This window comes from Entelurus aequoreus, linkage group LG11 (assembly GCF_033978785.1).
Source record: "Entelurus aequoreus isolate RoL-2023_Sb linkage group LG11, RoL_Eaeq_v1.1, whole genome shotgun sequence".
Taxonomy (NCBI): domain Eukaryota; kingdom Metazoa; phylum Chordata; class Actinopteri; order Syngnathiformes; family Syngnathidae; genus Entelurus; species Entelurus aequoreus.
In genome coordinates, this window is record NC_084741.1 from 16,486,009 (window position 1) to 16,606,008 (window position 120,000).

The 120,000-nt window shown below is 40.1% G+C and overlaps 3 protein-coding genes across 4 annotated transcripts in view; all 3 read right to left on the reverse strand.

Annotated features, from left to right (window-relative positions):
• tlr18 (toll-like receptor 18) overlaps positions 1-3,500 on the reverse strand; it is a 28,379-nt gene extending 24,879 nt beyond the window's left edge. The window contains exon 1 of the mRNA XM_062062613.1: positions 3,369-3,500. The gene's annotated coding sequence lies outside the window, so the exon portion shown is untranslated. The remainder of the gene's footprint in view (positions 1-3,368) is intronic.
• A 14,180-nt stretch (positions 3,501-17,680) lies between these two features.
• Positions 17,681-78,307, reverse strand: si:ch211-113g11.6 (uncharacterized protein LOC559008 homolog). Of its 2 annotated transcripts, XM_062062618.1 has the most exons (15): positions 78,155-78,307; positions 77,970-78,070; positions 71,923-72,062; positions 71,201-71,263; positions 64,973-65,068; positions 64,787-64,892; positions 61,454-61,561; positions 60,545-60,684; positions 60,266-60,444; positions 60,066-60,174; positions 59,782-59,989; positions 28,875-28,990; positions 28,530-28,702; positions 28,145-28,200; positions 17,681-21,927 (listed from the first exon to the last, which is right to left on the reverse strand). In XM_062062618.1, the coding sequence occupies exons 2-15, from the start codon at positions 78,061-78,063 to the stop codon at positions 21,581-21,583; spliced, it is 1,935 nt and encodes a 644-aa protein (XP_061918602.1). In that variant the 5' UTR covers positions 78,064-78,070; positions 78,155-78,307; the 3' UTR covers positions 17,681-21,580. The 2 variants fall into 2 exon arrangements, with proteins under 2 accessions (XP_061918602.1, XP_061918601.1); XM_062062617.1 differs by lacking the exons at positions 71,923-72,062; positions 77,970-78,070; positions 78,155-78,307 and having other exon boundaries at positions 17,682-21,927; positions 71,113-71,239.
• Positions 78,308-109,353: 31,046 nt separating this feature from the next.
• Positions 109,354-120,000, reverse strand: part of lingo4b (leucine rich repeat and Ig domain containing 4b) — a 41,226-nt gene continuing 30,579 nt past the window's right edge. The window contains exons 2-3 of the mRNA XM_062062616.1: positions 111,817-111,922; positions 109,354-111,718 (exon numbers count right to left, since the gene is read on the reverse strand). Of these exons, the coding sequence (XP_061918600.1) occupies positions 109,895-111,706 (1,812 nt within the window). The 5' untranslated portion in view covers positions 111,707-111,718; positions 111,817-111,922 and the 3' untranslated portion in view covers positions 109,354-109,894. The remainder of the gene's footprint in view (positions 111,719-111,816; positions 111,923-120,000) is intronic.

Here is a 120,000-nt window from a genome sequence, read left to right on the forward strand (position 1 = left end):
CAGTGTGAAAGCCGACGTGTTTACTTTGCAATGAAGTAAACGCAGTCTCAAAGGAATATAACCTGTGGAGGCACTTTTCTGTCGAAACATCCACATTTCAATGTCCGGCCCCTGAGCCCTTAGGTTAATTTGAAACTGCGGCTCTTTTCATTTTCAGCTGAAAAGACCTGTTCTGAAGTATTTATAAGTAGCCAGCGAGAAGATATATTTTTGACGTGATGGAGTATGTTACCCGAGGGGGCGTGGCTACAGGATTGAGTTGCCAAATGAGTTCTTTGCACGCATGTTATAGAATTTGACATGACATTTTTCCTTTTGTCCTGTCCAGCCACCCAAATCATATTGTTGACGTAGATGCTGGACAGATTTACATGACATGACATGGTCAATTTGTCAAGTTGTCACGGGGGCATTTTCACCACTGTGTTACATGGCCTTTCCTTTTAACAACACTCAGTAAAGGTTTGGGAACTAAAGAGACACATTTTTGAAGCTTCTCAGGTGGAATTATTTCCCATTCTTGCTTGATGTACAGCTTAAGTTGTTCAACAGTCCGGGGGTCTCCGTTGTGGTATTTTAGGCTTCATAATGCGCCACACATTTTCAATGGGAGACAGGTCTGGACTACAGGCAGGCCAGTCTAGTACCAGCACTCTTTTACTATGAAGCCACGTTGATGTAACACGTGGCTTGGCATTGTCTTGCTGAAATAAGCAGGGGCGTCCATGGTAACGTTGCTTGGATGGCAACATATGTTGCTCCAAAACCTGTATGTACCTTTCAGCATTAATGGTGCCTTCACAGATGTGTAAGTTACCCAAGCCTTGGGCACTAATACACCCCCATACCATCACACATGCTGGTTTTTACACTTTGCACCTATAACATGGTTATTTTCCTGTTTGTTCCAGAGGACACGACGTCCACAGTTTCTAAAAACAATTTGAAATGTGGACTCATCAGACCACAGAACACTTTGCATCAGTCCATCTTAGATGAGCTGTGGCCCATTGAAGACGGTGGCGTTTCTGGGTGTTGTTCATAAATGGCTTTGGCTTTGCATAGTAGAGTTTTAACTTGCACTTACAGATGTAGCCACAAACTGTAGTTACTGACAGTGGTTTTCTGAAGTGTTCCTGAGCCCGTGTGGTGATATCCTTTACACACTGATGTCGCGTTTCGACACAGTATCGCCTGAGGGATCGAAGGTCTGTAATATCATCGCTTACGTGCAGTGATTTCTCCAGATTCTCTGCACCTTTTCATGATATTACGGAGCGTAGATGGTGAAATCCCTAAATTCTTTGCAATAGCTTGTTGAGAAATGTTCTTAACCTGTTGGACAATTCGCTCACGCATTTGTTGACAAAGTGGTGACCCTCGCCCGTCCTTGTTTGTGAATGACTGAGCATTTAAATGGAAGCTGCTATTATACCCAATCATGGCACCCACCTGTTCCCAATTAGCCTGTTCACCCGTGGGATGTTCCGAATAAGTGTTTGACGAGCATTCCTCAACTTTCTCTGTCTTTTTTGTAACTTGTGCCAGCTTTTTTTTTAAACATGTTGCAGGCATCAAATTCCATATGAGCTAATATTTGCAAAAAATAACAACGTTTTCCAGTTCGGATGTTAATATCTTGTCTTTGCAGTCTATTCAATTGAATATAAGTTGAAAAGGATTTGCAAGTCATTGTATTCGGTTTTTATTTACCATTTACACAACGTGACAACTTCACTGCTTTTGGGGTATGTACACTACACGGGACATCAGTGTTTCCCATAAACTGCCAAGATACCTGTGGCGGTGGGGGCTTGGCTATAGGCGTGGCTATGGGCCTGGTCACCATGACATCATTGAGTAATTTGCATAATTTACTACAATGATATGATTTTCTCTAAAAAGGCTCAAAAAATGTATACTTACTAATTAATAATAACAGTTTTGTTTTCAACGTCCATCCATCCATCCATCCATCCATCCATCCATCCATCCATCCATCCATTTTACAATATAATTACAACAATTTATGTACATATTTATATACAGATTTGAAAAATAAGTTATTCACTGAAATATATTTATTAATTGTGGTTATTACAAAAAATATATCTTATAACATATAAAAGCTAAAATGTCTCTTAAAGCTCTGCCCCTTTAATTAGTGCATACTAAATAATTTAACTTTAGCCTACTACTACAACCATATTATTTACCAGCAACATAAAGTGAAACAGAGGCACAGTCAGTAACAAATAAACAGAAAACAGTAGTAGTCAAATACAAATAAGGCAACAAGAGAAGTATCCTACACTTCTCTTTTGTAAAGTAAATCTGAACAGCCTATATGGGCATCTACATCAACTATATGATTTGCCTGAGAAGCTGGACAGCACAAAAAAATTAAAATAAAATAAAAAATATATATATTTTTTATTTATTTATTTGTGGCGGATGTAATTCTTTCGTGGCGGGCCACCACAAATAAATGAATGTGTGGGAAACACTGGACATGTAAGTGTCAGAAAGACAGCCCAAAGAGGTTAATAGATACATTTAATATTAAAATATAATGCAGAAATGCACCCAAGTGCAGGAAATGTAGTCTTGAATTTTCAGAATATTATTTCAGGACTTTGTACTGATATATAAGTTCCTCTTATTTTTTTTTGTCAGTTTTTCTTTTTTTTGACTTGCACATTTTTAAAAATAAATGAATACATCAATTCTAAAAATCGATTTTTTTTAATCAATTAAGAGAATTGTTACAAATAAGAATTGAGATTAATTTGAAAATCTATTTTTTTGGACACCCCTAATAAATGCATCTTTGCTATTTGCTCTGGTTTCAAACGGTCTAACGCCCAACATTTTACTGCTCCTTTTCATTTTGCCCCGAGCCAAAATTCCACATTAATTATGTGCTAAATCACGCTCGTCGCTGATGCTAATATCGGCGCTTTCCTTTAAACCCGCCCAAGGACCCCGGTTGACCCTTTGGGAGCCCGATACCAGAGCTTCTTATTAATGTCTTTAAAAACAAGCCTGCGTGTTATTAAAACTGTGCTGTTGCTACCGCGGTGAGTCACAGGCCGCCTGGGCCGAGGAGCTCTTGCAATATGTGCTGTATCTTTTGACCATCTCATGCGAGGTGTTGGGGAGGATTTCATCAGTTCAGCGGCGGGGCACAGCGAGACACTCCTGGCTCTAAAACCCCGCAGTCAGCAGTTGCTTTGGCTTTTTATCTCACGAGTTCTAAACTTCGCTTATCGGTGTGACAGGAGCGGAGATAAAGACGGTGGTCGACGTCACACGACCAGCGCGGCGGCACAGTTAACAGACGTTCAGAGAGAATAATCATAACTCACCTCCTCAGAACGATGGTCGAGTGGTCCTCTTCCTGTTCTTGCCTTGCCGGAAAAGTTGGAATGCAGTCAGAATGCAACACCAGTTCGTCTCGCTTGACCAATCCTGCTCGCTTTTGTGCTGACTTCTTCACACCGTTAGTGTGTGTGTGTGCGTGTGTGTGTGTGTGTGTGTGTGTGTGTGTGTCAGGAATGTGGAACGGCCTCCAAACACTTTCTTTAAACGTGTTTACTTTCCTGAGTCGACCTGAGTAAGGAGAGAAGAATGTGTTCAATCGACCACCACAATAAGCGTTCTTCCTTTAAAAAAAAGGTCATATTAGGATCTTTTTTTTTCTTTCTACATTTCATAACAATCGGTATAAACATCATCCATGCAACATTTTGACCAAAATAATTAGCATGACATGTTCTGTAGACCACAAGGAAGTGTTTTAAATGTAGTCAATAAGTCATAATATCAACTGTTGGAACAATGCCGAGGTGTCAAATCGTAATGTTTATTCATTTGTCATTTATCCAGTCCATAGTGGATCTAACATAATAGTGAGAGTCCAGTCCATAGTGGATCTAGCATAATATTGTGAAAGTCCAGTCCATAGTGGATCTAACATAATAGTGTGAGAGTCCAGTCCATAGTGGATCTAACATAATAGTGAGAGTCCAGTCCATAGTGGATCTAACATAATAGTGTGAGAGTCCAGTCCATAGTGGATCTAGCATAATAGTGTGAGAGTCCAGTCCATAGTGGGTCTAACATAATAGTGAGAGTCCAGTCCATAGTGGATCTAACATAATAGATCCACTATGGACTGGATCTATTATGTTAGATAGATCCAGTCTATCTAACATAATAGATAGACTATAGTCCATAGTGGATCTAACATAATAGTGTGAGAGTCCAGTCCATAGTGGATCTAACATAATATTGTGAGAGTCCAGTCCATAGTGGATCTAACATAATAGTGAGAGAGTCCAGTCCATAGTGGATCTAACATAATAGTGAGAGTCCAGTCCATACTGGATCTAACATAATAGTGTGAGAGTCCAGTCCATAGTGGATATAACATAATATTGTGAGAGTCCAGTCCATAGTGGATGTAGCATAATAGTGAGAGTCCAGTCCATAGTGGATCTAACATAATAGTGTGAGAGTCCAGTCCATAGTGGATCTAACATAATAGTGAGAGTCCAGTCCATAGTGGATCTAACATAATATTGTGAAAGTCCAGTCCATAGTGGATCTAACATAATAGTGTGAGAGTCCAGTCCATAGTGGATCTAACATAATAGTGAGAGTCCAGTCCATAGTGGATCTAACATAATAGTGTGAGAGTCCAGTCCATAGTGGATCTAGCATAATAGTGTGAGAGTCCAGTCCATAGTGGGTCTAACATAATAGTGAGAGTCCAGTCCATAGTGGATCTAACATAATAGATCCACTATGGACTGGATCTATTATGTTAGATAGATCCAGTCTATCTAACATAATAGATAGACTATAGTCCATAGTGGATCTAACATAATAGTGTGAGAGTCCAGTCCATAGTGGATCTAACATAATATTGTGAGAGTCCAGTCCATAGTGGATCTAACATAATAGTGAGAGAGTCCAGTCCATAGTGGATCTAACATAATAGTGAGAGTCCAGTCCATACTGGATCTAACATAATAGTGTGAGAGTCCAGTCCATAGTGGATATAACATAATATTGTGAGAGTCCAGTCCATAGTGGATGTAGCATAATAGTGAGAGTCCAGTCCATAGTGGATCTAACATAATAGTGTGAGAGTCCAGTCCATAGTGGATCTAACATAATAGTGAGAGTCCAGTCCATAGTGGATCTAACATAATAGTGTGAGAGTCCAGTCCAAAGTGGATGTAGCATAATATTGTGAGAGTCCAGTCCATGGTGGATCTAACATAATAGTGTGAGTCCAGTCCATAGTGGATCTAACATAATAGTGTGAGAGTCCAGTCCATAGTGGATCTAACATAATATTGTGAGAGTCCAGTCCATAGTGGATGTAGCATAATATTGTGAGAGTCCAGTCCATGGTGGATCTAACATAATAGTGTGAGAGTCCAGTCCATAGTGGATCTAACATAATAGTGTGAGAGTCCAGTCCATAGTGGATCTAACATAATAGTGAGAGTCCAGTCCATAGTGGATCTAACATAATATTGTGAGAGTCCAGTCCATAGTGGATCTAACATGATAGTGAGAGTCCAGTCCATACTGGATCTAACATAATAGTGTGAGAGTCCAGTCCATAGTGGATGTAGCATAATAAGTGAAGTGAAGTGAATTATATTTATATAGCGCTTTTCTCTAGTGACTCAAAGCGCTTTACATAGTGAAAACCCAATATCTAAGTTACATTTAAACCTGTGTGGGTGGCACTGGGAGCAGGTGGGTAAAGTGTCTTGCCCAAGGACACAACGGCAGTGACTAGGATGGCGGAAGCGGGGATCGAACCTGCAACCCTCAGGTTGATGGCACGGCCACTCTACCAACCGAGCTATACCGCCCACCATAATAGTGAGAGTCCAGTCCATAGTGGATCTAACATAATAGTGTGAGAGTCCAGTCCATAGTGGATCTAACATAATAGTGAGAGTCCAGTCCATAGTGGATCTAACATAATAGTGTGAGAGTCCAGTCCAAAGTGGATGTAGCATAATATTGTGAGAGTCCAGTCCATGGTGGATCTAACATAATAGTGTGAGTCCAGTCCATAGTGGATCTAACATAATAGTGTGAGAGTCCAGTCCATAGTGGATCTAACATAATATTGTGAGAGTCCAGTCCATAGTGGATGTAGCATAATATTGTGAGAGTCAAGTCCATAGTGGATCTAACATAATAGTGAGAGTCCAGTCCATAGTGGATCTAACATAATAGTGAGAGTCCAGTCCATAGTGGATCTAACATAATAGTGTGAGAGTCCAGTCCATAGTGGATCTAACATAATAGTGAGAGTCCAGTCCATAGTGGATCTAACATAATAGTGTGAGAGTCCAGTCCATAGAGGATCTAACATAATAGTGAGAGTCCAGTCCATAGTGGATCTAACATAATAGTGAGAGTCCAGTCCATAGTGGATCTAACATAATAGTGAGTGTCCAGTCCATAATGGATCTAACATAATAGTGAGAGTCCAGTCCATAGTGGATCTAACATAATATTGTGAGAGTCCAGTCCATAGTGGATCTAACATAATATTGTGAGAGTCCAGTCCATAGTGGATCTAACATAATATTGTGAGAGTCCAGTCCATAGTAGATCTAACATAATAGTGAGAGTCCAGTCCATAGTGGATCTAACATAATAGTGAGAGTCCAGTCCATAGTGGATCTAACATAATAGTGAGAGTCCAGTCCATAGTGGATCTAACATAATAGTGTGAGAGTCCAGTCCATAGTGGATTTAACATAATAGTGAGAGTCCAGTCCATAGTGGATCTAACATAATAGTGAGAGTCCAGTCCATAGTGGATCTAACATAATATTGTGAGAGTCCAGTCCATAGTGGATCTAACATAATATTGTGAGAGTCCAGTCCATAGTAGATCTAACATAATAGTGAGAGTCCAGTCCATAGTGGATCTAACATAATAGTGAGAGTCCAGTCCATAGTGGATCTAACATAATAGTGAGAGTCCAGTCCATAGTGGATCTAACATAATAGTGTGAGAGTCCAGTCCATAGTGGATCTAACATAATAGTGAGAGTCCAGTCCATAGTGGATCTAACATAATAGTGAGAGTCCAGTCCATAGTGGATCTAACATAATATTGTGAGAGTCCAGTCCATAGTGGATCTAACATAATATTGTGAGAGTCCAGTCCATAGTAGATCTAACATAATAGTGAGAGTCCAGTCCATAGTGGATCTAACATAATAGTGAGAGTCCAGTCCATAGTGGATCTAACATAATAGTGAGAGTCCAGTCCATAGTGGATCTAACATAATAGTGAGAGTCCAGTCCATAGTGGATCTAACATAATAGTGTGAGAGTCCAGTCCATAGTGGATCTAACATAATAGTGAGAGTCCAGTCCATAGTGGATCTAACATAATAGTGAGAGTCCAGTCCATAGTGGGGCCAGCAGGAGATCATCTTGATATATTATTAATTATTAGTTAGAACATTTCAGCTTTTTCTCATTAAATACCAATTTTGTTGCTCTTTTTGTTATATTGTTACTGTTGTTGTTTTTGTGTAACTGCATAATGTAGTGTCAAAAGTTATGCCTGTACAAAAATATACATTTTCAGTTACACATTTAACAGTCTTTATTTTACCTTTTGTAATTTTTCAAATTATTTCAAAAGTTAGTATTATTTTATTTTTTAATTAAGTAAACTTTTTTAAAAATATTTTAAGTGTATTTGATTTTTATTTTGAGAGCTTCTAATATTTTAGGTCATGGGTCGCATAATGAAAAGTCAAGTATGGAGGGCCATTTGGAAATTTGTGTTGTTTTATTATATATATATTAAAAAACAAAACTTTGTGTTATAGGTGACTGAGTACATTATTATTAATTATTAGTTTCAAAATGTTCAGCTTTTTATCATTACATTCCGATTTTTTGTTCTTTTTTTCTTACACTTTTACTATAGTTTTTTTTTTAGATATTTATGGGAATTTTTGGAAAACACATAACTTTTTAAATTATAGCGGACACGTTATGTATATTTGCACAAAGTATTGGCTCGTTATCGCCCGTGTACATATTGCATCATCATGCCTCGTTTGTAGGTATGTTTGAGCTCATTTAATTTCCTTTACTTATGTCCTCTGTGTATTCCATTTATATTTTCATGTCTCATGACACATTGTCTGTATGTAATAATGGATGCATTTCTGACAGTTTGTGTGCTATGTTGTTCCAGACCACAGCAAACGTTAAATAAATCCATTAGAAGAATTTCTTTAACTTGGACACACACATCTATACCTTTGGCCATTTTAAGACAGTCATTTCCAGGAATTATCTCACCTTCTGAGTAGTCTCTGATTTACTAATGCTTTCTTTTGTTGTAAAAATGTGTAGAATAAATATTACATTTCAACATTTCTGTCAACAAGGATTTGCTTCAGCCTGCGACACATAGTCATTTTGATAGTAGACTATTATAGCTAATACAGACACTTACATCATGTGTTGCCTTCATTATAAGACTTATATACGGCTTTTCATTTTTTGCGACTACAGACATATTAGTTTTTTGTATTTTTGGTCCAATATGGCTCTTTCAACGTTTTGGGTTGCCGACCCCTGCCCTAGTTCAACAGAATATTTGACTTTTTACAATTACAGTACTTTTTATCAAAACAATGTCATTATTCTTCAATTTATTTGGAACTTTAAATTGATCTTTTCATACATAAAAAAACTAGCCAAAAGGCTATTTTCTTTCATTTGCATTTTTACATAATTTCTATGCCATAAATCCCTTCCAAGGCATCTAAAAAATAGTAAAACCACTTCAACATCGTGGGCTGGAAGGGTCCTCTTTAACCTAGCTGATTTTTTTTCTAAGTTTTCAATTCTTTTTTTTGTTTTTCGGTTACCTCACTGGGATCCCTGAAAAGAGATACATGTGGACTGCAGGTTGGCACTTGTTCAATAAATGAATAGAATAGAATAAAAAGTACTTTATTGATCCCTGGGGGAAATTCAGCACCACAGTTTTGCTCACAATAGACCATAAACACTTAGGTATTTTTTACATGTGAATAATATAAATAGAGTCTATTATACAGCATTATTCACATGTGAAAAACATTAATACAGTCTATTATACAGCATCATACACATGTGAATAACATTAATACAGTCTATTATACAGCATTATTCACATGTGAATAATATAAATACAGTCTATTATACAACATTATTCACATGTGAATAATAGAAATACAGTCTATTATACAGCATTATTCACATGTGAATAACATTAATACAGTCTATTATACAGCATCATACACATGTGAATAATATAAATACAGTCTATTATACAGCATTATTCACATGTGAATAATATAAATACAGTCTATTATACAACATTATTCACATGGGAATAACATAAATGCAGTCTATTATTCACATGTGAATAACATAAATACAGTCTATTATACAGCATTATTCACATGTGAATACTATAAATACAGTCTATTATACAGCATTATTCACATGTGAATAACATAAATACAGTCTATTATACAGCATTATTCACATGTGAATAATATAAATACAGTCTATTATACAGCATTATTCACAAGTGAATAACATAAATACAGTCTATTGTACAGCATTATTCACATGTGAATAACATTAATACAGTCTATTATACAGCATCATACACATGTGAATAATATAAATACAGTCTATTATACAGCATTATTCACATGGGAATAACATAAATGCAGTCTATTATTCACATGTGAATAACATAAATACAGTCTATTATACAGCATTATTCACATGTGAATACTATAAATACAGTCTATTATACAGCATTATTCACATGTGAATAACATAAATACAGTCTATTATACAGCATTATTCACAAGTGAATAATATAAATACAGTCTGTTATACAGCATTATTCACAAGTGAATAACATAAATACAGTCCATTGTACAGCATTATTCACATGTGAATAATATAAAAACAGTCTATTATACAGCATTATTCACATGTGAATAATATAAATACAGTCTATTATACAGCATTATTCACATGTCAATAATATAAATACAGTCTATTATACAGCATTATTCACATGTGAATAACATAAATACAGTCTATTATACAGCATTATTCACAAGTGAATAACATAAATACAGTCCATTATACCGCATTATTCACATGTGAATAACATAAATACAGTCTATTATACAGCATTATTCACATGTGAATAACATAAATACAATCTATTATGCAGCATTATTCACATGTGAATAACATAAATACAGTGTATTTTACATTTAAGTACAGTCAAAGAGGAACATTTGCATTATCTATGATGCTAACAAGTACCCGTAAGCAAGCAACACCAAAACTTTGATGTTTTAATGAGAATATAGAACATTACTCACGGCACTTAGAAATCTACTACTCATGTTGTTGTTTTTCTTTTCTGTAGTGACGCACAAGGTTTCTCACTTGTTTCGACATCCAGGTTGTCTGGCCGGTTGTCTTATTCTATTATTCTGTTATCTGTTTTGTCTCAAGTGCACGATGGCGACACACCTTTTGTTCAATAAACAGCTGGGAGTGTGCCGATGTGCGTCTGCAGAAGTTGTTTGTGTTTATTACCACATGTCTTATTGCTTAGTGACCTTCATAGAAGTATCAGTGCTAAATGTTAACATTGTCACATTAGGAACTTACCCGGGTAAATGAAGTTCCCCTCTGTGTTTCCACCAAAATCTACCGGGGTAGATTTAGTCCTTCGGGAACCTTTCGGGGTTCCTCTTAGCTCGGTTTGGACTTTTCAAAGCTACCCGCAAACTTTTCGAGGGCGGGCCGTGCTTGTCGAGCGCTTGTTGGGTAAACACAGTTTGGGGCGTTCCTCAAACTTCAAAACGTCAATTACAACAAAGTTGACAAAGAAAGGAGCTTTCGACTTGCAAGAACTTTAGTGTGGCATGTTTGTGCTGAAGAACGCTGATCTGTGGAACTATTTGGGAGTGTTTTTACTCAGCCGTAGTCTTTATTGTTGTTGAGCATTTTTACAAACTTTGTTTGTAAAAATGCAAAGCTCCGAGAAGTGGACGTACTCTTTGAAACATATTTACAGAGGAGTATACTTACTACTCTGACTTTGTTGGATAAATGGGAAAAAAGTTATTAGCCTTAACCCCAGTTAAGGGAATGCTAATGCTAACAAGCTAACACTTAAGCCAATGTGTTTGTGTTGTCTGCGTGAAATAAACACCGACATGTATTATTTATATATTGTTATTTACGGATAAACACTGATATATGTTTTATTTATATATTGTTATTTACAGATAAACACTGATATGTATTATTTATATATTGTTATTTACAGATAAACACTGACATGTATTATTTACAGATAAACACTGACATGTATTATGTATATATTGTTATTTACAGATAAACACTGATATGTATAGTTTATATATTATTTTCAGATAAACACTAACATGTATTATTTATATATATTATTTACAGATAAACACTGACATTTATTATTTATATATGTTATTTACAGATAAACACTGACATGTATTATTTATATATTGTTATATACAGATAAACACTGACAAGTATTATTTAAATATTGTTATTAACAGATAAACACTGACATATATTATTTATATATTGTTATTTACAGATAAACCCTGGCATTTATGATTCATAGATTATTATTTGCAGATAAACACTGACACGTATCATTTATATAGTGTTATTTACAGATCAACACTGACATGTATTATATATATATTTACAGATAAACACTGACATTTATTATTTATATATTATTTACAGATAAACACTGACATTTATTATTTATGTATTGTTATTTACACAAACACTGACATGTATTATTTATATATTGTTATTTACAGATAAACACTGACATTTAGTATTTATATATTATTTACAGATAAACACTGACATGTATTATGTATATATTGTTATTTACAGATAAACACTGACATGTATTATTTATGTATTATTTACAGATAAACACTGACATGTGTTATGTATATATTGTTATTTACAGATAAACACTGATATGTATTGTTTGTATATTATTTTCAGATAAACACTAACATGTATTATTTATATATGTTATTTACAGATAAACACTGACATTTATTATTTATATATATTATTTACAGATAAACACTGACATGTATTATTTATATATTGTTATATACAGATAAACACTGACATGTATTATTTAAATATTGTTATTTACAGATAAACACTGACATGTATTACTTGTACATTGTTACTTACACAAAGACTGACATTTATTATTCATGTATTGTTATTTATAGATAAAGGTCTGACATTTATTATATATATATTTGTATTTACAGATAAACACTGCCATGTATTATTTATGTATTATTTACAGATAAACACTGACATGTATTATGTATATATTGTTATTTACAGATAAACACTGATATGTATTGTTTATATATTATTTTCAGATAAACACTAACATGTATTATTTATATATGTTATTTACAGATAAACACTGACATTTATTATTTATATATGTTATTTACAGATAAACACTGACATGTATTATTTATATATTGTTATATACAGATAAACACTGACATGTATTATTTAAATATTGTTATTTACAGATAAACACTGACATGTATTACTTATACATTGTTACTTACACAAAGACTGACATGTATTATTCATGTATGGTTATTTATAGATAAAGGTCTGACATTTATTATTTATATATTTGTATTTACAGATAAACACTGACATGTATTATTTATATATTGTTATTTACAGATAAACCCTGGCATTTATGATTCATAGATTATTATTTACAGATAAACACTGACATGTATCATTTATATAGTGTTATTTACAGATCAACACTGACATGTATTATTTATATATTTACAGATAAACACTGACATTTATTATTTATATATTATTTACAGATAAACACTGACATTTATTATTTATGTATTTTTATTTACACAAACACTGACATGTATTATTTATATATTGTTATTTACAGATAAACACTGACATTTATTATTTATGTATTGTTATTTACACAAACACTGACATGTATTATTTATATTGTTATTTACAGATAAACACTGACATTTATTATTTATATATTATTTACAGATAAACACTGACATTTATTATTTATGTATTGTTATTTACACAAACACTGACATGTATTATTTATATATTGTTATTTATAGATAAACACTGACATTTATTATTTATATATTGTTATTTACACAAACACTGACATGTATTATTTATATATTGTTATTTACAGATAAAAACTGACATTTAGTATTTATATATACTTACATAAGTTCCGATAGGTGGCGCTCCAAGGCAGCCGCAGTGTTTGTCGTCGGCGTGTGCCCTCGATTTTTAAGAGACTTAAAAACTCTACCCTGCATACTGCAATTAAGCTGTGTAACGACACTATCTAATTAAATAAGTAATACAGTCATATACCAGAATGCTAATAGTTTCCATGCTCCATATCGCTAAAAAAAACAACAACTGATATTTTGATGCAGGTGGCGACTCAACATTTGGGTCTGCACTGAACACACCACTAAAGGTCAACACGTCTTGAGATATTTTACGGAGATGTCTGACCTTCATTGACCTTTAGCTTCTGCAGTACAATCAAGCTGTTATACGAAAAGTAGAAAATACCGGAAGGTTTGCGGAGTCATTTATTTTTATCCCCGTCCCAATTAGCTTGCATTCTTGTTCTTTAGCCTCCCGTCTCAATTGGTACCCTTCAATCAATCAATCAATCAATCAATCACCCCCCTCTAGGGGAGACCGGATGCAATGGACGTTGAGTGGGTCTAGCATAATATTGTGAAAGTCCAGTCCATAGTGGATCTAACATAATAGTGAGAGTCCAGTCCATAGTGGATCTAACATAATAGTGTGAGAGTCCAGTCCATAGTGGATCTAACATATTAGTGAGAGTCCAGTCCATAGTGGATCTAACATAATAGTGTGAGAGTCCAGTCCATAGTGGATCTAACATATTAGTGAGAGTCCAGTCCATAGTGGATCTAACATAATAGTGAGAGTCCAGTCCATAGTGGATCTAACATAATAGTGTGAGAGTCCAGTCCATAGTGGATCTAACATATTAGTGAGAGTCCGGTCCATAGTGGATCTAACATAATAGTGTGAGAGTCCAATCCATAGTGGATCTAACATAATAGTGAGAGTCTGGTCCATAGTGGATCTAACATAATAGTGAGAGTCCAGTCCATAGTGGATCTAACATAATATTGTGAGAGTCCAGTCCATAGTGGATCTAACATAATAGTGTGAGAGTCTAGTCCATAGTGGATCCAACATAATAGTGAGAGTCCAGTCCATAGTGGACCTAACATAATAGTGTGAGAGTCCAGTCCATAGTGGATCTAACATAATAGTGAGAGTCCAGTCCATAGTGGATCTAACATAATAGTGAGAGTCTGGTCCATAGTGGATCTAACATAATATTGTGAGAGTCCGGTCCATAGTGGATCTAACATAATAGTGAGAGTCCGGTCCATAGTGGATCTAACATAATATTGTGAGAGTCCAGTCCATAGTGGATCTAACATAATAGTTTGAGAGTCCAGTCCATAGTGGATCTAACATAATAGTGTGAGAGTCCAGTCCATAGTGGATCTAACATATTAGTGAGAGTCCGGTCCATAGTGGATCTAACATAATAGTGTGAGAGTCCAGTCCATAGTGGATCTAACATAATAGTGAGAGTCTGGTCCATAGTGGATCTAACATAATAGTGAGAGTCCAGTCCATAGTGGATCTAACATAATAGTGAGAGTCCAGTCCATAGTAGATCTAACATAATAGTGTGAGAGTCCAGTCCATAGAGGATCTAACATAATAGTGAGAGTCCAGTCCATAGTGGATCTAACATAATAGTGAGAGTCTGGTCCATAGTGGATCTAACATAATATTGTGAGAGTCCGGTCCATAGTGGATCTAACATAATAGTGAGAGTCCGGTCCATAGTGGATCTAACATAATATTGTGAGAGTCCAGTCCATAGTGGATCTAACATAATAGTTTGAGAGTCCAGTCCATAGTGGATCTAACATAATAGTGTGAGAGTCCAGTCCATAGTGGATCTAACATATTAGTGAGAGTCCGGTCCATAGTGGATCTAACATAATAGTGAGAGTCCGGTCCATAGTGGATCTAACATAATAGTGAGAGTTCGGTCCATAGTGGATCTAACATAATAGTGTGAGAGTCCAGTCCATAGTGGATCTAACATAATAGTGAGAGTCCGGTCCATAGTGGATCTAACATAATATTGTGAGAGTCCAGTCCATAGTGGATCTAACATAATAGTGAGAGTCCGGTCCATAGTGGATCTAACATAATTTTTGAGAGAGTCCAGTCCATAGTGGATCTAACATAATAGTGTGAGAGTCCAGTCCATAGTGGATCTAACATAATAGTGAGAGTCCAGTCCATAGTGGGGCCAGCAGGAGACCATCCCGAGTGCACAGGCGAGCGGTCCACCCCGAGTCCCGACTCTGGACAGCCAGCACTTCATCCATGACCCTTGCGTACTTAGTCTTCTGAGAGCATACTATCACTGACAAGTAAAGTCAAATACATTACACGGTCAGTGGCGGTACCGGTAATGGACCTGGGACAGTGTCAACATGTGCACACTCCGGAAGTAAAGTAGGTACACAATAGACTCTTTATTAGATAATAAGTGTAATTATACTAAATGACTGATGTAAGTACTCGTTTCGAGACACAGCATTAGTGTGGTATGTGAAATGTACACTTCGTGACAAGAAGAGTTCAGTTAAAGTTAAAGTACCAATGATTGTCACATTGTGGGGAAATTTGTCCTCTGCATTTGATCCCATCCCCTTGTTCCACCCCCTGGGAGGTGAGGGGAGCAGTGGGGAGCACCCGGGAATCATTTTTGGTGATTTAACCCCCAATTCCGACCCTTGATGCCGAGTGCTAAGCAGGGAGGTAACGGCTCCCATTTTTTAGAGTCTTTGGTATGACTCGGCCGGGGTTTGAACTCACGGCCTACCGATCTCTGTGTGAACACTCTAACCCAGTGGTTCTTAACCTGGGTTCGATTGAACCCTAGGGGGAGCACCCGGGAATCATTTTTGGTGATTTAACCCCCAATTCCGACCCTTGATGCCGAGTGCTAAGCAGGGAGATAATGGCTCCCATTTTTTAGTCTTTGGTATGACTCGGCCGGAGTTTGAACTCACGGCCTACCGATCTCTGTGTGAACACTCTAACCCAGTGGTTCTTAACCTGGGTTCGATTGAACCCTAGGGGTTCGGTGAGTCGGGTTTAGGGGTTCGGCGGAGGTCAAGACACACCCGACTCATCGTGTAAATACAAACTTCTCCCTATCGGCTTTATGGATACGGCAACAGCTGACTGGTTTGTAGGTGTGTAATTTGTTGTGAGTTTATACACTGTGTTGGTTTTGTTCTTTGAACAAGGTGATGTTCATGCACGCTTCATTTTGTGCACCCGTAAAAAAACATGTTAACACTTTAGTATGGGGAACATATTCACCATTAATTACCGTATTTTTCGGAGTATAAGTCGCACCGGCCGAAAATGCAAAATAAAGAAGAAAAAAAACGTATATAAGTCGCACTGGAGTATAAGTCGCATTTTTGGGGGAAATGTATTTGATAAAACCCAACACCAAGAATAGACATTTGAAAGGCAATTTAAAATAAATAAAGAATAGAGAACAACAGGTTGAATAAGTGTACGTTATATGAGGCATAAATAACCAACTGAGAACGTGCCTGGTATGTTAACGTAACATATTATGGTAAGAGTCATTCAAATAACTATAACATATAGAACATGCTATACGTTTACCAATCTGTCACTCCTAATCGCTAAATCCCATGAAATCGTATACGTCTAGTCTCTTACGTGAATGAGATAAATAATATTGTTTGATATTTTACGCTAATGTGTTAATAATTTCACACATAAGTCGCTCCTGAGTATAAGTCTATGTCTAGTCTACAAACTATGAAAAAAACTGCGACTTATAGTCTGAAAAATACGGTAGTTGCTTATTAACATGCAAATTAGTAACATATTGGCTCTTAACTAGTCATTATTAAGTACTTATTAATGCCTTATTCCGCATGGCTTTATTATAACCCTAACCCTCTAACCCTGTGGTTCTTAAACTTGTTGGAGGTACCAAACCCCACCAGTTTCATATGTGCATTCACCGAACCCTTCTTTAGTGAAAAAAAAAATTCAAAAAATTCAAATTCAAGACAAAGTTATATGTTTTTGGTAACACTTTATTATGGGGAACATATTCTAAGTAACAAAGACTTAATTTAGAGTTATTTGGACACTAGGGGAACATATTCTAAGTAACAAAGACTTAATTTAGGGTTAGGGTCAGGGTTAGAGGGTTAGGGTTGAAATAAAGCCATGCCGAATAAGGCATTAATAAGTACTGAATAATGACTAGTTAAGAGCCAATATGTTACTAATTTGCATGTTAATAAGCAACTAATTAATGGTGAATATGTTCCCCATACTAAAGTGTTACCATGTTTTTATACTGGTGCACAAAATGAAGCGTGCATGAACATCACCTTGTTCAAACAACAAAACCAACACAGTACATAAACTCACAACAAATTACACACCTGCAAACCAGTCAGCTGTTGCCGTATCCGTAATACGCACATAGGGAGAAGTTTTTATTTACACGATGAGTCGGGTGTGTCTCGACCTCCGCCGAACCCCTGAGCCTGACTCACCGAACCCCTAGGGTTCCATCGAACCCAGGTTAAGAACCACTGCTCTAACCCTAACCCTAACCAAATAACTCTAAATTAAGTCTTTGTTACTTAGAATATGTTCCCCATACTAAAGTGTTACCAAAAACATATAACTTTGTCTTGAATTTGAGAAAAACCCAAAATTTTTTTTTTCACTAAAGAAGGGTTTGGTGAATGCGCATATGAAACTGGTGGTTAAGAACCACAAGGTTAAGAACCACTGGTCTAACCACTAGGCCGTTGAGTTGTAGCAGCAAAAAAACAACAGACTGCTCTGGCGTCAGATAACCTGACAGGCTGAGCAAAATTGTGCTCGATTGTTCGAAGTCCATCCAGCAGGGGGCGCTGTTACACACGCTTGCATTGACAGGCAGCGTCTAAAGGGCATCAGCCATTTTATCACCTCAGTCTGCACGTTGGTCTTCCATCTTTTGCTTGCACGGTTTATCGAAACAAAACATCTTCTCTAGAATAATGCGACATCTGTACATCCCCAAAAATTGCTCTTCCCAAACTCAGATAGGTCAAACAAAGGTCTTGTTTTTCCGTCCTATTTTATTGGTTGTCACTGCACATGTTGAGATTGACACATGTCAATAAAGATTTGTTACATGGATATCTATTGCACCAGATATATGAGCTTTAAAAATAATGGTATTATTAATATATCATTCATGGCTATAATATAGTTGGACTTCTGACAGGTTGTCAGGACACACCATGTACAGCACTCTAGACCGCAGAAACGACACGACAACGTGGGGGTCCGCCTTAACGGATTCCTGAAGGCAACACACCCGCTTTCTGCGAACAAAGACGGCGGGCCGGAGGCGAGCGTAAGGACTTTCCGATAAGGCGGTTGCTTGAAGACCCACTTTGGACCGAAGAAAATCCAAATGTTTGTATTCAACTCACATGCAGGTCTTGACTTTCTGGTTGCTCGGTTGGGGAAAGACCCGGAACTGAGCTGTGACGCTCTGTAAATGTTAGGATGTCAAAAAGTACATGAAGTCCGTGGACAGGAAGGGACGTAGCAGCCCGAGTTTTGACACAGGTGGCAAAAGGGCGGTCGATACGAAGGGTTATTGGCTGCTGAAGTGTAGTGTGCATGCATTGTAGGCTCGGAAGTAAAATGTTGGCTCAACACAGCTTAGTCTTGGACATGTACTCGTTATTTGTATCCGCTCGCCCGCGTTGTCGCCTTGCAGAAAGCGAACCGATCTGCAACCAGCGACTAGCTGAGCTAGAAAGGCAACGTGGCCGTTCAGATCCTCACTGCTCATAAAATCGAATATGGAGCACAACGAGCTACAGTAGCTCCTAATTAGCTATTAATGACATGTGGGCCACAGTGGACAGCCCGACACCTCCAGATTTGTGTTAAGTTACTGAATGACAATGTCAGAGCTCTGGAGAACAAGCTAATCTGCTACATGGGTCAACGCCGAGCGAGACTCCAAATAGAGTTCTCCTGAATCCGCAGAATAAGTTTCAACTAAAACGGGAAGTTCGAGAGACGTTAAAATATGCTGAATGATTCCTTCATCAGTCAATTGTGAATGCAGCTGAACATCGTCTGACAAGTTATTGTGTATCACAGCTTCGAGACTCGGTTAGAAAACATCGGTATACATATCACAGTCTAGCTATGGCATTAAAAATCCAAAACCATCGAGACAAATCTTCACATAGAGAGGCAGCAATGGTAGAAATCAGCACTGGCAGCAATTAAATACAGAACATCTCAAATTGAAGTACAAGCTTTTTTTTTTTTTCTCCTTGCAAAAAAAAAATCGAAAATAAACATAACTTATGGTAATGTCTGCGTGGTTTGGCGGAAATGATCATGCGATACCTTGTTCACAACTTTACAGACCATCCATCCATTCATCCCAGACTTCCCTCTCCCCAGCCACTTCGTCCAGCTCCTCCCGGGGGACCCTGAGGCATTCCTAGGCCAGCTGGGAGACATAGTCTTCCCAACATGTCCTGGGTCTTCCCCATGGCCTCCTGCCGGTCGAACGCACCCGAAACGCCTCCATAGGGAGTTGTTCGGGTGGCATCCTGACCAGATGCCCGAACCACCTCATCTGGCTCCTCTCCATGTGGAGGAGCAGCGGCTTTACTCTGAGTTCCTCCCGGATGACAGAGCTTCTCACCCTATCTCTAAGGTAGAGCCCCGCCACCCGGTCGAGGAAGCTCATTTCGGCCGCTTGTACCCGTGATCTTGTCCTTTCGCTCATAACCCAAAGCTCATGACCATAGGTCAGACTTCCCTCTCCCTAGCCACTTCGTCCAGCTCCTCCCGGGGGACCCTGAGGCATTCCCAGGCCAGCTGGGAGACATAGTCTTCCCAACGTGTCCTGGGTCTTCCCCATGGCCTCCTACCGGTCGAACGCACCCGAAACGCCTCTATAGAGAGGCGTTCGGGTGGCATCCTGACCAGATGCCCGAACCACCTCATCTGGCTCCTCTCGATGTGGAGGCGCAGTGGCTTTAATTTGAGCTCCTCCCGGATGACAGCTTCTCACCCTATCTCTAAGGGAGAGCCCCGCCACCCGGTCGAGGAAGCTCATTTCGGCCGCTTGTCATAACCCAAAGCTCATGACCATAGGTGAGGATGGGAACGTAGATCGACCGGTAAATTGAGAGCTTTGCCCCTTCTACGCCACAACTTTATAGACCATCGGACGTAATTTGCTTAGTTCTGTTCTCTGACGTTCTATAAAGTATAAAACCCCTCTAACGGCATGGTTCTATTGAGGTTGATAGTGCCGTAGCTGGGTCCACCTCATCTTGTTGCCTCAGTGCCTACCCGAACTCGTCTTTGACATTTACCAAAGATTCTAAGGGCAGTTCTAATTTGCTGCTTTCTGGTCCAGCTAACCTTCCCAGAGGTGTCGCGGTTGACGTTTTTGACCTTTTTAGAAGGGAGGTCCGATGGCGGTGAGACGTGGAAGGCTAAAGCTGTGAACAAGGTGTAATGTCTGAAGGTAAAACGATGCGAGAAACTGCCTTGTCTGAGGAGGACGTGCTGAGACACAGTGATGGTCAGGAATGAGCTTTGGCTCATTCTCATACTTCCTGTCAAACCCAACCCAACCCAGAGTCCAACCGGGTGCGCAGTATTCTGCATTGACTGCAAAATTGTGCTTAGGAGTTGATGTCCCAGAAGTGTTAAGGCTTTGAAAATCTCAATACCAGACATGTTTTTTTTTTTTTTTTTTCAAACTACGAATGAGGTGGAAGGATGCAAGATGTAAGAGCGGTATTAAAGCTTTACATATCCACAAAGAAGCACAATCTAGTCAAAAGAGTTAAAGAAACGGTCGTAAAGAATTGGCCTGGTATTGGTGTTTCTTTTGCCCAACCCTTAGGATATGTTTAGCGTTTACAGTTAGAGAGGGAAGGTTCACAAAGTTCTTCATGCACTCTACCATAGTTTCAAGCTCTTTTTAGACCCAAATGGAAGTGACTTTGACTCTGTTTGATACTGATTTAGTTCATTTATTGACAATTGTTGTTAAACCCCAGACTTGAATGCTCTGTGAACCAAACCTCTCGTCTATTTACTGTCTTTAAGGGTATGTGGTTAGCATTAGCATTAGCATTAGCTGCAGTTAATGAAGCCAAAGGGTGGCCATGGCGAGCACGAGTGACAGCCCCAAGGTGGAGGCGAGGGAGGCGGCCAGGAGCCCGCCGTGGTTCACCAGCTTGAAGGAGATGACCTCCACCTTGAATCCGTCCTCGGTAGCCATGCAACGGAAGATGCCCTCCTTGAGGGGCGTGTCCATCGCTGGCCCAAGGACACAGAAGTCGCCCGAGAAAAGGCAGGGGTAGTTCTTGACGCAGTTGTCCTTCTCCCAGCGGTACGTGGCGAGGAAGGAGCGCACGGGACACGGCAGGAAGATGGAGGTGTTTGACTGTACCACCACTTCTCTTGGGGAGGTGCGGCGCAGCTTCAGGGCTGTTAAAGAAGGGACAGTTGAAGATAGTTTTGCCTTCTCGTTCATCCCGGTCATTGTGTTCTCAGGGTATTTGATCTATCCATTGCAACAGGACTGATCTAGATCTGACCAATCTTAGTCTAAGTCTATGGGCATGGACTGTTGAAGCCTGTGGAAATTTTTCCAAGACAAACTGAACAGCCCAGTTGCAATCGAATAAACGCACTGAGATGTTACTTGTTTTATATTTTCTACGGACATTCAAGAGTTATGGTAACATGTATATTTTAGTATTCTCTTTTTTAAACCACAATTGAAGTTTAAAGGCCGACTGAAACCCATTACTACCGACCACGTAGTCTGATAGTTTATATATCAATGATGAAATCTTAACATTGCAACACATGCCAATACTTTTATTTAACTGGCATTTAACTTTTAAAGTGCAATTTTAAATTTCCCGCGAAATATCCGGCTGAAAACGCCTCGGTATGATGACGTTTGCGTGTGACGTCACGGGTTGAAGCAGACATTTTGGAATAGCACGGTGGCCAGCTTAAGTCGTCTGTTTTCACCACATAATTCCACAATATTCTGGACATCTTTGTTGGTGAATCTTTTGCAATTTGTTTAATGGACAATGAAGACAGCAAAGATAAAAGCTGTAGGTGGGATCGGTGTATTAGCGGCTGGCTACAGCAACACAACCAGGAGGACTTTGAGTTGGATAGCAGACGCGCTATCCGATGCTAGCCGCCGACCGCACCGATGATCAGGTGAAGTCCTTCGTTGCGCCGTCGATCGCTGGAACGCAGGTGAGCACGGGTCGTGATGAGCAGATGAGGGCTGGCGTAGGTGGAGAGCTAATGTTTTTAGCATAGCCCTGTCGAGGTCCCGTAGCTAAGTTAGCTTCAATGGCGTCGTTAGGAACAGCATTGCTAGGATTCGCCAGGCTGGAAAGCATTAACCGTGTGGTTACAGGTCCAGGGTTTGGTTCGGTATCCGGTTCGGTGTCTCCTTGCAGTAGAAGTAATAGTAGTATTGTTGATCTTCTGTCTATCCTTCCAGTCAGGGGCATGTTTCTTCTGTTTCTATCCGCAGTTAAGCACAATGCTATCACGTTAGCTACGAAGCTAAAGAGCTTCACCGATGTATTGTCGTGGAGATAAAAGTCACTGTGAATGTCCATTTCGCGTTCTCGACTCTCATTTTCAAGAGGATATAGTTTCCGAGGTGGTTTAAAATACAAATCCGTGATCCACAATAGAAAAAGGAGAGAGTGTGGAATCCAATGAGCCAGCTTGTACCTAAGTTACGGTCAGAGCGAAAAAAGATACGTCCTGCACTGCACTCTAGTCCTTCACTCTCACGTTCCTCATCCACAAATCTTTCATCCTCGCTCAAATTAATGGGGTAATCGTCGCTTTCTCGGTCCGAATCGCTCTCGCTGCTGGTGTAAACAATGGGGAAATGTGAGGAGCCTTTCAACCTGCGACGTCACGCTACTTCCGGTACAGGCAAGGCTTTTTTTTATCAGCGACCAAAAGTTGCGAACTTTATCGTCGATGTTCCCTACTAAATCATTTCAGCAAAAATATGGCAATATCGCGAAATGATCACGTATGACACATAGAATGGATCTGCTATCCCCATTTAAATAAGAACAATTCATTTCAGTAGGCCTTTAAGTGCTTATGTGTGTTGCTTCTTCTTCAGCGCATTGGTCTGTTTTTTTAATCAAAGACACTTTTATAGCCCTGCTAAATTCCTGGCGTCCGGTGGAGATGTCTCCAGCCTCCGCATCTTCTCCAAGGACAAACAGTGCTTTGCTGTTGGAAGATCACCAATTTATATTGCAATGGTCTTTTGGTCAAAGATTACCCTTCAAATGTGTTTCTTTTCTTATTGATGTTGTCTGTTTTTTGCTAATATCACAATCATAAAGGGTGTGTTGTTCATTCTTCCCCCTTCCAGGATGAGACATTTTGCCCAAACCCTTCCTGTCCCTCTTCCTCTCATTTACCAAAAGCAATTTCCCCACAGGGAATACAAAAGTTATTCTGATTCTGATATAAGAATCTGGAAGTTCTCTTTGTCTCTCTTCTTCCTCTCCTTCTTTCTTTCTGTAGCAGCGTAAACTTTTCTCCTCTGTGCTCCTATGTTCATCCCAAAACAAATACTTGAAAGACCTTTGCTTTCTCCGTATATTTTTCTGTTGAATAGGAACAATTCTAAAACAGAACTCAAATCCAGTTTAACTTGCAATCAATAGTGGCCAGATTTTAAAGGTCATGTGGGATCAAAGCCCTTTGTAGGAGAACACATGCTCCCTTTGGAGTTCCAGCAGGGGTGACACATGTCGACTTAACCTACTCATTAGTTTTAATGAGGTTGATAGCAGCCTTTGCCTCATCGTGTCTGGTCCGCATAAGTTCTTCTTGCCTCGGTGCCTACCCAAACCAGTCCTTGACATTTACCAACGATTCTAAGGGCAGTTCTAAGTGGCTTCTCTCCGGTCTGGCTGACCTACCAAATGTGCTGTGGTTGCATAGTAGCTTTCTCATTACTTATCGCCTAAAAACAGAAACAACATTCTTTGCCTATAGCTGAATTATTTTCTGCAAATTTCTAAAGACTTCATTAATTGCTTCGCCTACTCTGAGCAGACTTTACAGGCATAGTGAAATTAATGTGCGGAATAAAAGATGTTTAGCAAATAGTGTCATTGCCACATAAATGCATTGTCTCTGTCGACCCCAGTGAGTTTAATGCATCATTATACAACAAGAGGACTAAACACCAATAAAATGTGATGTTACTCTGCACAATGCAGACATAAGGTCGTGGTCAAAAGTGTACATACACCAGTGTTTCCCACACATTCATTTATTTGTGGCGGCCCGCCACGAAAGAATTATGTCCGCCACAAATAAAAAATAAAACATTTTTTTTTGTTTTTTTGTCCTGTCCAGCTTCTCAGGCAAATCATATAGTTGATGTAGATGCCCATATAGGCTGATCAGATTTACATTACAAAAGAGAAGTGTAGGATACTTCTCTTGTTGCCTTATTTGTATTTGACCACTACTGTTTTCTGTTTATTTGTTACTGACTGTGGCAGGACACCTCTGCCTCTGTTTCACTTTATGTTGCTGGTAAATAATATGGTTGTAGTAGTAGGCTAAAGTTAAATTATTTAGTATGCACTAATTAAAGGGGCAGAGCTTTAAGAGACATTTTAGCTTTTATATTATATAAGATATATTTTTTGTAAGAACCACAATTAATAAATATATTTCAGTGAATAACTTATTGTTCAAATCTGTATATAAATATGTACATAAAGGGTTGTAATTATATTGTAAAATGGATGGATGGATGGATGGATGGATGTTTAAAACAAAACTGTTATTATTAATTAGTAAGTATACATTTTTTGAGCCTTTTTAGAGAAAATCATATCATTGTAGTAAATTATGCAAATTACTCGATGATGTCATGATGACCACGCCCATAGCCACGCCCACCGCCACGCCCCCACCGCCACAGGTATCTTGGCAGTTTATGGGAAACACTGTACACTTGTAAAGAACATAATGTCATGGCGGTCTTGAGTTTCCAATCATTTCTACAACTCTTTTTGTGATAGAGTGATTGGAGCCACAAAAAACATTCATGAAGTTTGGTTCTTTTATGAATTTATTATGAGTCTACTGAAAATGTGAGCAAATCTGCTGGGTCAAAAGTATACATATTAATAATATTTGCTTACATGTCCCTTGGCAAGTTTCACTGCAATAAGGCGTTTTTGGTAGCCATCCACAAGCTTCTGCTGGAATTTTTGACCACAAAATTGGTGCAGTTCAGCTAAATGTGTTGGTTTTCTGACATAAACTTGTTTCTTAAGCATTGTCCACACGTTTAGGTGAACACGTTTAGGTCAGGACTTTGGGAAGGCCATTCTAAAATCTTCATTCTAGCCTGATTTAGCCTGATTTGACGTGTGTTTGGGGTCATTGTCCTGTTGGAACACCCAACTGCGCCCAAGACCCAACCTCCGGGCTGATGATTTTAGCTTGTCCTGAAGAATTTGGAGGTATTCCTCCTTTTTCATTGTCCCATTTACTCTCTGTAAAGCACCAGTTCCATTGGCAGCAAAACAGGCCCAGAGCATAATACTACCACCCCCATGCTTGACGGTAGGCATGGTGTTCCTGGGATTAAAGGCCTCACCTTTTCTCCTCCAAACATATTGCTGGTTATTGTGGCCAAACAGCTCAATTTTTGTTACATCTGACCACAGAATTTTCCTCCAGAAGGTCGTATCTTTGTCCATGTGATGTCAAATGAAACAAAAAGTGAGCTGTTTGGCCACAATACCCAGCAATATATTTGGAGGAGAAAAGGTGAGGCCTTTAATCCCAGGAACACCACACCTACCGTCAAGCATGGTGGTGGTAGTATTATGCTCTGAGCCTGTTTTGCTGCCAATGGAACTGCTGCTTTACAGAGAGTAAATGGGACAATGAAAAAAGGAGGATTACCTCCAAATTCTTCAGGACAACCGAAAATCATCAGCCCGGAGTTTGGATCTTGGGCGCAGTTTGGTGTTCCAACAGGACAATGACCCCAAACACACCTCAAATCAGGCTAGAATGAAGGTTTTAGAATGGCCTTCCTAAAGTCCTGACCTAAATGTGTGGACAATGCTGAAGAAACAAGTCCATGTCAGACAACAAACAAATTTAGCTGAACTGCACCAGTTTTGTCAAGAGGAGTGGTCAAAAATTCAAGCAGAAGCTTGTGGATGGCTACCAAAAGCGCCTTATTGCAGTGAAACTTGCCAAGGGACATGTAAGCAAATATTAACATTGCTGTATGTATACTTTTGACCCAGCAGATTTGCTCACATTTTCAGTAGACCCATAATAAATTCATAAACGAACCAAACTTCATGAATGTTTTTTGTGACCAACAAGTATGTGCTCCAATCACTCCATCACAAAAAAAACAAGAGTTGTAGAAATTATTGGAAACTCAAGACAGCCATGACACTCTCAAATCCCTTCACTGGCTTCCTGTTCCACCCAGTATTGACTTCAAAGTCTCCCTACTAACCCACCAGGGCCTCCATGGAAATGCCCCCCCTCTAACTCAAAGAACTACTCACCCCCAAATCAATGGGAGACCGGGCTTTCTGCTCCGCCGCTCCCAGTCTGTGGAACACTCTCCCTGACCACCTGAGGGCACCACAGACTGTGGATGCTTTTAAAAAAGGCTTAAAAACCCTTCTTCTTTTTTTTTTTTAAAAAAAAGCCTTTTTTTAGATATACACTACCGTTCAAAAGTTTGGGGTCACATTGAAATGTCCTTATTTTTGAAGGAAAAGCACTGTACTTTTCAATGAAGATAACTTTAAACTAGTCTTAACTTTAAAGACATACACTCTATACATTGCTAATGTGGTAAATGACTATTCTAGCTGCAAATGTCTGGTTTTTGGTGCAATATCTACATAGGTGTATAGAGGCCCATTTCCAGAAACTATCACTCCAGTGTTCTAATGGTACAATGTGTTTGCTCATTGGCTCAGAAGGCTAATTGATGATTAGAAAACCCTTGTGCAATCATGTTCACACATCTGAAAACAGTTTAGCTCGTTACAGAAGCTACAAAACTGACTTTCCTTTGAGCAGATTGAGTTTCTGGAGCATCACATTTGTGGGGTCAATTAAACGCTCAAAATGGCCAGAAAAAGAGAACTTTCATCTGAAACTCCACAGTCTATTCTTGTTCTTAGAAATGAAGGCCATTCCACAAAATTGTTTGGGTGACCCCCAAACTTTTGAACGGTAGTGTATGCATACTAGTTTTAGCTATTTGGCTGTTCTAGTTTTTATTTGTATTTATTACCTTTTTAATTTTATTTTTTTTAATACACTGTAGCACTTTGAGGTTGTCTTGCTTGTGACGCCACAACTCATTACTATGACGGGAGTCCAGACAGGGCATGTGACCGCAGAGCTACGGGGCGTAGGGGTCATGTCAGAACCAGATGACATTAGGAGGGTGATGCTTGGTTACGGTTGGCTTTGGGGCTCTGAAGCTGGGTTAAGCCTCCATGTGAGAGAATATCCACCCGTGGGGTTTTTGGACTTGGCTCAATTAAGTGATACTGATCTCCTGGCTGTCGCTTTAATTAAGATACAGGGTGGCAGAGAGCAGATAAGGGCTCACCAGCAGCTTCCCCGCAAACCGACGAGTTGGATTGGTCCAGATTCTGAACGAGTGTCCTGTTAGGAGAGAAGAAATGACAAGTCACTCCTAAGCGCCCCTTCGGAAATGAATTAGGAGCCGGGAAGTGTACTCCAGCTATAAAACAAAGTATTATGCACACTTGTTCCAGAAGAGTACACTCTAAAAGTGCTGCCTGTCCATGTTAGACAAGGTCAACAGCTACTGAACACACGCCTATCCTCTTTAAGGGAAACAAAAAACAGGTTTACTGTTTAGTAAGCGAAAACGTTTTATGACCCTGGCTATTGGACATTAAAAATGGATGAGGTGAACTACAGCTGCTGTTTGTTCGGTAGCACCACCTAGTCCTGGTGTGATAGCATACCCAGTCGTGACGTTGTAGCCGGCCGGGATGGCGATGCACCGCCTCCTGTTCTTGTCCCACCCGCAATACGGGTCCCTGGAGAGGATGCACTCCCTGCATGTGTCGCCATAGCGACCGCAGTCGGCCAGTGGCAGCCGCTGGACCTCCATCGCCGTGGCAACGTACAAGTGTCCCTAGGGCATAACGGCAGACGAGCCAGTCACCAAAAGAGCTGCGTTTCCAGAGCTGACCTAATAAAAGGGTTGTCAAATCTATAATTGCATACTTAATAAACCTCATCAGTCTCCGGGAGCACATCAATTATTGATAGGCAATATAGGACATTTCTATCAATACTCTGCATACCTTTTGCGGGTCAATGGCCATGTTCAGGACGGGCCCCTCGTTACGAAACATGGAGTACTGAGAGATGATGAAGACACCCTCGCTGCTGTGAAGAACTTTGTGGACTTTTCCTTGTTCTGTTGGGAAATACAGAGTAGACTGAAGAGACAATAGTCCGGACTCTGATCGACTAACATTCCAATTAGGTACTAAATAATGCGTGCAAAGTATGAAGTACTAAAACCCAAAAGCAGTGAAGTGGTCACGTTGTGTAAATGGTAAAAAAAAAAACAGAATATAATGATTTGCAAATCCTTTTCAACTTATATTCAATTGAATAGACTGCAAAGACAAGATATTTAACGTTAGAACTGGAAAACGTCGTTATTTTTTGCAGATATCAACTCATTTGTTTCAAAAAAGCTGGCACGAAAGGCAAAAAAAGACTGAGAAAGTTGAGGAATGCTCATCAAACACTTGTTTGGAACACCCCACAGGTGAACGGGCTAATTGGGAACAGGTGGGTGCCATGATTGGGTATAAAAGCAGCTTCCGTGAAATGCTCAGTCGTTCACAAACAAGGACGGGGCGAGGGTCACCACTTTGTCAACAAATGCCTGAGCAAATTGTTTAGGAACAACATTTATCAACCAGCTATTGCAAGGAATTTAGGGATTCCACCATCTACGCTCCGTAATATCATCAAAAGGTTCAGAGAATCTGGGGAAATCACTGCACGTAAGCCATGATATTATGGACCTCAGATCCCTCAGGCGGTACTGCATCAAAAAGCGACATCAGTGTGTAAAGGATATCACCACATGGGCTCAGGAACACTTCAGAAACCCACTGTCAGTAACTACAGTTGGTCGCTTCATGTGTAAGTGCAAGTTAAAACTCTACTATGCAAAGCCAAAGCCATTTATCAACAACGCCCAGAAACGCCGCCGGCTTCGCTTGGGCCCGAGCTCATCTAAGATGGACTGATGCAAAGTGGGAAAGTGTTCTGTGGTCTGACGGGTCCACATTTCAAATGGTTTTTGGAAACTGTGGACGTCGTGTCCTCCGGAACAAAGAGGAAAAGAACCATCCGGATTGTTCTAGGTGCAAAGTGTAAAAGCCAGCATCTGTGATGGTATGGGGGTGTATTAGTGCCCAAGACATGGGTAACTTACACATCTGTGAAGGCGCCATTAATGCTGAAAGGTACATACAGGTTTTGGAGCAACATATGTTGCCATCCAAGCAACGTTATCATGGACGCCCCTGCTTATTTGCTGTTGAACAACTTAAGCTGTACATCAAGCAAGAATGGGAAAGAATTCCACCTGAAAAGCTTCAAATTTTGGTCTCCTCAGTTCCCAAACGTTTACTGAGTGTAGTTAAAAGGAAAGGCCCTGCATGTGCTACCACCTGACACTATGGAGACACCGTTTCACTGCACATTTATGGCATCATGCACCAACTTGCGGCAAGAACTGTAATGGTGGGCTGGAACGATGCAGAGGCAAAACAAAAGAATGTTGCAAAAGGTTTTTCGAGAGACAGTGTATTGATATTGTACCTAATGCTGTGAGGATGAAACAAAGATGGCAATGTTGTGGCAACATGAATATTCTTGTCTAACAATTGTAGTCTAAGTAACTTTATTCATCTGATTAATGCTCTCATACTTCTCTAACTGCATTGGCCTGTGCTTTTGTCAAAGAGAAGACACTTTTATAGCTCTGCTAAATTCCTGGAGGAGACGTCTCTAAGCACCACACCTTCTCAGAGCATGAGACTAAAACTGTTGTGAGGTTGGGAGATCCGTTTTGGAGCATTCACACTATTTTATACATCAACATTCTTTAATTAATTGAATTAATTAATACATTAATTAAATAATTTAATCTTCAACTTCAACTTATTGTTATTTTTCTCCAGATTTTGGCGCACTCTACCTTCCACGTTGTTCACCCGATTCAAAGCGTTCCAACTTCAAACTGTACAGCATATTCGGGAGTCGCGGGCTTTCCCTTGACAAATTCCAAAAATTCCCAGATTTCCCAGAATTCCAGGTTTTCCCGGGACATTTTTCCCATTCAAAATGAATTGGCCATTTTTCAAACTTTCACCATTTTCAACATTTTTCAACCTATTCAAACCATTCCACCTTCAACACATTCCACCATTTTGGAAATTCAAACCTTTTCCCAAGTTAAAAAAACTTCCAGGATTCTCCAGAATTCCTGGTTTCCAAAGCCCTATTTCCACCCTTTTTTCTGGCGACTACTCCTTCAACATGTTGAATTTCTCAATTCAACATGTTACTACTTCAACATTTCTTGACCGATTTGAAAAAATTTCAACACCAACCATTTCAACTCATTCAGACCATTCAAGTTTTTTACCATTTTACCAAAATTCCGCTTTTTTTTTTGCATTTTCCCCATTCAAAATGAGTCGGCCATTTTTCAAACTTTCACCATTTTCCACATTTTTCAACCGATTCAAACCATTCCACCTTCAACACATTCCACCATTCGGGAAATTTAGACTACCTTTTTTTTCAAGTTAAAAAAAATTCCAGGATTCTCCAGAATTCCTGGTTTCCAAAGCCCTATTTCCACCCTTTTTTCTGGCGACTACTCCTTCCACATTTTTCAACGCATTTCAACCCTTCCACCGACAAAACATTCCTCTTAATCGGGACAAAAAACTAAGTTGTTTTTTTTAACTGGAAACATTACCGGTTTACCGAAATTCCAGGAATTCCGTAATGCAATTCCTCAATTCAACATGTTACTACTTCAACATTTCGTGACCGATTTGAAAAAATTTCAACACCAACCATTTCAACTCATTCAGACCATTCAAGTTTTTTACCATTTCACCAAAATTCCGCTTTTTTTTTTGCATTTTCCCCATTCAAAATGAGTTGGCCATTTTTCAAACTTTCACCATTTTCCACATTTTTCAACCGATTCAAACCATTCCACCTTCAACACATTCCACCATTCGGGAAATTTAGACTACCTTTTTTTTCAAGTTAAAAAAATTTCCAGGATTCTCCAGAATTCCTGGTTTCCAAAGCCCTATTTCCACCCTTTTTTCTGGCGACTACTCCTTCCACATTTTTCAACGCATTTCAACCCTTCCACCGACAAAACATTCCTCTTAATCTGGACAAAAAAACTAAGTTTTTTTTTTAACTGGAAACATTACCGGTTTACCGAAATTCCAGGAATTCCGTAATACAATTTTTTAATTCAACATGTTACTACTTCAACATTTCTTGACCGATTTGAAAAAATTTCAACACCAACCATTTCAACTCATTCAGACCATTCAAGTTTTTTTACCATTTTACCAAAATTCCGCTTTTTTTTTGCATTTTCCCCATTCAAAATGAGTTGGCCATTTTTCAAACTTTCACCATTTTCCACATTTTTCAACCGATTCAAACCATTCCACCTTCAACACATTCCAACATTCGGGAAATTTAGACTACCTTTTTTTTCAAGTTAAAAAAAATTCCAGGATTTTCCAGAATTCCTGGTTTCCAAAGACCTATTTACACCCTTTTTTTCTGGCGACTACTCCTTCCACATTTTTCAACGCATTTCAACCCTTCCACCGACAAAACATTCCTCTTAATCTGGACAAAAAAACTAAGTTTTTTTTTTAACTGGAAACATTACCGGTTTACCGAAATTCCAGGAATTCCGTAATACAATTTTTTAATTCAACATGTTACTACTTCAACATTTCTTGACCGATTTGAAAAAATTTCAACACCAACCATTTCAACTCATTCAGACCATTCAAGTTTTTTTACTATTTTACCAAAATTCCGCTTTTTTTTTGCATTTTCCCCATTCAAAATGAGTTGGCCATTTTTCAAACTTTCACCATTTTCCACATTTTTCAACCGATTCAAACCATTCCACCTTCAACACATTCCACCATTTGGGAAATTTAGACTACCTTTTTTTTCAAGTTAAAAAAAATTCCAGGATTCTCCAGAATTCCTGGTTTCCAAAGCCCTATTTACACCCTTTTTTCTGGCGACTACTCCTTCCACATTTTTCAACGCATTTCAACCCTTCCACCGACAAAACATTCTTCTTAATCGGGACAAAAAACTAAGTTTTTTTTTTTAACTGGAAACATTACCGGTTTACCGAAATTCCAGGAATTCCGTAATACAATTTCTCAATTCAACATGTTACTACTTCAACATTTCTTGACCGATTTGAAAAATGTCAACACCAACCATTTCAACTCATTCAGACCATTCAAGTTTTTTACAATTTTACCAAAATTCCGCTTTTCCCCAAATTCCAATTTTTCTGAAATTTCCATTGAAATCAATGGGACATTCTTCAAAGTTCCACAATTCCCACATTTTTCATTTGATTTCAACTGTTCCAACTTCAAAATATTCAGCCTTTTCAGGAATTGTGTGCTCTACTTCAACAATTAAAAAAAAAAATTCCCGGATTTCCCATAATTCCTTTTTTTTTGTGCATTTTCCCCATTCAAAATGAATTGGCCATTTTTCAAACTTTCACCATTTTCCACATTTTTCAACCGGTTCAAACCATTCCACCTTCAACACATTCCACCACTCGGGAAATTTAGACTACCTTTTTTTTTTAAGTTAAAAAAATTTCCAGGATTCTACAGAATTCCTGGTTTTCCAAAGCCCTATTTCCACCCTTTTTTCTGGCGACTACTCCTCCCACATTTTTCAACGCATTTCAACCCTTCCCCCGTCAAAACATTCCTCTTAATCAGGACAAAAAACTAAGTTTTTTTTTAACTGGAAAATTTACTGGTTTTCCCGAAATTCCTCAATTAAAAACTGTTACTAATTCAACATTTCTTGACCGATTTAAACAATTCCAACACCAACCAATTCAGCTAATTCAGAACATTCATGCTCCTAATAATTTTTTTAAAAATCCCGCTTTTCCCAAAATTCCCAAATTTCCAGGAAGTTCCCATTGAAATGAATGGGACATTTTTCCAAGTTGCACAACTCCCACATTTTTAAACCGATTCAAACCATTCCACCGTCAACATATTCCACCATTTGGGAAATTTAAACTACCTTTTTTCCCAAGTTAAAAAAACTTCCAGGATTCTCCAGAATTCCTGGTTTTCCAAAGCCCTATTTCCACCCTTTTTTCTAGCGACTACTCCTCCCACATTTTTCAACGCATTTCAACCCTTCCACCGTCAAAACATTCCTCTTAATCAGGACAAAAAAACTAAGTTGTTTTTTTAACTGGAATAATCATCGGTTTTCCCGAAATTCCAGGAATTCCGTAATTCAATTTCTCAATTCAACATGTTACTACTTCAACATTTCTTGACCGATTTGAAAAATGTCAACACCAACCATTTCAACTCATTCAGACCATTCAAGTTTTTTACAATTTTACCAAAATTCCGCTTTTCCCCAAATTCCCAATTTTTCTGAAATTTCCATTGAAATCAATGGGACATTCTTCAAAGTTCCACAATTCCCACATTTTTCATCTGATTCAAACTGTTCCAACTTCAAAATATTCAGCCTGTTCAGGAATTGTGTGCTGTACTTCAACAATTCTAAAAAAAATTCCCGGATTTCCCATAACTCCTTTTTTTTTTTGCATTTTCCCCATTCAAAATGAATTGGCCATTTTTCAAACTTTCACCATTTTCCACATTTTTCAACCGATTCAAACCATTCCACCGTCAACACATTCCACCATTCGGGAAATTTAGACAACCTTTTTTTTCAAGTTAAAAAAAATTCCAGGATTCTCCAGAATTCCTGGTTTTCCAAAGCCCTATTTACACCCTTTTTTCTGGCGACTACTCCTCCCACTCTTTGCAACGCATTTCAACCCTTCCCCCGTCAAAACATTCCTCTTAATCAGGATAAAAAACTAAGTTGTTTTTTTAACTGGAAAAATTACCGGTTTTCCCGAAATTCCTCAATTAAAAACTGTTACTAATTCAACATTTCTTGACCTATTTAAACAATTCCAACACCAACCAATTCAGCTTATTCAGGACATTCATGCTTCTAATCATTTTCAAAAAAAATCCTGCTTTCCCCAAAATTCCCAAATTTCCAGGAAGTTCCCCTTGAAATGAATGGGACATTTTTCCAAGTTGCACAATTCCCACATTTTTCATCTGATTCAAACTGTTCCAACTTCAAAATATTCAGCCTGTTCAGGAATTGTGTGCTGTACTTCAACAATTCTAAAAAAAATTCCCGGATTTCCCATAATTCTTTTTTTTTTTGCATTTTCCCCATTCAAAATGAATTGGCCATTTTTCAAACTTTCACCATTTTCCACATTTTTCAACCGATTCAAACCATTCCACCGTCAACACATTCCACCATTCGGGAAATTTAGACAACCTTTTTTCAAGTTAAAAAAAATTCCAGGATTCTCCAGAATTCCTGGTTTTCCAAAGCCCTATTTACACCCTTTTTTCTGGCGACTACTCCTCCCACATTTTGCAACGCATTTCAACCCTTCCACCGTCAAAACATTCCTCTTAATCAGGATAAAAAACTAAGTTGTTTTTTTAACTGGAAAAATTACCGGTTTTCCCGAAATTTCTCAATTAAAACTGTTACTAATTCAACATTTCTTGACCTATTTAAACAATTCCAACACCAACCAATTCAGCTTAATCAGGACATTCATGCTTCAAATCATTTTCAAAAAAAATCCCACTTTCCCCAAAATTCCCAAATTTCCAGGATGTTCCCCTTGAAATGAATGGGACATTTTTCCAAGTTGCACAATTCCCACATTTTTCATCTGATTGAAACTGTTCCAACTTCAAAAGAATCAGCCTGTTCAGGAATTGTGTGCTCTACTTCAACAATTCTAAAAAAAATTCCCGGATTTCCCATAATTCCTTTTTTTTTTGCATTTTCCCCATTCAAAATGAATTGGCCATTTTTCAAACTTTCACCATTTTCCACATTTTTCAACCGATTCAAACCATTCCACCATCAACACATTCCACTATTCGGGAAATTTAGACAACTTTTTTTTTCAAGTTAAAAAAAATTCCAGGATTCTCCAGAATTCCTGGTTTTCCAAAGCCCTATTTCCACCCTTTTTTCTGGCGACTACTCCTCCCACATTTTTCAACGCATTTCAACCCTTCCCCCGTCAAAACATTCCTCTTAATCAGGACAAAAAACTAAGTTTTTTTTTTAACTGGAAAAATTACTGGTTTTCCCGAAATTCCTCAATTAAAAACTGTTACTAATTCAAAATTTCTTGACCGATGTAAACAATTCCAACACCAACCAATTCAGCTAATTCAGAACATTCATGCTCCTAATAATTTTTTTTAAATCCCGCTTTTCCCAAAATTCCCAAATTTCCAGGAAGTTCCCATTGAAATGAATGGGACAATTTTTCCAAGTTGCACAACTCCCACATTTTTAAACCGATTCAAACCATTCCACCGTCAACATATTCCACCATTTGGGAAATTTAAACTACATTTTTTCCCAAGTTAAAAAAACTTCCAGGATTCTCCAGAATTCCTGGTTTTCCAAAGCCCTATTTCCACCCTTTTTTCTAGCGACTACTCCTCCCACATTTTTCAACGCATTTCAACCCTTCCACCGTCAAAACATTCCTCTTAATCAGGACAAAAAACGAAGTTGTTTTTTTAACTGGAATAATCATCGGTTTTCCCGAAATTCCAGGAATTCCGTAATTCAATTTCTCAATTCAACATGTTACTACTTCAACATTTCTTGACCGATTTGAAAAATGTCAACACCAACCATTTCAACTCATTCAGACCATTCAAGTTTTTTTTACAATTTTACCAAAATTCAGCTTTTCCCCAAATTCCCAATTTTTCTGAAATTTCCATTGAAATCAATGGGACATTCTTCAAAGTTCCACAATTCCCACATTTTTCATCTGATTCAAACTGTTCCAACTTCAAAATATTCAGCCTGTTCAGGAATTGTGTGCTGTACATCAACAATTCTAAAAAAAATTCCCGGATTTCCCATAATTCCTTTTTTTTTTGCATTTTCCCCATTCAAAATGAATTGGCCATTTTTCAAACTTTCACCATTTTCCACATTTTTCAACCGATTCAAACCATTCCACCGTCAACACATTCCACCATTCGGGAAATTTAGACAACCTTTTTTTTTCAAGTTAAAAAAAATTCCAGGATTCTCCAGAATTCCTGGTTTTCCAATGCCCTATTTACACCCTTTTTTCTGGCGACTACTCCTCCCGAATTTTGCAACGCATTTCAACCCTTCCCCCGTCAAAACATTCCTCTTAATCAGGATAAAAAACTAAGTTGTTTTTTTAACTGGAAAAATTACCGGTTTTCCCGAAATTCCTCAATTAAAACTGTTACTAATTCAACATTTCTTGACCTATTTAAACAATTCCAACACCAACCAATTCAGCTTAATCAGGACATTCATGCTTCTAATCATTTTCAAAAAAAATCCCGCTTTCCCCAAAATTCCCAAATTTCCAGGAAGTTCCCCTTGAAATGAATGGGACATTTTTCCAAGTTGCACAATTCCCACATTTTTCATCTGATTCAAACTGTTCCAACTTCAAAAGAATCAGCCTGTTCAGGAATTGTGTGCTGTACTTCAACAATTCTAAAAAAAATTCCCGGATTTCCCATAATTCCTTTTTTTTTTGCATTTTCCCCATTCAAAATGAATTGGCCATTTTTCAAACTTTCACCATTTTCCACATTTTTCAACCGATTCAAACCATTCCACCGTCAACACATTCCACCATTCGGGAAATTTAGACAACCTTTTTTTTCAAGTTAAAAAAAATTCCAGGATTCTCCAGAATTCCTGGTTTTCCAAAGCCCTATTTACACCCTTTTTTCTGGCGACTACTCCTCCCACTCTTTGCAACGCATTTCAACCCTTCCCCCGTCAAAACATTCCTCTTAATCAGGATAAATAACTAAGTTGTTTTTTTAACTGGAAAAATTACCGGTTTTCCCGAAATTCCTCAATTAAAACTGTTACTAATTCAACATTTCTTGACCTATTTAAACAATTCCAACACCAACCAATTCAGCTTATTCAGGACATTCATGCTTCTAATCATTTTTTTAAAAAATCCCGCTTTCCCCAAAATTCCCAAATTTCCAGGAAGTTCCCCTTGAAATGAATGGGACATTTTTCCAAGTTGCACAATTCCCACATTTTTCAACCTATTCAAACCATTCAACCTTAAACAAATTCCACCATTCTGGAAATTCAAACTAGCCTTTTTCCAAGTTCAAAAAAATGCCATATTTTCCCGAAATTCCCTAATTTTGCTACTTCAACATTTCTTGCCCGATTTAAACAATTCCAACACCAACCAATTCAGCTCATTCAGGACATTCATCCTCCTAATCATTTTCAAAAAAATCCCGCTTTTCCCCAAATTTCCAGGAAGTTCCCATTGAAATGAATGGGACATTTTTCCAAGTTGCACAATTCCCACATTTTTCAACCTATTCAAACCATTCCAACATCGACACATTCCACTCATCCTGGACATTCAAACTAACATTTTCCCGAGTTCCAAAACCAAATTTCCGGTTTCCCTGGAAATTCAAAATCTTCAACATTCCAACCATTCCAGCGTTTAAACGATTTCAACATTTAAACCATTTCTACATTCATCCTACATTCCATGAGCATTTCAGTTCAGCGTCAGCTCTTCAACATTCCAACATTCAAACTATTCTTACATTCATACTACATTCTGTCAGCATTTCACTTCCACTTCAGCATTGGAACATTCACACACAATTCCTTCAGGCATTGCCTCTTCTAGTTTATATTGTATTGGTCTTTTGGTCAAAGGTTACTCTTCATGGGTTTTTTTTGTGATTAATACCGCCTTAGCCAATGTTTAATCAAGACATTCCTGTTTTATCTAATACTACGATCATATAAAGTGTGTTTTCGCGCATACTCCTCCCTCTCCTCCCCCCTGCTGAGGATGTTTCGCCGCAACCCCTCCTCCTCCTCCTCTCATTCCCAAAAGCAATATAAAGATCTGCTTTTTTATCTCTGGTCTTCCCCTACTTCTCCTATCTGTCAGCAGCGTAAAGGTTCTACCCTGTAATCTGATGTTATTTGAGATCTGAGCTTAGCTTTATCTGGACATTTTTTATAGCATTGCTGGGTAGATGAAATGTGTATTTGTATTTGTAGTATCCAAAAGTTGTTGACGAACACTGGAGGATTCTTTCTCTGTTTTTTTGGTCGCTACATTGGTCGCCGAGCCGTTTGTGCGTAGCTGTGCCAGTTTGCCCGTATATGCGACAACAGCGGCTGCAAAATTTTGTGGATCAGTTGTGCATGCTATCAAGTTAACATGTACAAACCGCAAAAGCAGTGAAGTTGGCACGTTGTGTAAAAGGTCAATAAAAACAGAATACAATGATTTGCAAATCATTTTATACCACGGGAGACCGGGCTTTCTGCTCCGCCGCTCCCAGTCTGTGGAACGCTCTCCCTGACCACCTGAGGGCACCACAGACTGTGGATGCTTTTAAAAAAAGGCTTAAAAACTCTTCTTTTTAAAAAAGCCTTTTTTTTTTTTTTAGATATATGCATACCAGTTTTAGCTATTCGGCTTTTCTAGTTTTTATTTTTTTAAATTTTTTATTATCTTTTTATTTTTTAATAAACACTTTGAGGTTCTTTACTAAATGTAAAGTGCTTTTTACAAATAAAATCTATTATTATTATTATTATTATTATTATTAACCTATATTCAATTGAATAGACTACAAAGACAAGATATTTCATGTTCACACTGAGAAACTTCTTTTCTTTTTTTTTTGCAAATAATCATTACTTAGAATTTAATGGCAGCAACACGTTGCAAAAAAGGTGGCACAGGGGCATTTTTACCACTGTGTTACATGGCCTTTCCTTTTAACAACACTCAGTAAACGTTTGGGAACTGAGGAGACACATTTTTGAAGTTGAATTCTTTCCCATTCTTGCTTGATGTACAGCTTAAGTTGTTCAACAGTCCGGGGGTCTCCGTTGTGGTATTTTACGCTGCATAATGCACCACACATTTTCAATGGGAGACAGGTCTGGACTACAGGCAGGCCAGTCTAGTACCCGCATTTTTTTACTATGAAGCCGCGCTGTTGTAACACGTGGCTTGACATTGTCTTGCTGAAATAAGCAGGGGCGTCCATGGATGGCAACATATGTTGCTCCAAAACCTTTATGTACCTTTCAGCATTAATGGTGCCTTCACAGATGTGTAAGTTACCCATGTCTTGGGCACTAATACACCCCCATACCATCACACATGCTGGCTTTTACACTTTGCGCCTAGAACAATCCGGATGGTTCTTTCCCTCTTTGTTCCGGAGGACACGACGTCCAAAGTTTCCAAAAACTATTTGAAATGTGGACTCGTCAGACCACAGAACACTTTTCCACTTTGCATCAGTCCATCTTAGATGAGCTTGGGCTCAGCGAAGCCGGCGGCGTTTCTGGGTGTTGTTGATAAATGGCTTTGGCTTTGCATAGTAGAGTTTTAACTTGCACTTACAGATGTAGCGACCAACTGTAGTTACTGACAGTGGTTTTCTGAAGTGTTCCTGGGCCTATGTGGTGATATCCTTTACACACTTTGTCACCTTTTGATGCAGTACCGCCTGAGGGATCGAAGGTCACGGGCATTCAATGTTGGTTTTTGGCTTACGTGCAGTGATTTCTCTAGATTCTCTGAACCTTTTGATGATATCACGGAGCGTAGATGGTGAAATCCCTAAATTCCTTGCAATAGCTGGTTGAGAAATGTTGTTCTTAAACAATTTGCTCAGGCATTTGTTGACAAAGTGGTGACCCTCGCCCCGTCCTTGTTTGTGAGTGACTGAGCATTTCATGGAAGCTGCTTTTATACCCAATCATGGCACCCACCTGTTCCCAATTAGCCTGTTCACCTGTGCGAGTGTTGGATGAGCATTCCTCAACTTTCTCAATCTTTTTTGCCACTTGTGCCAGCTTTTTTGAAACATGTTGCAGGCATCAAATTCCAAATGAGCTAATATTTGCAAAAAATAACAACGTTTTCCAGTTCGAACATGAAATATCTTGTCTTTGCAGTCTATTCAATTGAATATAAGTTGAAAAGGATTTGCAAATCATTGTATTCTGTTTTTATTTACCATTTACACAACGTGACAACTTTTTGGGTTTTGTGTTTGCATCTCCTCTGATAAAATGCTTATATTCTCCACAGACCTGAAGACAAAAACACACAAAATGGCTCGCTGTTTATCCTACTCAAGAGCCGCACAAATTTTCGTGGATCAGTTTTGCGTGCTATCAAGTTTACACGCAAATGATCAGTATTTGTATAGCGCCTTAGTATACCTGCACAATACCCAAAGAGTTTTACATTAAACGTCACATTCACCCATACACACACGGAGTTTTACTAAACGCAAACCTTTTAGTAGGTCAGACCCTCTATGTCTTTGCACTCTGTACGGTTTGCTAGGATCTTTGGTTTATGTGTCCTTTACACATCGTAGGATTAAGTGGCTATTTCCTCTCACGATGTATGAACTGATTTTCTAAGGTCATAGCTGATTTGCACCTCCACCATTGTGACGGCATGGTTACTCAGGTCCTGATGGCCAGGATAAGACACAGCCTGTATGGCAATTTTAGATCTCATCGAAAAAGTCAATGATGCTTTTGACAAAATCAAGTGTGGACTTGGTATCGTCCTCGACTCGTTTGATACTATTAACGTTGACGTTTTGTCGGGCAAACTTGAGCATTGTGGTGGTTCATAAGCTATCTATCCGAGAGCAGGAAATCTCGACAAAAAACTATTAAAGGCCTACTGAAAGCCACTACTACCGACCACGCAGTCTGATAGTTTATATATCAATGATGAAATCTTAACATTGCAACACATGCCAATACGGCCGGGTTAACTTATAAAGTGCAATTTTAAATTTCCCGCTAAACTTCCGGTTGAAAACGTCTATGTATGATGATGTATGCGCGTGACGTCACCAGTTAAACGGAAGTATTGGTACACCATTGAATCCAATACAAAAAAGCTCTGTTTTGATCGCAAAATTCCACAGTATTCTGGACATTTGTGTTGGTGAATATTTTGCAATTTGTTTAATGAACAATGGAGACTGCAAAGAAGAAAGCTGTAGGTGGGATCGGTGTATTAGCGGCTGGCTGTAGCAACACAACCAGGAGGACTTTGACTTGGATAGCACACGCGCTATCCGACTCTAGCCGCCGACCGCATCGATGATCGGGTGAAGTCCTTCGTCGCTCCGTCGATCGCTGGAACGCAGGTGAGCACGGGTGTTGATGAGCAGATGAGGGCTGGCTGGCGTAGGAGGATAGCTAATGTTTTTAGCATAGCTCTGTGAGATCCCGTAGCTAAGTTAGCTTCAATGGCGTCGTTAGCAACAGCATTGTTAAGCTTCGCCAGGCTGGAAAGCATTAACCGTGTATTTACATGTCCATGGTTTAATAGTATTGTTGATCTTCTGTCTATCCTTCCAGTCAGGGGTTTATTTCTTTTGTTTCTATCTGCAGTTAAGCCCGATGCTATCACGTTAGCTCAGTAGCTAAAGTGCTTCGCCGATGTATTGTAGTGGAGATAAAAGTCACTGTGAATGTCCATTTCGCGTTCTCGACTCTCATTTTCAAGAGGATACAGTATCCGAGGTGGTTTAAAATACAAATCCGTGATCCACAATAGAAAAAGGAGAAAGTGTGGAATCCAATGAGCCCTTGTACCTAAGTTACGGTCAGAGCGAAAAAAGATACGTCCTGCACTGCACTCTAGTCCTTTACTCTCACGTTCCTCATCCACGAATCTTTCATCCTGGCTCAAATTAATGGGGTCATCGTCGCTTTCTCGGTCCGAATCGCTCTCGCTGCTGGTGTAAACAATGTGCAGATGTGAGGAGCTCCACAACCTGCGACGTCACGCTACTTCCGGTACAGGCAAGGCTTTTTTTTTATCAGCGACCAAAAGTTTCGAACTTTATCGTCGATGTTCTCTACTAAATCCTTTCAGCAAAAATATGGCAATATCGCGAAATTATCAAGTATGACACATAGAATGGATCTGCTATCCCCGTTTAAATAAGAAAAAATCATTTCAGTAGGCCTTTAAATGTGGTGTACCACAGGGTTCATAATTGGGTGATCTTATTTTTTTCATACCTATATAAATGACTTGACAAATTCATTTGATATTTTGGATGATAATCATATTTGCTGATTACACAAAATGTGTTCTTTTCTCATAAAAAATATGGGATATTTACAGACAACAATAAATGAAGAACCTGAATAAAGTTGGCATTATCCTCATTATATATTATTTTCTTCTAATAGAAGTCGTAGAAATAAGGACGACGTCTGAATTAAGAGCAACAACCGGGTTAAAGAAGGAGTGCAACATACAAAATTCTTAGGCATTACTATTAATCCATCCATCCATCTTATTCCGCTTATCCGAGGTCTGGTCGTGGGAAGCCCAGACTTGCCTCTTCCCAGCCACTTCGTCCAGCTCCTCCCGGGGGATCCAGAAGTGTTCCCAGGCCAGCCGGGAGACATAGTCTTCCCAGTGTGTCCTGGGTCTTCCCCGTGGCCTCCTACCGGTCGGACGTGCCCTAAACACCTCCCTAGGGAGGCGTTCGGGTGGCATCCTGACCAGATGCCCGAACCACCTCATCTGGCTCCTCTCCATGTGGAGGAGCAGCGGCTTGACTCCGAGCTCCCCCCCGGATGACGGAGCTCCTCACCCTATCTCTAAGGGAGAGCCCCGCCACCCGGCGGAGAAAACTCATTTTGTACCCGTGATCTTGTCCTTTCGGTCATAACCCAAAGCTCATGACCATAGGTGAGGATGGGAACGTAGATCGACCGGTAAATTGAGAGCTTTGCCTTCCGGCTCAGCTCCTTCTTCACCACAACGGATCGATACAGCGTCCGCATTACTGAAGAATCCGCCTGTTGATCTCACCATCCACTCTTCCCTCACTCGTGAACAAGACTCAGAGGTACTTGAACTCCTCCACTTGGAGCATTTCTATAGAGGCTTTGTGTTATGCCGCCATCTTGCCGGTCAACCGGTCAGCTCGTTCCTACAGATTCAGTTTGATTTCTGCGCTACATTTTCACCGATTTCATCCGAATTATGGCTGATTTGCTATCCAATGAAGTTGTGCATTTGGATGAAGAGTCCAAGAAACGTTACCGAGAGAAGTTGAACCTTGTTGGCACAACGGATCCGTACCTTTTACCGAGAAGCATGCTAAAATCACCTGAGCGTTTTGCAACAGCCGACCTGCCTGATCTCTCATATCCAGACATTTATAATTACCTCGTCGATTCACCATCTCCGTACACTGGAAAGGCATACAAGAGTCTGGATGCCTACAAGTATTTTATAGCAGGTTTTGTGCATGATGGGCTGATACGGCAGATTCCAAACAAGAATCGATTTCTTCTCATGACCAAGGTAAGGAAAAAGCACACACAGAAGAGCCTACTGTTATAGTTTGTTTACATACCTGATATGAAGTGTTCATTGCATATCCTTGTGTAAATCGTAGGTTTCCATCGTTCACGACAAATCGCCGCGATCCATTTATCGCGTTTTTTGATGTTTGCCGGGAATCTATAGAAGCTAAGATTTGGTTTATCGCCTCGTCTATTGCTACATCCAACAGCACAGCAGGTTTCCGGCATTTCCAAGCTCAAATAGCAGCAGATCTAACAAGAAAGCGTGTGTGAGTCGTTGACCGGCACTGAACTGGCCGCCAAGCTAATGGGCGTGGCTGATGACGTCAGCTGCAAAGCCTCTATTAATGAATTCTCAATTTTGGCCCTGCGATGAGGTAGGGACTTGTCCAGGGTGTACCCCACCTTACGCCCGAATCCAGCACACCCCCAACCCCCACCAGGAATGCTCATCAAACACTTATTTGGAACATCCCACGGGTGAACGGGCTGATTGGGAACAGGTGGGTGCCATGATTGGGTATAAAAGCAGCTTCCGTGAAATGCTCAGTCATAAATGTGTTTGTCATGTATGATGTATTTTTGTTTTGTGATGTCTGTTGCTTAAATGTACGGCAGTGAAAATGAATTTCCCCACGGGGACCAATAAATCTATCTCATCTAAAAAAAATTCACAAACAAGGATGAGGCGAGGGTCACCACTTTGTCAACAAAATGCATTAATAAATGACAGGTTTTTTTCGGTAATTAAAAATGTAAACGGTATTACTAACCGTCTGGAATTTTACCACGGTGCATCATGATTAGGGCTGCAACAACTAATCGATTAAATAGATTAAAATTGATTATAAAAATAGTTGCTGATTAATCTAGTCATCGATTCGTTGGATCTATGCTATGCGCATGTGCAGAGGCTTTTTTTTTTTTTTTTAAATAAAAATGTGTTTTTAATTTTTTTAATAAACCTTTATTTATAAACTGCAACATTTACAAACAGCTGAGAAACAATAATCAAAATAAGTATGGTGCCAGTATGCTGTTTTTTTTCAATAAAATACTGGATAGGATAGAAATGTAGTTTGTCTCTTATCTGATTATTAATCGATTAATCAAAGTGATAATCGACAGATTAATCGATTATCAAATTAATCGTTAGTTGCAGCCCTAATCATGATACCATTTACCGTTACATCCCTAGTTGTACCTTATTATTAGAGATGTCCGATAATATCGGACTGCCGATATTATCGGCCGATAAATGCTTTAAAATGTAATATCGGAAATTATCGGTATCGGTTTCAAAAAGTAAAATGTATGACTTTTTAAAACGCCGCTGTGTACACGGACGTAGGGAGAAGTACGGAGCGCCAATAAACCTTAAAGGCACTTCCTGTGCGTGCCGGCCCAATCACATGATATCCACGGCTTTTCACACCCACAAGTGAATGCAAGGCGTACTTGGTCAACAGCCATACAGGTCACACATGAGGGTGACCGTATAAACAACTTTAACACTGTTACAAATATGCGCCACACTGTGAACCCACACCAAACAAGAATGACAAAACACATTTCGGGAGAACATCCGCACCGTAACACAACAGAACAAATACCCAGAACCCCTTGCAGCACTAACTCTTCCGGAACGCTACAATATACACCCCCCCGCTACCCCAACCCTGCCCACATCAACCTCCTCATGCTCTCTCAGGGAGAGCATGTCCCAAATTCCAAGCTGCTGTTTTGAGGCATGTTAAAAAAAAAAAATGCACTTTGTGACTTCAATAATAAATATGGCAGTGCCATGTTGGCACTTTTTTTTCCATAACTTGAGTTGATTTATTTTGGAAAACCTTGTTACATTGTTTAATGCATCACAACAAAATTAGGCAAAATAATGTGTTAATTCCACGACTGTATATATCAGTATCGGTTGATATCGGAATCGGTAATTAAGAGTTGGACAATATCGGAATATCGGATATCGTCAAAAAAGCCATAATCAAACATCTTTACTTATTATCTTACATGTACTGTATTGGTGTCATGATCTGTGGTCTGGATCATGTTTTTGTTATTTTCTGTTAGTTTTAAGACTCCAATAGTTCCTATTTTTGTACAACCTTGTTTGTTTTAGTTTCCATGGCGACTTATTAGTTTCACCTGCCTCATGTGTTCGGGACACGCACCTGCTCTAATCAAGAGACTATTATTTAAGCCTGTCTTTGCCAGTTAGTCGTCCTGGCGTCATTGCTCTTTTCATGCCACAGTTCCGTGCTCTGTTCATGCCACAGTTTCATGTTTGTTTCTTGCTATGCCATAGCTTATGCTAGTTGTTTACTTTAACTCCAAGTGCGGTCAGCTTTGTTTTCCGTTTTTTTGTACCTTTTTGAGAGAAGATAATTAAATATGTTCCTACCTTCACGCCTTGTCCGGAATAGTCCGATTGCTTCCCGGGAGAACAAACCTCGCAGTAAGCTGCGACCCATAAGAATAATTTTACAAACATATTGCACAGCAGATCTCTATCAGAGTTAAGCAAGTTAATAAAGTGGTGAGTGTTCAGAGTTTAGGGCAATAACAGCTCTAGGATAGAAACTGTTTTTCAGTCTTATTTGTCCTTGCTTTGATGGTCTTATAGCGCCTCCCTGAGGGCAAGAGTTCAATCAAGCCAGTGGTGACCTGGGTGGGATGAGTCCCTGAGGATGCTGTTTGCTCTTTTACAAATCATACACACTTTTTGTAATGTTTTGTAAATAAAGAGAGATGATGGTGAACATGTGTTTCTCAACGGAGATCATGTTGCTTTGCAGGAAGGGAATATTGCCGTAGTCCATCATGTACTGTACTTTGTGGCAACGGCGGCTTTAATCTCTCCCTGACGCGCCACTGTTTTTACTTTAGTTGGCCTCCTTTTTTCCCGTCGAGCTTCAAGCCTCCTTTTCTTCCTTCAGTCAGAGATAAAATGTCACAGTTTATTTTACGAGTGTATTCTATTTCCGGCTCTTCTATCGAGACAGCGATAGCAGAGTGACACTGAAGTGAGAACGGGTGACAATGCAGAAGTTCAGGTGCTGAGCGCGCACATTCTCTGACTGTGACGGCGTCTTTATAAAAACGCTTCTGCTTTGTACGCCAAAAATATCGATCGGATTTAGCTCCTATCCTGCTTCCTCCTAGCAGCGAGGTCCTGGCATGTCACTTCAATGACACAAACTGAAACTTGCTGCTGATTCTGCTCGGAAAAGGTGGCCTTTGTTGATGGCATTATATTGCTGAAATAAGCAGGGGCGTCCGTGATAACATATGTTGCTCCGAAACCTGTATGTACCTTTCAGCATTAATGTTGCCTTCACAGATGTGTAAGTTACCCATGTCTTGGGCACTAATACACCCCCATACCATCACACATGCTGGCTTTTACACTTTGCGCCTATGGTTCTTTTCCTCTTTGTTCCGGAGGACACAACGGACCAGACCACAGAACACTTTTCCACTTTGCATCAGTCCATCTTAGATGAGCTTGGGCCCGGTGAAGCCGGCAGCGTTTCTGGGTGTTGTTGATAAACGGCTTTGGCTTTGCACAGTAGAGTTTTACCTTGCACTTACAGATGTAGCGACCAACTGTAGTTACTGACAGTGGTTTTCTGAAGTGTTCCTGAGCCCGTGTGGTGATATCCTTTACACATTGATGTCGCTTTTTGAGGCAGTACCGCTTGAGGGATCGAAGGTCCGTAATATCGCCGCTTACATGCAGTGATTTCTCCAGATTCTCTGAACCTTTAGATGATATTACGGAGCGTATATGGTGAAATCCTTAAATTCCTTGCAATAGCTCGTTGAGAAATGTTGTCCTTAAACTCTTCGACAATTTGCTCAGGCATTTGTTGACAAAGTGGTGACCCTCACCCCGTCCTTGTTTGTGAGTGACTGAGCATTTCATGGACGCTGCTTTTATACCCAATCATGGTACCCGCCTGTTCCCAATTAGCCTGTTCACCTGTGGGATGTTCCAAATAAGTGTTTTGATGAGCATTCCTCAACTTTCTCAGTCTTTTTTGCCACTTGTGCTAGCTTTTTTGAAACACGTTTCAGGCATCAAATTCCAAATGAGCTAATATTTACCCAAAAAACCCCAAAGTTTTAGTTTATGATTGTAAACTAGCACGCATTTGTGCTTAGTCACAGAATCTGTTAGGGGGTTATTCCACGAAGAAAATACGCCCTTAGATAGCTTCAGGTCCAGATGTCAAACAAAGATCATCCAGGGATTGCTGCTCTTGGCCCCCGGGCATTGTAGAACTTAAAGGATGGCAGTGGTTTTAGGAGGAAGTGTAAAGGCATTAACGACTGGCAGCATCCCCCACCGGTAGGAGTAGAGATAATGGGTCGGAGGTCACCTGACTCAATTGAGAAAATTGACAACAAACAAACGGTGCGTTGTCCAGACTGGCTGGCCCCAAGGCTAGAACAACAAAGAGTATGAGACAGCCTGTAAGGTGTATATACAGTCGTGGTCAAAAGTTTACCTACACTTGTAAAGTAATCACATGGACAAAGATAAGACCTTCTGGAGGAAAGTTCTGTGGTCAGATGAAACAAAAATTGAGCTGTTTGGCCACAATACCCCGCAATATGTTTGGAGGAGAAAAGGTCAGGCCTTTAATCCCAGGAACACCATGCTTACCGTCAAGCATGGTAGTGGTAGTATTATGCTCTGGGCCTGTTTTGCTGCCAATGGAACTGGTGCTTTACAGAGAGTAAACGGGACAATGAAAAAGGAGGATTACCTCCAAATTCTTCAGGACAAGCTAAAATCATCAGCCCGGAGGTTGGATCTTGGGCGCAGTCGGGTGTTCCAACAGGACAATGACCCCCAAACACACGTCAAAAGTGGAAAAGGAATGGCTAAATCAGGCTAGAATGAAGGTTTTAGAATGGCCTTCCCAAAGTCCTGACTTAAACGTGTGGACAATGCTGAAGAAACAAGTCCATGTCAGAAAACCAACAAATTTAGCTGAACTGCACTGATTTTGTCAAGAAGATTGGTCAAAAATTCAACCAGAAGCTTGCCAGTGTCATAACGGGGGGGTCGCAGCTTTCTGCGAAGTTTGTTCTCCCGGGATGCAAACGGCTTGCAGGTAGGAACATATTTATTAATCTAACTACAAAATAACAGGCAAAAACTCTCTAACTGTGACATGAAATAAACAAGACTTACGTAGAGGGTTGCGTGGCAATAGCGTGAAGCAAATAACTAGCATAAACTGTAGCATAGCAAGAAACAAACAACTAACACAACTATGGCATGGAACAACTATGAAACTGTGGCATGAAACAACTAACATGAACTACGGCATAGAACAGGGGTCGGCAACCTTTGCCACTCAAAGAGCCATTTTGGCAAGTTTCACAAATTAAAGAAAGTGATCGGAGCCACAAAAAAAAATGTACAATTTAAAATGAAAAACACCGCATACAGAGCTTAAATGCTTTGTGCTATGTTAACCAGGGGTCTCCGACACACGCACCGGCATGCACCTTAATGTGGACATTTGATGTTAGTGCAGCCCGCGAGTTTTGAACGAATGATGGCGTCATACTTGCCAATCCTCTCACTTTTCCCGGGAGACTCCCGAATATCAGAGCGTGATGACACTGCATTTGGCGCCCTCTACAGGCTGGCCTAACAGCGTACCTGCTTGACCACACGTAGAATGCAATTTCAGCTTGTTCACGTAAGTGACAGCAAGGCGTACTAACTCAGCAGCCACACATCTTACACTGACGGTACCAATACCCAGAATCCCATGCAGCACTAACTCTTCCGTACTAGGTCAGCAGCCACACATCTTACACTGACGGTACCAATACACATCTTACACTGACGGTACCAATACACATCTTACACTGACGGTACCAATACCCAGAATCCCATGCAGCACTAACTCTTCCGCTCAACCAACGCAAGGAGGGGGGGGGGGGGGGGGGGGGTTGAGGTAGCGGGGGTGTATAATCCAGACCGGAAGAGTTAGGGCTGCATGGGATTCTGGGTAATGGTTGTGTTGTGTTTATGTTGTGTTACAGTGCAGATGTTCTCCAGAAATGTGTTTTTCATTCTTTTTTGGTGTGGGTTCACAGTGTGGCGCATATTTGTAACGTAACAATGTTAAAGTTGTTTGATACGGCTACCGTCAGTGTAAGCTGTGTGGCTGATGAGTAAGTATGCTTTGCTGTCTCCTGTGTGTGCAAGTAATAACAACATGCAACATGTGGCTGGACTGACACGCTGTATGTAAATGCTATAGAGGACAATTATTGCAGTGCAATTAGTGCACGCCCTTTATTTAGTATTTATAGTCTAAATAGGATTATTTTTTCCCTGGGAGTTATCTAGGAGAGACACTGAGATTCATAAGTCTCCTGGGAAAATCGGGGGGGGTCGGCAAGTATGTAGCTGAGCCGCATCAGAGTGGTTGCCGACCCCTGGCATAGAACAACATGAAACTGTGGCATGAAACCAATAACTAGCATAACTATAGAATCAGACCTGAAACGAGCAATGACGCCAGGCCGACTGACTGGCAAAGGCGGTTGAAATAGTCTCTTGATTACAGCCAGGTGAGCGTCCGAACACCAGCGGCAGGTGAAAATCATATACCACCATGGCAACCAAGAGTGCACAAAAAACAGGAACTATGGAGTTAAACTAACAGAACATAACGAAAACATGATCCGGACCACGGATCATGACAGCCAGAAGCTTGTGGATGGCTACCAAAAGCGCCTTATTGCAGTGAAATTTACAACCGTTGCTTGACTCTGCTGCACCGTCCTCAGAGAAGGGAACATTCTAGATCTGCTGTGAAAGAAGCGGTGATGTCACCAATACTCTAGTCGTCTGACAGGAATGAGTTAAGAGTTAGGAAGGAGACCAGAGTGCTCTCAGTAGTAATACGTTCCATCTATTAAGTGGGGCTGCAGGGGATTGAGAGGGGTCATCCATAGGTCAAGGAGTGCGGCTAATACTACCCACCTATTTGGGGGGATTTTCTGACACGTCATGGTTTATGACCTCCATGTCACGAGTGGGGGAAGAGTGGATTGTGAGATCGACAGGCGGATCGGTGTGGCGTCTTCAGTAATGCGGACGCTCTATCGATCCGTTGTGGTTAGGAAGGAACTGAGCCATAAGGCAAAGCTCTCAATTTACCGGTCGATCTACGTTCCCATCCTCACCTATGGTCATGAGCTTTGGGTTATGACCGAAAGGACAAGATCACGGGTACAAGCGGACGAAATGAGCTTCCTCCGCCGGGTGGCGGGTCTCTCCCTTACAGATAGGGTGAGAAGCTCTGTCATCCGGGGGGAGCACAGAGTAAAGCCGCTGCTCCTCCACATGGAGAGGAGCCAGATTGGGTGGTTCGGGCATCTGCTCAGGATGCACGTCCAACCGGCAGGAGGCCACGGGGAAGATCCAGGACACGTTGGGAAGACTATGTCCCCCGGCTGGCCTGGGAACGCATCGGGATCCCCTGGGAGGAGCTGAACGAAGTGGCTGGGGAGAGGGAAGTCTGGGCTTCCCTGCTTAGGTCCGCGACCCAACCTCGGTTAAGCGGAAGAAAATGGATGGATGGATGGATGGATGTCACATCCGGTAGCCATTTTGTTTTGTAGGATTCATCATTTTGTTTGTAGTATGGAGATACTTTGTAATGATTTATGATTCCTACAGCTGGAGGTACTTCCAACGTCACCGGTAGCCATTAATTTTGAAGTTTTTAAGGGATTTGTGTTTTTGTAGACCCAAATCTGTAAAAGACAATCACTTGAGCAAATTACTGGTCTACAAAACTCAACGGCAGACCCCTTAAAACAGGGGTGTCAAAGTCAAGGCCCGCGAATGAATGATCTACGGCCCCCGGGATGATATTTGATTAGTACTAGAACCGGCCCGCAGGCCAGAGCCGCCTGCTGCTCTTTTGCATGCACCATTGATTGATTGATTGAGACTTTTATTAGTAGTTTGCACAGTGAAGTACATATTCCGTACAATTGACCACTAAATGGTAGGGACAAGAGGTAGAAAATGGATGGATGTGAATGTATTCAGTTATAAACATACATTCACTTTCTTCTTTCCTTCATGGATCTAAACGTTGCCGATGTCTGTAGTTTTTTCTATATTTTTATTGTAATATTGATAAAAGTTCAAGTCAATCAATCAATCAATGTTTATTTATATAGCCCTAAATCACAAGTGTCTCAAAGGGCTGCACAAGCCACAATGACATCCTCGGTTCAGAGCCCACATAAGGGCAAGGAAAAACTCACAACCCAGTGGGATGTCAATGTGAATGATTATGAGAAACCTTGGAGAGGACCGCAGATGTGGGTGACCTCCCCCCCCTCTAGGGGAGACCGGATGCAATGGACGTCGAGTGGGTCTAGCATAATATTGTGAAAGTCCAGTCCATAGTGGATCTAACATAATAGTGAGAGTCCAGTCCATAGTGGATCTAACATAATAGTGAGAGTCCAGTCCATAGTGGATCTAACATAATAGTGAGAGTCCAGTCCATAGTGGGGCCAGCAGGAGACCATCCCGAGCGGAGACGGGTCAGCAGCGCAGAGATGTCCCCAACTGATGCACAGGCAAGCGGTCCACCCCGGGTCCCGACTCTGGACAGCATCCATGGCCAAGTACCCATGATTGTCACACACGCACTAGGTGTGGCGAAATTATTCTCTGCATTTGGACCCATCACCCTTGATCACCTCCTGAGAGGTGAGGGGAGCAGAGAGCAGCAGCGGTGGCCTCGCCCGGGATGCATTTTTGATGATTTAACCCCCAATTCCAACCCTTGATGCTGAGTGCCAAGCAGGGAGGTAACGGGTCCCATTTTTATTTATAATATTTGGTATGACTCGGCCGGGGTTTGAACTCATGACCTACCCATCTCAGGGCGGACACTCTAAACACTAGGCCACCGAGTCGGCTGTCATAATGTGTTTGTTCTATTTTTGACAAAGACAAAGAAAACAATCTGAAGTTGTCTTTATTTTTTACTTTTAATGCCGTGATTTGAGATAGGCTCCAGCACCCCCTGCGACCCCGAACGGGACAAGCAGTAGAAAAAAAACGGAGAAAAAAAAAAATTGGGATTTTTTCTAAGTACCGAATCGACAGAGGGTAAAAAGCACCTCTTTTTACCTTCTCTCATCAGACACTTAGAAAAAAAACAGGAAAAAAAAAAAATAATTCTTGGATTTTTTCTAAGTACCAAATCGAAAGAGGGTAAAAAGCACCTCTTTTTACCTTCTCTCGATCAGACACTTAGAAAAAAAACGGAGAAAAAAAAAAATAATTAGATTTTTTTCTAAGTACCAAATCGAAAGAGGGTAAAAAGCACCTCTTTTTACCTTTTCTCGATCAGACACTTAAAAAATACGGAGAAAAAAAAAAAAGTATTGGATTTTTTCTAAGTACCAAATCGAAAGAGGGTAAAAACACCTCTTTTTACCTTCTCTCGATCAGACACTTAGAAAAAAAACGGAGAAAAAAAAAAAAAGTGGATTTTTTCTAAGTACCAAATCGACAGAGGGTAAAAAGCACCTCTTTTTACCTTCTCTCATCAGACACTTAGAAAAAAAACGGGAAAAAAAAAAAAATTCTTGGATTTTTTCTAAGTACCAAATCGAAAGAGGGTAAAAAGCACCTCTTTTTACCTTCTCTCGATCAGACACTTAGAAAAAAAACAGAGAAAAAAAAAAAAAATTTAGATTTTTTCTAAGTACCAAATCGACAGAGGGTAAAAAGCACCTCTTTTTACCTTCTCTCGATCAGACACTTAGAAAAAAAACGGAGGGAAAAAAAAAAAAATTTAGATTTTTTCTAAGTACCAAATCGACAGAGGGTAAAAAGCACCTCTTTTTACCTTCTCTCATCAGACACTTAGAAAAAAAACGGGAAAAAAAAAAAAATTCTTGGATTTTTTCTAAGTACCAAATCGAAAGAGGGTAAAAAGCACCTCTTTTTACCTTCTCTCGATCAGACACTTAGAAAAAAAACAGAGAAAAAAAAAAAAAATTTAGATTTTTTCTAAGTACCAAATCGACAGAGGGTAAAAAGCACCTCTTTTTACCTTCTCTCGATCAGACACTTAGAAAAAAAACGGAGGGAAAAAAAAAAAAATTTAGATTTTTTCTAAGTACCAAATCGACAGAGGGTAAAAAGCACCTCTTTTTACCTTCTCTCATCAGTCACTTAGCAAAAAAACGGGGAAAAAAAAAAAAAATTCTTGGATTTTTTCTAAGTACCAAATCGAAAGAGGGTAAAAACACCTCTTTTTACCTTCTCTCGATCAGACACTTAGAAAAAAAACAAGAAAATGGCTACCAGTTGGACGATGAAAGTACTGCCGGTTTTATAATGTAAAAGTCATATTCTGGTTTAAGCTCCACCCACTGAGTGTGACGTTATACCCGCTGCCCCCCCCCCCCCAAGCGGGCCAAGTGGGTTTGGACTGACCTCCCGCTGAGCCCCCCCTAAATAGAGGGGACATTTTTTACCACTGCTCTCGTCGTCTTTTAAACATAAATGTGCTCCACTTTCTTTTCAGGCCATCACAGTCATGTTCTGTTCCGTGCCCCCTGTTGCTTCCACACTTCGTTCCGCCCACAGCGAGAGGCCGTCCATTTGTTCTTGCTAAATAGTTTTCTTAGCGGTATTTTTAGCTTCCACCAAATCCCTAATCTTAGACGGACAACACTGACTACTAGGTTGACACTGCAGGCCAAAGTGTCCCAAATGATGTTGTTTTTCCAGCCGACTGTTGACATTGCAAGTACAATGTGTTCTTTATCTGGCTCCAGTGTAAACACGCGCGAGTCCAAATGTGGCCCCAGTGTGGCCCCAGTGTGGCCTCGACGTCACGTGCATGCGCAGGTCGATAAAGTGAAAACACAGGGAGTTGACCGGATTCTGTACTACTACAAAATAAAATAAAAATCGCCACCTTAAAAAGGAATGGTTTTTTTTACATGAAAATAAATGAAAGTATTATAATGTATTAATGAATATATATAGTGTAATATATTTGGTAGGGTTCTAATCTTTTTGTGGCTGTTTAGCAGAGGCAACGCGGACATCAATGTAGATCTAGCTTTATTTTTTAACTCACTTACAACGCACGCAATGTACGTAACATGTACCGTATTTTCCGGACTATAAGGCGCACTTGAAATCCTTTTTTTTTCCCCTCAAAACTCGACAGTGCAATTAATCCACATGGTGACCAAAATAAACCCAGGAGTGCACAAACAGGAACTCAGGGAGTCCAAAACTAACAGGACATAACAAAACATGATCCGGACCACGGATCATGACAGCGCCTTATAGCTCGTTGCGCCTAATGTACGGAATAGGTTTGGTTGAGCTTACCCACCTCGAAGCTATTTTATTTGGTACATGGTGTAATGATAAATGCGAACAGTAGATGGCAGTCAAACATAAGAGATACGTGTACACTGCAATAGGACTCAAGTAAACAAAACCAAAATTGTATATGTTCCATAGAAAATATAGAACATTACACACGGCGCTCAAATATCTATCAAAATGTTTTAGTACGACTTTGGTAAGCTATGAAGCCGCACCGCTTGATGGATTGTCGGCGCATTAAACATAGGAGTATTATTATGGTGTGTGTATAAGGTAAGACATATTATCTGGCGTTTTGTTTTGCAATAATCAACTTTTCTTCCCTTCTGGTACCTGCTGATCTGTATTTGGAATCTGCACTAATCCTGAAAAATGGTGCGCTTCCGCCTTTATAGTCTGTGCCGACTCCATTGTCGATAAACTTCTTCTTTTTCTCTATCTTCTTGTTATGTGACATTCATCCCCCACTGTTGCCATTTCTAATATAAAGTAGTCTAAAGTTCTTACTTATATCTGTCAGTAAACTCGCCATGAAAGCGCTAAAACATACCGGTGTAGTGAGTTTACATTATTCACCCAAGAAACTTTAGTTATTAGAGAGTTCTGGTCGGACGGTTTTTCACGGGACACATTTCGGGTGTTGTTGTTTCCGGATGAGGAGATGGTGCTCCGTTATTGATTGAAGTAAAGTCTGAATGTCATTAAAACAGTTAGCTCCATCTTTTGACACTTCTTCCACTCCCGTCCTTGCACGCTACACCGCTACAACAAAGATGACGGGGAGAAGACGCTGCAGAAGGTGAGCCACGTAAATAAGACACGCCCACAAAACGGCGCATCCTGAAGCGACTGTCAGAAAGTGGCTTGAAGATGGAAGATGATTTGGAAAACCAAAGAACCACAATTACATGTTATGTAGACCACAAGGAAGTCTTTTACATTTAAAAAATAATAATAATAATAATATGACTCCTTTAATGCACCCTATAATCCGGTGTGCCTTATATCAATCAATCAATCAATCAATCAATCAATCAAAGTTTACTTATATAGCCCTAAATCACGAGTGTCTCAAAGGGCTGCACAAGCCACAACGACATCCCAGATCCCACATCAGGGCAAGAAAAAACTTAACCCAATGGGACAATTAGAAACCTTGGAGGGGACCGCAGATGTGGGGACCCCCCTGCCCCCCGGGCGACCGGTGCAATGGACGTCAAGTGGATCTAGCATAATAGTGTGAGAGTCCAGTCCATAGTGGATCTAACATAATAGTGTGAGAGTCCAGTCCATAGTGGATCTAACATAATAGTGTGAGAGTCCAGTCCATAGTGGATCTCACATAATAGTGAGAGTCCAGTCCATAGTGGATCTAACATAATATTGTGAGAGTCCAGTCCATAGTGGATCTAACATAATAGTGTGAGAGTCCAGTCCATAGTGGATCTAGAATAATAGTGTGAGAGTCCAGTCCATAGTGGATCTAACATAATAGTGTGACAGTCCAGTCCATAGTGGATCTAACATAATAGTGTGACAGTCCAGTCCATAGTGGATCTAACATAATATTGTGAGAGTCCAGTCCATAGTGGATCTAGAATAATAGTGTGAGAGTCCAGTCCATAGTGGATCTAACATAATAGTGTGACAGTCCAGTCCATAGTGGATCTAACATAATATTGTGAGAGTCCAGTCCATAGTGGATCTAGCATAATAGTGTGAGAGTCCAGTCCATAGTGGATCTAACATAATAGTGAGAGTCCAGTCCATAGTGGATCTAGCATAATAGTGTGAGAGTCCAGTCCATAGTGGATCTAACATAATAGTGAGAGTCCAGTCCATAGTGGATCTAACATAATATTGTGAGAGTCCAGTCCATAGTGGATCTAGCATAATAGTGTGAGAGTCCAGTCCATAGTGGATCTAGAATAATAGTGTGAGAGTCCAGTCCATAGTGGATCTAACATAATAGTGTGACAGTCCAGTCCATAGTGGATCTAACATAATATTGTGAGAGTCCAGTCCATAGTGGATCTAGCATAATAGTGTGAGAGTCCAGTCCATAGTGGATCTAACATAATAGTGTGAGACTCCAGTCCATAGTGGATCTAACATAATAGTGTGAGAGTCCAGTCCATAGTGGATCTAACATAATATTGTGAGAGTCCAGTCCATAGTGGATCTAACATAATATTGTGAGAGTTCAGTCCATAGTGGATCTAACATAATAGTGAGAGTCCAGTCCATAGTGGATCTAGCATAATATTGTGAGAGTCCAGTCCATAGTGGATCTAACATAAAAGTGTGAGAGTCCAGTCCATAGTGGATCTAACATAATAGTGTGAGACTCCAGTCCATAATGGATCTAACATAATATTGTGAGAGTCCAGTCCATAGTGGATCTAGAATAATATTGTGAGAGTCCAGTCCATTGTGGATCTAGCATAATATTGTGAGAGTCCAGTCCATAGTGGATCTAATATAATATTGTGAGAGTCCAGTCCATAGTGGGTCTAACATAATAGTGTGAGAGTCCAGTCCACAGTGGATCTAACATAATAGTGTGAGAGTGCAGTCTATAGTGGATCTAACATAATAGTGTGAGAGTCCAGTCCATAGTGGATCTAACATAATAGTGTGAGAGTTCAGTCCATAGTGGATCTAACATAATAGTGTGAGAGTCCAGTCCATACTGGATCTAACATAATAGTGTGAGAGTCCAGTCCATAGTGGATCTAACATAATAGTGTGAGAGTCCAGTCCATAGTGGATCTAACATAATAGTGTGAGAGTCCAGTCCATAGTGAATCTAACATAATATTGTGAGAGTCCAGTCCACAGTGGATCTAACATAATATTGTGAGAGTCCAGTCCATAGTGGATCTAACATAATAGTGTGAGAGTCCAGTCCATAGTGGATCTAACATAATAGTGACAGTCCAGTCCATAGTGGATCTAACATAATAGTGACAGTCCAGTCCATAGTGGATCTAACATAATATTGTGAGAGTCCAGTCCATAGTGGATCTAACATAATATTGTGAGAGTCCAGTATAATATATAAAAAAAAGATAAAAAATACACCATTTATCAGCAGTGTGCCTAATAATCCGGTGGGCCCTATGGCCCAGAAAATACGGTGAGCAAATACGCCTTAGCGTCAATCGCTATTTCTTCGGAATGAAAATATATATATTCGTATATTACATATTGCCAATTATTTGCGCACTATTGACTAGTGATGCACCGAAAATTCAGCCGTCGAAAGAAGACTTTGCTTCAGGTCGCATTGCATTTAGACTGAAGTCACATTTGCAAAGATCAGATTTTAATTGGATTCGGACTACTTCCTGATGTGGCCTGAATTTGATGCAAAAAGATCAGATTTAAAGCACTTTGGAGCAATTAGACTGATGAAAAAAAATCGGATCTGGGTCTCTTTAGGGCAAATAAAACAGGTGTGCAGTGTAAACGGGGCCACCGGCAAAGACTCTATGCTGATAAATGTGACGCCTTCCTGTGAATGTGAGAGCAGGGAGACAGCCGTGCACACATATGACTTGTGACGGTTGCCATGGTAATCTCCCTCAGGCGCAAGGCAATTTTTGGAGGGCCTTCTGGAAGCAATGGCAGCCCCTCAGCGTGCACGTTTGATCACATATAAACAGAATATGAGAGCGCTTGTGTCAGAAATAAACATGAAAAGAGATGCATACATTTTCTTTATAGATGTTTCTACTCGTTCGCCGGTTCAAGGATTACGGACAACGGATGAATCATTCCTCTTTTCTTACCGACGAGTCTGAGTGCTTTTGTCAAAACACGAAACCTCGCGAATATTTCCGTGTGTTTTTTCGTCGGTACGGAAAAAGTAAAGGTTGCGAATCAATACCGTTTTGTTCTCCCGAGTGAGGCCTTACCTGTTCCGAGGTAAAGGACGCTGTAGTGCTCTTCGTTGACGGCGAGGACAATGTCTGCCACCGTGTGCGTGATTTGGTCATCCGTCGGGAGGTCCAGCGGAGCCACGCCTACGGGCCGGATCACGTCCTCAATCTCCGGATGGTACCGGATCACGCCCAGGTTTTTTATGTCGTTGGGACCGCCCGCCGTGGAGTTTTTACGGACACACTACAAGAGCAAGCAATGCCGTAGGATCAGGACGGACCAGAATTAGAGGGAGTTCTACTTGGTTGGGTCTTCTTACCATCCCAGGACGACTGCCAATAAAGGAGCTGCTGTAGCCCTTAAGTTTGGATGTGGAGAAGGCCTGGTCGATGTCTTCTATGGAATAGGCACAAATCACACTTCTGCCCCTGAAAAACAAGTCCGGAATATTAAGGAGATGGTTTGATTGACAGATAATAAGACGTGTGAGAGGTTAGCTTTCTGGATGTTCCAACTCACCACGCGTTGGAAAACAGGCCGTACATGACACCGGCCCGCTTGTCCTTAGCTGTCAGTACCACCGCATGCTTCATGTTGTTGTACTGCTGCTGAGTGTTTCCGGCGCCGCACATGACCCGTGCCTTCAGGAAGGTGGTCCACGAGTCGGCCAACAGAGCCTTGATCCCGCCCTCGTCCACCTGCGAATCAAGATGACTTGTGAATGTCGACGCCGGTGACGAAATCGAATCCTGTGACAGACAATCCTTATTGCTCTTCGGGATCTGTAAGTCTTGTTACCATGCAGATCCGGCCGATGCGGGCCCTGTACGGCTCCTCGTCCACTCGGGCTGTCTTGTTGAACTCACTGAAGAAGAAGTAGATCTCCTCCTTGTATTTTAGGGAGGCAGGGATGATGGCGGCCCCAGCAAACTGCGGATCTGAGTCACAATACGTAAAAATGAGGGTGCCGTTGAAACCATAGCTAGTGGTTTTGGTTCTGGTTTGTTGTAGCAGGTGGATCGTGAGATCGACAGGCAAACACTGTATTGATCCGTTGTGCTGAAGAAGTAGCTGAGCCGGAAGGCGAAACTCTCAATTTACCGGTCGATCTACGTTCCCATCCTCACCTATGGTCATGAGCTTTGGGTTATGACCGAAAGGACAAGATCACGGGTACAAGCGGCCGAAATGAGTTTCCTCCGCCGGGTGGCGAGGCTCTCCCTTAGAGATAGGGTGAGAAGCTCTGCCATCCGGGAGGACCTCAAAGTACAGCCGCTGCTCCGCCACATGGAGAGGAGCCAGATGAGGTGGTTCGGGCATCTGGTCAGGATGCCACCCAAACGCCTCCCTAGGAATGTGTTTAGGGCACGTCCGACCGGTAAGAGGGCACGGAGAAGACCCAGGACACGTTGGGAAGATTCTGTCTCCTGGCTGGTCTGGGAATGCCTTGGGATCCCCCGGCAGGAGCTGGACGAACTGGCTGGGGAGAGGCAAGTCTGGGCTTCCCTGCGTAGGCTGCTGCCCGTCCGACCCGATTTCGGATAAGCGGAAGAAGATGGAAGGATGGATGGATTGTTGTAGCAGGAAAATTAGTGTTTGATTTGAAGCCAACCTAACCTAACCTTTCCAAATAATGTGTAATCAATCCAAAGCGTAAACGCTATCTTTGCAGTCATCATCTACCTTTGAAGTTTTTACGTGACTTACTCAGCAGCCAAACGTTTTCTGTCTTCAGGAGTTTCTGGGGTCCGAACGTACGGCGGATAGAACCAGCGTGGCCTCCCACTGATGACATGGCGGAATACAGACTTCCATCTGAGAGGACGAGAACAGAAGGTAAGAAAAGGCCACAATCGAGCGTGTTGGAGGGGGAGGAGTGAGGAAGGCAGGGAAGGAGATGCGGAGAGAACATTGACTACAGAATAAAGGCAGAATCCCAGGAGGCTAAAGACACAAGGATGAGGAGGATGAAGATGAGGACGAGGAGCAGAGCCAACATGAAGGCCGCAGGCTGACAGCCACCAACACTCATCCTTCTCCTTTGAGCTCTGTCTCCATAGCGATACTTGATAAACCTCAACGCTTGGTTTATGCAGAGTAATTACGACTTCATCCGGCCGAAAATGCCTGAATTGACGTCACCTTTTTTGGAAAATTACGACAAAACTTGCGATGTTTTGAGCCTTTTTTTAAAAAATAACCTTGAATCAACTTGTGGTTTTGTGAATTTCTTATCAATGTTTAGGTGTCCCCTGTAACCTTATACTGCATTAATGTTTTACTCGTTTTACACCACAAAGACTCAAAAGTGGACACTAGATCACAGTCAAAGCACATACCGTATTTTCCGGACCACAGGATTATAAAGCGCACTGCCGATGAATGAATTGTTTTCATATATAAGGCGCACCGGATTATATATATATATATTTTTTTGGAAATGTAAAAGACTTCCTTGCGGTCTACATAACATGTAATGGTGGTTCCTTGGTCAAAATGTTGCATAGATGATGTTTTACACATCATCTTAAAGCCGCTGACTGACAGACGCCTCCGGATACACCGTTTTGTGGGCGGTCTTATTTACGTGGCTCACCTTCGACAGCGTCTTCTCCCCGTCATCTTTGTTGTAGCGGTGTAGCGTGCAAGGACGGGAGTGTAAGGGGTTGTAGTGTGAGGGGGGGTAGCCGGGGATGTATATATTTTCAAGTATTTCTTATATATATATATATATATATATATATATATATATATATATATATATATATATTATATATATATATGTATATATATAAATAATCCGTTTATGGATGAGTACATCCGTTCGGCCACCGTGTTCAATGGAGAAGTCTGATCTACAAAATGTGCAGGCAGCATACCCCTTCCCCTTCGAGCGGTCCTGGATGAACTGAAATTATTTCTTCCAATCATTTTGGAACTTGCAAGCGTACTTCTTCTTCTTACTCGTCGTCGCCATGTCTCTTCTTCGTTCTTCTGCTTTGTCTCTGTTATGTTTTTTGGACATTACTACTTGCCGTTGTTTTGAAGCAATGCATGATGGGAATCCGGATGTTGGGTGTCAGTGTATTAACGTGCCGGCTGGAATAAACCCACGCTGAGAAATAACTCCGTGCCTGCCTACTTTATGGGTTGTAGATCAACCTATGGATAACGGAGACATATATAATAGTCTCCTTTTCAGGTGAGAGAGGACGCTAAAGGCAGTGCCTTTAAGGCATGCCCCCAATATTGTTGTCCGGGTGGAAATGGGGAGAAATTCGGGAGAATGGTTGCCCCGGGAGATTTTCGGGAGGGGCACTGAAATTCGGGAGTCTCCCGGGAAAATCGGGAGGGTTGGCAAGTATGTGTATACGTCCTACGTGAACAGCCAAGATGAGCTTTTTTAACCTGTGTTTTGAAAATGGTTTTATTATACTATATCTATTATATTTAGGGCCCGCATGGCCCTGTATAAAGGACTCCCACAGGGAGTCCTTTGTACAGGGACAGAGGACTCTATTGAAATTGTAAGGTTTTATTATTATTATTCTTTCTTTCTTTCTTATTATTCTTTCGCAGCTTTGCGCACTACTTTTCCCCCCTTAACATGCTTCAAAACTCACCAAATTTTACACACACATCAAAAAACGCGAACAAAACTCTTTTAGGAAAAACCAAACCCCAAAAATCAAAACTGCGCTCTAGCGCCCCCTAGGAAAAAAACACAGACAACACTTCCTCTAAATCCCAGTACGAATATCGTAGAGACATGCAACAAAAACCTCTATGTAGGTCTGACTTAGAGCTAGATTTCATACACTGACATCCTTCAGCAAAAATCAACAGGAAGTTGGCAATCACCCCTTCAAAACAAAAGTTTCATAAAAACACTCATTTTTGCCTCTTTGAGCTGTAATTTGACCCCCTTAAAATATTTCAAAACTCACCAAACTTTTTACACACATCAGGACTGGCGGAAATTGCGATCTAATAAAGAAAACGAACCCCAAAACTCAAAATTGCGCTCTAGCGCCCCCTAGGAATAAAACACAGACAAAACTGCTCCTCGGAGGAAAACACAGACAAAACTGCTTGTAACTTCCGGTAGGAACGTCTTAGAGACATGAAACAAAAACCTCTATGTAGGTCTCACTTAGACCTACATTTCATAGATTGACATCCTTCAGCAACTAGCACCTGCCAAATATGCGGGCCCGACCAACGCTGCTTGCAACTTTAATTTATTATTGTATTTTGTATACCAAAGAATATATTGCGAGAATCATGTTGAACTGAGAAAGGAATCTGAATAGAATCATCACCCTAAGAATCATGTGTTTTCTGCCTTGTGTAGAAACTATAGCTGATTTTCCTAAAAGAGGCCAGCTGGAGGTGGAGAAAGGTGTAGTTGTAATTGCATCCTAGTAAAAGGGCTTTGTTCATGACAAATAGTCTTTGCCTTGCTGCGGATAAGCGACTTGATCTGCATTAAAAAGAAAAAGCACAATGGTCACTGCCCGTGTGATTGTGGATAAAAAGAACCAGAATTTAGTCGTTCAGCTCCGTCACGCTCCACAGTGTCCAGGTATCTATTCAGCACAGTAACATCTTAATCAGGAGGTCGTTATTAAACAAGTGTTCAAGCTAAGGAGAAACACTCCGATCATCAATTTCTGTCTCGCCGAGTGCCCTGCAGTGCAAACTAACTCCTTCATCGGCATGAAAAAAAAGGCCCTCTGCGCCAAAAGGTTGAACAAACGCTCCGTGGCGCCCTCGCAGAAGGTCGCTTTCATTTCCGAACGTGACTTTTTAGTTTATATCTTGGGAAAACGACTCGGCTTGGTGCGGGGACAAGCGAGGAACAAAAAGGGGATGTAGCGTCCTTGGGAGACTGATAAAGAACATCTGCTCTTGATTCGCTTCGGCGGCCCTTTATTAGAAGATCATAACGTTACACGCACTAGCGCTCGTTCATGTGATGCTGACACAAACAATATGGAGGCGGACATCCTGCGGCTGATGAAACGGACACTCTCTCACCTGCGGGCAGGCTGATGGACCTCTGCGAGGGGTAAGGTGGGGAGATGTCAGAGGGCGATGCGATTTGTCCGACTCCCTGGACGTCGGTCAGCACTGTGTCGTTAACCTGCCGAACAGGAGGTGTATTCTGCAGATGCACTTTTTTTTAAGAGTTGTAACACTTGTTAGCGCGTGTGGCGCTCTTACCAGCATCCAGCAGCGAGGACTCCCAGCATTTGTCCCACACACGATGAAGGTGTCGTTGACTTTCTCAATGACTGTGATGAAATTATCACACTCCATCTGCAAGACAGAGAAACCACGGCAGTGAGACGAGGACATGGTGCTCAATGAAGCGCAAAAAATTGGTTCATCTTTAATTATTAATTATTAATTGGCGATCCGCACCCTGTATGGTCAGTGTCAGAGCTTGGTCCGCAGTAAGTCGGACCTGATTCCAGTGAGGGTTGGACTCCGCCAAGGCTGCCCTTTGTCACCGATTCTGTTCATAACTTTTATGGACAGAATTTCTAGGCGCAGTCAGGGTGTTAAGGGGATCCGGTTTGGTGGCTGCAGGATTAGGTCTCTGCTTTTTGCAGATGATGTGATCCTGATGGCTTCATCTGGCCAGGATTTTAAGCTCTCACTGGATCGGTTCGCAGCCGAGTGTGAAGCCACTGGGATGGGAATAGGGTTGGGTATCGTTTGAATTCGAACGATTCCGATTCCGATTCTTTGTTTCGATTCCGATTCCTGGCGATTCTCGGTTCCGATTCTTTTAAGAGGCAGGGTCAAAAAAAAGTTTAGGATATTTTAAATAAACTAGCTAATCTACAGTCTTTCTGAATGAAATAGTCTGACATTCTCAATCAAATTTTAATTCTATTAACTTTTTATGAACTTTACTATAAATTCCTCATAGGGCTGTTTTCAACTAGAACATAAATATCAAATCTATGAACTTGAATATAAATATTATAAATTATGAATACATTTTCCCAGGGGTACACTTTCCTCAAGAGAGCTTTATTTTTGAAAACCTCATGAAAACACATTTACACATAAGTGTATGATGCGGCAGGAAACCTCATGAAAACACATTTACACACACAAGTGTATGATGCTGCAGGTACTTAAAAATGTTACCGTGCTCCCACTGATGGGCTAACCTGGTGCAGAAAAGCAAATAAACAATAAGAAACAACTTGCAAAACCCAGTCCAGATTAGCAGCAGATACAGTATAAAATCAGAGACAGTTCTTGTTTAGGAAAATGACCATATCCGCCTTCTCAGGCAGGATGCGTGAGCGTTCTGGACAGATAGTGTCTCCTGCTGTGGAAAATACACGTTCGCTGGGTGTGGAAGAAGCTTGAACGCATAAATAGGAGAAAGCGAGATATGACAGCAAAGGATAAGTCTTTTGTTGGTTCCACCACCATGCAGCAGGGTCGTCAGACATAAGTATCGGTGGAACGTCCTGGTACATCTGCAGCTCTCTCTCCACTCTCCACTCGTTTCTTGATGGACATGGAGCTCTGTTATTTCGCGGTTATTTCATTTTTTTTGGTAAAGTATAGCCACACTTTCGACCGCCGACGCCCGCTATCCATGCTTGAGCTTGACTGACTCGCTCGGCTATGCTAACACTTCCGGCGGTGGGCGCTTCTTCGTTGGTGTTCAGCGGCTTCTTCTTCCGGTTCGGCGGACATATTTTTTTCCGGTCGGCGGACTGGTATCGAAAATAGGAATCGAAATTTAAACTTTTGAACGATTCCGGGAGAATCGGAAAGTTAGTCCCGGTTCCAATCGATACTCGATACCCAACCCTAGATGGGAATCAGCACCTCCAAGTCCGAGTCCATGGTTCTTGCCCGGAAAAGGGTGGAGTGCCATCTCCGGGTTGGGGAAGAGATATTGCCACATGTGGAGGAGTTCAAGTACCTCGGAGTCTGGTTCACGAGTGAGGGAAGAGTGGATTGTGAGATCGACAGGCACCTTCAGTAATGCGGACGCTGTATTGATCCATTGTGGTGAAGAAGGAGCTGAGCCAAAAGGCAAAGCTCTTAATTTACCAGTTGATCCAAGTTCCCATCCTCACCTATGGTCATGAGCTTTGGGTTATGACCGAAAGGACAAGATCACGGGTACAAGCAGCCGAGCCGGGTGGCGGGGCTCTCCCTTAGAGATAGGGTGAGAAGCTCTGTCATCCAGGAGGAGCTCGAAGTAAAGCCGCTGCTCCTCCACATCGAGAGAAGCCAGATGAGGTGGTTCGGGCATCTGGTCAGGATGCCACCCGAACGCCTCCCTAGGGGAGGTGTTTAGGGCACGTCCAACCGGTAAGAGGGCACGGGGAAGAGCCAGGACACGTTGGGAAGACTATGTCCCCTGGCTGGCCTGGGAACACCTCGGGATCCCCCGGCAGGAGCTGGACGAAGTGGCTGGGGAGAGGGGAGTCTGGGCTTCTCTGCTTAGGCTGCTGCCCCCGCGACCCGACCTCGGAAAAGCGGAAGAAGATAAATGGATAGATGGATGTTTACCTAAGTCAAAAGGACGTACTTCTGCACTGTCCCTGTCCTAAATGCAGTGTTTTTGTGTCATTTTTATGATTTCGTTAAAAGAAAAAACTGTCCAAAGCTTTGATATTTTCACTCCTATGGAAGATTAGGATACCTTTGAGTCATGAAGACATGTTTACATTGCTTTAAATTTGATCAGCACCAGATGAAACTTAATGTTACAGCTTCCGATGAGGCTTTAAGTGAGGCATTTGTAATATTTGCACATTGTAAAGGGCCTTTTGGATGTTTACATAGCTGCATTTCCAGTACCCCCAGAAATGCGCAAAACCTAAATGTCGCAATAAGAAACTTGTAATGGAAACACCCATATTTCGAAAAAACTCAAATATTTTTGAGCTCTCATGAGGTGGTTTTTGAGACGTTTCGATAGTGAAGTGTTTGGCAAAAGCACAATGGAAACACTTTTTCCGCATTTTGAGGTCAGCTAAACAATGAACCGGCGGGACGCCGATGCAGGACGGTTCGTCTTGGTCTCGTTTCCGAGACCAAGCGAGGCGGCACCGCCGCACCGGTCTGTCTCGCGGGTCCCTTCCCCGCAATAGAGACCGACCTGCAGGCTTGGAGAGACCCACATGCCCGAACAATGTCAATGGGGGCGGTAAGGACGTCGCCTTTGAGCGATCACCCGCTGCCTTCCCTCAATAAAAATGGTTAAACCACTCTGATAAAAAAACACGGTACAGATTGGACAGTTTAGTGAGGTCCTTGGCTCTGGTACAGCGCAAAGAAGACACCAAACTGGACTAAATAGAGGAAGTAAAAGTTGTAGCAAAGTTTCCGGAAGGATAACTACCTATGCACTTCTTGAACTAGGCAGTGCTTCGCTCCAATCTCCGGCGAATCCCACCAGTGCTGACGGCTGGATTTAGCCGACCATAGGTGTGTAGTGTAATTGTGAGCTCAGTGTCCGACAGCGGTGTTTCCCAACGAGCGCGAGTCCCCCATGTAGAAACATCCTCACAAAACTACCGGTGAAAGATTATTGTGAGCAGAAAAATTTACTTCATGGAGTAAAAGATATAGGAGGCCAAAACACAACCAGCGGTTATTAGACATCAGGAAGCAGCGACTGCTCCGAGGAAGGCTGAAGTGACAGCCGAAACTGTAATCAGGACTTATATCTCACTCTCTAAAAAACTAATTGTCTGTGCACAATAATATGTTATTAATAATTTTTAATGGCCACATAGATGCATCCATAAATTCAATTATTGCCAGCCACAAATACCTTGTGCTTAGCTTGGAATAAAAGAAAATTAACGAAAAATGTAATTCCTCCATGAACTGTTACAAGGCATATCAAATAGTAATAGGGATATCAGTAAAGCAAATTAACTGATTGTGGGCATAGATAAGGCATGGAGTGGTATCGGACAGGGCGGAAGCAGAAAGAGACGTCAGATGCCAGCTTAGGACTGCGCCATCCGGCAATGCTTTTGCTCCGGAGCCATTATGTGGATTATTTTCTCATTTTTACAGTTTTTGTGGATTTTGTCATTGGTTTGTGGAAAACTGGGACAAGCAGATATTTAACAGAAAGACTCGAGTTGGATCCACGGTTTCCAACAATCTATTGCTAGCCCATACAAATAAGCCTTGTGTTGCGGCTAGAATACATAGATATTTTGTTTATTTGTTGTTTACCACGTTCCCAGCTGAATATCAGGTCCTACTAGTGAATCTTTGAATAGCTTTGTGGCAGCGACACCCGGAGTACGTGGATGCGTTTGGTACAGTTTACAAAAGGAATAATGAACCATTCTATTTATGATCAGTCTCAGAGCTTGGTAAGTCGGATTTGTTTTCAGTGAGGTTTGGACTCTGCCTGGGCTGCCCTTTGTCACAGAGTCTGTTTGTAACTTTTATGGACAGAATTTCTATGCGCCGTCAGTGCATTGTTGGGATACGCCTTGGTGGCTGCAGGACTAGGTGTCTCCTTTTTGCAGGTGATGTGGTCCTGCTGGCTTCATCTGGCCGTGATCTTTAGCTTTCACCGGTTCAGTTCGTTGCCGAGTGTGAAGCGACCGAGATAAGAATCATCACCTCCCAGTCAGAGTCCTTGGGTTTTGCCCGGAAACATTTAGAGTGCCATCTCTGAGTTAGTGATGAGATCTTGACTCAAATGGAGGTGTTTAAGTACCTCAGGGTTTTCTTCCCACAGGCGGACAATGTATCTTGATATAGACAGGCAGATCGGTGAAGTGAACTCAGTCCGTCATGGTTAAGAGGGAGGTGTTGCCGGAAGACAAAGTCCTCGATTTACCGGTTGATCTGTGTTCCTACTCTTAGCTTTGTATTCTGACGTAAAATAGGTCGCGGGTACAAGCAGCCAAAATAAGTTCTATCCATAGGGTGGCGGGGCTCTGCTTTAGAGATACAGTTTCGGGTGAGACGCTCTGTCATTCGAGTCGTTGCCGTCGTCGGCATCCTTCCGTCTCGGGAGACGATGGGGTAGATCCTTTAAAGTGATGCTGGAGTGACCTCTCCAGTGGACCTCTTCAGTGGATCTACATGGCCTGGGCATGGAACTATGGAGGGCAAACTGTTGTCCAGGCAGCAAGCCCCCCCCTCTCTGCGTTGCTGGTGGATCCAAGGGAGCGACAAGTGTCGATACAGCTTGACATCAGTTGTCGGAATGACTCCGGATCCTGATTTTCTGTTGGGGTTTACTCCCTTAGCCTTACCCTCGAGTGGGTTGACCGCAAGGCAGCGGTGATTTTGAGTTTGGAGATTTCCTTCTCCTAGATGGGCTGCCTTACCAGGTTGATGAGCCCCATCTGCCCGAATGCGGCGGATAGCACAGGGGTACATCTTACCCGTGGCGGTAGAACCCCGATCTGACTCATTCGGGTAGAACTCTGAATAAAGCCACCTTTGGCATCTGGTCACGATACCCCCAGATGGTGAGAGGTTCCGGTCTTGTCTAACTTGTAGGGTTGCCTCAGGATCCCCTGGGAGGAACTGGATGAAGTAACTGTGGAGATGGAAGTCGGCAACCTGACCCCGGATAAGCGGAAGATGGATGGATGATGAATGCAATTCGTTTTATCACCCCATGATGAGCCCCTGTACACGGAGTTAGGAGGGGGATTTAATGTTTGACAATTCGACTGTGAGGTCAAATTAAACTCCTGAATCAAATGGTGAAAGAGCAGGACACAGCCCTATATCCCAGCGTCAATGTGTGGATTGTCAGCAACAATGAATAGGAACATCCTCAGCAGATAACACAGCAGGGTGCGCACAAAACCATGCTGATGAAAAAAATCTCCTTGACGGAGGTCGTTAATTTGAGACCGATTGGATTACTGCTGTTGCTTTTGAGAAGACTACATCATTAGGGTAATTTTTTTATATGTAATTTTGGAAGGTTTTAGAGTGGTTCTTAACCTGGGTTCGATCGAACCCTAGGGGTTTGGTGAGTCAGCCTCAGAGGTTCGACGGAGCCTCTGCCGCGGTCAAGACAAACCCGACTCATCGTGTAAATAAAAACTTCTCCCTATCGGCTTTATGGATACGGGAACAGCAGAAGTCAGACTGATTTGCATGTGTGTAATTTGTTGTGAGTTCATGCACTGTGTTGGTTTTGTTCTTTGAACAAGGTGATGTTGATGCACAACTCATGTTGTGCACCAGTAAAAAAACATAACTTTGTCTTGAATTTGAAAGAAGGGTTCGGTGAATGCGCATATGAAACTGGTGGGGTTCGATATCTCAAACAAGGTTAAGAACCACTGTTTTAGAAGTAATCGGCACGTGGCACAAACCTCTGAATGGATGATGATGATGGTGGTGGTGATGATGGAAACAGGGCGAGGTTGTTAAAGATGCACTTAGTGGACAGTGAGCTTCTACCTCGAGCGGTGCCGCCTTGGCCTTGCAGGTGTCGATGGCGGTCTGATCTGACGGTGCTGGGATCTGTTGGAGGAGCAAGCACGGGTTAGTTCTGTCACGCCTCCGCAACTCCAACAGCGACCCATCACTTTTTCTGCCCTTCTTATGTGAGACTTTTAGCGCCTTGTTGCCTCCCCGCGCTTCTGCACAACGTGTCTGTGCCGTACATCCTACACACTGCTTGGACATGAACTCTCATTAAGTACGTAGGTGGCACATTTTCTCTCCACCAGCACAAAATGTGGCTTGAATTTATCTCTAAGAAATGTATCTTCGAGGTTTAGAACCAAGCAGCAATCGTTATGGCCCTTTAATTAGGAACACAACCTACTGCCATCCATTACAAGTGCAGTTTTTCCAAAGACGATTATGCCAAGTCAGAGAGAAATGTATTTGACGGTGTGTTTATTATTTTCTAATACTATTCTCTCTAAAAGTCTTAAAAACTGAGGATTCAATCAATCCAACTATTGCTTCCACCACCACTTCCCACGTCAGTCTTGTCATATTTAGACTTTGCATCAATAGCAAGGCGTGAATATGTTTTTGGAAAATGTCCACCTTTTGATTGACAAACGGCTGGAACTGTTCTGCTCTCTCACATAAATATGACTCTCACTCTCGAGGTCGTGTTAATATCGCTCTGTCAATCAAAGGCAGTCAGCTACAGACGGAGTGAGCACCTGCAGGTCATGTACGCCTCTGTTGCCGAAGGTGAGCACGTAGATCATGGCCTGCCCGCCCACGTACAGCGTGTTGTTCCCCTCCTGGTGGTACATGCTGACGTAGTTCTCGGGCTTGTCGAAGTGGAATCGAGATGGTTCTGTGGGTCAGGATAGAGTTGGTTATACAAAAGCCTGTAAGGCAGAGGTGTCAAACACAAGGCTCGGGTACCACATCTGGACCGCCACATCATTTAATGTATTCATTCTTTCCATTTTGACAGCGAAGTGAATTAATGAACTCATTATGTTCTACATAAGGTGAATATTCATATTCCACTTGGAGAAAGCGAACCACCATGTTTAAGTAATGGTTGAGCCAGTGTTTCCCATAAACTGCCAAGATACCTGTGGCGGTGGGGGCGTGGCTATGGGCGTGGTCACCATGACATCATCGAGTAATTTGCATAACTTACTACAATGATATAATTTTTCTCTAAAAAGGCTCAAAAAATGTATACTTACTAATTAATAAAAACAGTTTTGTTTTAAACGTCCATCCATCCATCCATTTTACAATATAATTACAACACTTTATGTACATATTTATATACAGATTTGAACAATAAGTTATTCACTGAAATATATTTATTAATTGTGGTTCTTACAAAAAATATATCTTATAAAATATAAAAGCTAAAATGTCTCTTAAAGATCTGCCCCTTTAATTAGTGCATACTAAATAATTTAACTTTAGCCTACTACTACAACCATATTATTTACCAGCAACATAAAGTGAAACAGAGGCAGAGGTGTCCTGCCACAGTCAGTAACAAATAAACAGAAAACAGTAGTGGTCAAATACAAATAAGGCAACAAGAGAAGTATCCTACACTTCTCTTTTGTAAAGTAAATCTGAACAGCCTATATGGGCATCTACATCAACTATATGATTTGCCTGAGAAGCTGGACAGGACAAAAAAACAAAAAAACAAAATTTATTTTAATGTTTTATATTTGTGGCGGACGTAATTCTTTCGTGGCGGGCCGCCACAAATAAATGAATGTGTGGGAAACACTGGTTGAGCCCATAATAAATGAAGGAGCCTTAGTTGGACAATCGCATGTGGACTGGAATTAGCTCTCTCACGAGAAGAATTTTTTGACTTTGACTTTATTTATTCATGCTTGCAGTGGAGCCAAGGCCCCACTGAAAAAACAGCTGAACTTTACAATGAATATTAAACAAACAAAGATAAAAAAAAATTAAAAGAACGGACAGTATTTTATATAAAAAAAAAAAAAAACATTTTCATTTTCAGGGCAACAGCAGCATGGAAACTATTAGCATTCTGGTAAATGACTGTATTACTTATTTAATTAGATAGTATTATTATACAGTTTAATTGCAGTATGCAGGGTAGAGTTTTTAAGTCTCTTTGTCTTGGCTTTGGGCTCGGGTTCAGCCAGCTTATGTTGGTTCCTCAATGTCCTGGCAGTGCGGCTGCCTCGTGTTGGAGGTAGCAGGTCATGCAGAGGGTGTTGCTCATCATGCATATCCCTGACCAGCTTCACTGCAGCCTCCTCTCTCCTGGTCTGGAGTGATGGTAGGGGTTGTGAGATGTTTCCAGCTCTCCTCGTAATGATTTTACAGGCACGTTTCTGGACTCGCTCTAGCTCTGCCTGTTGTTTTTTGGAGCAGCCCACTAAGAGCACTGAGCTATATTCCAGACACGGCCTGATGAGAGTGGTGTAGATGGTAACAAGGTCGTCTGCAGGTAGTCCATGTCTCGCCATGACTGTGAGGTAGTGCAGCCGCTTGGAGGCGGTTTTTATTGCCTTCTCCATGTGCACATCTCCAGTCAGGTTTTGATCGAGGTGGTAACCCAGGTACTTTGTTGTTTCCACGACAGGGACCTCCTGTCCCCCCAACATCAGTGCAGGAGGTTGTGATGGATTTCGGGCAAAACATATCCGGAGTTCTACCGACTTCTTCCCGTTGAGTATCATTTTCTTATTTGCTGCCCATTCATCCAGCCTTTGTGCCTCCTGGCACATCGTTGTGTCTGACATGATGTTGGATATGGGGATCGCTCTCGATAGCCCGATGTCATCTGCATATCCGACATCAAGGGTGTCCTCAAAAACAGCATCCCGGGTGGCCATGTAAAGGAGGAAGACATATGGGGAGACAACACCCCCTTGTGGCACCCCAGATGTAACTTCAATCCAGGGGCTGTGAGCTCCATTTGCCACCACTCTCTGTCTCCTTCCTGAGATGTAACTATGTAGCCAGGCTGTCAGATATGGGCACAGTCCTAGGTCCAGTATGTTTTGCATCAGGATCCCATGGTCAATTACATCAAAAGCTCTCGACATATCTGCCAACAGTACTCTCACCATCGTTGGTTTGGAATCGGTTTCGGTAAGCCAGGTGTGCATTGCCCTGACTAGAGCCATTGTAGTACTGTGCTTAGGCAGATATGCATATTGATTTTTACATATGTCAAGCACTGTTGGCATAAGCTTTTTCAACACAAAACGTTCTATTGTTTTCCCCACACAAGAAGTTAGTGAGATAGGACGCCAGTTTGAGATTGAGCCAGGGTCTTGGCCTTTGGGTATGGGACAGACATTGGACTCCTTCCATACATCGGGGACACACCCCTGTTGGAAAGAGCAGTTGGCCAGATGTGTGATGACCGGTGCCAGGTCCTCTGCATGTTCTTTCAGCAGCCAGGTGGGAATGCCATCCGGCCCACTTGCCTTCTGGGGGTCCAGCCGAGTGAGGGCTAGCTTCATCTCACCTATGCTACAGATGTCACTTGGTGTAGCTCTTGGTAGGGGATAGACACAATAGGGCGTTGCTTTAAATAAATAAAACCGAGCTTCGGAATGCAAAAGTTCTAGCTTTATCCTGGAGGAGAGATTCCATGCTTATCTTAACGGCAACCTACAAGTTATGTTATACAAGTTATGTCTTCCCGGACACTTACACGTGAACATCTCCTTACATGGTCAGGTTGTGCTATCCTGATTAAACACACACCCAGACAGAGAAAAAAGGAATATAAGACTGTGGTTCGGCTCCTCCAGGTGAGGAGTCCTTCATTTTTGACCTGAGCTCCTCCAGGTACTGCAGACCTGTATAATGACACTCGCTTGTAATAAAGCAACGTTTTGTTCAGCAAAGCGTCTCTTTTGATCCGGCCCCACTGCTGTGTCGCCCTTCCCCCCCGGGTTGGGTGGCAAGACCAGAAAAACACATCAACAGAAAAAAAAATGTATGTACTGCATTAAATTGCATATACTTGAAACTTTAATTGTATCCAATGTTGCAACAAATATTAAATTATTATACTTGCTAAACTTCTCCCACTTTAAAAGGGAACTGCATTTTAATTTAGCCTATCATTCACAATCCTTATGTTTTTCTTTTTTTATGCTTTCTAAATCATAAATAAACCCTGGCAAAAGTCGGCTAACAATAGACCCCAAAAAAAAACATCCAAACACTTCCATCATTGTTTTACAGTGCAAAACCCAAAACCAGTGAAGTTGTCATGTTGTGTAATTCATAAATAAAAACAGAATACAATGATTTGCAAATCCTTTTCAACTTATGTTCAATTGAATACAATGAAAGACAAGATACTTAATGTTCAAATTTAGAAACGTAATTTTTTAACTAAATGAGCTCTGGCCCAGCGAAGCCGGCGGCGTTCCTGGGTGTTGTTGATAAATGGCTTTGGCTTTGCATAGTAGAGTTTTAACTTGCACTTACAGATGTAGCGACCAACTGTAGTTACTGACAGTGGTTTTCTGAAGTGTTCCTGACCCCATGTGGTGATATCCTTTACGCACTTCATCCCCCGAGACGGTGACATCAGCCTTTAAAAGTTTAACGAGCTCACACCGCGAGACGTTTCCTCGAACGCTGCGGGACATCTACAGGTGGTCGGAGCAGCCAAGCCAGGGCAATTTACACGATGAGGACGTTAGGACACTGCCAGGACCTCCCATTGTGTGTGTGTGTGTGTGTTCTTGTATTTCTACCCTTCTTGAGACATCAACAAGGAAAAGTAGCTTCCATATGAGGAGGTGTGAACAAGTGAGGACATAAATCATGGTCCCAATACTGAAAACCATTGCATCTAATAGAAAATGTCTCATTAGCACCCCTGGTGGTGACATCCATCAACATGAGGGTGGTCCCAAAAAGGAGGGATTTTTCACATTGACTGTGTGTTGCTTTTAAAAGTGCTCCCCCTCTGGTCAACATATGAAATAACAAGTGTGTGTAAGAAATTGAAATGCGCCCCCTTTGGCCAAAATTAATTTAAAAAAATAAAATAAATATGTATGTAGAGAAATACTGTAATAACTTCAAGTAAATAATGAAGATTAAAAAACAATTACAAACAACACATTTAAAAAAAAGCAGTCTTTTTCTCACAATGTGTTTACTTTTTTCTTATAAAATTGGGAACAATTTATCATATTCGTTCCGTTTCAGTATTATTGCAATATTTTTCTTGTAACATTATTACTTTTTATGTAAAATAATTACTTTTTAATGCAAAATGGTGACATTTGTCATATATAAAATTCAGACTTGTATCACACTATTGCCAATTTTTTTGTTGTTCTTGTAAAACAGTGACATTTTGGAATAAAATTATGACTTTCATTTTGCCAAGTAAAATTCCGATTATTATTACAACATTGCCAACATTTTTAAGTTTTTTTCTAAAATTGTGACTTTTGTCGAGTAAAATTACGACTCTTTTCCTAGAACTGCCAACATTTTTAGCTTTTCTTGTAAAATTGCGACTGTTACTGAGTAAAATTCCAACTTTTTTCATAATATCGCACACGTGTTCAGTTTTTCTTGTCACATTTTGACTTGCGTTGAGTAAAATGACGCCTTTTATTATAAAACTGCCAAAATTCCAAGTTTTTCTTGTGAAATGGTGACCTTTTCTTGTGAAATTCCAACTCATTTTCACAACAAGCTGTTTTATATGTGCATAGTATGTATATATTATTAATGTTGTAAATACACATCTTTATATATCTAGAAAGGCTGGTCCTAAAGAGGGAGGCATTTGTTCACGTCTCAAGAAGGTCAGAAGTACAATACAATGTGTGTGTGTGTGAAGTGAATTATATTTATATAGCGCTTTTCTCTAGTGGCTCAAAGCTCTTTTACATAGTGAAAGCCAATATCTAAGTTGCATTTAAAGCAGTGTGGGTGGCACTGGGGAGCAAGGTGGGTAAAGTGTCTTGCCCAAGGACACAACGGCAGTGACTAGATGGCGGAAGCGGGGATCGAACCTGGAACCCTCAAGTCGCTGGCACGGCCACTCTACCAACCGAGTGTGTGTGTGTGTGTGTGTGTGCGCGCGCACTGCATGACAATGGCTGTTGTCGTCTTGTACCATGTGTCCATCTATTGTGTAGGGGGGGCACTTACATATAACAGCCCCCCTCCCCCCCTCCATTGGCTGCATATGTGCGAGGTGTGAAATATGTGAGTGGAATAAATAATGATGAGTGGGCTCGGAATTTTCCACACAATCTCAATCCCCCACCACCACCACCACCACCACCACCACCACCACATGTCGACACGGCCGTTGCGACGCCGCCTCTCTCCCGCATTGCAGCTCACCCACCCGGCATGAAGTGTGACACAAGCGGGTGTGAATGAAACAATGAAATGAGTTTCTTCTCACAATGGACGCGCTTCCTCTCATTTCCTTTAATTGACTACCTCAGCAACGGGGGGGGGGGGGGGGGGGGGGGGGGGGCATTTTAACGATCAACCCCCCCCATCACTCCATCTATCTGTCAGTTTACCCAGCATGCATCGCACCGATAAAAGATCCAGAAAGTTAAAAAAAAATAAAAAAAAAAATAAAAAAAATAAAAAAAAAATATATATATATATATATATATATATATATATATATATATATATATATATATATATATATATATATATATATATATATATATATATATATATATATATATATACTGTATATATATATTTGTAAGCTTACCGTGCACCACAAATTTGAGCCTGGGCGCCTTGGCCGTCACAGCGGCGACGAGGACGAGGAAGAAGACGAGGAAGCGCGACGTCTTGGCGTTCATGTTGGAGCTGGAAGAAACCCTGGAGAGTGACGACCTCTGCCTTCTTTTACCTCCGGACTGCCTTCTTTACCTCCTGACTGCCTTCTTTTACCTCCGGACTGCCTTCTTTACCTCCTGACTGCCTCCTCTCTGCCGCTTGCTGTCAGGCTGCTGACTCGGTCGCGTCCGCCCGGGTAAAGAAGCTCCACCTCGCAGCAGCCTCGCAACAATTGGCTGCAACGCGCACGCGCGCGCATGCACGTACACGCACGCACGCACTCAGACACACACACACACACAAGGCGCACGCAGACACTCGCACACACACTTACACGAACACACGCGCACACAAACACACGCACATTCACGCACACAAAAACACACACTTACACAAGCACACAACACACACGAGCACACGCACGTTCACGCGCACGCCCACAAACACACGCGCGTGCGCACACAAACACACGCACATTCACGCACACAAAAACACACACCTACACAAGCACACAAGACACGCAAGCACACGCACTTTCACGCGCACGCCCACGAACACACGCACATTCATGCGCACACAAACACGCACAGCACACACGACACACGAGCAGACGCACATTCACGCACACACATACACACACACACAATCACACATTCCCGCGCACACAAACACACACGCGCGCGCACAAACACGCACGCACACACAACACACGGACATTCACGCACGCAAACACAAGACGCGCACGCACACAAAACACACGCAGATTCACGCACAAACACACGCGCACACAACACACACACTCGCACACAAACACGCACACAAAACACACGCACACACACAAACACATGCACACACAAACACACGCACACACACACACGCACATTCACACACACGGAAATACACACGCACACAACACGCACACGCACACAACACGCGCACGCACACACGCGTACAAACACACACGCACACAACACGTGCACGCACACACTCGCACACAAAACACACGCACATTCACGCACAAACACACACGCACACAACACAGACACGCGCATGCACACACTCGCACACAAACATGCACACACAAACACACACACAAACACACGCACATTCTTGCACACACAAACACACACGCACACAATACGCACACATTCGCACACACACACACAGACACGCACACACACAACACGCGCACGCACACAAAACACACACACACAAACGCACACAACACACACACGCGCATGCACGCTCATGCTCACGCACACACACACAAACACATGCACACACAAACACACGCACACACACACAAACGCACACAACACACGCACGTTCACGCACACACACATAAACACACACACATTCACGCACACACAAACGCACACAACACATACACGCGCATGCACACACACGCACACACACACAAACACATGCACACACAAACACACGCACAAACACACGCACACAACACACGCACACACACACAAACACATGCACACACAAACACACACACATGCACACAACACACACACGCGCACGCACACAACACACGCACGTTCACGCACACACACACAAACACGCACACACAAATAAACACACACAAACACACGCACATTCACGCACACAAACACACACGCGCACACACAAACGCACGCATGTTCACGCACACACACACATGCACACACACAAACACACACGCGTATGTTCACGCACACACACACAAACACATGCACACACATGCACACACACAAACACTCGCACAAATACGCTCACGCACACACACACACCCACACAGGGGTGTGTGTGTATGTGTGTGTCGACATGCACTTGTTGACAGTGCACAGGTTCATGTGATCGTGCACTAAAACATCACATTGTCCTCTCATATATGAGATGGGGCGGTATAGCTCAGTCGGTAGAGTGGCCGTGCCAGCAACTTGAGGGTTCCAGGTTCGATCCCGCTTCCGCCATCCTAGTCACTGCCGTTGTGTCCTTGGGCAAGACACTTTACCCACCTTGCTCCCCAGTGCCACCCACACTGCTTTAAATGTAACTTAGATATTGGCTTTCACTATGTAAAAGTGCTTTGAGTCACTAGAGAAAAGCGCTATATAAATATAATTCACTACAAAGCAATTATTTCCCTAAAGTGGGACAAAGAGACCTAATGCAATATATTTACCTCGCTTGGGACAAGCAGTATAAAAATGGATGAATGAATGCGCTGTTAAGGGGGCTGTTAAGGGGGCTGTTAAGGGGGCTGTTTGCAGCGTTTACGCAGATGCCGAGAGGGCGACAACTTTTCAATGTCTTTTACTCGGTACAGGACTGTCTCAGAAAATTAGATTATTGTGATAAAGTCCTTTATTTTCTGTATTGCAATGAAAAACATGGAATTGTCATGCATTCTGGATTCATTACACATCAACTGAAATATTGCAAGCCTTTTAATAATTTTAATATTGCTGGTTATGGCATACAGCTTGAAGGCCTACTGAAATGAAATGTTTGTATTTAAACGGGAATAGCAGATCTATTCTATGTGTCATACTTGATCATTTCGCGATATTGTCATATTTTTGCTGAAAGGATTTAGTATAGAACAACGACGATAAAGATCGCAACTTTTGGTATCTGATAAAAACAACCATGAACATGTAAATACACGGTTAATAATTTTCAGCTTGGCGAAGCTAAAAAAATAGAAGCTAACTTAGCTACGGGGCTAACGTGATAGCATCAGTCTCAAATGCAGATAGAAACTAAATTTAAAAAAAAACCCTGACTGGAAGGATAGACAGAAGATCAACAATACTATTAAACCATGAACATGTAAATACACGGTTAATAATTTTCAGCTTGGCGAAGCTAAAAAAATAGAAGCTAACTTAGCTACGGGGCTAACGTGATAGCATCAGTCTCAAATGCAGATAGAAACTAAATTTTAAAAAACCCTGACTGGAAGGATAGACAGAAGATCAACAATACTATTAAACCATGAACATGTAAATACACGGTTAATAATTTTCAGCTTGGCGAAGCTAAAAAAATAGAAGCTAACTTAGCTACGGGGCTAACGTGATAACATCAGTCTCAAATGCAGATAGAAACTAAATTAAAAAAAAACCCTGACTGGAAGGATAGACAAAAGATCAACAATACTATTAAACCATGAACATGTAAATACACGGTTAATAATTTTCAGCTTGGCGAAGCTAAAAAAATAGAAGCTAACTTAGCTACGGGGCTAACGTGATAGCATCAGTCTCAAATGCAGATAGAAACTAAATTTTAAAAAAAACCCCGACTGGAAGGATAGACAGAAGATCAACAATACTATTAAACCATGAACATGTAAATACACGGTTAATAATTTTCAGCTTGGCGAAGCTAAAAAAAATAGAAGCTAACTTAGCTACGGGGCTAACGTGATAGCATCAGTCTCAAATGCAGATAGAAACTAAATTTAAAAAAAACCCTGACTGGAAGGATAGACAGAAGATCAACAATACTATTAAACCATGAACATGTAAATACACGGTTAATAATTTTCAGCTTGGCGAAGCTAAAAGAATAGAAGCTAACTTAGCTACAGAGCTAACGTGATAGCGGGCTCAAATGCAGAGAGAAACTAAATTTAAAAAAACCCTGACTGGAAGGAGACAGAAGATCAACAATACTATTAAACCATGAACATGTAAATACACGGTTAATAATTTTCAGCTTGGCGAAGCTAAAAAAATAGAAGCTAACTTAGCTACGGGGCTAACGTGATAGCATCAGTCTCAAATGCAGATAGAAACTAAATTAAAAAAAAAACCCTGACTGGAAGGATAGACAGAAGATCAACAATACTATTAAACCATGAACATGTAAATACACGGTTAATAATTTTCAGCTTGGCGAAGCTAAAAAAATAGAAGCTAACTTAGCTACGGGGCTAACGTGATAGCATCAGTCTCAAATGCAGATAGAAACTAAATTTAAAAAAAACCCTGACTGGAAGGATAGACAGAAGATCAACAATACTATTAAACCATGAACATGTAAATACACGGTTAATAATTTTCAGCTTGGCGAAGCTAAAAAAATAGAAGCTAACTTAGCTACGGGGCTAACGTGATAACATCAGTCTCAAATGCAGATAGAAACTAAATTTAAAAAAAACCCTGACTGGAAGGATAGACAGAAGATCAACAATACTATTAAACCATGAACATGTAAATACACGGTTAATAATTTTCAGCTTGGCGAAGCTAAAAAATAGAAGCTAACTTAGCTACGGGGCTAACGTGATAGCATCAGTCTCAAATGCAGATAGAAACTAAATTTAAAAAAAAACCCTGACTGGAAGGATAGACAGAAGATCAACAATACTATTAAACCATGAACATGTAAATACACGGTTAATAATTTTCAGCTTGGCGAAGCTAAAAAAATAGAAGCTAACTTAGCTACGGGGCTAACGTGATAGCATCAGTCTCAAATGCAGATAGAAACTAAATTTAAAAAAAACCTGACTGGAAGGATAGACAGAAGATCAACAATACTATTAAACCATGAACATGTAAATACACGGTTAATAATTTTCAGCTTGGCGAAGCTAAAAAAAAATAGAAGCTAACTTAGCTATGGGGCTAACGTGATAGCATCAGTCTCAAATGCAGATAGAAACTAAATTAAAAAAAAAACCCTGACTGGAAGGATAGACAAAAGATCAACAATACTATTAAACCATGAACATGTAAATACACGGTTAATAATAAAGATCAACAATACTATTAAACCATGAACATGTAAATACACGGTTAATAATTTTCAGCTTGGCGAAGCTAAAAAAATAGAAGCTAACTTAGCTACGGGGCTACCGTGATAGCATCAGTCTCAAATGCAGATAGAAACTAAATTAAAAAAAAACCCTGACTGGAAGGATAGACAGAAGATCAACAATACTATTAAACCATGAACATGTAAATACACGGTTAATAATTTTCAGCTTGGCGAAGCTAAAAAAATAGAAGCTAACTTAGCTACGGGGCTAACGTGATAACATCAGTCTCAAATGCAGATAGAAACTAAATTAAAAAAAAACCCTGACTGGAAGGATAGACAGAAGATCAACAATACTATTAAACCATGAACATGTAAATACACGGTTAATAATTTTCAGCTTGGCGAAGCTAAAAAAAATAGAAGTTAACTTAGCTACGGGGCTAACGTGATAGCATCAGTCTCAAATGCAGATAGAAACTAAATTAAAAAAAAACCCTGACTGGAAGGATAGACAGAAGATCAACAATACTATTAAACCATGAACATGTAAATACACGGTTAATAATTTTCAGCTTGGCAAAGCTAAAAAAAATAGAAGCTAACTTAGCTATGGGGCTAACGTGATAGCATCAGTCTCAAATGCAGATAGAAACTAAATTTAAAAAAAACCCTGACTGGAAGGACAGACAGAAGATCAACAATACTATTAAACCATGAACATGTAAATACACGGTTAATAATTTTCAGCTTGGCGAAGCTAAAAAAATAGAAGCTAACTTAGATGCGGCGGCGGGCGTTGTACGCTTTTGACGACACCCCGGCCGCCATCAGAGTCGGCAAGAAACATATATTTCCCCAAAGTTACGTACGTGACATGCACATATCGACACGCACGTACGGGCAAGCGATCAAATGTTTGGAAGCCAAAGCTGTACTCACCGTAGTGCGTCTGCTATCCTGCTCAAAACACAACACAACCTCCTGGTGTTGGTGTTGCTGCAGCCAGCCGCTAATACACCGATCCCACCTACAACTTTTTTATTTGCAGTCTCCATTGTCCATTAAACAAATTGCAAAAGATTCACCAACACAGATGTCCAGAATACTGTGGAATTTTGTCGAAGAAAACAGAGGTATTTGTATTGGTCCAAACACTTCCCTTGACCTCATGACGTCACGTGCATACGTCATCATACCGCGACGTTTTCAAGCGGAAGTTTCGCAGGAAATTTAAAAATGCACTTTATAAGTTAACCCGGCCATATTGGCATGTGTTGCAATGTTAAGATTTCATCATTAATATATAAACTATCAGACTGCGTGGTCGGTAGTAGTGGGTTTCAGTAGGCTTTTAAGAAAACTCAAAAATCCTATCTCAAAAAATGAGAATATTTCCTCAGACCAAGTAAAAAATAAAGATTTATAACAGCAAAACAAAATCAAACATTTGAAAATGTCAATTAATGCACTCAGTACATGGTTGGGAATCCTTTTGCGTGGATTACTGCACCAATGCGGCGTGGCATGGAGGCAATCAGCCTGTGGCATTGCTGAGGTGTTATGGATGCCCAGGATGCTTCAATAGTGGCCTTTAGCTCATTTGCATTATTGGCTCTGGTGTCTTTCAGCTTCTTCTTCACAATACCCCACAAATTCTCTATGGGGTTCAGGTCAGGGGAGTTGGCAGGCCAATGGAGGACAGTAATGCCACGGTCAGCACACCAGTTACTGGTGGTTTTGGCACTGCTGGAAAATGAAATCATCATCTCCATAGAGCTTTTCAACAGATGGAAGCATGTAGTGCTCTAAAATCTCTTGGTACACAGCTGCATTGACTCTGGACTTGATAAAACACAGTGGACCAACACCAGCAGCTGACATGGCTCACCAAACCATTGCTGACTGTGGGAACTTCACACTGGATTTCAGGCAACTTGGATTTTGCTCCTCTCCAGCCTTCCTCCAGACTTCCAAATGAAATACAAAACTTGCTTTCGTCTGAAAACAGGACTCTGGACCACTCTGCAACTGTCCAGTGCTTCTTTTCCATAGCCCAAGTCAGACGCTTCTTCCGTTGTCTTGAGTTCAGGAGTGGCTTGACCATGGGAATACGGCTACATGCTTCCATCTGTTGAAAAGCTCTATGGAGATGATGATTTCATTTTCCAGCATGATCCAAAGCACCTCCAAAACCCTCAAATCTAAACTCCAAACATCTCAGAACAAGCTAGTCAGGTTACTTCTAGACCTCCATCCCAGATCCCACCTCACTCCTACCCACTTCTCGAAAGTGGGCTGGCTCAAGGTGGAGGACAGAGTTAAACAACTTGCACTGAGCCTAGTCTATAAAATCCGTTACACCTCCCTGATACCGAAGTACATGTCAAACTACTTCCTTAACGTAAATGACCGCCATAACCACAGCACCAGGGGGAGCTCCACTAACCACGTTAAACCCAGATTCCGAACTAACAAAGGTCTTAACTCATTCTCTTTCTATGCCACATCAATGTGAAATGCGCTCCCAACAGGTATAAAAGAAAGGGCATCTCTATCCTCCTTCAAAACCACAATAAAAGTTCACCTCCAGGCAGCTACAACCCTAAACTAACACCCTCCCCGGATTGCTAATAATCAAATGTAAACAATCAAATGCAGATACTTTTTCTTATGCCTTCTGATCTCTCTCTCTCTCTCTCTCTCTCTCTCTCTCTCTCTCTCTCTCTCTCTCTCTCTCTCTCTCTCTCTCTCTCTCTCTCTCCCCCCCCCCTCCACACCCCTGATTGTAAATAATGTAAATAATTCAATGTGATTATCTTGTGTGATGACTGTATTATGATGATAGTATATATGATAGTATATATCTGTATCATGAATCAATTTAAGTGGACCCCGACTTAAACAAGTTGAAAAACTTATTCGGGTATTACCATTTAGTGGTCAATTGTACGGAATATGTACTTCACTGTGCAACCTACTAATAAAAGTCTCAATCAATCAATCCAGCAGTGCCAAAACCACCAGTAACTGGTGTACTGACCATGGCATTACTGTCCTCCATTGGCCTGCCAACTCCCCTGACCTGAACCCCATAGAGAATTTGTGGGGTATTGTGAAGAAGAAGCTGAAAGACACCAGAGCCAATAATGCAAATGAGCTAAAGGCCACTATTGAAGCATCCTGGGCATCCATAACACCTCAGCAATGCCACAGGCTGATTGCCTCCATGCCACGCCGCATTGGTGCAGTAATCCGTGCAAAAGGATTCCCAACCAAGTACTGAGTGCATTCATTGACATTTTCAAATGTTTGATTTTGTTTTGCTGTTATACATCTTTATTTTTTACTTGGTCTAAAGGAAATATTCTAATTTTTTGAGATGGGATTTTTGACTTTTCTTAAGCTGTATGCCATAATCAGCAATATTAAAATGATAAAAGGCTTGCAATATTTCAGTTGATGTGTAATGAATCCAGAATGTATGACATTTTCATGTTTTTTTAGTTGCATAACAGAAAATAAAGAACTTTATCTCAATATTCTAATTTGCTGAGACAGTCCTGTATATCCCTCTCCCGGCTTCTTGTTACCCAGAGACATTGATACGACGTTGATTATACATGCATGTCCTTTAAAACTGATACAACGTTGCAAAGTGGTTCTATCTGTACATTGGATCCACGTTTTTGGTTGGGAAATGACCAAATTTCAATGGTCAAATCAACGTCAGAACCTGACATTGAACATCTGTTGTCAAAAAGCATGTTGTTTCAAAATGTTATTTGTTTGGTGGAATATTGGTTGGGAAATGTCCAAATTTCAATGGTCGAATCAACGTCACAGCCTGACATTGATTAAACATCATCAAAAAGCATGTTGTTTCAATGTTGTGTTTGTGTTATACATTATTGGTTGGAAAATGACCAAATTTCAATGGTCAAATCAACGTCAGAACCTGACTTTGATTAAACGTCGTCAAAAAGCATGTTGTTTCAACATTGTTTTTGTGTTATACAATATTGGTTGGGAAATGACCAAATTTCAATGATCAAATCAACGTCACAACCAGACGTTAAATATATGTTGTCAAAAAGCATGTTGTTTCAACGTTGTATTTGTGTTGTAGAATATTGGTCAGGAAATGACCAAATTTCTATGGTCAAATCAATGTCAGAACCCGAAGTTGATTACACATCGTCAAAATGCATGTTGTTTCAACGTTGTATTTTGTGTTGTAGAAGAATATTGGTTGGGAAATGACCAAATTTCAATGGTCAAATCAACGTCACAGCCTGACATTGAATAAACGTTGTCAAAAAGCATGTTGTTTCAACGTTGTATTTGTGTTATAGAGGATTGGTTGGGAAATTACCAAATTTCAATGGTTGAATCAATGTCAGAACCCGACATTGATTAAAGGTTGTCAAAAAAAATTTTGTTTCAACGTTGTAAAATTTGTGTTGTAGAATATTGGTTAGAAAACGACCAAATTCCAATGGTTAAATCAAAGTCACAACTTGACATTGGTTAAAGGTGGTCAAAAAGCATGTTGTTTCAACGTTGTATTTGTGTTGTAGAATATTGGTTGGGAAATGAACACATTTCAATGGTTAAATCAACGTCAGAACCAAACATTGATTAAACGTTGTCAAAAAGCATGTTGTTTCAATGTCGATTTGTGTTGTGGAATATTGGTTGGGAAACGACCAAATTTCAATGGTCAAATCAACGTCAGAACCCAACATTGATTAAATCTTGTCAAAAAGCATGTTGTTTCAACGTTGTATTTGTGTTGTAGAATATTGGTTGGGAAATGACCTAATTTCAATGGTCAAATCAACGCCAGAACCCGACGTTGATTACACTGCTTTTAGTTCATTTAGATTTTTTTACTTATTTGTTGTTTGTAATTGGTTTTCAATCTTCATTATTTACTTCAAGTTATTACAGTATGTCTCTATGTACATATACAATATATAAATACTTTTTAAATTAATTTTGGCCAAAGGGGGCACATTTCAATTTCTTACACACACTTGTTATTTCATATGTTGACCAGAGGGGGAGCACTTTTCAGACCGACACACAGTCAATTTGTGCAATATTATGATAAAAGTTGGAATTTTACTCAATAACAGTCTCAATTTTACTAGAAAAGCTTAAAATGTTGGCAATTTAATGAAAAGAGTCGTAATTTGAATCGACAAAAATTCACAATTTTATCGGAAAACTTTCAAATGTTGGCAATATTATAACAATAATCTGATTTTTGCATGGCAAAATGATGACAAAAGTCATCATTTTACTCCAAAAATGTCACTATTTTACAAGAACAACAACAAAATTGGCAATGATGTGACAAATGACAAATGTCACCATCTTGCATTAAAAAGCAATAATTTTACGAGAAAATATTGCAATATTACAGAAACAGAAAGAATATGAGAAATTGTTCCCAATTTTATAAGAAAAAAAAGTCGACACATTGTGAGAAAAAGACTGCTTTTAGTTCATTTGTATTTTTTTCAAAATGTGTTGGTAGTAATTGGTTTTTAATCTTCATTATTTACTTCAAGTTATTACAGTATGTCTCTACATACATATTTATTTATTTTTTTCAAATAATTTTGGCCAAAGGGGGCGCACTTCAATTTCTTACACACACTTGTTATTTCATATGCTGACCAGAGGGGGAGCACTTTTAAAAGCGACACACAGTCAACTTGAAAAATCGCTCCTTTTTGACACCACCCTCATGTTGATAGATGTCACCACCAGGGGTGCTAATGAGACATTCTCTATTAGATGCAATGTTATTGGGACCATGATTTATGTCATCACTTGTTCACACCTCCTCATATGGGAGCTACTTTTCCTTGTTGTTGTCTCAAGACGGGTAGAAATACAAGAACACACACACACACACACAATAAAAACATTTAAAAAAATAAAACAAGGAACATAACATGTGCGAGGGATAACACTAAAATAAAAACACCAGGCTATACATTTATATTTTATTTGATGGCTTTTGTGTCTTGATGGGATGTGACAATTTCAGCCACTAGATGGCAGCAGCTGCAAGTCTTTCTATCAGTTTCAGACACTGGTTTGTCCCGCCTACTGTCTCCTCTGATTATTCATGCCTTTAATATTTTTGTGTTTGTTCTTCTACTGCTCAAAACCATCCACTTTGAATTGTGACTATTGTCAGTTATACATGTATGTATATATGTTGTATCCGTCAGTGGGATTGAAGGCTTGTGCTGGTGAATGTAGTCTGAAGAAACCTGCTTTTGTTCCTCCTCAACAAGGTCATTAGCACGAGTGCGTGTTCATTATCTGGTTTGTGCTGCAAAAGTGTTCATCAGAGGACATTATGTGTCATCCCCACCATGAAGTCGGAGGAAGTACAAAACCCCCCAAAAGCTGTGAAGATGTCAGGTTGTGTAAATGGTAAATAAAAAGAGAATACAATGATTTGCAAATCCTTTTCAACTTATATTCAATTAAATAGACTGCAAAGACAAGATATTTCATGTTCACACTGAGAACAAATAATCATTAACTTAGAATTTAATGGCAGCATTACATTGGAAAAAAGTTGTCACAGGGGCATTTTTACCACTGTGTTACATGGCCTTTCCTTTTAACAACACTCAGTAAACGTTTTGGGAACTGAGGAGACACATTTTTTAAGCTTCTCAGGTGGAATTCTTTCCCATTCTTGCTTGATGTGAAGCTTAAGTTGTTGCCACGCTGTTGTAACACGTGGCTTGGCATCGTTTTGCTGAAATAAGCAGGGGCGTCCATGATAACGTTGCTTGGATGGCTCTAAAACCTGTATGTACCCTTCAGCATTAATGGTGCCTTCACAGATGTGTAAGTTACCCATGCCTTGGGCACTAATACACCCCCATACCATCACACATGCTGGCTTTTACACTTTGCGCCTAGAACAATCCGGATGGTTCTTTTCATCTTTGGTCACGACGTCCACAGTTTCCAAAAACAATTTGAAATGTGGACTCGTCAGACCACAGAACACTTTCCCACTTTGCATCAGTCCATCTTAGATGAGCTCGGGCCCAGCGAAGCCGGCGGCGTCTCTGGGTGTTGTTGATAAATGGCTTTGGCTTTGCATAGTAGAGTTGTAACTTGCACTTACAGATGTAGCGACCAACTGTAGCTACTGACAGTAGTTTTTGAAGTGTTCCTGAGCCCATGTGGTGATATCCTTTACACACGTATGTCACTTTTTGATGCAGTACCGTCTGAGGGATCCAAGATCCGTAATATCATCGCTTACGTGCAGTGATTTCTCCAGATTCTCTGAACCTTTTGAGGATATTACGGACCGCAGGTGGTGAAATCCCTAAATTCCTTGCAATAGCTGGTTGATAAATGTTGTGGTGACCCTCGCCCCATCCTTGTTTGTGAATGACTGAGCACTTCATGGAATCTACTTTTATACCCAATCATGGCACCCACCTGTTCCCAATTAGCCTGTTCACCCGTGGGATGTTCCAAATAAGTCTTTGATGAGCATTCCTCAACTTTCTCAGTCTTTTTTGCCCCTTGTGCCAGCTTTTCTGAAACATGTTGCCAAATGAGCTAATATTTGCAAAAAATAGCAAGGTTTTCCAGTTTGAACGTTAAATATCTTGTCTTTGCAGTCTATTCAATTGAATATAAGTTGAAAATTATTTTTTCTGTTGTGTTTCGCTTGATTGTAAAATATGTCGATGTAAGGGGGTGGCGGGGGGTGACGTTCATTTGTTGTCAATATTCAGTGTTTTATCCTTCATATTTAATATTGTAGATCCCATATTCGTTATGTGGCGGTATTGTGCAGTTTCTTACCAGAATTACAAGACTTCCACTGTGCTACATGGCATGGATTCTGTTTAAAAAATGGAAGACTAGCCCACATGGCTCGTTGGTCTAGGGCAGGGGTCACCAACGCGGTGCCCGCGGGCACCAGGTAGCCCGTAAGGACCAGATGAGTAGCCCGCTGGCCTGTTCTAAAAATAGCTCAAATAGCAGCACTTACCAGTGAGCTGCCTCTATTTTTTAAATTGTATTTATTTACTAGCAAGCTGGTCTCGCTTTGCCCGACATTTTTAATTCTAAGAGAGACAAAACTCAAATAGAATTTGAAAATCCAAGAAAATATTTTAAAGACTTGGTCTTCACTTGTTTAAATAAATTCATACATTTTTTTACTTTGCTTCTTATAACTTTCAGAAAGACAATTTTAGAGAAAAAATACAACCTTAAAAATGATTTTAGGATTTTTAAACACATATACCTTTTTACCTTTTAAATTCCTTCCTCTTCTTTCCTGACAATTTAAATCAATGTTCAAGTAAATTTATTTTTTTAATTGTAAAGAACAATAAATACATTTTCATTTAATTCTTCATTTTAGCTTCTGTTTTTTCGACGAAGAATATTTGTGGAATATTTCTTCAAACTTATTATGATTAAAATTCAAAAAAATTATTCTGGCAAATCTAGAAAATCTGTAGAATCAAATTTAAATCTTATTTCAAAGTCTTTTGAATTTATTTTTAAATTTTTGTTCTGGAAAATCTAGAAGAAATAATGATTTGTCTTTGTTAAAAATATAGCTTGGTCCAATTTGTTATATACTCTAACAAAGTGTAGATTGGATTTTAACCTATTTAAAACATGTCATCAAAATTCTAAAATTAATTTTAATCAGGAAAAATTACTAAGGATGTTCCATAAATTATTTTTTTAAGTTTTTCTCTTCTTTTTTTCGGTTGAATTTTGAATTTTAAAGAGTCGAAATTGAAGATAAACTATGTTTCAAAATTTAATTGTCATTTTTTTCGTGTTTTCTCCTCTTTTAAACCGTTCAATTAAGTGTAAATATCATTAATTATTAATAATAACATAGAGTTAAAGGTAAATTGAGCAAATTGGCAATTTCTGGCAATTTATTTAAGTGTGTATCAAACTGGTAGCCCTTCGCATTAATCAGTACCCAACAAGTAGGGGTATGATTCTCGCTTAGGGTGCGAGAGGTCCCGGGTTCAAATCCCGGACGAGCCCTTCTTTATTTAAATATTATAATGTAAAGTTCACCAACTCTTTGGAGCATCAAATCCAGTTTGCGGTCTCATGTGGAAGTAAGTCCATATTACACAAATAGTTCTGGAGATAAACTATGTGAATATTTTTATGTGGAGTCTTCTGCATTATAGCTCAAGGGTGGGCAAACGACGACCCGGGGGCCACATCCGGCCCGTCGGTCCATTTAATCCGGCCCGCCAAATATGAAAACAGAATTGAGCAAAGATCTGTTTTTTTTTCCATTCAATTTAATTAAATTTTTATTTTATTTTAAGGGACTCAACTTGAAGATGGTCTGTTCAGCAAAATGTATGAAATGTTACGTTTACCACAAGGCGGTGTTCTTTACCTATTCAGTGTTTCCTTGTGGCCCCCCGGTTTTTCCAGCTTTTTGTGGTCTACGAGGATGTTTGCTGGGCCCGTGGCCATCTCCTTGTAATTTGGGTCATCATGCGCCTCGCCGCAGAGAAGCCTGAGAACCACCTGACAGAGGCACGCGCATGCCGTAACGTCATGTGCGTGCCCACCGCAGGGGGGCGCGGGGCTTCCCGAGGCCCCTTTAATCCACCCCCCCGGGCGCGGGCTCCAATGGGAACGAGAGGAAGTATGAAAATAGATCATGCGGGTCTGCCAGACAGACCTATATAACAGATTGAGACATGCAGAGGTAATCCAAAAGGGTTTAAATCTGCGCTCACACACGTGATCATGTGTTTTTTTCCTTTTTCTGGGTTATGCCCAGCAACTCTCTGTCCGCTCAATCCGTCTTAGTGGGCTTTAAAAAGGTCATATTATGATTATTTTCTACATGTCAAACACTTCCTTGTGGTCTACATCAGTGGTCCCCAACCACGGGTCTGGGGACCGGTACCTGGTCCGTGAAGCATTTGCTACCGGGGCCGTGCAGAAACATGAAATAATTTATAAAGGACTGCATTTTCTCCGACTTAACTTTGGCTTGTCCCACTAGACCAGGGGTGTCAAACTTGTTTTCATTGAGGGCCACACCGCAGTCATGGCTGCCATGAGAGGGCCGCTTGTAACAGTAAACAATTAATGAATTTGTCTATGAATTTAAATATAAAAAAACCTAAAAAAATTACGTAAAGATTAAAAAAAATGTGCGGATTTTACCACTGTTTTTTACAAAAAAAAGTTGCCAGACTTTTACTGTTTTTTTTAAAAATTATTATTATTTTTACAACATACTATTGTAAATCGAAATGCAGTACCGCTGTTTAATTTTATTTTGGTAACTCAGCTGCCATTTTTTTACAATAATAATATGGTAAAAAAAACCTCATTAATTCATAAACAATTAGTTAATTTGCCTATGAATTTAAATATTTAAAAGAATAAAAAATTACGTAAAGAGTAAAAAAAATCTGCGGATTTTAACCTTTGTTTTTTACAGAAAAAAGTTGCCAGACTTTTACTGTTTTTTCTAAATTATTATTATTTTTTACAACATATTATTGTAAATCGAAATACAGTACCGCTGTTTAATTTTATTTTGGCAACTCTGCTGCCAGTTTTTTACAATAATAAAATGGAAAAAATTCATTAATTCATAAACAATTAATTAGTTTGCATATGAATTTAAATATTAGAAAGAAAAAAAAAATACGTAAAGAGTAAAAAAAATCTGCGGATTTTACCATTGTTTTTTACAGAAAAAAGTTGCCAGACTTTTACTGTTTTTTTTAAATTATTATTATTTTTACAACATATTATTGTAAATCGAAATACAGTACCGCTGTTTAATTTTATTTTGGCAACTCAGCTGCCAGTTTTTTACAATAATAAAATGGTAAAAAAATCATTAATTCATAAACAATTAATTAATTTGCCTATGAATTTAAATATTTAAAAAAATATATATATATTACGTAAAGAGTAAAAAAAAATCTGCAGATTTTACCACTGTTTTTTACAGAAAAAGTTGCCAGACTTTTACTGTTTTTTTTACAATTATTATTATTTTGAAGACCTATTATTGTAAATTGAAATACAGTACCGCTGTTTAATTTTATTTTGGCAACTCAGCTGCCAGTTTTTTACAATAATAAAATGGTAAAAAAATCATTAATTCATAAACAATTAATTAATTTGCCTATGAATTTAAATATTTAAAAATATGTATATATATTACGTAAAGAGTAAAAAAAAATCTGCAGATTTTACCACTGTTTTTTACAGAAAAAGTTGCCAGACTTTTACTGTTTTTTTTACAATTATTATTATTTTGAAGACCTATTATTGTAAATTGAAATACAGTACCGCTGTTTAATCTTATTTTGGCAACTCAGATGCCAGTTTTTTATAATAGTAAAATGGTAAAAAATTCATAAATTCATCCATCCATCCATTTTCTACCGCTTATTCCCTTCGGGGCCGCGGGGGGCTCTGGAGCCTATCTCAGCTACAATCGGGCGGAAGGCGGGGTACATCCTGGACAAGTCGCCATCTCATCGCAGTCATAAATTCATAAACAATAAATTAATTTGCCTATGAATTTAAATATTTTAAAAAATAAATATATATATATACATATATATATATATATATATATATATATATAAAAAAATATATATATATTACGTAAAGAGTAAAAAAAATCTGCGGATTTTACCACTGTTTTTTACAAAAACAAGTTGCCAGACTTTTACTGTTTTTTTTAAAATTATTATTATTTTTACAACATATTATTGTAAATCTAATTGCAGTACCGCTGTTTAATTTTATTTTGGCAACTCAGCTGCCAGTTTTTTACCATAATAAAATGGTAAAAAAATAATTAATTCATAAACAATTAATTAATTTGCCTATGAATTTAAATATTAAAAAAAATAAAAAATTACTTAAAGGGTAAAAAAAATCTGCGGATTTTAACCTCTGTTTTTTGCAGAAAAAAGTTGCCGGACGTTTACTGTTTTTTTTTAATTATTATTATTTTTACAACATATTATTGTAAATCGAAATACAGTACCGCTGTTTAATTTTATTTTGGCAACTCAGCTGCCAGTTTCTTACCACAATAAAATGGTAAAAAAATAATTAATTCATAAACAATTCATTAATTTGCCTATGAATTTAAATATAAAAAAATATATATATATTACGTAAAGAGTAAAACAAATCTGCGGATTTTACCACTGTTTTTTACAGAAAAAAGTTGACAGACTTTTACTGTTTTTTTTTACAATTATCATTATTTTGAAGACCTATAATTGTAAAGTGAAATTCAGTACCGCTGTTTAATTTTATTTTGGCAACTCAGATGCCAGTTTTTTACAATAATAAAATGTTAAAAAAATTCATAAATTCATAAACAATTAATTAGTTTGCCTATGAATTTAAATATAATATATATATATATATTTATATATTTATATATTACATAAAGAGTAAAAAAAATCTGCGGATTTTACCACAGTTTTTTACAGAAAAAAGTTGCCAGACTTTTACTGTTTTTTAAAAATTATTATTATTTTTACAATATATTATTGTAAATCGAAATACAGTACCGCTGTTTAATTTTATTTTGGCAACTCAGCTGCCAATTTTTTATAATAATAAAATGGTAAAAAATTAATTAATTCATAAACAATTAATTAATTTGCCTATGAATTTAAATATTTAAAAAACAAATTATTACGTAAAGAGTAAAAAAAAATCTGCGGATTTTACCACTGTTTTTTTACAAAAAAAAGTTGCCAGACTTTTACTGTTTTTTTTAAAATAAAATTATTATATAGTAAACAACAGTCACTCAAATGTTGCTAGAGTGGTAGACCACCACCAGGTACCCCGCGGGGTCGCCTTGGTTTTTGTACTCCATGATTCAGTTTAAGCGTGTTGTTGCAAAAGAAAACTTGGCACGGAACAATCTAGTCCATCAGTCTGTGACATCTAAGCCTAGACGGGCTGCAGAAAAAGGTGGTTTCAACATCAATGTTTTTCCCCCTGAGCGACACAGTATTTCTTCTTTGTAGGTGTTGCATCGTATTGGGTTGCCTAGACGGGCTGCAGAAAAACTATCAGAAAGTAAATGTCCCATTTGGAGCAGTGATGGTTTAACTTCGAGGTTTTTTGTAATTAAACAGATTAATTGTTTTCCCTTAGAGATCCCATTGTTGCCTAGACGGGCTGCATATGCAAACTCTTGTCAGGAACTAAAGTCACATTTTCAGCAAAGGTGATTTAAAGTTCAAGATTTTTTTGCGACAGAGAAATATTTCTTATTTTTAGATGTACCACTGTATTTGGTTGCCTAGACAGGCTGCATGACCACTCTTAACAGGAAGTAAAAGTCCCATTTTGAGCAATGATGTTTTAACGTCCATTTTATTGCGCCTAAGAAGCATATTTTGGAGCTTTTAGAGGTTACACATGTTGTTGCCTCAACAGGCTGCGTGACATGTTGAACAATTGTGCTTTAATGCCAATGTTTGTTTTTATTTTGCGACCTTACAAGTATCTCCACTGTTTTTGGTTGCCTAGACGGGCTGCGTGAATACTTCTAAAACAGGGGTCACCAACGCGGTGCCCGCGGGCACCAGGTAGCCCGTAAGGACCAGATGAGTAGCCCGCTGGCCTGTTCTAAAAATAGCTCAAATAGCAGCACTTACCAGTGAGCTGCCTCTATTTTTTAAATTGTATTTATTTACTAGCAAGCTGGTCTCGCTTTGCCCGACATTTTTAAATCTAAGAGAGACAAAACTCAAATAGAATTTAAAAAACCAAGAAAATATTTTAAAGACTTGGTCTTCACTTGTTTAAATAAATTCATTTTTTTTTTGTACTTTGCTTCTAATAACTTTCAGAAAGACAATTTTAGAGAAAAAATACAACCTTAAAAATGATTTTAGGATTTTTAAACACATATACCTTTTTACCTTTTAAATTCCTTCCTCTTCTTTCCTGACAATTTAAATCAATGTTCAAGTAAATTTATTTTTTTTATTGTAAAGAATAATAAATCAATTTTAATTTAATTCTTCGTTTTAGCTTCTGTTTTTTCGACGAAGAATATTTGTGGAATATTTCTTCAAACTTATTATGATTAAAATTCAAAAAAATTATTCCGGCAAATCTAGAAAATCTGTAGAATCAAATGTAAATCTTATTTCAAAGTCTTCTGAATTTCTTTTAAAATTTTTGTTCTGGAAAATCTAGAAGAAATAATGATTTGTCTTTGTTAGAAATATAGCTTGGTCCAATTTGTTATATATTCTAAAAAAGTGTAGATTGGATTTTAACCTATTTAAAACATGTCATCAAAATTCTAAAATTAATCTTAATCAGGAAAAATTACTAATGATGTTCCATAAATTATTTTTTTTAATTTTTTCAAAAAGATTCGAATTAGCTAGTTTTTCTCTTCTATTTTTTCGGTTGAATTTTGAATTTTAAAGAGTCGAAATTGAAGATAAACGATGTTTCAAAATTTAATCGTCATTTTTTTTTAGGTGTTTTCTCCTCTTTTAAACCGTTCAATTAAGTGTAAATATCATTAATTATTAATAATAACATAGAGTTAAAGGTAAATTGAGCAAATTGGCTATTTCTGGCAATTTTTTGAAGTGTGTATCAAACTGGTAGCCCTTCGCATTAATCACTACCCAAGAAGTAGCTCTTGCTTTCAAAAAGGTTGGTGACCCCTGTTCTAAAAGGAGGTAAAAGTCCCACTTTGGGCAGCGGTGGTTCAAAACGCCAATGTTTTTTTGTGATAAAGAGGCATATTTTTTTTTGTTTTTTAGAGGTTACATTGTTTGGTTGCCTAGACAGGCTGCAAGTGGACTCTTAACAGGAAGTAAAAAGTCCCATGTTGAGCAATGGTGGTTTGAAGTTCTTCTTGAACCTCCTTTTTGGACTGTTTTACGAACGTCTTTTTGAACTCGTTTACAACCTTTTCTGTGAACTATTTACGACCTTTGTCCTTTAGAAACAGCTGTGGTCATGTGGTTGGAGAGAGTCAAATAAAGGAGGAGTACAATCTTTCGCCAGAGCGTGCTGAGATGCTGTGCAAGGGTACAGTATACAGACAACTCTCCTCAATTGAGTCCAAATTGAATTCTGTCTCTGTTTAATTCTTTGCCTCTTGTCTTGTTTAATAAATGCTATCAGTGTTTGAACCTGACATCCTCTTGGTCCTTCGAGCCGGATTCCAACACGTCTGGCGATTCCAGCAAGAGTGAGTGAAACCAGAAAGACCATGGCACCCAACTCCTGATTGAGGAACTGTTTTTTCTTCATTTCGGCTGGAATCTGACGACTGACGGAAAACCGAGGACAAGAGGAAGGAACGCAGAGTTCAGTGAGTACGTTTTGAATTACAAAGAAAGAGCGTGTGACTGAGGGTTACGATGCATAGACAAACCCTGTAAATCCTAGGCTCTGACAGGTAAAAAGGCCAATAAGACGGGTGACGGAGTCCGCGAAAAAGAAAAAAAACCCTTAAAATTCCGGGAATTCAACATTGAAAATAAGCTAAAGTTAAGTAAAAACTAAAATTCTAAAATTGAAAAGGCCAATATACTGTGTCTCTGTTTAATTATTTGCCTCTTGTCTTGTTTAATAGATGTCATCAGTGTTTAAACCTGCCAATTTTTTACCATAATAAAATGTGGTACCATAAAATCATCAACCGTAGATTTAAAAACAAAACAAAACCGGCAGAATTTTACTGTGAAAAAACAAACGTTGGTCGTTTTTTTTTTCCAACTTACAGTAATATGCTCTAAAAAAAAATCTCCCTAAATTTTACAGTAAAATCTATTGGTCAATTTTTATAGTGCACAATTTGATGGATAACTTGCTTCGAAACCATAAGTTAAGCAGATATTTAAGTATTTATTTGGATTTTGACCAACAAAGTTAGATAATATATTTGTTGCAATATTGGACACTATTTTTTCCCCCTGTCAAACTAGGGAAAAAAAACCTAATACCTTTAGTAAGAAAATAAGAAATAAAATAGAAGGTATTTTATTGACACATATTATTTGAAGGGCCAATGACGTGGAGGGCCAGATCTGGCTCGCGGGCCTTGAGTTTGACATCTGTGCACTAAACACACCAATGAGCTTGTTTATAGATGTACAATAAAACTCCTCATAGGAAGTTGCATTTTGTCATATTTCTTATAACTTTGTGACATGATACAATGCACATTAATGAACATTTCAAATATAAATGTGACAGATTGTAGCCAAAGGCTGATTTCCAACTGCATTTCATTGCAAAGAAACAAGCCCAGGACTCCCACTAATTCAGCGTTATAGTCAGTTGTATTTTTCACAAGTGGGAAGCCCTGAAAATAATGCCTACATTAAACCGGTCCGTGGTGCAAAAAAGGTTGGGTACCACTGGTGTACATAAGATGTGACGGTGGTTCGTTTTTGCCGGCAGTAAGTCGGACCCGTTTCCAGTGAGGGTTGGACTCCGCCAAGGCTGCCCTTTGTCACAAATTCTGTTCATAACTTTTATGGACAGAATTTCTAGGCAGGGTCAGACCGTTGAAGGGGTCCGGTTTGGTGGCTGCAGGATTAGGTCTCTGATCCTGGCTTCATCCGGCCAGGATCTTCAGCTCTCACTGGGTCGGTTCGCAGCCGAGTGTGAAGCGACCTCCAACTCTGAGACCATGGTTCTCGCCCGGAAAAGGGTGGAGTGCAGTCTCCGGGTTGGGGAGGAGATCCTCCCCCTAGTGGAGGAGTTTAAGTACCTTGGAGTCTTGTTCACGAGTGAGGGAAGAGTGTATCGTGAGATCGACAGGTGGATCGGTGCGGCGTCTTCAGTAATGCGGACGCTGTATCGATCCCATGTAGTGAAGAAGGAGCAGAGCCGGAAGGCAAAGCTCTCAATTTACCGGTCGATCTACGTTCCCACCCTCACCTATGGTCACAAGCTTTGGGTTATGACCGAAAGGACAAGATCACGGGTACAAGCGGACAAAATTAGTTTCCTCTGACCGGATGGCAGGTCTCTCCCTTAGAGATTGGTTGAGACGCTCTGTAATCCGGGAGGAGCTCAAAGTAAAGCCGCTGGTCCTCTACATGGAGAGTTGATCTACGTTCCCATCCTCACCTATGGTCACAAGCTTTGGGTTATGACTGAAAGGACAAGATCACGGGTACAAGCGGCCGAAATGAGTTTCCTCCGACCGAATGGCGGGTCTCTCCCTTAGAGATAGGTTGAGAGGCTCTGTAATCCGGGAGGAGCTCAAAGTAAAGCCGCTGCTCCACTACGTAGAGAGGAGTTGATCTATGTTCCCATCCTCACCTATGGTCACAAGCTTTGGGTTTTGACCGAAAGGACAAGATAACGGGTACAAGCGGCCGAAATGAGTTTCCTCCGACCGGATGGCAGGTCTCTCCCTTAGAGATAGGTTGAGACGCTCTGTAATCCGGGAGGAGCTCAAACTAAAGCCGCTGCTCCTCTACATGGAGAGGAGTTGATCTATGTTCCCATCCTCACCTATGGTCATGAGCTTTGGGTTATGACCGAAAGGACAAGATCACGGGTACAAGCGGCCGAAATGAGTTTCCTCCGACCGGATGGCAGGTCTCTCCCTTAGAGATAGGTTGAGACGCTCCGTAATCCAGGAGGAGCTCAAAGTAAAGCTGCTGCTCCTCTACATGGAGAGGAGTTGATCTATGTTCCCATCCTCACCTATGGTCACAAGCTTTGGGTTATGACCGAAAGGACAAGATAACGGGTACAAGCGGCCAAAATGAGTTTCCTCCGACCGGATGGCGGGTCTCTCCCTTAGAGATAGGTTGAGACGCTCTGTAATCCGGGAGGAGCTCAAACTAAAGCCGCTGCTCCTCTACATGGAGAGGAGTTGATCTATGTTCCCATCCTCACCTATGGTCATGAGCTTTGGGTTATGACCGAAAGGACAAGATCACGGGTACAAGCGGCCGAAATGAGTTTCCTCCGACCGGATGGCGGGTCTCTCCCTTAGAGATAGGTTGAGACGCTCTGTAATCCGGGAGGAGCTCAAAGTAAAGCCGCTGCTCCTCTACATGGAGAGGAGTTGATCTATGTTCACATCCTCACCTATGGTCATGAGCTTTGGGTTATGACCGAAAGGACAAGATAACGGGTACAAGCGGCAGAAATGAGTTTCCTCCGACCGGATGGCAGGTCTCTCCCTTAGAGATAGGTTGAGACGCTCTGTAATCCGGGAGAAGCTCAAAGTAAAGCCGCTGCTCCTCTACATGGAGAGGAGTTGATCTATGTTCCTATCCTCACCTATGGTCACAAGCTTTGGGTTATGACCGAAAGGACAAGATAACGGGTACAAGCGGCCAAAATGAGTTTCCTCCGACCGGATGGCGGGTCTCTCCCTAAGAGATAGGTTGAGACGCTCTGTAATCCGGGAGAAGCTCAAAGTAAAGCCGCTGCTCCTCTACATGGAGAGTTGATCTACGTTCCCATCCTCACCTATGGTCACAAGCTTTGGGTTATGACCGAAAGGACAAGATCACGGGTACAAGAGGCCGAAATGAGTTTCCTCCGACCGGATGGCGGGTCTCTCCCTTAGAGATAGGTTGAGACGCTCTGTAATCCGGGAGGAGCTCAAACTAGAGCCGCTGCTCCTCTACATGGAGAGGAGTTGATCTATGTTCCCATCCTCACCTATGGTCATGAGCTTTGGGTTATGACCGAAAGGACAAGATCACGGGTACAAGCGGCCGAAATTAGTTTCCTCCGACCGGATGGCAGGTCTCTCCCTTAGAGATAGGTTGAGACGTTCTGTAATCCGGGAGGAGCTCAAAGTAAAGCCGCTGGTCCTCTACATGGAGAGTTGATCTACGTTCCCATCCTCACCTATGGTCACAAGCTTTGGGTTATGACTGAAAGGACAAGATCACGGGTACAAGCGGCCGAAATTAGTTTCCTCAGCCGGGTGGTGCGGCTCTCCCTTAGAGATAGGTTGAGACGCTCTGTAATCCGGGACAAACTCAAAGTAAAGCTGCTGCTCCTCCACATAGAGAGAAGTTGATCTACGTTCTTATCCTCACCTATGGTAATGAGCTTTGTGTTATGAACGAAAGGACAAGATCACGGGTACAAGCGGCTGAAATGAGTTTCCTCCGTCGGATGGCAGGGCTCTCCCTTAGAGATAGGGTGAGAAGTTCTGTCATCCGGGAGGAACTCAAAGTAAAGCCGCTGCTCCTCCACATGGAGAGGAGCCAGATGAGGTGGTTCGGGAATCTGGTCAGGATGCCACCCGAACGCCTCCCTTGGGATGTGTTTAGGGCATGTCCGACCGGTAGGAGGCCACGGGGAAGACCCAGGACATTGGGAAGACTATGTCTCCCAGCTGGCCTGGGAACGCCTCGGGATCCCTCGGCAGGAGCTGGACGAAGTGGCTGGTAGAAGGAAGTCTGCTGCCCCCGCGACCCGACCTCGGATAAGCGGAAGAAGATGAATGGTGTTCAAAATGTTGCATAAATTATGTTTTACAGACCATCTTCAAGCCGCTTTCTGACCTTCTCTTCTTTGTTGTAGTTTTTAGCGCTTTCATACGGAGTCTACTGACAGTTATAAGTTAGAACAAGGGTTGTCCCGATGACAAATATTTTGGTACCGGTACCAAAATGTAATTCCAAACTTTTTGATACTATTCAAAATAAAGGGCACTGCAAATCATGTCATTATTGGCTTTATTTTTACAGAAAGTCTTTGAGCTAATAGCTAGCTATGTTTTAAAGCAATGCTCAAAGAGCGGCTCTTCAGTGTTTATAGTGATGTGTATTTCTGGTCTTGTCACCCCCTGCTGGGCAGAAGGGCAACACGGCAGTGTGGCCGGATCAAAAGAGACGTCGGAGACGCTTTGCTGAACAAAAAGTTGCTTTATTACAATCGAGCATCATTATACAGGACTGCAGTACCTGGAGGAGGTCAAGCCAAAAACAAATGAGGCACTCCTAACCACCTTCTTACATTCCTTCTTTCTCTGCCTGGGTGTGTGTTAATTCAGGATAGTACAACCTGACTATGTAAGAAGATGTGCGTTTGTTAGTGACCGGAAAACAACCTCTATATGTCGTAACTTAGTAGTGAACGTGAAGATAGACATGGAGTCTCTCCTCCAGGATAGAGCTGTCACATTTGCATTCTGAAGTCTGAATTCATTGCCAGTCCATATGCGAATGTCCAACTAAGGCTCCTTCATTTTCATTATTACTTAAACCTGGTGGTTCGCTTTCTCCAAGTTGAATATAAACATTCACCATATGTTGATCATAATACGAGTCAAAGAATTCACTTCAATAGCGCCGACTTTATCGTTAGTTTTAAAGCCCCAAAACGTCCGTTCTCCCCCTTCTGTCTTCTCCCTGTATCTGCTTGCAAGTGATCTGTGTGTGTGCTGATGTTGACTCACAACATTGGGCATGAAAAAAATAAAATAAAAAGTACCGTTTTTTTTTAGTACCATAATGTACCATTTTTAATCCATTAGTACCGCTATATTTTTTAGTACCGGTACCGTACAACCCTGTTTAAAACTATACGTGGCTTAGTACTTTATTAGAAATAGCAATAATATTTGCATTAGTGTCAGAATAATTGTATCTAATTTATCACAAAACTTTGTGTTGCCATGAGTTACCGGTGAGAAGACAAAAGCTGTCTTTGATCCTACCAAGAAGAAGGCTTGTAAAACTCCACTGTGTAGGATGGGAAGCAACATGAAGGTGTTCTGTTTCTTTGATGTATTGTAATGCACAGAAAGATTTTGTCTTGACCCGAGAACTACAAATCGGAGAGGAAGCAGGGCCTGACTCCCCTCAAGGCACCTTTTCTTTGAACTGTTCTGTGACCGAGGGCAACGGCTGTTTACAACCTTTTCTTTGAACGGTTTTACGACCTTTTCTATGAACTGTTTTAATCAAAGGCGATGGCTGTTTACGACCCCCCCTCCCTTAGAAACAGCTGTTGCCATGTAATCAGGGAAAGTCCAAATAAAAGAGTACAATCTTTTGTCAGAGCTTGGTGAGACTGTACAAAGAGTACAGTCCAGGTGTTTCTTCTCATTGAGACAAATGTAATTCTGTTTCTGTTTAATTCCTTGCTTCTTGTCTTGTTTAATAGATGTCATCAGTGTTTGAACCAGACAATAAGTGAGTTTAAGGATATACAAACAGTATTATTTGTTGAATGCACTCAAAAGTACTTATACACTCACCAAAATAGTTTTTTCAAAGTTGTATTTGACAATTCAATAAAACAAATAGATGCACTTTGTTGGCGGTAGAAATATAAAATAATGTTCTGTCTTTTTCAGAGACATATTATTTTTATTTCAGTGTTTGAATATTTTCCTTTTTTTCCTTTTTGAATTGTGAATGTTTTAATGATTTTTTTTTAACGCTAAAAAAAAAAAAATCGGTATTGGCCGCTTCACTTAAAGTTCATGTCAGCTGGAAGGGGATTCATATGGCCCCGTTCGTCACGGTTTACCTGACACATGAAACGTGACAGATTGGGGTGTGCGCACTATCCACTTGAAATGCTTTTTGTGGCAATTCCAACTTTGATCACAGCGTCAGTTGCGATGCAGAGTGGCACTTTCCATCCTTTTCAGCAGACTGCATTGCAAAATGATTACATCCCTTGCCTTACCTTTGTAAATGTCTTCTGTATTTAAAGATGGATACCCGTCACATTTGATATGGTACCAATTCATGGTACCAGGGTATAGATACCAGTATCAATTTTTTGGTACTTTTGTATGCGTTAATAAATATTAATTGTTTTTAATAACAAAATATTATGAATGTACTTTTTTTACATTTAAATTATGATAACTTGTGTCCAGTTGTTATATCTACTTTTTTTTGTTTTTGTTTTTGTTTTATCGCATTTTGTAATCTTTTTTTTTTGTGTCCATTGAAAATCGCAACATTACCGAAAGGCAGTTTGGCAGAGTCTGCTCTCAGTGCTGCTGGAGTGATGTAAACATTGTAAGGTTATTGTGACCAAAATTAGCACAATTATCATAATCGCAGTATTGTTGAATGTGCTCAAAAAGTACTTATGCACACAGAAATCCTTGGATTTGTTTTAAATAACTCAAATAAATTGACACATTCTTGGAAAAAGCCAATATGTTACATTTTTTATGTTTCTTATGCTTCACTGACAGGGTTTTATTTAGTATATTATCTCTTTTAATGGCTAAACTTTATTGCTTTACATATTGGTTTGTACTTTAGAACTTAGAGACTAATTTAAATGAAAAGTGTGCTGCAAATAAAATCTATTGTTATTTATTACTTCCGGTGGGGAATTCTACTCATTTCAGAGGTCTTTGAACGCACCATTGAACAACCTCCAAATCTTGTAGGTTCAATCTGCACTATTGAAGATCTTAGTTGGTCAAAGTAGCGGTTTATAGTCCGGGATGCTCTCAAACAGATTCGTCCCTAAAAATAAAATGTTGTACCGTATTTTCCGGACCATAGGGCGCATCGGATTACAAGGCGCACTGCCAATGAATGGTCTATGTTTGATCTTTTTTCATATATAAGGCGCACCGGACTATAAGGCGCATCATATTATTATTTTATTTTTTTCTCTAAATGTAAAAGACTTCCTTGTGGTCTACATAACATGTAATGGTGGTTCTTTGGTCAAAATGTTGCATAGATGATTTTTTACAGATAATTTTCAAGCCGCTTTCTGACAGTCGCTTTCGGATGCGCCGTTTTGCGGGCGGTCTTATTTACGGGGCTCACCTTCGGCAGCGTCTTCCCCCCGTCATCTTTGTTGTAGCGGTGTAGCGTGCAAGGACGGGTGTGGAAGAAGTGTCAAAAGATGGCGCTAACTGTTTTAATGACATTCAGACTTTACTTCAATCAATAATGTCACGGCGCGGAACTTACCGTTATGTTTGACTAAGAGAGATGACGGCAACAGACACTAGGGGCTTTTGTGTTTGACTAAGAGAGATGACGGCAACAGACACCAGGGGCTTTTGTGTATGACTAAGAGAGATGACGGCAACAGACACCAGGGGCTTTTGTGTTTGACTAAGAGAGATGACGGCAACATACACCAAGGGATTTTGTGTATGACTAAGAGAGATGACGGCAACAGACACCAGGGGCTTTTGTGTTTGACTAAGAGAGATGACGGCAACAGACACCAGGGGCTTTTGTGTTTGACGAAGAGAGATGACGGCAACAGACACCAGGGGATTTTGTGTTTGACTAAGAGAGATGACGGCAACATACACCAGGGAGAAGTAATGTTCAATGATTTAACTATATATATAATAAATCATTGAACATTACAGCCCCCTGGTGTCTGTTGCCGTCATCTCTCTTAGTCAAACATAACAGTAAGTTCCGCGCCGTGACAAATAACGGAGCAGTATCTCCTCATCCGTAAACAACAACAACGCCGGAAATGTGTCCAGTGAAAAACTCTCTAATAACTAAAGTTCCTTGGGTGAATAATGTAAACTCACTACACCGGTATGTTTTAGCGCTTTCATGGCGAGTTTACTGACAGATATAAGTAAGAACTTTACACTACTTTATATTAGAAATGGCAACAGCGGAGCATGAATGTCACATAACAAGAAGATAGAGAAAAAGAAGAAGTTTATCGACTACGGACTACAAAGGCGGACTCGCGCAGTTTTTCAGGATTTATGCAGATCCCAAATACAGATCAGCAAGTACCAGAAGGTAAGAAAAGCTGGTTTTGCATAATATTGCAAAACAAAACGCCAGATAATATGTCTTACCTTATACACACACCATAATAATACTCCTATGTTGAAGCACAGTACAATCCATCAAGCGGTGTGGCTTCATCGCTTACCAAAGTCCTACTAAAACATTTTGATATATTTTTGAGCGCCGTGTGTAATGTTCTATATTTTCAATAGAACATATAAAATGCGGCTTTTGTTTACTTGAGTCATATTGCTGCCTACATGTATCTCTTATGTTTGACTGCCATCTACTGTTCGCACTTATCCTTACATTATCATGTACCATATAAAATAGTTTCGAGGTCGGTAAGCACAACCAAAGTTATTCCGTACATTAGGCGCACTGTCGAGTTTGTTGAAGCACATCAAGCTGCGCGGCTTCATAGCTTACCAAAGTGGTACTATAACATGTTGATAGATTTCTGAGCGCCGTGTGTAATGTTCTATATTTTCAATGGAACATACAAAATTAGACTTAGACTTCCTTTTATTGTCGTTCAAATTTGAACTTTACAGTACAGATAAGAACGGAATGTTGTTGCTTTAGCTGGTGGGAGTGCAGGATAAACGAGCAATAAGGTGCAGATATAAATAAATAGATTACTGTACAGATTGATATATTGAACTTTTGCATATACATCCACGTTTATGGGTTTATGTTATTTTGTCTTTATATTCCAGCGAGTTAATCCATTTTTGGGGGTAATTGAGGGGATTATTTTGATGTTGGTGTTGTTTACTTGAGTCATGTTGCATCATAGTGCAGCCTGCACTTATCTCTTATGTTTGGATGCCATCTACTGGTCACACTTAATAATAATAATAATAATGGATTAGATTTTATATCGCGCTTTTCTATTATTAGACACTCAAAGCGCTCACAGAGAAGTGTGAACCCATCATTCGTTCACACCTGGTGGTGGTGGTAAGCTACATTTGTAGCCACAGCTGCCCTGGGGTAGACTGACGGAAGCGGGGCTGACAGTTTGCGCCAACCGCCCCTCCGACCATCAGCTACCACGGCCGCTCTACCCACTACGCCAGGGGTGTCAAACTCAAATACAGAGTGGGCCAAAATTTTAAACTGAACAAAGCCGCGGGCCAAGGTTGAACAAATTAACCTTTTAATAGGGACCCAAACAAGTTTTGCATTGAATATTGAACAAGCAAGGCTTATATAACTTTATAGTGACATGCAAAATCCAGTTTCAAATAATAATAATAACAATTAAAAAATATCAATGGCATATCAAATACAATTTAAATACAAATGTAATGCCTCTTTTCTATTTGCAGCCTTCTGAGGTAAATATCAACATTAACTTTTTCCACATGCTAGTAAATTTGAAAATTAAATAAACCAACCATTCAGGACTTTAAACTGCTCAGTTTGCAACACACTGATCTAATCTGATGTGCCCAAGCCAGGCACCTGCCATCTTTTCTTGGATGCTAGTTCAGCTTTGAGCTGAGGCAACCTTCATTATCGAACCAAGGTGTTCATCAGTCATTATATCTCGTAGTCCACCCGGACCACAGTCTTGGGGGCGTGCCTCAAAGGCACTGCCTTTAACCTCCTCTACGAGCTGTCGTCACGTCCGCTTTTCATCCATTCTAACAACAGTGCCGTATAAACAACTTTAACACTGTTAGAAATATAAGAGAAATTTCGGGAGAACATCCGCACCGTAACACAACATAAACACAACAGAACAAATACCCAGAACCCTTTGCAGCACTAACTCTTCCGGGACGCTACAATATACACCCGCGCTACCATCAACCCTTGTAGCGTCCCGGAAGAGTTAGTGCTGCAAAGGGTTCTGGGTATTTGTTCAGTTGTGTTTATGTTGTGTTACGGTGCAGATGTTCTCCTGAAATGTGTTTGTCATTCTCGTTTGGTGTGGGTCCACAGTGTGACTTATATTTCTAACAGTGTCAAAGTTGTTTATACGGCTACGTGCCGATTTTCGGGAGGGGCGCTGAAATTTGGGAGTTTCCCGTGAGGGTTGGCAAGTATGAGAATTAGCGGTGAATGCGGTGTTAGCGCGGCACCGCCGCTGTATATAATCGGCGGGTCAGCTCTAGTGTTAATTTGATATCGCCTCAAGGGCCATGTGAAATTACACGGGGGGGTTTGACACCCATGAACTACGCCATACCGCCCCACTTGTCATTACACCATATACCAAATAAAATAGCTTCGAGGCGGGTGAGCTCAACCAAACATATTCCTTACATTAGGCGCACCGGGTTATAAGGAGCACTGTCGAGTTTTGAGAAAAAGAAAATGATTTTAAGTGCGCCTTATAGTCCGGAAAATACAGTACTTTTATTCTATTCTATGCTATTATGCGGGATCCGGGATTCAGAAAACCAGGTACCGATAGGTAAGGAACGTTTTTTAATGTATAATAGCTCCCAACTGAAGGAGAATAGAAAGGTCCAGAACCACACTCTGGTGTGTGTGCGCAGGTGCTCATGTAATCCCCGCGGCTTTTGTCGTCTTGCGACGAGGCCATTTTTGTGTGTGCACCGAAACACAAAGTACAGATTAAGTGCTTTGGGTTACGCAAGAATTACGTGCTGCTGCTCTTTGCCTCTGACAAAAGAATGATCCCGCCGGAAGATTTGATTTGGAGACGATTAGACCTCAATTCCGATTGGGTAAGCTGACATGAACGCAGGAAACACACGTGGCAGATTGAGACAGCGTCGTTTAATCACCTTAAATGTGCGTAGGCTAATGAAGTTGGCAAAATCCAAAAAAATAGAAACAGTTTGTCGGGAGTAACTGAGAGACAGAAGTAAGCCAGCACTCACCCACGTCCTTGACCTAAATAGTCACAAGATCCGCATATTCTCCGTTACTGAGGCACATATTCTCCAGTGTTGCGCAGCTACAAAAGAAAGGAGAGTTTCCATGCTATATAAAAAAAGTGATAGATGCGGTAAAGAAACCAAAGCGTGTCGTTCCTTGTGTACATTAAGCCGGCAGTCCTTGGTGCGACTCGCAAACGTGCCCGTGAGGCCGCCACTCAACGTGTTTCACTGCCACGGTCTCTTCAGCTCCACGGCTTGTGTTGGCAATAAAGACGCTGCAATGCGGGACGAGCACTTGAAAAGGTTTGGTAGACCCAGAATGCATGTCGGTATGAAGTGCGCGAGTTACGGTGAGTGGTAAGTAGCCCGACTCGCTGACTCCGAAAGAGGAGTCCTTAAAGGTCCAAACTGCGTAGTCGGCTTTAAATAAGTTTCATGGTGAACCTGCCACCGTCCCCGCCGTCTCCTCCCCCGCCCATGGAGGAGCGAGGAACAAAGTCAATGGTGGCCGTGTGCTTGATTTGGCCCTTGCTCTGGCTCCAGAAGAACATGAAGACAAAGCAGATGGCCACCGAGCTGAGGAAAGACAAGAAGCCCATGGTGGTGGCGATGATCAGCGTCTTGGCGTCAAAAGGGTAGGGCCTGGCCGTTTCGGCCGAGGAATTGGTAGCTTGGGGGACCGGGGGCTCCAGCCAGTCTTCCTCGGTGAAGAAGGGGATAGTTCGGTTTCGAGCGACCGCTTTTACATAGAGGCCGACTGTCAGGCTGTCGTTGCCGGCAGCGTTGCCGGCGAGGCACTGATAGGTGCCGCTGTCATGGACCTGTGCATACCGGACTTCCAGAGTACCATTAGGCAAAACCCTGATTCTTCCCGTTGAAGAGACTTTATTCTTGTGGGACGAGATCCAGGTGATGGATGGAGCTGGATCACCATCAGCCTTGCAGGAGAACAGAACCGTGGTGCCTTCCTCCACCCTGGCCTCCTGCGGCCTACGATCTAATATACGGGTGGGACGGCAGGTAAACAGCCTCGGCAGCTCCTTTTCCGAAAAGTCTCTGAATTCTCGCTGCCTCACGGTGTCGGGGGTAGAGCACGTGGGCTGGTGTCCGTCAAAGTTCAGGCGCAATCGCCGACGTACCACCCATAGCAGGCGGCAGTCGCAAGCTAGGGGATTCCCATCCAGTCTGAGAACCTGAAGGTTTCCCACTGAATGCAAGGTGCTCTCCTCTAAAGTCGTGAGGTGATTGGATGAAACATTAAGCATGCGAAAGTAGGTTAGGCCCCTGAAAGCCCCTGGTTCTATACGTAGCAAATTCCCCCCGACAAGATGTAACTCTTGGAGTCTAAGGAGATCCCCCAACAGGTTACTTTGAATAACAGTGATGGGGTTATAGGACAGGTCTAGGAAGCGCAGGTGTACCAGGTGACGGAGAGCTGAGTATGGCACAGCACTGAGGTTGCAGTTGCTAATGACCAGAGCAGTCAAATTGAGTCCAATCAGGCTGTTGCTCGCCATCGTGTCCAGAGTTGGCCAACTGACCATGATCAGGGTGTGTAGACGGTGCAGCCGACGGAAAGCATTGTTAGGCAGAGTGGAAATGGTGAGACGGAGCATGCGAAGGCGCATCAGGCTCTGGAGCTGAGACAACGCCTCGGTGGGAATAGACGTCAAATTACTACGATCTATGTTAAGTTCCTGCAGACTATGCAAACCCACAAAAGCCCGCTGAGAGATGAACACCAAGTCATTCTCATCAGCCTCAAGCGTCTGCAGGTTCACCATCTCTTTGAATGTGTAGTCGAGGAAGACCAGAATCTCATTCTGGCTCAGATCCAAAAATCGTAGACTGGACAGGCCAGAAAAAACCCCGACAGGAATGATCTTGAGTCGATTGTTTTTAATCCGAAGTGTCCTGAGGATCTGTAGTCCCTGGAAAGCATCCACCTCAATCATAGAGATTAGATTCTCGCTAAGGTCGAGCTCTTGAAGTTGCGGGAGGCCAGAGAACTGCCGGCGCGATACAGTCCTAATCTTGTTGTAGGACAAATCCAGACGCCTTGCATCGCCGGAAAAACCCTCTGGGATGGTGTTCAAATGTTTGCCGGAGCAGATGACTTCCTTCGCCTCGTGTGGACACACGCACCGTGGAGGGCAACTTTCTGCTGACACCTGTAGTCCGGCCTGCAGCAGGATGCCCAACGCTGCCCATCGAACCACAGACTCCACAAACATCTTACCCCCTTTCTGGAAGGACACACAGACCACTGGTCAGACCTTGGACAAAGTGCTGACATAGAAGTAGGATTACGACTTCTTCTTGACACGGAACAGAACAAAAATACCCTTTCAGAGCCAGAGCCAGACTGCAGATGATCATAACCAGGGCCAGTCTGGTCGGAGTCAGGCTTGGGTCTGGTCTAGTGTTGGTCCTGTATGCCGTCGAGTCGCCTGTAGGAAGACAAGAGACTAAGTTAGAGTCGCTTCATTGGCAGGGTGACCGAAACGTGGACATGCAGGTCCGATCAGAAGCAGATGTTGCACAAGTGGGACCATCCTGCATCTCTGTGTGTGTGTGTGTGTGTGTGTGTGTGTGTGTGTGTGTGTGTGTGTGTGTGTGTGTGTGTGTGTGTGTGTGTGTGTGTGTGTGTGTGTGTGTGTGTCACAGATACCCAAATCCCTTCTTTGGTGATTATCGAAGGACACATTCCGTTTACTGTATGGCAGCTCTGTCGCCAGAATTTTACTGTAAAAATAAAAGTAGTACCATTTTTCAATTTACAGTAATGCACTGTAAAATGACGAGATTTTACAATAATAAAAAAAAACCTGACAGCTCAGTCGGCGTACTTTTTACGTTAAATAAATGTGGTATTGTTTTTTTCCATTTACAGTAATGCACTGTAAAAAAACAACTGTAAATGTTACAGTGAACAAAAACTGACAGCTCATTTACAGGATTTTACTGTAAGAAATGAAGTCGTTTCTCCATTTACAGTAATGCACTGTTTTACAGTAAAAACTGGCAGCTTAATCGCCAAAATTTTACCGTACAATATAAAAAAGTGTTACAGTAACGCACTGTAAAAACAACAATCGTAGGTTTTACAGTAAAAAGTCGCCAGGATTTTACTGTAAAATTAAAAGTGTTATCAATTTACAGTAATGCTCTGTAAAAATTACAAGATTTTACAGTAAAAAAAACTGACCGGTCAGATGCATAATTATGTTAAATAAAAGTGATATTGTTTATTTTATTTTTTTCAATTTACAGTAATGTAAAAACAACTGTAGGGTGGTATTGTTTTTGTTTTTACAGTAATGCACTGTAATAACAACTGTAAATGTTACAGTGAGCAAAAACTGACAGCTCATTTACAGGATTTTACTGTGAGAAATGAAGTTGTTTCTCCATTTACAGTAATGCACTGTTTTACAGTAAAAACTGGCAGCTTAATCGCCAGAATTTTACCGTACAATATAAAAAAGTGTTACAGTAACGCACTGTAAAAACAACAATCGTAGGTTTTACAGTAAAAAGTCGCCAGGATTTTACTGTAAAATTAAAAGTGTTATCAATTTACAGTAATGCTCTGTAAAAATTACAAGATTTTACAGTAAAAAAAAACCTGACCGGTCAGATGCATAATTATGTTAAATAAAAGTGGTATTGTTTATAAAAAATTTTTTTCAATTTACAGTAATGTAAAAACAACTGTAAAAGTGATATTGTTTTTTTGGTTTCAATTTACAGTAATGTAAAAACAACTGTAAAAGTGGTATTGTTTTTGTTTTTACAGTAATGCACTGTAATAACAACTGTAAATGTTACAGTGAACAAAAACTGACAGCTCATTTACAGGATTTTACTGTAAGAAATGAAGTCGTTTCTCCATTTACAGTAATGCACTGTTTTACAGTAAAAACTGGCAGCTTAATCGCCAGAATTTTACCGTACAATATAAAAAAGTGTTACAGTAACGCACTGTAAAAACAACAATCGTAGGTTTTACAGTAAAAAGTCGCCAGGATTTTACTGTAAAATTAAAAGTGTTATCGATTTACAGTAATGCACTGTAAAAATTACAAGATTTTACAGTAAAAAAAACCTGACCGCTCAGATGCATAATTATGTTAAATAAAAGTGTTATTGTTTATTTAATTTTTTTTTCAATTTACAGTAATGTAAAAACAACTGTAAAAGTGGTATTGTTTTTTTTGTTTCAATTTACAGTAATGTAAAAACAACTGTAAAAGTGGTATTGTTTTTGTTTTTTTGTTTTTTACAGTAATGCACTGTAAAAACAACTGTAAATGTTACAGTGAAAAAAAACTGACAGCTCATTTACAGGATTTTACTGTAAGAAATGAAGTCGTTTCTCCATTTACAGTAATGCACTGTTTTACAGTAAAAACTGGCAGCTTAATCGCCAGAATTTTACCGTACAATATAAAAAAGTGTTACAGTAACGCACTGTAAAAACAACAATCGTAGGTTTTACAGTAAAAAGTCGCCAGGATTTTACTGTAAAATTAAAAGTGTTATCAATTTACAGTAATGCTCTGTAAAAATTACAAGATTTTACAGTAAAAAAAAACCTGACCGGTCAGATGCATAATTATGTTAAATAAAAGTGGTATTGTTTATTTATTTATTTTTTCAATTTACAGTACTGTAAAAACAACTGTAAAAGTGGTATTGTTTTTTTTGTTTCAATTTACAGTAATGTAAAAACAACTGTAAAAGTGGTATTGTTTTTGTTTTTTTGTTTTTTACAGTAATGCACTGTAAAAACAACTGTAAATGTTACAGTGAACAAAAACTGACAGCTCAGTTACAGGATTTTACTGTAAGAAATGAAGTCGTTTCTCCATTTACAGTAATGCACTGTTTTACAGTAAAAACTGGCAGCTTAATCGCCAAAATTTTACCGTACAATATAAAAAAGTGTTACAGTAACGCACTGTAAAAACAACAATCGTAGGTTTTACAGTAAAAAGTCGCCAGGATTTTACTGTAAAATTAAAAGTGTTATCAATTTACAGTAATGCTCTGTAAAAATTACAAGATTTTACAGTAAAAAAAACTGACCGGTCAGATGCATAATTATGTTAAATAAAAGTGATATTGTTTATTTTATTTTTTTCAATTTACAGTAATGTAAAAACAACTGTAAAAGTGGTATTGTTTTTGTTTTTACAGTAATGCACTGTAATAACAACTGTAAATGTTACAGTGAGCAAAAACTGACAGCTCATTTACAGGATTTTACTGTGAGAAATGAAGTTGTTTCTCCATTTACAGTAATGCACTGTTTTACAGTAAAAACTGGCAGCTTAATCGCCAGAATTTTACCGTACAATATAAAAAAGTGTTACAGTAACGCACTGTAAAAACAACAATCGTAGGTTTTACAGTAAAAAGTCGCCAGGATTTTACTGTAAAATTAAAAGTGTTATCAATTTACAGTAATGCTCTGTAAAAATTACAAGATTTTACAGTAAAAAAAAACCTGACCGGTCAGATGCATAATTATGTTAAATAAAAGTGGTATTGTTTATAAAAAATTTTTTTCAATTTACAGTAATGTAAAAACAACTGTAAAAGTGATATTGTTTTTTTGGTTTCAATTTACAGTAATGTAAAAACAACTGTAAAAGTGGTATTGTTTTTGTTTTTACAGTAATGCACTGTAATAACAACTGTAAATGTTACAGTGAACAAAAACTGACAGCTCATTTACAGGATTTTACTGTAAGAAATGAAGTCGTTTCTCCATTTACAGTAATGCACTGTTTTACAGTAAAAACTGGCAGCTTAATCGCCAGAATTTTACCGTACCATATAAAAAAGTGTTACAGTAACGCACTGTAAAAACAACAATCGTAGGTTTTACAGTAAAAAGTCGCCAGGATTTTACTGTAAAATTAAAAGTGTTATCAATTTACAGTAATGCTCTGTAAAAATTACAAGATTTTACAGTAAAAAAAAACCTGACCGGTCAGATGCATAATTATGTTAAATAAAAGTGGTATTGTTTATTTAATTTTTTTTTCAATTTACAGTAATGTAAAAACAACTGTAAAAGTGGTATTGTTTTTTTTGTTTCAATTTACAGTAATGTAAAAACAACTGTAAAAGTGGTATTGTTTTTGTTTTTTTGTTTTTTACAGTAATGCACTGTAAAAACAACTGTAAATGTTACAGTGAACAAAAACTGACAGCTCATTTACAGGATTTTACTGTAAGAAATAAAGTAGTTTCTCCATTTACAGTAATGCACTGTTTTACAGTAAAAACTGGCAGCTTAATCGCCAGAATTTTACCGTACAATATAAAAAAGTGTTACAGTAACGCACTGTAAAAACAACAATCGTAGGTTTTACAGTAAAAAGTCGCCAGGATTTTACTGTAAAATTAAAAGTGTTATCAATTTACAGTAATGCACTGTAAAAATTACAAGATTTTACAGTAAAAAAAAACCTGACCGGTCAGATGCATAATTATGTTAAATAAAAGTGGTATTGTTTATTTAATTTTTTTTTCAATTTACAGTAATGTAAAAACAACTGTAAAAGTGGTATTGTTTTTTTTGTTTCAATTTACAGTAATGTAAAAACAACTGTAAAAGTGGTATTGTTTTTGTTTTTTTGTTTTTTACAGTAATGCACTGTAAAAACAACTGTAAATGTTACAGTGAACAAAAACTGACAGCTCATTTACAGGATTTTACTGTAAGAAATAAAGTCGTTTCTCCATTTACAGTAATGCACTGTTTTACAGTAAAAACTGGCAGCTTAATCGCCAGAATTTTACCGTACAATATAAAAATGTGTTACAGTAACGCACTGTAAAAACAACAATCGTAGGTTTTACAGTAAAAAGTCGCCAGGATTTTACTGTAAAATTAAAAGTGTTATCAATTTACAGTAATGCACTGTAAAAATTACAAGATTTTACAGTAAAAAAAAACCTGACCGGTCAGATGCATAATTATGTTAAATAAAAGTGGTATTGTTTATTTAATTTTTTTTTCAATTTACAGTAATGTAAAAACAACTGTAAAAGTGGTATTGTTTTTTTTGTTTCAATTTACAGTAATATAAAAACAACTGTAAAAGTGGTATTGTTTTTGTTTTTTTGTTTTTTACAGTAATGCACTGTAAAAACAACTGTAAATGTTACAGTGAACAAAAACTGACAGCTCATTTACAGGATTTTACTGTAAGAAATAAAGTCGTTTCTCCATTTACAGTAATGCACTGTTTTACAGTAAAAACTGGCAGCTTAATCGCCAGAATTTTACCGTACAATATAAAAAAGTGTTACAGTAACGCACTGTAAAAACAACAATCGTAGGTTTTACAGTAAAAAGTCGCCAGGATTTTACTGTAAAATTAAAAGTGTTATCAATTTACAGTAATGCTCTGTAAAAATTACAAGATTTTACAGTAAAAAAAAACCTGACCGGTCAGATGCATAATTATGTTAAATAAAAGTGGTATTGTTTATTTTATTTTGTTCAATTTACAGTAATGTAAAAACAACTGTAAAAGTGGTATTGTTTTTTTGTTTCAATTTACAGTAATGTAAAAACAACTGTAAAAATGGTATTGTTTTTGTTTTTTTGTTTTTTACAGTAATGCACTGTAAAAACAACTGTAAATGTTACAATAAACAAAAACTGACAGCTCATTTACAGGATTTTACAGTAAGAAATAACTTAGTTTTTCCATTTACAGTAATGCACTGTTTTACAGTAAAAAACTGGCATTGTAAAAACAACTGTGAATTATACAAAAAAAATGGTAGCTCATTCAACTGAATTTTACTGTAAAATAAAATTTGGTAATATTTTTCTATTTACAGTAATTTACTGCCGAATCAAAGAGTGTTTATTCAGCTATAAAAACAACAACCTGGAAGCTCAATTGTCAGGATTATCCTGAAAGAATTAAATTGGTACCGCTTTCCCATTTACAGTAATGCACTGTAAAAACAACAATCGTAGGTTTTACAGTAAAAAAAACAACAACAACAACTGGCGGCTCAGTTGCAAGGATTTTACTGTAAAATTAAAAGTGGTACTGTTTTTTGTTACACATTTGCAGTAATGTACCGTAAAAACAAAAACAAAAAACGTAGATTTTAGGTTGAAAAAAAAAGGACAGTTCAGTTGCCAGAATTTTACCGTACGGTTTTTCAATTTACAGTAATGCACTGTAAAAGCAACTGCAAATTTGACAGTAAAAAAAAAATAAAAAAAAAAGCAGCTCATTCACCAGAATTTGCTGTAAAAATAGAAGTCTAATTACAATTTTTACCATAACAATAACAGTAGTATCCTTTTTTCAATTTACAGTCATTTGCTGTGAAAACACAGTAAAATTTACAGTATCGTTATCATTATTATTAACACAGTTTTATTGACCACGTCAAATCCTGGCAGAGGTCGTCGAAGCACCCTTAAAAGCGTTTCATCTTGGAGGCGTCCCGATCCTGTTGGAGCGTCGCCTCCAACAACGCCCGAGAGGCGATGGCGGCACATCTGCATCCGTGCACGCTAACCGGGACAAATTTTTAAAAAAGTAAAACCCAAATGTCAATTTAGGTCAGGCAGAATGCTGGATCAGACGTTTGTATTGATCTTTATGCTAGCATTCATAAAACATCAAATACTCAAAAGTTTCTGGGTGTTGTTGATAAATGGCTTTGGCGTTGCATAGTAGAGTTTTAACTTGCACTTACAGATGTAGCGACCAACTTGTAGTTACTGGCAGTGGTTTTCTGAAGTGTTCCTGAGCCCATGTGGTGATATCCTTTACACACTGATGTCGCTTTTTGATGCAGTACAGCCTGAGGGATCGAAGGTCACCCTTACGTGCAGGGATTTCTCCGGGTTCTCTGAACCTTTTGACAAAATTACGGAGCGTAGATGGTGAAATTTCCTAAATTCCTTGCAATAGCTGGTTGAGAAATGTTGTTCTTAAACTGTTGGACAATTTGCTCACGCATTTGTTGACAAAGTGGTGACCCTCGCCCCGTCCTTGTTTGTGAATGACTGAGCCTTTCATGGAAGCTGCTTTTATACCCAATCATGGCACCCACCTGTTCCCAATTTGCCTGTTCACCTGTGGGATGTATTATGCTTACATTACTGTTGTCTTTTTGTCCGATTTTATTTCGACAATATGCCAAAAACACACACACAGAGAAAAACAATAGCTTCACCGCCTTCTTCTTTCTCCACACTGTTTCTGCTTCTAAGTGCTCCCTGTGTGTGTGTGGGCTCACATGCACCTGGGGTCATATTACCAGCAATGTCATGGCATTCAAATAAAAAAGTACTTGTATTTTTCAAATGCAGTACAGTACCTTCTTCAATTCATTAGTACCGCGGTACTTTATTAGTACCAATATTCCGTGCAACTCTAGTCCCGAGTTTCGAAGTCAAATGTCAACCGCTCGGATGGCGGCATACAATTGAACTGAGGGTGACTCGGTGTCAGTTTCCATGTGTCAAATTCTCGAGTGAGTCCACATGAAGCAGCTGCACACTTCAGTGTTACCTGGTAAATCATGAACTTAGTCATGCAAACTCGAACCTTCAGCCATTGGCGGGGAAACCTAGGTCAGCAGGTGTGAAGCAGGTTGTGTCAACGTCGGGTTTCCAGCTCCGACTTCCGGATTAGCAAATAAATCAATGAAGGGGGGCTTTAGTGTCCGAATGATCCCGCGACTCAAGTTCTGATCCGGACTGATCCGGGCTGGTGAAAGACACGGGCTGGCAGGTGCGCGGTATCTCAGGCACCCAGGCTGTTCCTCTGACTAGCCAATCAGAAATTCCCATCAGTCGACTACCCCCCTCACCCCCCATACTTCTTAGCCCCTCCATGCTGCAGCCATGGGTTGTGACCCCGGGAGTCGGGGCTAATGCTGACCCCCATCCCTTGAAATAAGAAAGAAAAGGAATGTAATGTGTGCATCTTTTAGCAGTATCACTTTAACACGGTTCTTCTCAAATAGTGGGGTGGTACCCCGGGGCGGTTGGGAACCCTAAGTATCGTGCTTAAAAAACTAAAAAGCTGTGCATTAAAAAACGTGCTGATTGTAGTCATTAATCCTGACTTCCTCATTTTGACAATAAAAAAGTGAGCATAAATTCTTTTACTTGTTTTGTATAAATTGTTAATGATGCTGATTTATTATTATTTATTGAGTGTATCTTTTTTTTTTAAAATCAGTAACAAATGGTTCGAGTCGGTCAAAAAATATTTATAGTTTAAATGAAGTTATTAAAGTTATTCTTTGTTGTAAATTGATTTTTTTTCTTTTTTGTTTTCTTTTAGGATACAATGCTATGCAAAGGTGTACTTACAGTCACATGGACAAAGATAAGACCTTCTGGAGGAAAGTTCTGTGGTCAGATGGAAGAAAAATGGAGCTGTTTGGCCACAATACCCAGCAATATGTTTGGAGGAGAAAAGGTGAGGCCTTTAATCCCAGGAACACCATGCCTAGAGTCAAG

Bases quoted from the DNA above. Each gene is read 5' to 3' on its own strand.
- si:ch211-113g11.6 (XM_062062618.1), bottom strand. From the start codon at position 78,063: ATGAACGCCAAGACGTCGCGCTTCCTCGTCTTCTTCCTCGTCCTCGTC. The intron at 28,703-28,874 runs GTATGCAGAGTA...GTTATGCCCTAG, and splicing joins TGGCCATTGACCCGCAAAAG to GGACACTTGTACGTTGCCAC. The intron at 21,928-28,144 runs GTGAGCCCTTAT...CTTCTTTAACAG, and splicing joins GGTTTGCGGGGAAGCTGCTG to CCCTGAAGCTGCGCCGCACC.